The following is a 144,179-nucleotide window of genomic DNA, read 5'->3' on the forward strand; positions in this document are numbered from 1 at the left end:
CAGAACTTAAATTAGGCAACACTTAGAATATTGCATACAGTTCTGATCAGAGCTGAAAATGTGTTGCTGGAAAAGCGCAGCAGGTCAGGCAGCATCCAAGGAGCAGGAGAATCGACATTTCGGCATGAGCCCTTCTTCAGCCCTTCCTGAAGAAGGGCTCTTGCCTGAAACGTCGATTCTCCTGCTCCTTGGATGCTGCCTGACCTGCTGCACTTTTCCAGAAACACATTTTTAGCTCTGATCTCCAGCATCTGCAGTCCTCACTTTCTCCTACAGTTCTGAGCACCACACCATCAGAAAGAAATGAGTGCTTTGGAGAGGATACAGAAAAGGTTTGTGAGAATGTTGCCTACATGGGGGATTTTAGCTATGAAGAAAAGTTGGATAGATGGATTTTTTTTTCCCCACTGGAACAGAAGAGGTTGAGGGGGTGACCTGATAGAAGTTTATAAGATTGAGAATAACATAGATAGAGTGGAAGGTCTGAGGATTTTTCCCAGGGTAGAGGGGACATAGGTTTAAGGTGTGGGGGCAGGAGGAAGTTTAAAAGAGATCTGTGAGGGAAGTTTTTTACACAAAAGGAGGATAAGTGACTGGAACACACTGCCAGAGGAGGTGGTGGAAGCAGACACAATGGCAGCGTTCTAGAAGCACCTGGACAACCATATGAATAGGAAAGGAATAGAGGGATAGTAGGGAAGGGCAAAAGCTGTTGATGCAGGCTTGGCGGGCCTTTTCCTGTGCTGTATTGTTCTTTGTTTATACCGTCTTCCAGGCAAAAATAAACAACAGTTCATCACTAAACTCTGTTTCCTGTCACTCAACCTACTGAGCATCCATGCTGCCACTCTCCCTTCTATTCCATGGATTTCTACTACTGAGTGGGCCATGCAGTTAGTGACCCATATTTCTCCAAGGGCAGTGGGGAGTGATTCAAAATTTACATAAATCTGCTGCACCTGGCATCATGCCACTCATCCTCCAAGGATTCCAGCATTCAGAAGAAAACATTGTTCCCTTTAGAGCGGGGGCGTTTAAAGGGAAATTGAATAGAAGTGTTCAAAATGATGGGAAGTTATAGGAGTCTAAACAAGGAGAAACTAGCAGAATGTTCAATAACCAGAGGATACAGATTTAAGATAATAGGTAAAAATGCCAGAGGGAGAAACCAGAGAAGAATCCTTTTATCAAGTTGTTGTCATCTCAAAAGTAATGCATTAAGAGGCTTGAATGAAGTGAACAGATTCATTAGTAACTTTCTAAAGGAAATGGAAAATGTACTGAAAAAGGAAATATTTCAAGGACAATAATGAAAGAGCAGACAAGTGGATTGAACAATTTTTCAAAGAACAGAACAGATAAGATGAACCAAATAGTCTCTTTCTTTCTCCGCTGTATCATTCTCTGATTCCGTTTGTTATCATCTCCCTGAATGCACAAGCATTTATCCTGTAACGTCACTTTTGAGAATCAGCAATCAAGCTTTTGTCCTTCATACTGCCAATAATGGTTTTATTCAATGTCACAAATGTTTTCCTATATCATTACAACCTTGGTAAATTGCCTCTCCTCATCCTTAGCACTCTTCCCATCAGATCATGTAAAAGAAATACCTAATAATTTGTGAAATTGTACCATTATATGTGGACCTCTTGGCTTCTTAATCTGCATCAGTTATATTTGCTTTCTGATATTTTTGAAGTTTTGAAACTAAACTGATTGAAGTTTTGTTCCTTAAATGTATAAGTATGCTAAACACAGAATCCCTTCAGTGTGAAAGTAGGCTATTCAGCCCATCAAGTCCACACAGACCCTTTGAAGAGAATCCTACCCAGATGCACCCTAATCCTGTAACCTTCCTGCATTTCTCATGACTACATTTCCCCAGCCTGCACACTATGGGCAATCTAGCATGGCCAATCTACCTAACTTGCAGATCTTTGGACTGTGGAAAGAAACTAGAGCACCCAAAGTAAACCCACACAGACATGGGGAGAATGTGCAAACTCCACACAGACAGTCACCCCTTGGAATCAAACTCAGTTCCCTAGCATTGTGAGACTGCAGTGCCAACCAATGTGCCACTGTATCATTCCAAATATGATCCTCCCTGGCAGGAAATTGAACCGGAGAGTCCCATGTAATCGGTGGGGATACTAACAGCTATGCTACCAAGAAACATGTCTGGGAGAATATTTGTATGAAAGTACAGTTACATGAGCAAAAGCATTCTACATTCTGTTAGTGAATGCTGGATGTTTTCTTCAAATGGTAACTATAGAAACACAGGCCATGAATAGTTGAAATAAAGCATTTTGAGAAGTACATTCCTCTGAGTTAGATATGAAATCATCTGTTAAATATTTGATCAGGGTATGAAGATGTAAAGAAAAGTCATTCAAATAAAAGAAATTATGGAAATAACCATAATGAGAATTGAGAGGAGTATTTGGCAGTGGGTGCCCTAATCCTATTATTATTATTCAGCATGAGTCAGATCGGAATCTGGCACTACTCTCGAACCTCATTTTTTTCTGCTCCTTCATTTATTGTCATGCTGTTCATTGTCACCATTGCTGCTCTTATACGCAATTTACAACCTTGCAGCGAATAATGATCTTACTCTCAGGTTGTGCTAGCCATCACAAGAGCTGAAAAAAGCAGACAAAGAATGAAAGTCCAAAGATGTGAGAGAAGCTGAGGGAGGAGAGATTGATTGACATAGAGTGAAACAGATGAATGCATAGAGAGACAGAAAGGCCTAAGATTGTGAAAACTGAAAAGATTAGACATTTCAGAGAGAACTGAAATGACGAAGTGAGCTTTAGAAAATCTGAACTGGGAGAAAGACAAAGTTTGAGGAACAGAAAGACAGACTGAGAAAGTGAAGCTCCTTTTTAACATTGAGTGTGTGTGTTGGGGGTGGGGGGTGGGGGAAGGCGATGGAAAATTGGTGTTAGTGGATTAATCAGACATTTTGCACACTGACTTTATTTTTTTGCCTTGATGTCAAGGGCTGGGTACATAACAGATGAAGTATGGCATAGCAGAAGAAAATAAAAAAGCGAAGGGTTAAAATTCAGATGAAAATATACATTAGAAACAGAATTAGGCCATTACTTAATGTATAATAGTTGAGTGCACGAAATAGCAGTGAGAAATGTGTGGGTATGTAAGGGAGGTGTATAATGAAAAGGCACAGAATAACAAGTAGATAAGAGATTGATGTATAATAGGTGGGTATCTAATAAGCAGGTATAGAACATGTGGGTGCATAATAAGTGGGATTGAAATGGGAGTGTGGAGAGAGGGCTAGTTTAATTTTCTTCCAGTCCAATGCTAGATCCTCACACTCTGCCACAGATGATTTTTTAATGCTCAGAATGTCATACATACATTCTGTTTATACTTGGCCTCCACCTGTGTCTGTAGGAGATGTTTAAAATCATTGGCTTCTGCATGGATACTCTCAAGTTTGGGTGGTCTTGGGCAAAAGATTCCCATCAGTGTGTGGGAATATTGCATTTGTTCAGGGAGGTTTTGAGGATGCCCTTGAAGCACTTTGTCTGCCTTCCTTGTAACTGCCTATTGCGATGTATCTCAGAATAGAAAGCTTGGTTTGAGAGTTTTGTACAAGACATGTGCACAATGCGGCCCATCCAATACTGCTGACTGACTGCAACCAATACCTCACTATTTCAGAGAACACACTGATATTGGAGATCTTGTCCTGCTATTGGATTTACAGAGCCATTGCTGGTGATATTTCTCTTAGGGCTTGATATGTCTGCTATAGATTTTTCATATCTCATCCATACTAAAGAGCAAGTAACACTGCCACTCTGTTGACCACGAGCTCGTTGCTGCATTTTTGAAATCTTTGTCATCAAACAGCCATCTCCTCAGATAGCTAGCACTTGCACTGCCACATTAGAGGCAATGTAGAATTTCATCATCAATGTCTGCTCTTGCAAAAAAGTGGTTCTCAAGGCATGAGAATTGATCTTTGTTTTCCAGTGGCTCACCAGGAATCTGAATAGCTACAGAATAGTATTATGTGGTGAGAGCAGGCTGGAAGAAGATATTTGATTCTCATTTCACATGATGCACTTAGTAGAGAATTGGAGCAGTAAGAATCTGGAAGGAAAGACAGATTGGAGTGAAAGATAAGATTTGATTTTTAATGTGGCTTTGAAGACACAGGTTTTGAAGAAATGAGGTTAATTGTCCTGCATTTGTCAGAAACAGGATAAGTTCCAAACCCAAGGCAAACCAATTTTTAGCTAATGGCGATCCTGCATCAACAAAGATCATTATTATTAATATTAGACTTACTAAAACGTGCATTAAAAAATTGAGAGATTCTATGAAAATAGGCAAAAGTTGGAATTATGCCAAAAAGGCAATAAGCCAATGGAGCACTATATTTCAAGTATTGACTTGGGCTGGTATGAGGCTGGGGCCAGATTTAGCACTGGGTTTCATATAATCACAACGTCAAGTTACAGATGCCAATTGAACATCTTGAATCAGGTCCTTGTTAATAATTGCAGTAAATTGGACCAACTGCCAGAGAATTAAACCTGGTATGGACACTGTTTTGTAACTTTCACTATTGAGAAAATAGGTGCACCAATATGCAATTCCTCTCCTACAATGTGTACTTTCCTGACAATGATCTTTATAGAGCAAAACAGCAATAGCAGCAATTTCTGTTCATATGCAGCAAAACCTGGATAACATTTAGGCTTGGGCTGATAAGTGATAAGTAACATCTGCTTCAGAAAAGTGCCAAACATTGACCATCTATAATCCAATCTGCACCCATTGACAGTCAGTGGCATTAACAATACTGAATTCTGCCCAGTGTCAATGTCCTGGGTGTTACCATTGACCAGAAATTGAGCTGATTCCTGATAAAGGGCTTTTGCCCGAAACATTGATTTTCCTGCTCTTTGGATACTGCCTGACCTGCTGTGGTTTTCCAGCACCACTTTAATCTTGACTCTAATCTCCAGCATCTGCAGTACCCACTTCTGCCCAAAAATTGAACTGGTCTAGTCAAAAATAAATACTGTGGCTACATGCACAAGTCAGAAGATAAGAAATCTGCAGTGTGTCATCCACCACCTGACTCCTGATAGACTTCCACTATCTACAAGGCACAAGTCAGCAATGTGCTCGAATACTTTCCACTTGCCTGGATGAGTGTGCCTCCACCACACTTAAGAAGTTTGATTTCATCCAAGATAAAGCAATCTATTCAATTGGTATCCCATCTAACAACTTAATTATTTATTCTCTCCTCAACTGATACATGGTCACAACAGTGTGTGCCATCTCTAAGATGCACTGCCCAAATTCACTATGGCTCCTTTGACAACGTCTTCCAAACCTCTGACCTTTACCCCCTAGAAGGACATGGTCAATATAAATATGGGACCACCCACTGAATGAAGTTTCTCTTTCAAGCCTGACTTGGAACCTTAATGCCTTTCTTTCAGTGTTACTGAGTTAAAATCCTAGAGTTTCCTCTTGAACAGCACTGTTTGTTTCCGTATACCAAATGGTGGTTCATTTACCACAGCTGACCACTCCACAAATAGACATGGGCAATAAATGTCAATCACTTACCAAAGCCCACATGCCCTGAATGAACTAAAGAAAAAGGATGATATCAGAAACAAGTAGACTCCTCGGTTTATATTTCTGTTCCTTCACCCCACAGACAATTGCTAAATCAATCCATGCTACATTTCCAATTAAAAAGCTGTAGATGCTGAAATTTGCCTTTATGTCTAAGAGACTGGCCTTTACGTCTGAGGGTATTTAAACATAGGTTTCAATCATTAATGTTGCATTCCCATTTTGGAATTTGATTTGTTATGAATGAAATGAATAGTCTTCTTCTCAGTTATTTCAAACAAGCAGCTTTTTCTTGGCCCCCAAATTTTTCTTCTACTGTATTCAAGTCGCATGTTCTGCTAAGATTATAATGATCACTTTATTTTATGCCTGATCACTTCTTATCAAAATAGCCGAAAATATTCAATTTGTTGCACCATGTAGAGAAATAGTTTCGATCAATATTTAAAAAATAATCTTTTGCAATGTGATAAATTCCAAGTGACCATTATTTTGGATGGAAAGGTTCTCTATCTCATTACTGCAATCCAAAACCAGTGTTTCTTTTATTTTCACCCTTTTCTCTTCATATACTTATGAAGTATGTCTACCATTTGTTTCATCTTTCTCTAGGTACACCAGCATATTTTTTTCATATTTTAGCATTATTTAGCTACTGTGAAAACAGAGCAGCATAAAGTCCATTGTATCAAAATCCATTGTATAATGCAACGCTAGAGCTTTTTTTCAGGTTATACGGAATTACTGTACATCATTATTTGTTTATGATCTTGTCTGCTGCATTTTTCAATATAACTTCTCACATTTCATCTGGCCTACTGTGACAATTTCTTGGTTTTTGTCTACAAGTCATTTCACTAAAAGTGAGCAGCCTGTGTGTTTGAGAGTAAAAAGGACAAATCGCTCCAAAGACTTTTAAAATTGAAAATAATTATATTCTTCAGTCACAACAACACTGATATAAAAGTAGGTGAAAGTCAGAGTTTAAATTAAATAATCTTTTGAAAGAATATATTCAAATCATCCTTAAGTGACTTAAATGACAAAATTTGTATGACTCCAGTCGAATGCCAGCAAAAGCAGAAAAGCAATATTTGTAAACTGTGGTAAATGAGCTTTGCGCAATGTTTCATAAGCATTGAGTAATTGTATAGTGAATCTGCCAATTTTTTTGTTGAATCATGAAAGATATACGTTTCGCAAATTGTTGCAGACAGAACACAGGACCATGGCAAAAGAACATTAATTTGTTTATGATGGCGCAAAGTTTAATGACCTTTTGGAAAGATTTATATGGTAATCTGAAAAGTTTTTTTGTCAAGAAGCAGATGGTTTAAATTAATACTGAAGTTATTTTATTTAGATGATCTGAATTCATACCAGAACATGTAAAGGTCATTGTGTTTATTGTGGCACCAGCCCTACTTCCAGCAAATATTTTGAGAACGAAGTATTTTCTATTTTTAGTGCCTAAACATCAATATTTATTTAGTTGAGTGACACTTGACATTTAAACATGACAACTGTAGAATCTTCCAATATATCTACATATAAATATATAGTTATATCTACATAACTACAACGCCACACACCAGGTCTTGTTACCAGATGATCTGCCATTACATACAACCCAAAGTTAGCTGCTAATAGTCCCCATGAATAGCTGTTCATTCTCCTAGGTTGATTATTGCCCACTCCTTTGAATATCCAACTCTCTATCTCCAACTATAATTTACTTCCCCGCCCCATTTTGTGTAGAAAAAAACAATTCTTTCCTAACTACCATCAGGTTCTGAGGAAGAGTCACTGGACCTGAAACATGAACTCAGCTTTCTCTCTATAGATGCTGCCAGACCTGCCGCACGTTTCTAGCAGTTTCTATTTCTTTTCCTGATTTCCAGCATCTCCAGCTCTTTTGGTTTTTATTCTCCACAACTACATTTTTGTATTGGAATACCTAAATATCGGAATTCATGTTTCTATTTTACAATGATTTATTGCTTGTATAAAATTAAAAATAGAAATATCTAGTCCAAAATTGCTGTGCATGGATATTTTCCAAATGTAAGATTAAACAAAAACGTAATGATGCAGAGAGACAGTTTGGAAGGTGAGGAGGGGAGATAGGAATGGAAGGCAAACAGTCCAGTTCCTTCTCAACCTAGTTTACTGGAAGTTGTAGAATTGACTAAATCCAGTTTGGATTTTGGGAAACAAACCATAACTTCAAGATCATTTGATAGAGTCATTTTTAGTTGGAGCCTTCAGTCCAACTCATCCACGCCAAACATGTTTTCCAAACTAAACAGTCTCACTTACTATGATTGGCCAATATCCATCTAAACCTTTCCTATTCATCTACCAGTTCAAATGTTTAATGTTGTAATCGTCACCACATCCAACATTTCCTCTGGCGGTTCATTCCACATATAAAAACCACACTCTGGTTGCCCCTCAGAGCCTTTTTAAATTTTTCTCTGCTCACCATAAACCTATGCCATATATTTTTGAACTCCCCCACCCCAGGGAAAAGATCTTTGCAATTTACCTCATCTCTGCCCCTCAACATTTTACAAATCTCTATATAGTCATCGCTTCAGTGAAAACTTCCCAGCCTATCTAACCTTTCCTTATCATTCAAACATCTTTGTCATTTTTTTCTGCACCCTTTCCAATTTACCAATACCCTTTTTATAGTAGGGCAATTAGAACTCCAGAAATGACCTCCCCAACATCCTGTAGAATCTTAATATGACATCCCAACTCTTGTACTCAAGTGTCTGAGCAATGAAGGCAATGGTGTTAAGTGCCTTCTTAACCATCCTGTCTACTTGAGATGCAACTTTCAAAGCACCCTTAGGTCCCTATGTTTGGCATCATCCAAGGCCCTATCATTAACTACATAATGTTCTGCTCTTGTTCATTTTACTAAAATGCAATACCTTGCATTTATCTAAATTAAACTCCATCTGCCACTCCTCAGCCCATTGGCCCAATTGATCAAGATCCTTTTGCGACCTTAGATAATTTTCTTCACTGTCCAATGTACCATCAATTTGGTATATCTGCAAACCTACTAACCATGCCTCCTAAATTTACATCCAAGTTGTTTAGAAAAATAACAGACAACAATGAATGCAGCACCAATCCCTATGGAACACAGCTGATCAGACATCTCCAGTGTGAAAACAACCTTCCACCACCACCATCTGTCTCCTACCATCAAGCCAATTTTGTATCCAATTTGCAAGCTCTTCCTGAATTCCATGTGCTCTAACTTTATATGTAGTAAATAATTCGTGAACAAAGAAACAAACGGACAGTTGGCGAAAATCAAAAATAAGTTCGTAAAGGAGACTGTAGGAAAGAATGACCATAACATGCTTACGTTTTGGAATTGTTGTAGTTCAATCTTACAGTTAAGCAACGGAAACAGTGAATATATAAGCTAAGAATTGGCTTTTGTGGATTGGGAAATTTAAAAAAAGGTGAAATAATATGACAGTAGACTGGCAATAGTTAATATTTAAACAAGGATTCCATCATTTAAAACAGAAATGCATTCCTTTAATGTACAAGAACCTGGCAAGGAACATGTTTTAATTATTTCGAACAAAAGAAATCAAGGTCTGTATTAAATCAAAGGAGAAAGCCTTTAGCATTGTCAAAGAATAATAAGTCTGAAGATTGGAAAGATTTTAGAATTCTGCTAATGAGAATCAAGGTAAAGAAAGGGAAAGGGGAAGTTTCTTATGTCCTCATTACAACACTCCCACCTATTTTTGTATGATCAGCAAATTTGGGCATATTTCACCTGACCATGTTCTCCCAGGTTATTAATTTACATACTTAATAATTATGGATCTAGGACTGATGCTTGTAGCACTCCACTAGTCCGTTCTTTCCAATCTGAAAATGAACCCCATTACTCCCACCTCTTCCAAAGAAAACAAATCCAGCCCTATCCAGTCTCTCTTCTAAACTGACACTTTTCATCCCAGATAACATTCTAGTGAATCTCCTCTGCACCCTCTCCAAAGCAATCACATCCATCTGTGGCCTGACTAATATTTTAAAAAAATGTAACAATTGAAAATCGTTTAAATAGAGAAAGACTCCAAAGAAGGTGCAACACAGAAATGTGCATGAAATACAAACTGTCCTTGTACAGGCACAACCAGTGACTAATAAGGCTAATGGCATTTTGATCTTTATTGCTAGTGGGTTGAAGTTTACAATTAGGGAAGCCTTGTTACAACAGTACACTGTGTTGGTGAGACCACGCCTGTATAATATTTTGGCCTCGGTGTTTTAAAAAGGATATACTAGCATTGGACGTTGTTCAACTGAGTTTCACTAGGTTGATTCCTGGGATTAAAGGGGGGATTTATCAAGAATAGCTAAAAAACTGAGACTTTTATTCATTAATGTTTAGAAGAATGAAGGGTGATGTTATCAAAATGTAAAAGAATCTGAGGGGCCTTGAAAGGGGAGATGTTGAGAAGATGTTTCCCCCAGTGGAGTATCTCAAATTCTGGGACATAGTTACAGAAGAAGAAAACAGTTAGTTAAAATTGAGATGCAAAGGAATGTGTTTTCATGATTGTAGGGAATGTCTGGGAATTCTCTGCCCCAGAGAGTTGTGGATCATTGAAAGTATTTGAAGAGGTAGCTAGATGTTTAAAATGTCAGACACTTAAACAGCAATGCTGAGCTGTTGTGAAAGAGGAGTCGAAGCTTGAATCAGATCAGCCATGATCTTGTTGAAGGGTGAGGCAAGCATAATGAGCAGAATGGTCTATTCCTGCTCCTATTTTTAGGTTCTTTTGCTGACTGTTTTCTATTCTTTATGTGCTATTATACTCTTCCTCCTGAGTGTAATTACATAGGGAAGCAGAAACTATATTTAAGCTAAAAGCCATAAACATGAAAGAGAAAACATTTTAGAGCATTTTAAAGAATGGTACCATACATTTAGAAATAGATGTGTATTTCTATATTTCTTCAAGGCATAGAACACAAAGGCTGGTGAAAAGGATGTTGGAAAATAATTTAAATTTACTAACTCCAGGACATTTCTTTTCTATGTTAGCAGTTCTACTAATGCTGCAACATCAATGGATTTCAGGGTTCATGGCCTACTTACTTACTCCAGTGATAAACGGGCCAAATATCATAACAACCTGTTAGAAGTCACGACTTGTATGTTGCCTTGGAACTGAAGGCCAGCATAAATTTGAATCATTTCTAGGAGACATGTCCAAGTTAATGTTTAAGTGTTCTTGAAAAATACTTCAGAAAAAAGTGCAATGACTGAATGATGCATGCTTCACGAGACATATCAGAGAACCCATTACAGTAAGATATCTTAAATATGTGCCTAAATTGTGTAGGTACAGTACTTACTGGAAGACAGGGCCATTTCTACCTCAAAGAGAAATGTGTATCTCGTGTTCTAAGTGAGGTCATTTTACTAAGTTGTGCTGATTGTTGCCAGTGAAGTTTGACAAGTGTACACCATCGTGTATCAGTAAAGCATCTTTTAAGGAATGCTCAGTTAAAATCATGGGCGGTGTTGACACTAAAGCGCACTCTAGATGATCATTTCTTTATTTTTTTCAGATGTTGAGCAGACACTGGATGATTTCATTGTCCATCAAAGGGATAATGCAGAATATGCAAAAACATGCATAACACTCAACAACACTCAAAAACATTCAACATGCAAAACACAATTCATAGCTCAATTGATAAATTCTGATTCAAAGTATCTGAAACTGGCTTTCTAGAGCACAGTGACAACAGCTTTAATAAAGCTAACGTACACTGGCATCAAAGCAATTTGAATACTCCCAAATTCTGTGAAATGTGAAAGAATTGCCATTGTTCCTCAATATTCAAAATTAGTAGAATAGATTTGTTATTAAATACTTGATAATTGTGGAGCTTCTTCAAAAGTTACTGTGCAAATTAGCCCACTGGAAATGGGCAATTAGATAACCAACAGCATTTCCTATTTTAAAGATGAAGGTCACATCTCTGATAGCCCTTGTGCAGTTCAGCCGCTCAAAAGAATATTGGATGAGAGTGAAACCTATCATGGTGGAAGATGGTTATGGTTGCTGGAAGTCAATCATCCCAGTCCCAGGACATCACAAGAGTTTCTCAGGGAAGTGTGTTGCTGGAAGGACACAACAGGTCAGGCAGCATCCAAGGAGCAGGAAAATTGATGTTTCGGGCCAGAGCCCTTCATCAATTCCTGATAAAGGGTTCTGGTCCAAAACGTTGATTTTCCTGCTTTTCGGATGCTGCCTGATCTGCTGTGCTTTTCCAGCAACACACTCTCAACTCTGATCTCCAGTATCTGCAGTCCTCACTGTCTCCTTTCTCAGGGAAGTGTCCTGAACTATCTTCAATTGCACTCTCAAAAGATTTTGGCCCTACAAGTCCACATTGACCCTCCAAAGAGTATCCCAGCCAGACCCATTCCCTCACCTCTGTAACTGTATATTTCTTTTTTCGAATGCACTTACACATCCCTGAACACTATGGGCAATTTGGAATGGGCTATTCACCTAACCTGCAATATATTTAGACTGTGGAAGGAAACCCACACAGGATCTCTGGCGCTGTGAGGTAGCAGTGCTAACCACTGAGCCACTGTGCCACCCACAGATGCCACAAGATTTGGACATAATATTCAGATTTGGACTGATAAGTTTTAAACAAAATTTATACCATGCAAGTGCCAAGTGTCACAACAAATGTGGAATGAGAATGAATTTATATAATGACCGTTCTTCCCCTCTTACACCCTGGACAATGATGGATTATTTGATTACCTATTTTCCTTTTTTATGTCTGTGGCTTACTGAAATAGACCAAGGGGTATTACCCAAACCATTGTTTTTTGAGGTTGCAGTCTAAAAGAAAAGGGCGGCAAAATCCATTAAGATGATGAACTTAACATATTATGGAGATAGGGCAGGAGGTTGGGACTAGCTGGGTCACTCTTTTCTGAGCTAGTATAGGCATGATGGATTGAATGGTCTCCTTCTGTACTGTAAAACTTTATAATTCTACAAATTCAAAGTTAGGGCCTATGTTTAAAAATAAATTCAAGCACGGATGAATTGCTTTGCAACTTCACAGAGCAGAAAGAAAGAGAGGGAAGGAAGTTGTGAATTAAAAAAAGATTTATGTGGACTGCGAGTCCAGAGGGTTAATGTCCAACTGACGGTGCGCAATAAAGGTAAAAGTTCAGCATTATAGTCCTAAATCTCTAAAGCAGGGAGTCCATTCTGAACTTTACCTTGAGGCTGGAAATCAGTGCTGGGCTTCCTTGGGCACACAAGTCTGCACTGGGCTTCAAGGCCAGGGAGTCTATGCTGGGCTTCAAGGCTAGGAGTCTGTGCTAGGCCTCAAAGCTGGGAATCTGCGGTGGGCTTCAAGACTGGGAGTCTGCGGTGGGCTTCAAGGCTGGGAGTCTGTGCTAGGCTTCAAGGCCGGGAGTCTGCACTAGGCTTCAAGGCTGGGAGTCTGCACTGGGCTTCAAAGCTGAGAGTCTGCGCTGGGCTTCAAGGCCAGGAATCTGTGCTGGGCTTCAAGGTTGAGAGTATGCGGTGGGCTTCAAGGCCGGGAGTCTGTGCTGGGCTTCAAGGCCGGAATCTGCATTGGCTTTCAGGCTGGGAATCTGCACTGGGCTTCAAGGCTGGGGATCTGTGTTGGGCTTTAAGGCCGTGAGTTTGCGCTGGGCTTCAAGGCTGAGAGTCTGAACTGGGCTACAAGACCGGGAATCTGCGCTGGGCTTCAAGGCCGGGAGTCTGCACTGGGCTTCAAGACCGGGAATCTGCACTGGGCTTCAAGGTTGAGAGTATGCGGTGGTCTTCAAGGCCGGGAGTCTACACTGGGCTTCAAGGCCGGGAGTCTGCACTGGGCTTTAAGGCCGAGGGTCTGCAGTGTGCTTCAAGGTCGAGAGTCTGCGCTGGGCTTCAAGGTTGGGGATCTGTGCTGGGCTTCAAGGCCAGGAGTCCGTATTGGGCTTCATGGCCAGGAGTCTGTACTGGGCTTCCTTGAGGAAGTTGGGAATTTGTGCTGGGTAGCAATAGGCAGCAGGCAAAGTGTCTCCAAGAATTAAAAAGTTATCAGTGGACATCTGCATTGAGTTCTGAAGAAGTGTCACTGAACTCAAGATATTATCACTACTTTGCATTGATGCTGCCAGAGCTTCTCCAACAGTTTCTGTTTTTGTTTCAGATTTCCAGCATCTATAGTTCTTTGGGTGTTTTGTTAACAAACTTACTGTGTTAAATTCCAAACTCTGAAGAGTAACAGTGGCCCTCTGGATCTTGCTCCCCTCCACTTCCCTCTGAATCTATCACTTCATCTAATTCCACATTTTGTTGTGCCCATTCACCATACACTCTGACCTTCCAGCTCAGATGCTGAATGATCTGTGCTCAGCGAAGGACATAATTGTATCCATTTACCACCTGTCCCTACCCCCCCCCCCCCATTTATATGTATCTTGACCCCCACAGTGGCCTTGGTGTCATTATCTGGTTGTCTTAACTGAAGACTTTTGACCTGGGGTTTCTGCTTTTATCTTCTGCATTTTCATCTTCCTACCAGACTGGAATAATACAATATTTTTCTATTAATCTCCTCATTTGGGAATGATTTTAGATAGGCTATTTTCATCTGTGTTTCTGACTCCTCTATTCCTGGTTTCTTCTAATGTTCCTCAACTGAGTACAATTTGTTTTTGCTGTCAACAACACCAATCTCTTTAGCTTATCTTTACAGAGTCTTCACCTCTTTGAAGTCTCCCTTGGAGGCTGGGTTTTCCATTAGCTGAAGTATCAAAAGCCAATGACATTTAAATGATCTTATTCAATATCTTTCAAATTCAACTTATATTTAACAGGTACTATTGCTAAACTCCAGTCTTAACTTAAGAAGGAACCAAAAATTATTAACATTAATTTAGAATATAAAAATCAGCAACTAGGAAAAGGCAAACTGAATCTGCTAATTTTTTGGTTAAAAAGCTTAAAATGATGACATAATTATGGATAAAAGTAATCTGAAACCATCTCCTTGCTGACACCAATCACAAGTCACAGAGGAAACTAATCCTCTCATGCATCTCTCCTGACTAAAATAGAGTCATTTTCCCACAACTATCCAACAGAATAATTTTTCAAAAAATGCAATTATCATCCAAACATTTCATATTTCTCAAAAAATAGATGTAATAATAGATCATTTATATCCTTTTGAATACACTGGATCCTTTACATAGTTAACAGCAATGACATGCCTTTACACACTAATTCGTTTTCTTTAAGAATAACCATGGAGTTAATTGAGTGTTCACTTCGCCTGAAAAATGTAAGTGCCTATGGCTCTCATGTCTTTTTGGATAAATTCATAGTTACCCTATCACCAAGTGACAGGACTCGAGCTTCAATAATAAGCAGCAACTTTGCCGCAGTTAAAACTCGTTCAGCAGAAGAAAACATGATCCATTAAGACCGTAAGACCACAAGCTATAGAAACAAAAATAACCATTTAGCCCATCAAGTCTGTTCCACCATTCAATCACAGTTGATAAGTTTCTCAATCCCATAAACCTTACTAATCAAAAACCAATCTATCCATCTCAGGCATTCAAGGCATTCAATACTTAACCTCCAGTCTTTTATGGCAATGAGTTCCATAGATTCGCCAACCTCTGACTGAGGAAACACCTCTTAATTTCAATTGTAAATAGTCATCCCTTCACTCTGCTACTGTGACCTCAGGTCCCAGTCTCTCCTACTAATGGAAACATTTTCTACACATCCACCTTATCCGGCCTCTCAGCATTCTCTAAGTTTCAACCAGATTTCCCCCTCATCCTTCTAAACTCCAATGACTATAGACCCAGAGTCCTCAAGTGCTCCTCATATGACAAGCCCTTCAGCCCTGGCATCATTCTTGTAAGCCACCTCTGGACCCGCACCACTTCCAGCACATCTTTCTTCCGATACGGGGCCCCAAACTACTCACAATATTTCAAATGCGGCCTGTCCAGGGCCTTAAACAGCTTCAGCTATGCCTTTGCATTCAAGCCCACTTGAAATGAATGGTAATATTGCATTTGCCTTCCTAACTGCCAATTGAACTTCCTAACCTGCAGACTAACCTTAAGAGAATCCTGACTAGGACTCCCAAGTCCCTTTGAGCCTAAGGTTTCCAAAGTCTTTCTCCATTTAGAAAATAATTTATTCTCTATTCTTCCAACCAAAATGCAAACCTTGCACTTTCTTGCATGGTATTCCACCTGCCAATTGTTTGCCTGTCCAAGTCTTTCTGCAGCATCCCTGTTTCCTTAAAACTATCTGTCCATCCACCTATCTTTGTGCCATCTGCAAATTTTGGAAATGTGGGAATGCATGGTAAAACAGAGCTGAGCCAGTGCATTTACATAAAGAGGAGCTCATGCCTGACAAATCGATTAGAATTCTTTGAGGATGCAAGAAACAAGTTAGGCAAAGGAGAGCAGGTAGATTGCTGCAAATTTAGCAGCAATGCTTTCCATTCCTTTGCCAGGTTGTTAATGTACAAAAAAAAATAGTTATGCTCCATACACTGACCCCTGCGGAACTTCACTGGTCATGGCTGGCATCCTGAAAGAGATGCACAAGGACTGTACAAAACACTACATAGGACAAACAGGAAAACAACTAACGATCCGCATCCATGAACTCCAACTAGCCACGAAACGACACGACCAGCTATCCTTAGTAGCCACACACGCAGATGACAAGCAACATGAATTCGACTGGGAAAACACTACTATTATAGGACAAGCCAAACAGAGAACAGCCAGGGAATTCCTAGAGGCATGGCATTCATCCACAGATTCAATCAATAGGCACATCGACCTAGACCCAATATACCGGCCACTGCAACGGACAGCTGGAACTGACAACCAGAAGCGGCAGATATAAATCACTATAAACGCCGGAGGAAACATCACAGAAGCGCTTCACAGGAGGCTCCCAAGCACTGAGGATGTCACCTAGACAGGGGACGAAACGTCTGCAACACAAATTCCCAGCTTGGCGAGCAGAACCACAACAAGAAAGAGACCTCTTGAAACCCACTCTCTGCCTTCTACCAGTCAGCCAATCCGTTCTATGCCAGTACTTTGTCTCTAACGCTAATAGTTTGAATCTTATTTAGCAGCCTCTTGTGCCGCACCTTGTCAAAGGTATTCGAGAAAGTGAAATAGATCACATCTACCTGCTGTCCTTTGTCTAACTTATTTCTTACATCCTCAAAGAATCCAATAGAGTTGTCAGGCATCATCTCCTCTTCGTGAAAATGACCTGGCTCAGCCCTATTTTACCATGCACTTCCACATTTCTAAAATCTCATCCTTAATAATAGACTCTAAAATCCTGCCAAAGACTGAGGGAAGGTGAACTGGACTACAATTTCCTGTCTTCTCCTCCCCCCTCCCACCCTTCTTAAACAGGGCATTATGTAGCCATTTTCCAGACCTTTGGACCCTCTCTGACTCCAATGGTTCCTGTAAGATTGCCACCAATGCCCCAATAATATCCTCAGTTATCCTTTTCAAAACATGGAAGTGTAGTCCATCCAGTCTGGGCGATTTATCCACCCTCAAAGTTTCACTTCACTGCACCTTCTCCTTAGTGATGGACACTCCCCGCATCCCTGACCCCTGCCTCTTGAAGTTCTGGTACACTGCTAGCATCTTCCACCATAAAAGCTAATGTCAAGTACCTAATGACTTCCTCCAATATTTCTTTGTTTCCCATTACTAAATTGCCAGTCTACTTTTTCAGTGATCCAATGTCCACTCTTGCATCTCTCTTACCTTTTATATATCCAAAAACCCTTGTACTCTTTTATATTACCAGCTAGCTTACCCTCATATTTCATGTTCTCCTCCCTTATTGCTTTTTTATTGCCCTCATTTTTCCCTTGATACGTTTCCTTTTCCTTGGGATGAATTTCTGCTGTGCCTCCTGAATTATCCCTAAAAGCTCCTCCAATTACTGCTTCACCTTCTTCCTTGCTGGGGTCCCCTTCCAATCAACTCTGGCAAACTCCTCCCCCATGTGTTTGACATCACCTTTACTCATTTATAACAGTTGCCATAGTCCACGTGGATGCTAATGATACAGGGGGAATAAAAGGTTCTGCTAAGGAAATATGTGCAGCTCAGGGCTACATTAGAAAGCTAAACCAAAAAGGTGGGTATCTCTAAATCACCTGAGCCTTGATCAAATTGGCACAAGGTCAACAAAATTAACTAGCATCTGATTCAAGCTCTCAAAATGCAGGGTGAAATTTATCATATTATGGCCACTGCCCCTGAGAGGTTCCTGCACCTTAAGCTCCCTAATCAAGTCTGCCTTGTTACACGTCACCACATCTAGAATTGCCTGTTTCATAGTGGGCCGTACCACAAGTTACTCCAAAAAGCCATCTTGTAGACATTTCACAAAATTATTTTCTTGGGATCAGCTATCAACCTGATTTACTAGTCCACCTGCAGTTAGAAGTTCCCCATAATTCTAGTAACACCGCCTTTCCTACATGCCTATTCTATCTCATGGTTTATTTTTTCCCAACATCCTGACTACTGTACTTAACTCCCATCAGCATCTTTTTTCCCTTTGCATTTCCTTCATTCTACCTAGCCAGAGTCTATGGCTTCTGACTGTATATCCCTCATGCAATCTGTTTAATTCCATTTCTTACTAATAAGGTAACCCCTTTCAACCACCACCATAATAACCGCCAATCTGCCCATTCTTTTGGTAGGATGTGTGTCTTCGGATATTTAGTTCCCAACCTGATCCCCCTGCAGTTTCTATGATACCCCCAACATCGTATCTGCCAATTTCAATCTGTGCCACAAGCTGGTTTGGTTTACTATGTTCATTGAAATCAATGTCCCCAGTACTGTGTTGACTGCCCCTTCTTCTCATTGTTGTCCCCTTATCTGCTCTGCCTGAAATTAGATTGCTAAGCCTTTCTATACTCTGTCATATTACCTGTTCTGGAAACTTTAATAATCTCCGCTGAACCCTCTGCCTCTTTCATAAATTTCCATGCAACTGAACCCAGCCCCTCCTCTATTTAGTTTAAAGATCTATCCAGTGCCCTAGTTCTGCAATTTGCCAGGGTTCTGGTCCCAGTATGTTTGAGGTGGAGCCTATCCCATTGGGATAGATCACCCCACCCCCTTCCCCAATACTGATGTCAATGTCCCATGAATTTGAACCTTTTCTCTCTCACAAATCTTTGAGCCAAGCGAATACCTAGTTAATTTTGTTGACCTTGTGCCAATTTGATCAAGGCTCAGGTGATTTAGAGATACCCACCTTTTTGGTTTAGCTTTCTAATGTAGCCCTGAGCTGCTCATATTTCCTTAGCAGAACCTTTTATCCCCCTGTATCATTAGCATCCATGTGGACTATGACAACTGAATCTTTCCCCTCCCTCTCCAACTTCCTCTGCAGCCCAGATGAGATATTCTGAAGGTGGGCACTGTGCAGGTAACACAGCCTATGGGACTCTCGCTACTGGCCATAGAGAATGTACAATCTCTGTTCCCCCTCTTGAAGGCACCCTGTACCATGGTGGGATGGTCAATTTGCTCATCCTCCTTACAGCCCCCACTCTCGTCCACACAGGGGGCAAAAATCGCAACTTTTTAGACAAGCTCAAAGACTGAGGCTCCTTCAGCACTACCTCTGGGATCCCTCTTCCTATCTTGCTCATAGTCACACCCCCCTGTGCCTGACAACTGACCAAGTTCGAGGTAGTTAATCTTAAAAAGTGTGACTGCCTCCTGAAACAGTGTCCGAGGAACTCTTCCCCTCCCTGATGTGTCACACTGTTCAAAGCTCAGAGTCCTGCTCATCAGCTCTGAATCAGAATTCCTCAAGAAACCAACACTTGTCACCGATGTGGTGACTATAAACCATGATGGGGTCCACCAGCTCCTATATTACATAGGTACAATACATCACCTTGCCTGCATTTCAATTTTATTTAGATATTTCTTAAATTGATTTTTAAAACTTTGGTCTTTTAGCTTGCAAAATGTAAATATTTCCGTTATTTATCTTCACCTGAAAGTATCAAAATAGATAGTCAAAATAGTTGCTAATCCCTACCAATGAACTTTCAGTTCTCCTGTGATGTCACTCTTTCTTTTGTATTGGGTCCCCTGGGCTTCAATTAATCCTGTAAAAGGACCTTACAAACTATGAGCCAAAAAACAAGCAAAAAAGCACCACTTCTCCTCTGCACCTAATTTTGACACTATGCTCACTCGAGCTGTGTTTCAGTCTGGATATGATCTGTCCATCCTGACTCCTCACAGCCTATTCTTCCTTTTCAGACTGCATGGTATATGGGCCTTGCTTAAAAATGTACCAAAATCGAGACCAATTGTTTCAGTATCAAGAATGATTTTTCTGAATTCTTTCCACTAATTTGAAAGCTTTAAACATCATCAGATTACAAAGAGAACAAAGAAAATGTACAGCCCAGGAACAGGCCCTTCGGCCCTCCAAGCCTGAGACGATCCAAGTGTACTGTCTAAACCTGTCGGTTAATTCCTAAGCATCTGTATCCCTCTGCTCCCCATCTACTCATGCATCTGTCCAGACGCATCTTAAATGAATCTACCGTGCCTGCCTCCTCCACCTCTGCTGTCAACGCGTTCCAAACGCCCACCACTTGTCGCATGTATCCCCTTTAAACTTTCCACCTCTTAACTTGAAAGTGTGACCTCTTGTTATTGAATCCTTCTCCCTAGGATAAAGCTTGTCTCTATTCACCCTGTCTATACCCTTCATGATTTTGGAAACCTCAATTAGGACCCCTCAATTTCCTTTTATCTAATGAAAACAAACCTAACCTACTCAAACATTCGTCATAGCTAGCACCTTCCATACCAGGCAACATCCTAGTAAACCTTCTCTACACCCTCTCCAAAGTGTCCACATCCTTTTAGTAATGTGGCGACCAGAATTGTACACAGTATTCCAAATGTGGCTAAACCAATATCTTGTACACTTTTAACATGACTTGCCAGCTCTTATACTCAATACCCCTTCCAATGAAGGCAACATACTATATGCCTTCTTGACCACAGTATCCACCTGTGCAGCAACCTTTAGGGTACAATAGACCTGCACTTCCAGATCTCTCTTCTCATCAACTTTTCCCAAGGCTCTTCTGTTCATTGTATAATTCACTCTAGAATTAGTCTTGCCTAAGCCCCTCACATTTGCCTGGATTGAAAACCATCTGCCACATTTCTAACCAACTCTCCAGTCTATCTATATCCTCCTGTATTCTCTGACAGTCCCTTATGCTTTCTGCTACTCCACCAATCTCTGTGTCATCTGCAAACTTGCTGATCATACCAACAGTGCCCTCTTCATTTATGTATATCACAAACAACAGTGGCCCCAACACTGACCCCTGTGGAACACCACTGGTCACCTTTCTCCATTTTGAGAAATTCCTTTCAACTACTACTCTCTGTCTCCTGTTGCTCAACCAATTCTTTAATTTATTTGTTTGTTGGCTATTCTGGAATCTAGTCTAGTAAATCAAAACTCAACTGGCAATGATAAGGGAATCAATAATTATGAGATTTCGCGTGAAGATAGGGTTAGAACATACTCTGCTTTGAAAATAGTTCTATGCAAAGTGACAAATTTTGTGCAAACTGTTGAAAAGCAAATAAATAATGGCATCTAAAAGAGTTATTGTCAAAATAGACTAGTTAATGATGATTAAAGAAAGTATTAATTGTCTTATGTTGATATTATAAATACACTGGATCAAAACTTCAAAATGGGGAGAGGCATCGAACAAAACATATATCACTGATGTATGTAGGTACCCTAAGAAAGCCTTCATGGTAAGATTCTTGGTAGTGCAGATGAGCAGAGAAATCTTGGTGCCCATGTACTTAGATCCCTGAAAATTGCCACACAGATTGATATGGTTGTTAAGAAGGCATATGGTGTGTTAGCTTTTATTTGTAGAGGGATCAAGTTTCGGAGCCATGACGTCATGCTGCAGCTGAAAAAAATTTTGATGTGGTTGCACTTGGAGTAATGCGTACAGTTCTGGTCACCACATTATAGGAAGGATGTGGAAACTTTGGAAAGGGTACAGAGGAGATTTGCTAAGATGTTGCCTGGTATGAAGGGAAGGCCTTACGAGGAAACGCTGAGGAACCTAAGACTGTTTTCACTAGAGAGAAGAAGGTTGAGAGGTGACTTAATTGAGATGTAGAAGATAATCATAGAGTTAGACAGAGTGGACAGTAAGAGCCTTTTTCCTAGGATGGTGATGACTAGCACAAGGAGACATAGCTTTCAATTGAGGGATGACGATTATAGGACAGATATCAGAGGAGTAGCAGGGGTGCGGAACAGTAGTAGACTCGTCAACTTTTAGGGCATTTAAATGGTCATTGGATTGACAGATGGATGAAAATTGAATGGCGTAGGATAGGTGGGCTTCAGATTGGTTTCAAAGGGCTGTGCAACATTGAGGGCCTGTACTGTGCTGTCATGTTCTATATATAATTCCATGTGTGTACATATATGGGAATTTAAAATTCTGAATGCTAGATTTAGCCTGACCCATTGCTGTTTGATTTCAGTGACAGAGGGATCAGAATGGTGACAGCCATGCAGACTTGTGCTGTCCATTCTATAATCATCCTAGTTTTCACATGGATTCGCTTGGTTTTCATGATGAATGGAAAGCCTGCTCAGAGGCATTACTATAAGTAAATCAGTTGGCAATGATCACCCAGCCTTTCCCATCAGAGCAATGTTCACGCCCAACATTATGAATAGTACTCATAACCTCTCCTTCCGTGCTGTACCCACAAGACTTTGCTCACTCACGATCCCCCCTCCAATCTGCTGCCCCCTCCCCCCTTCCCCTCGCCTTTCTCTGTTTCAAACTGTCAAAGGAAGTTGACATTGTTAGGAGTATTGGGAGATGCTGGAAATGTGGGTGGGAAGGTAATGTTGCTGGGGGTGAGGGAGGGGTTTGGACACATTGGGCAGGAAGGGGATGTGAGTGAATAGTGAACGCTGTTGGGAGTGAGAGTGAAACAAACCTCTAATGGCCATGTGATAATTTATAAGTTCATAACCATTTAAATAAAACAAATAACAAATAATTATTTAAAAGTTGTGAAGAGAAGGCAGTATTTTAAAAAATATCTTCTAATGTGAAACAGATGAAAATGCCCTAGTTAACCACGCTTTTTTGTCATCATTTAATAGTCTGTTTTGACAATTACTCTTTTAGATGCCGCCATTTATTTGTTTTTCAATCTTTTGCACAAAATGATTTGCATAGAACTATATAGCTGAAGCTTTGGGACATTCAAAGTGTTGACAAAATATGGCAGCTCATACTGTAAAGGGAGGCTTGGCTTGTCTTTCCTTGACAGTCCTGCACCAGAAGATTAAATATTATCGGGAATGTATAGTTGAGATTAAAATCTGATCAGTTATAAACTTATTAAATGGTGGAGAGGCTCCAAGGTCTGAGTAGCCTCATCTTGTTCCTTCTTAAAAGTTCATGAAATTTCAGGAAAGCACCGTATTTCTGAAAAAGCCAAGTTGGGAAGCCCACCCAGCCCAGCTGCAGTTGCAAAAAAATAACATGACTGCCATTTCTCCAAAGTTTTGGACCTTAATTAATTAATTTTTTTTTGAAATGCTGTAAATAACCTACTAACCAGAAAGCACCTGTGGGAGAGAGAAAAAGCGCTAATGTTTATGTTAGAAATGTAAAACGCTTTGAGCAAATTAATGGTTAGAGGGAGGAAGAAAGAGCATACGGAAAGTCTCCGAAAGGTGAGAAGCAGAAAAAATGAAAGGACAAAATGGTTTGTGTTAAAAAGGAGTGCTGAAGAGGTTTACCAGGATGTTGCCTGGTCTGGGGATTTTAGCGATGAAGAAAGTTTGGATAGACTGGGTTTGTTTTCACTGGAACACAGGAGGTTGAGGGGAACCTGGTAGAGTTTATAAGATTGTGAACGGCATGGATAGAGTGGAAAGTTTGAGGCTTTTTCCTAGGATGGAGGGGTCAATTAGTAGGGAATACAGGTTCAAGGTATGAGGGATAGAGGGAAGCTTAAAAGAGGAGCAAAGAATCGACATTTCGGGCATAAGCCCTTTGTCAGGTAATGTGTCAACATACAACGCTTGTGTAATCAGAAAATCTCTAGAAACTATGCCATTTGTCTATTATCAGCTCCTGGATTAAACTTTGTTTTCTTCAACCTATTGGCAGTGTACTTCTCAATTATCAAGCTCAGATGGTTCTTCTTTATATAAAAATAGAATCCCCACAGGGTGGAAACATGCCCTTTGGCCCAATGAGTACATACCGACCCTCCAAAGAGTAATCCACCCTGACCCATTACCCTATCATTAATCTACATTTACCCTGACTAACACACCTAACCTATACATCCCTGAATGTGATGGGCAATTTAGCATGGCCAATTCACCTAACCTGCACATCTTTGGACTGTGGGAGGAAACTGGAGCACCAGGAGGAACCCATGCAGACACAGGGAGAATGTGCAAGCTCCACACAGACAATCACCCAAGGCTGGAATTGAATTCGGGTCCCCGGAGGTGTGAGGCAGGAGTGCTAACCACTGAGGCACCGAGTTGCCCCAAATAGATATGATTCCAACCAGCTTTAATTTCAATTTTAATTACAGTTACCTTGGAAAGTTAAGGCTCAGTTTACCTTCCAGTTAGGATTTCATTGAAATAATACAAGCGTTGATAGAGGATCAGTGTGGCCAGAAGAATATTAGTCAAATCATGTATTCAAACAACTGCTTTCACACACATCCCCTACTGACTCCCGAACACAGAAATTCTGCCATAACCACTCCACAGCAGACTTCATTTGAGTCCCCTGCAGCAGAGCTTATCTGCAACTTCAACCTCCAGTGAATTGGCACAAGTACTATCATTTTCCTGAGTCTTGCTGCTGCCCACTTGTGCCGCATGAGTCACTACCTGCTGATTCTATGCTTTCTGTAAAGCTCACAGAATGCTGATATCTGATTTGATGCCAGATCAAGTAATAAATCGGATAACACAATTTCTTCGTCCATGTTGAGCTGTTGTTTTCACTCTCCCTCTTGAAGCTGTTGTGGCTGAACTGAATCAAACAAAGTATAAAATCAGCAGTATGGATGTGCATGCGTGCGTGTGTCGAACAGAAAGAGGGCGAGATTAAGAAGTGAGGTGGTTTGGACAGGAAGAGATGAATGATCACATATTTAGTGGCAGAATATGATGTCAGCTGAAAAGAGGTAGAAAGCAAGAGCACACTGTCATTCTCAATGCTTTCACCCATACTGGATACCAAGGGCGCTCTCACAGTTGGCTTTGTCACAGTTGATCAGAAGAGCCATTTCGAACAAAATCAAAGTATTGCAGATGTTGGAGACGTGAAATGAAAACTGAAGGTGCTGGAGAAACTCAGGTCTGGGAGCACCTGTGCAGAGAGTATCATCATTAGCATTTGAGTCCAATTAAGTTTCTCCAGCAATTTCTGTTTTCTTTTGTTGAAGAATCATTCCCTCTGCAGAGTACAGGGGATATAAATGCCCTTGCTCCCCTCTATGCACACTATAGAGATGTACAGCATGGAAACAGATTCTTTGGTCCAACTCGCACATGCTGACCAGATATTCTAAATTAATGTAGTCCCATTTGCCAGCACTTGGCCCATTTCTCTCTGAATCTTTCCTTTCCATGCACTCATTCAGATACCTTTTAAATATTGTAATTGTACCAGCTTTCACCACTTCCTCTGGCAGCTCATTCCGTACATACATCTTCCTTTGCATGAAAAGTTGCCCTTTGGGTCCCTTTAAAATCTTTCCCCTTTTACCATAAACCTATGCCTTCTAGTTCTGGACTTGCCCAACCAAGGACTAGTAAGGAAAAGATCTTGTCTATTTATCCTATCCATGTCCCTCATGACTTTCTAAACCTCTATAAGGTCACCCCTCAGCCTCTGATACTTTAGGGAAAACAGCTCCGACCTATTCAGCCTCTCCCTGTAGTTCAAACCCTCCAATACTCTTCAAAATCTTTTCTGAATCCTTTCAAGTTTCACAACATCCTTCCAATAGCAGGGAGGCCAGAATTGCACACAATATTCCAAAAGTGGCCTAACCAGTGTCCTGTTCAGCTTCAATCCTGCTATGGTCCTGGAAGAATAGGTCTCCTCTCCTGCAACAGACAACAGAATGTCAGTGATTCCACTGCACCATGTTGTGAGATGTGCTAGTCACAAGTAAAATAGCTGGAACTTTGTGGCAGCACAAGTGGGTGTCATTGGAATGGATGTGAGAATGAAGTTGAGGATCTGGTGAAGTGCTCAGTGCTGAAGGTTAGGGACTGCTGAATATTAGAGGCATGGAATAAAGTGTTAACTAACCTTTACTCAAAGAAATGGCTACTCAACATGGTTCAACCTAATGTTGAGTGTACATTTCTTTTGCACCCTTGTTGAGTTGTCAGGAAACCAGACAAAAAGGCCCCGCTCAGGACAATTTAAAATTGTTTAAATGAGGAAGCAGATTGCTCTGTTGTGTACTTCATCAGGAATGAGTGAGGATAGGTTGAAAAATATGAGCCTTAATTACTTTTTTGCTGATGAGCTAAATGGTCTTTTGTCAATTTGCAGTTTCTCACTGTCATAAATATTGAAAATATTTAATCTGTAAATATGGACTTTTGAATATGCATAGCTCATAAGAACAAAAGAAACAGGAGCAGGAGTCAGCTATCTGACCCAGTGAGCCTGCTCCACTTTCAACAAGACCTTTTCATGGACTCAACTCCACTTACCTGCCTTCTCACTATAACCCTTAAATCCTTCACTGTTCTAAACTCTGTTCAAAATGTCTTAAAAACATTCAATGAGACAGGCTCATCTGCTTTACTGGGCAGGGAATTCCACAGGTTCACAACCCTCTGGGTGAAAACCATCCCCCTCAAATTAATCCTAAAAGTGCTCCACTTCATTTTGAGGCTATGCCCACTAGTTCCAGTTTTACCCACCAATGAAACAACTTCACTGTTTCTATCTAAGCTATTCCTTTCATCATTTTAGATTAGGTTAGATTAGATTCCCTACAGGCCCTTCGGCCCAACCAGTCCACACCGACCTTCTGAAGAGTAGCCCATCCAGACCCATTTCCCACTGACTAATGCACCTAACACTAGGGCAATTTAGCATGGCCAATTCACCTGACCTGCGCATCTTTGGACTGTGGGAGGAAGCTGGAGCCCCCGGAGGAAACCCACACTTACACAGGGAGAATGTGCAAACTCCACACAGACAGTTGCCCGAGGTTGGAATCGAAACTAGTGCTGTGAGGCAGCAGTGTTTACATAAGATCCCCCATCATTCTCCCAATCTACTAAATATCTCCTCTTAAGCCAACCATCCCAACTTCGGAATGAATTAGTTGAACTTCCTCCAGTGCCAGTACCTCCTTTCTCAAGTAAGGAGACCAGAACCGTGCACAGTACCCCAGGTGTGGCCTCACCAGCACCCCATACAACTGCAGCATAACCTCCCTATTTTTAAACTCCAGTATTCTAGCAATGAAGGACAATATTCCTTTTGCCTTCTTAATTATGTGCTGCACCTGCTTAACATTTTTTTGTGATTCATGTACAAGGAAACCCTGGTGCCTCTGCACAGCAACATGCTCCAATTTTCTCCTGGTAATAGTCCATTTTGCTGTTATTCCTACCAATATTGATTACCTGACATTTCCCAACATCATATTCCATCTGCCAGACCCACACATTTAACCTATCTAAATCCCTCTGCATACTTTGGTCTACCACTCATCTTACTGTCATCTGTGAACTTTGACACTCTACACTTGGCTCCCTAATCATCTATGTAAGCTGGAAGGAGTTGTGGTCCCAAGACTGATCCCTGAGGAAAATCATTAGTTACTGATCTCCAACCAGAAAAACACCCAATTACCCCTATTCTTTTAGTTAGCCAATCCTCTATTCATGCTAACACAGTATCCGTAATGCTATAATCTGTATTAAGGATATTTACAGTTTAATGCCTAAAGATGTCAGAAGATAAAATCATTTATGTCAGGGTGTTTGCAATGGCAACTACAAACCTTGTAAGATTGATAGCATGTTAGGAAATGTTCATGAATAGCTTTTCACACAGTAAAGTAGATAAACTGATGTTTAAACTTGCCCAGGGCACGGGAACCTGTAGGAAAGTCAGGTGAGGCTGTGATAATCAACTCACCTATTTATTCATCCTCTCTAAATTCATTCCATCAAATATTACTTCATCTGAATGGTCTATCAATCATAAAAACTCTACCACTTCTTTTCCTTGATAAGTTTTCTATTCCTATGATATTTAATCTTCTGGGACTTTGATAAACATTGACATTTTAAAAACAATTCTGAATGGAATAGTGGGTGGTGCATGGGTTCTGCTGCCTGCAAAATTATAGAAAAAGCTAAATGCAGAGGAGCCTGGATCGGGACTTTGATGGTTGACGATCATGCCTCAAATGGAAAGACAGATCCTGATGCGGTGGTGAGGGAGGTCCCCTGGCATCTGTGGTGGCAAAAAGAGCAGGCAGCCTGAGGTCTCCCAGAGAATGGGACAAAGCGCAGGAGATTGAGCCATTGTAGGGAGTACAAGCTCAGCATCGCTAAGCACTTTAGAAAGACTGTTGAGCTTTTAACTATATTTTTCTATTTAATGCTAAGAGGGACTGTCATGTTTCACTTTTAACTTTGTTTCTTTATCTTTCTACTTGGTGCTTAAGATTTTGTCCCGAGCTACCTTTGAATCTAAGATGGTGCTGGGAATGGAGGCATTTTGATTATTAAAGTTTCCAGAACAAGTCATAAAACATAGAGTATGGAAAGACTCAAGAATATAACTTCAGGCACAGAGGCTAAAGGGGGCAGTTAACACAGGACTGAAGGCATTGTACTTAAATGCATGCAGCATATGAGAAAAGGTAAATGAGTTTGTAGCGCAGATTGAAGTTGGTGGGAGGAAGTGAGGACTGCTGATGCTGGAGATCAGAGTCGAAAGTGAGGTGCTAGAAAAGCACAGCAGGTCAGGGAGCATCTGAGGAGCAAGAGAATCAATGTTTCAGGCTAATGAAGGACTTATGACCGAAAGCTTGATTCTCCTGCTCCTCGGATGCTGCCTGACCTGAAATTAGTAGTACAATTTTTTTTTATTACTAGATTACTTACAGTGTGCATACAGTCCCTTTGGCCCAACAAGTCCACACCAACCCTCCAAAGAGCAACCCACCCAGACCCATTCCCTTACATTTACCCCTTCACCTAACACTACGGACAATTTAGCATGGCCAATTCACCTAACCCGCACATTTTTGGACTGTGGGAGGAAACCGGAGCACACCCACGCAGACACAGGGAGAATGTGCAAACTCCAAACAGACAGTTGCCTGAGGCGGGAATTGAACCCTGGTCTCTGGCGCTGTGAGGCAACAGTGCTAACCATTGTGCCACTGTGCCACCCCAAAGATACCCATCTTATGGGTATCTTAGACCTCGCTGCAAGGGGATTGGGGCTGAGAATTAAATATCCAAGGATTCAAGTCCTATCAAAAGAACAGTGGATTGGGGGATGGGGATGTTGCCCAATTAGTTAGAAATTAAATTGGTAGCAGGAAGTGGTATTGAGTCAGAAGGTGAAAAACTGTAAAGAGAAAAACACCCTGAGGGGAGCTATATACAGATGTCTAGGCATGAGTCAGGATGGAGCAGGGGCAGAAAATCAATCAGCAGATAGAAAAGTAGGGCAAGCACTGCTGCAACAATCATGGGGGACTTGTGATGAGTGGGAAGCCAGAGGATTGGGAAGACTTTAAAAACCAGTAGAAAATAACCAAAAAAAAAAGAGGGGAGATGAAATATGTGGGTAAGATAGCTGCTAATTCAAAGGAATGTCAGAAGAGTTTTTCAGGTATATAACAGGTAAGAGAGAGGCAAGAGTGGAGATTAGATGGCTAGAATGAGAAGCTTTAGAAGTAGTAATGGGAAACAGAGAAATGGCAGAGGAACTGAACACGTACTTTGCGTCAGTCTTCACAGTGGAATAAAATCTTCAAGGAAGTCAGGGCTCAGGGTTGAGGATAGTGGCCATCACTAAGGAGAAGGTGGTGGGGAAGCTGAAATGTCTGAAGGTGGATAAATCACCCAGACCAGGTGGATTACACCCCAGGGTTCAGAAGGAGATAGCTAAAGAGAGTACGGAGGCATTGATGGTGGTCTTTCAGGAATCACTGCAGTCAGAGAGGGTCCAACAAGATTGGAAGATAGTTAATATAACACAGCTGTTTAAAGGAGGGAGGCAGAAGACAGGGAAGTATAGACTAGTTAGCCTGACCTTAGTTCTCGGTAAGATTTTAGAGCTCATTATTAAGGATGAGATTGTGGAGTATTTGGAAGTGCAAGGGAATATAGGCTTGAGTCAGTATGGTTTCATCAAAGAGAGGTCATACCTGACAAATCTGTTAGAATTAGTTGAGGAAAGACAAACAAGAGCCAATGAACGTGATCTATTTGGATTTCTAGAAGACTTTTGACAAGGTACCACACAAGAGTCTGCCAAATAAGACAAAACCTTATGGTGTTAGGGGCAACATACTGGCAGATAGCGGATTGGGTGACTGACAGAAGGCAGAGAGTAGGTACAAAGCGGTCTCTTTCAGGCTTGGAGCTGGTGCCGAGCAGAGTTCCACAGGGTCAGTGTCAGGAGCAAACTTATACACGTTGTACATGAATGATCTGGACGAAGAAACTGAGGGTGTTGTTGCTAAATTTGCAGATGATGCGAAGATAGGTGGATGGACAAGTAGTTTCCTGTTGAAGGGGTTTTGTCTGAAATATCGACTCTCCTGCTCCTCGGATGCTGCCTGACCTACTGTGCTTTTCCAGCAGCACACTCTCGACTTTAATCTCCAGCATCTGCAGTCCTCAATTTTGCCTGGATGGACAAGTCGTGTTAAGGAAGCAGAGACTTAGGCAGGCTAGAGGAGTGGGCAAAGAAGTGGCAGATACAATGTAGGGAAATGTGAGGTCATGCATGGTGGTAGAAAGAATAGAGGAGGCATAGACTGTTTTCTAAATGGGTAAAGACTCCGTGGGCGGCAAGGTGGCGCAGTGGTTAGCGCTGCTACCTCACAGCGCCAGAGACCCGGGTTCAGTTCCCGCCTCAGGCGACTGACTGTGTGGAGTTTGCACATTCTCCCCGTGTCTGCGTGGGTTTCCTCCGGGTGCTCCGGTTTCCTCCCACAGTCCAAAAATGTGCAGATTAGGTCAATTGGGCATGCTAAATTGCCCGTAGTGTTAGGTGTAGGGAATGGGTCTGGGTGCGTTGCGGGTCGTTGTGGACTTGTTGGGCCAAAGGGCCTGTTTCCACACTGTAAGTAATTTAATCTAGAAATCTGAAACACTATGGCATTTAGGAATCCTAGTTTTCTTATGGTCTGCAGATTCAACTGACAGTTCGAAAGGCAAATGTAATTCATTTTGAAGGGGCTAACAGAACAGAGTTGTATTGCTAAGGATGTGTAAGAATCTGGTTAGACCACATTTCAAACAATGTGAGTTGTTTTGGGCCCTGTATCTAAGGAAGGATGTGCTGGCATTGGAGGCGGTCCTTAGGACATTTACAAAAATGATCCCAGGGATGAAAAGCTTGTGCTATGAGGAGTGATTTGAGACAGTGGGGCTGTTCTTGATGGAGTTTAGAAGGAAGAGGGGCAAATCTCATTGAAACTTTCTGAATTTTGAGAGGCCAGGATAGAGCAGAGAAGATGTTTCCACCAGCAGAGGAGACTGGGAGATGAGGGCACAGCTTAGCGAGAAAGGGTGACCCTTTAGAACAGAGATAAGGAGGAATGTCTTCAGCCAGAGGGTGATGAATCTGTGGAACCATTGCCGCAGAAAGCTGGAGAAGCCAAATCATTGAGTGTATTTAGGACAGAGATAAAAACATTTGTGATGACTAAGGGAATCAAGGGTTACAGATAGAAGGAAGAAGAATGGTGTTGAGCAACATATTGGAATATTAGAGCACACCTAATTGGCTGAATAGTCTAATTCTACTCCAAAATCTTATTGTCTAATTGCAATAGAGCTGCTTCTCTGAAAAAAAACTGAGGAACCCAAAATGTTTGTATGTCAGTCAGGTCTTTCTAGTTTCTTCTGTAGCCCACGAGCTGTCAGAATGTATTATTTATGAGTGCTCTTGGCAAGTTGGTATGTTATTCAGGAAGGCAGGTCTGCCTGTCAGTAAGTGGGAAGCTACATGCAGCAAATCTCAGGATCGAAGAAATGTATCCACGTTCTGAGTCTACCATGCATATTGATAACCTGATCCAGTTTTGGGAGGTTTTCCATTGATAATTTGAGAAGAACTAATGCATTTTCAGATATTAACAAGTGTACAAACTGTGTGCTAAGATAACCAAGCTGCTCAGCTTCATAACTGTTAATGTACTGTGCAATTTATGTAAGAATGGTCTTCTCAGTTGGTACAAAATGTTGCTCAAGTCTGTTTATTTTATAGTTTTTCAATGCAGACTTTCAATCTTTGTGGCATAATTATACATTTCTGCCAGATAGTTCAATTATTCTGGGTTTAATGAGAATTATGGGAACAATACATCATGGGAAATCTTACTCTTTCTTACAACTTTTATGGATATTTAATCTTCTTTTCGAATTAAAAGATTCAAATGTTCCAAAGAGATTAGGATGCAGAGTGAAATACTTTGAAAATAACATTTTACCATAAGGGTGTAAGTAAAGTCATATTTTGTCAAAGACAACATCGACCACAACACCGTACAACCCTGGCATGGCAACCACTGCAAGACGTGGCAGAATGTCGACATGGATAGCTCCTCGAATGCATTCTTGACTACCACATTACACATTTGGACACCACCTACTAAGTAAGCAGCAGGTACTCATGTGACTCAGTCAACATTGTCTATCTCATATACTTCAGGCAAGGATGCCCCAAGTACATTGGTGGGACCAAGCTGATGTTATTACAATGGATAAATGGACACTGCACAACTGCCAGACAGGAATGCTCCCTCCCAGGCAGGGAACACTTCAGCGGTCAAGGATATTCGGCATCCTCCAAGGCTGACCATCCTCCAAGGCTGATTTTGGGACATGCAACATCGCAGAGTGCACTAACCAAGTTTGGTACCCATGAGGATGGCCTCAACCAGGACCTTGGGTTCATGCCACACTACAGGTGACCCCACTACACCACACACACACACACACACACACACACACACACACACACACTTACATGCTCACACATTCATGCTGACCCTCTCTCATATGCATACTCTCTCTCAAACACACACATGTTCATCCCCCACACTGACACCCATGCACACACCCTCTCACAGACTTATACTCCGTCATACTTGATGCAAACACTCTACCAAGCACTCTACTCTATGTACATTCGGAAAAGCAGACTCTTACATGCACACACTCACATGCACAGACTCACACTCTCTCCCACCCCCCCCCCCCTCTCTCTCTCTCTCTCGCTCTCTCTCTCTCACACACACACACACACACACACAGGTGTACGGGTGAATTTGCATTTGCAGAATTGTAATTGCCTATACATGCATATTTTGCTCAAAAAGCACACAATCTGCAGGCAGTCAATCCATATAACATTTTATAATTTTCTACATTGGAAATAGAACCAGTCTGACTCAAGATTGGGATACAGACAGACTCTAACCTCACACCTTCAATACATTTCCTGAGCTGAGATGTCATATTTTTTTATAAAACCTTAAGCTATGTCGAGAATGTGACTTTAAAGAAGTTCTGGGATTTACATATTAATGAACTGAAACCTTGTAACCCATTCTAAAAGATGGAAGACTTAACAGCAATCTAGCTGTATTCCTGATTAAGGGTTTTTGCCCGAAACGTCGATTCTCCTGCTCCTCGGATGCTGCCTGACCTGCTGTGCTTTTCCAGCACCGCTCTAATCCAGCAATCTAGGTTTGTTCAATTGATCATTTCAGTTGCATGACACAGATCTTTTGCTATAAATTCTATGTCTTATGGTCCTGCCCTGCAGCTACCTAATGAAGGAGTAGCACTCCGAAAGCTAGTCTTCAAATAAAGCTGTTGGACTATAACCTGGTGTTGTGTGGTTTTTATCTTTCTAAGTAACAATAGAATTTCTTACTATTTGTTGTTTTTACATTTCTTTCCAATTCAGTTCCGTATTCAAAACTGTCCTTCATTGTAAGTTTGTTAAACATCCACAATTGTTTATAGGAGCATAAGAGTAGTTGTAGGCAATTCAGTCCCTTGACCCTGCTCTATCATTCAATGAGATCATTGGTGATCTATGGCCTAACTCCATAAGCCTGCTTTTGGTCAATATCCCTAACTTCCTTTGCTTAACAAAAAAAATCTATCTCTGATTTAAATGTAACAACTGATCTAGTTCCGTTACCATTTGTGGAAGAGAGTTCCAAACATCTACCACCAACTGTGTGTAGAAGTACATCATAACATCTCTCCTGAACCAGCTGGCATCCCTGGTCATAACAACCACTCAATGCCACTTCATCCATTTAAGGTTTGCTTAGATCAGTAATTTAATTGAATTACTTTCTAGGTCAGTTCCCAAAGGAAAACACCTGTCTTTGTTCTCTTCTCTTTTAAAGCAAGTTGCTATTCAATGTTCAATTCTTAAGTTTCAATTCACATTTCCAGATTTTAAAAAAATGGGAAAAATAAAATAAAAGTAGTGATGGTCTCTGCACCATGAAGGCCAATGCAAATTATTTATTCGACTCCTTGACCATTTTCTAGTTCACCAATAATAGCATGGTGACACTGCTGTTTCACGGTGTCAAGGACCTGGGTTTGATTCCAACTGTCTGTGTGGAGTTTGTACATTCTCCTCATGCTTGCATGGGTTTGCTCTGGTTTCCTCCATAGTTCAAAGATGTTCAGGTTAGGTGGATTGACCATGCTAAATTGTTCATAGATGTGCAGGCTAGGTGGGTTAGCCATGGGAGATGCAGGCTCACAGGGATAGGAGGGGGTTTGTGCCTGAGTGGGATACTTGTCGGAGGGAGGAGTGATGTGGACTTAATGAGCTGAGTGGCCTGCTTCCATACAGTAGGATTCTTTGATTATTATTTTTCATCCTCTTCGAAGCCTATGTTCACTTTGGCCTCTGTCTTCCTTTGTAAATATTTAAAGAATTCTTGCTATCATTTTCATATTACTTGTAAGTTAACCCTCCAAGTTTATTTTTTCACTCTATTATTTTTTTGATTATCTATTGTTAGTTTTTATAACTTTTCCAAATGTCTGGCTTTGTCAGAATCTTTGCCACATTGCATATTTTTGTTTCAATTTGATACTAATTAACTTTCTTGGTTATTTCACCGCCATTCAAGAATCCTTCTTTTTCACTGGGATATGCCTTTGTCGTTAGTCATGAACAATTTTCTTAGATGTCTGAAATGAAAGTAAGAAACTGTGCTTGTTGGAAATCTGAAACAAGCACAAAAGATACTGGAGAAATGTAGCAGATCAGGCAGGACGAATTGTTTGGAACAGAACTGATGTCCTGAAGAAGAGACATACTGGACTCAAAGTGTTAAATCTGTTTCTCTCTCCACCAAGGCTGCCAGACCTCACACTCACTCTGTGGTTGTTACTGGGCCCACTTCCTGCCAACTCTATCAAACTTCCTGTTGAATGCAAAATCTTCCCTAACTCACTGTCACCTGCTCCAACCCATGACACCACTAACCCTGCATGCAGTCTGCACTGCCAACTCATTTTCTCAGGACACCTTTCCACCTCCATCAAAAAGAATAGGTATGCCACTCTTTTCGTCTCCCTTAATATCTGCCTGAATTACAATCCATGAGGAAACAAGCCCTGAATAGCACAGGAACTATGAAACACAGAAACACAGGAAACACAGAAGCTATGGGCTAAATTGCCCATTGTGTTAGGTGCTTTAGTCGAAGGGAAATAGGTCTGGGTGGGTTACTCTTCAGAGGGCCAGTGTGAACTTGTTGGGTCAAAGGGCCTGTTTCCACATTGTAGGGAATCGAATCTAATGAAAATACTCAAGATGGGGAATGGGATGACCAACAATTGGCTCCTCACCCATTCTGTGGGGAGCCTTCTAACAATGACTGCTCTGAACAGCTAATAGAGCATTTCCAAACCTTGAGACTGGTATCAAAGACTGCCTTTGACTTAGTGTGCGAGAACCGCCTGAGTGGTGGCCATCTTCCTTGTTGTGACTGCAGACTGCTGATAACCATGACAAGTTTCCTTGTTCTGTGCCTGCACAAAATAATAAGGCAAGGCATCTGTAATATGGGCCTGGTATCTCTGGCTGAAGGGGAAGACAGAGATACTGTGAGTGCCTCAGGTAGGTTCAGATTGAGTGAGCAACAGTGAGTAAAGAGCCTAGAGACACAACCTGGTCCAGTATAGAATCTGGGTATGTGTCTCTAAGCAAACAGTGTCCTTGCAGCTGCATTTGCTGCTGAAGTGTATAAATGTCTTTTAAGTAAGACATACATGATGAGGGTTCTTAGATGCTGGCACATGTTGAATGCCAATGTTCATGAGCATGGGTGTGTTTGGACAGTACCCATGGGGGCATGCTCTGAGATATTGTCCAATGTCAAGTATGGAGATCCTTTGGAGGAAGCAGTGAGCAGGTCTCACTAGGTACCTGATTTGACACCCAGTCAGGAATTCTCAAAGTCTAACTTGTTTGGTAAGACAGGAAGCTGAATATTAATGAGGAAAGTTGCTGTGCCAAAAGGGCATTTTACAAACAATAATCTCTCATATGTCCAAATATGTGCAGGTTAGGTGAGTTGGCTATGCTAAAATTGCCCATAGTATGCAGAGATGTGTAGGCTAGGTGGATTAGCCATGAGAAATGCAGGATTATAGGGATATGGTAGAGGGTGGGTCAGAGTGAGGTATTCTTTGGAGGGTGAGTGGGACTCAATACACAACTTGCTGCTGCCTAGAGAAAAATATACCTCACAGCTTATCAGAAATATAAAATAATACAGACAATGATATAGTGGCATTGTCACTGAAGCTAATGTCTGGTTCATTCCCACAATAGCAAATGGTGATTTTGAATCAATTAAAATCTGAAATTAAAAGTTAGCCTAATGGCAGCAATGTAATTTCTGCAATTGTTGTAAAAAGCTATCTGGTAAAAATCTATCTTGTCTAAACCCATGCCTTTTAGGGTTGTCCTGCCTAAATGTGACTCTGGACTTCCAGCAATGCAGTTGATTGAAATGTCCCTAGTAAGCCAATCAGTTCAAGTGGCAATGAGTTATGGGCAATAAATGCTGATACTGGTAGTCCATGATCAAATGTAGCCAGACCGAGACAATATCCAGGGTTAGGCTGAAAAGAGGTGGGTAATACCCCTGTCACAGAAATGCCAGACAATGTTCAACTCCTAAAAGAGGCATTTTATTCAACATCATTTATATTCTAACCAACACCCTTTGACATTCAATGGCATTACCATCACTGAATCTTCCACTGTCAACATGCTGGAGAGCTCAACTGGATTATCCAAATAAATGCAATGGCTCCAAGAGGGGGTCAGAGGCTAGGAAAACCGTAGTGAGTAAGTCACCTCCTAACCCCCCAAAACACTGTGCACCATCTATATGGCACAAGTCGGCCATGTGCTGGAATAATCCACATTTGTATGGATGACTGCAAGCTCCAAAAACACTCAAAAAGCTTAACACTATCAAAGACAAAAAAGCCTTTTCGATTGGCATCACATTTGTGCTCACTCCCATGACAAGCAATCCCAGTGTATACCATCTACTGCAGAAGATGCGTTGTAGAAATTCACTAAAGCTCTAGACAGTACCTTTGAAATTCATACCATTTTCATCCAAAAGGATTAAAGCAGAGGATACATGAGACCACCCCCTGCAAGGTCCTCTCCAAGCCACTTCCTATCCTGACTTGGAAATATATTGCCATTTGTTCAAAATCTTTGCATCATAATTATGGATTTCCTCCCATATGACAATGTCAGTACATGGACTGCAGCAGTTCAAGAATGCAGCATGCCACCTCTTTCTCAAGGGCAACCATTCCACACGGATAAAAGAAAATCAACAGCTTTCATTCATTAAACTAGTGGTTGAGATAAGAAGCAATGTTATCAACAGTGTTTTGAAAGGGCAAAGAGTATGGGGAAGACAAGGCAAGCCAAGCCAGATTTTGAATTTCTATCTAGTCCTTCTAACCGTACACTAAATGAGCTTGGAGTGGGCACTGTACATTTTGATCTTGGTTCATTATTAATGAAAAGCTTTGTAAACGCAGGGAGTAAATATGAGATATTTTCTTTTCTAATTTCTAATGCCACCATCAGCTTCAAACAATAACAGTCCCAGAATGATGATTCAAAAGTTCCCTTATCAAGTTCAAGCCTAGGGGCTGAAGAACACCAAGGAGGTGGAAGTACGAGCAAAGACAGCCACCTGAATTTTGATTTTATTTACACTCAAATTGGAAATATACCTTAACTATAGCGTATAATTTCTGTTCAAGTGCTCCCAATGAGTTTTTGAAAATCTAAATGCAGACATTTAATTTCAAAGTTTGGAATATATTAGAATGAGTGCAATTTGGTTTTAAGCAAAAAGCTAACGAGCTTTAAAGCAGCAATGGAATCCCCAAATGATGATAAGTCTCACCCTTGACAGTGGCACAGAAAAATGTGAAAACAAAGAACAACTTCTGAGGAGTTGATAATTGTGCGTGTCATTGTAAGATAAATGTTTGGTGAAAAAAAATGGATTAATCTCAAAAGAAACTGACAAACACTAAATTGATTTTGTGTCATAGACATGGTTTTGCAGTGAGTTGATGAACTAAGTGGCAATGGCTTTCCTATACAACCTAGGCAAAAATGAGGACTGCAGATGCTGGAAACCAGAGTTTAGATCAGAGTGGTGTGGAAAAGCACAGCAGGTCAGGCTCCTGCTCCTCGGATGCTGCCTGACCTGCTGTGCTTTTCCAGCACCACTCTGACCTAAACTTCCTATACAACCTGATGAACATTGCAGAAGTGTCCCATTTATTCACCATTGTTCAGCACATGTAGGGTAAGGAAATAAATTTTAAAAATCTGTTTTACAAGGGCTCAGAACAATAGCAAAGTTCCGTGTTATTTTCAAAAGGTTGAGTGATTTTGTTACTTTATGATTTGAACAGAAATTGGATGGGCAAATTAAAACGTTGCTTGCAGTAATGGAACTAAAGGAATGAAAAACATTCTAGTTTTGTGGAAAAAATAAAAGCTGCCTCACCTTATGCTATTTGGACACATTAATACGTTATGTTTTCTATCATGAAGTGCTCACTCAAAAAGATATTGTACTCAATCTACACAGTATTTTGAACACAACAGTAACACTTGTTGGTTTTATTAAATCCACAGCAATAAACTAGAGGTTGAGAGGAAATAGGTTCAATGTATAAATCTATGCTCATGCATATAACAGTGAAATGACTATCTTAAGGCAAAATGATTTCTTGCGTTTGTCATCAAGAAATTGCTATTTTTTAAAATACAATTACTGATAAAATAATAAAATTGCCAATGCACTGATTGATGACGTTCAGTTTATTAAAATGGGATAAAACACAGAAAACTAGCAAATATGTGATCAGAAAAGCTTAGAATCAAAGAATCCCTATAGTGCAGAAAGAAGCCATTCAGTCCATTGAGTCTGCACTGACCCTCTGAACAGCATCCCACCCAGATCCAATCACCCAACCCAATTCCTGTAACCCCACATTTACCATGGCTAATCCAGCTAACTAACTCTGCACACTACAGAGCAATTTAGAATGGCCAATCAGACTATCTGCAAATCTTTGGACTGTGGGAGTAAACTGACGCACCTGGAGTAAATGGGCGCAGACACGGGGAGAATATGCAAACTCCACACAGAGAGTCGCCTGAGGGTGGAATCAAGTCTGAATCAAGTCTGGATATCAAACCTACAGCTCAGCGAGCAAACCTACATTCTGAGTCTGTGGTACTGTGAGGCAGCATTGGTAACCACTGAGCCACCTTGGTGTTCTCATTTGGACTGTTGTCCCTTATTTCGATGGGTTTGGTGGATAAGAATAGGCATGTCTTTCTGCAACTGTACAATGTGCTAGTTGTGACTACATCTGGAGTACTGTGAATAGTTTTGGTCCCTTATTTAAAATGAGCCCCTGTGGAAGCAGACAATTCAGCCTATCAAGTCCACACTGACCCTCCAAGGAGTATCCTACCCAAACTCACTCCCCCCTGTAACACTGCATTTCCCATGGCTAACCCAACTGACCTAAAAAGTGAGGTCTGCAAATGCTGGAGATCAGAGCTGAAAATGTGTTGCTGGTTAAAGCACAGCAGGTCAGACAGCATCCAAGGAACAGGAAATTCGACGTTTCGGGCAAAAGCCCTTCATCAGGAATGAGGAAAGTGTGTCCAGCAGGCTTAATTTCTCCAGTTTCCTCATTTCCCCTCCCCCCACCTTGTCTCAGTCAATTCCCTCGAACTCAGCACTGCCCTCCTAACCTGCAATTTTCTTCCTGACCTCTCCGCCCCCACCCCACTCCGGCCTATCACCCTCACCTTGACCTCCTTCCACCTATCACATCTCCATCGCCCCTCTCCCAAGTCCCTCCTCCCTACCTTTTATCTTAGCCTGCTGGACACACTTTCCTCATTCCTGATGAAGGGCTTTTGCCCGAAACGTCGAATTTCCTGTTCTTTGGATGCTGCCTGACCTGTTGCGCTTTAACCAGCAACACACTTTCAGCTTTAACCCAACTGATTTGCATACCCCTGGACTCTATGGCCAATTTTAGCATAGTCAATCCACCTAACCTGCATATCTTTGGACTGCTGGTGGAAACCAGAGTACCCAGAGGAAACCTATGCAGACATGGGTAGAATGTATAAACTCCACACAGACAGTCGCATGAGGTTGGAATCAAACCTGGATCCCTGGTGCTGTGAGGAAGCAGTGCCAACCACTGAGCCACCGTGCCGCCCCTTTCCTTATTTAAGGAAAGATATCATTTAATTGGCAATTCAAAAAAGGTTCACTAAGATGATCACTGGTATCAAGAGATTGCCTTCTGACCAAAGGAAAACAGGATGGGACACTATTTACTGGAGTGTAGAAGAATGAGAGGTGATGTTGTTGAAATACATAGGATTCTTGAGGGGCTTGACAGTAACATTGTTTCCCTTCATGAGAGTGTCTCGGACCTGATGGCATATTCTCAGAATAATAGGGTACCTATTTAAGATTGAAATGGTGAGTAATTTCTTCTCTCAGCGGGTTGAGAGTCTTGGAATTCCTTACTACAAAGCACTGTGGTGGCAGAATCTTTAAGGCTGAGTAGTAGTGAACAGTAGTGAAATTAAAGGTTATGGGAAAAATGCAGAAAAGTAAGGAATGTCGGATCCACAGGAACCTTTTGTAGGACTGAAGGTATACTCCTGTTCCTATTTCTTACGGTCTTGTGGGATATATTGCAGATATATTCAGTCAAGTGATAAAAATTGAATAGATTTATGCAAAACGGAACAGCGATGTGGATTTATTTAGCACATTTACCGTGATCAAAATGCCCCAAGATGCCTCATGGAGGAAGAGGTAAGAAAGACTAGTGAGGGTAATGCTATTGATGTGGTATACATGGATTTTCAGAAGATGTTTGATATACAACAGAGTTGTGAGGAACGCTATAGGTCTGGGTACAGAAGGGAATATTAGTGACATGGATTCAAAATTGGCTGCGTGACAGGAAACTCAAAGAAATGATCAATGGCTCTTTTTTAAGCAGGAGGAAGGTTTGTAGTAGAATTCCCCAAGCTTGCTTTTCCTGATAACTATGCTCAGCAAGCAATTTAACAACCTCATCCACAACCTGAGCTACAGATCTTCTCAAATCTGTGAATTGTCCAGAACCTGGTGTGCTGTGGGCAGTTTCAATGTTTTCAGATGACAGGAAACTTGAAAAAATTGCATAATTGTGAGGAAGACCGAACGGAATGAGGAGGTTGACTTAGTGGGAAGATGGGTGGTAGATAAAGATCAAAGCAAAGATATGTGAGAGGATGTTTCCTCTCACAGGAGAGTACAGGCACTTGGCAGGAATATCACTTAAAAATATAAAATAGCAGCTACAATTCGAAAGGAATATCACTGAAAAACATAAAATAGCAGCTACAATTTGAAAGGGGTTGCAGGATCAGAGGGACCTGGTTGTATGTGTTTCCAGATTAGTGAAGGTGGCAGGACAAATGGGAAGACTGGTTGATAAGGCATGCTGTGTGCTCAGCTTTGTTAATAGGGGCATAGAGTAGAGTTATCAATTTGAAAACTCATCTTGGGATCAAAGACACATGGTTGCAAGTTTTCCCATTCAACCTTAGATGGCTGCCAAGGAATGAGATGGAATTGGCCGTGAGGAAGCAAAGTTTGGGGCAGGGATGATAGGCGATCATGTTGGTCTTTCTGATATTTAATTGAAGTAAATTTCTGTTCATTCAATGCGAGATGCAACAGACTGATCTTAGAAACAGTTGAGATTTTAAGATAAATGGTGCTGAGGCGAGGCTGAGTATTGTCAACTTACACATGGAAACTGATTATCTTTTCCCAGCACAAAAGGATTGATGTGTTGTAAAGGAAACAGAAAATCAGGAAAGTTCTTATCTCTGGGGAACGAAAGTTAAGTTTGAGCTCCTATATGCTTTCATTTAAGGAAGAAAATTGTATTTCATGTAATCAAATCACAGCTGGTAGTGAACATCACTGGTCCACACAGAAAAAAATTAATAACTAAGAATTGACAACAGCTCCATACCTTTGGGCTACAAACTGCTTTAGTGAGAATATTGCAGCCGAATATCCTCCTGATACCCCATCAAAACAATTAAAAGAGCTCATTGCCATTTCATCTGACAGCTCCCACAGAACTCTCTCAGAAATGCTGTTGGAGTCACTTTGGTGTGGATGTGCTGATGAATTGATCATTGCTTCCTCTGAAGTGTTTGGGTCCCACTTACTGCAATTGACTTTTGAAAGCTGGATTTTCTTCTGTTATATCACTGAAAGATAAGCAAAGATGAGCTATCACATGTGCACTTTCTTGTTAAAAATATGTCGTCTCTTGATAGAATTACTGTTCAGCACCAGCAACAACATTTACATTAAGTGAAATAACAAGTAAATTGCTTAATTCTATAACCAATCGTCATGCACTAAAAACACTCCTTGTGCTACATGTGTAAGTCTCTTAAGCAAGGAGTCTAATTGCCGTGTCAGGTTTTTATCCCATACTTTTGATATTAATGGAAAGAAACAAGCTTTGGATGCAATGTCCATTTTATATTGTAACACTAAATTTAGTCTTAAACCATAGCATATATTTACAACACCAGTTACTTTCTGAGATCTAATGAACAAAAACTTGTTACTGGGTGTTCACAAGGCCACTCAATTTCCTACTTGTCTTCCGATGACGGACAACATGCCATTTTGGAATTGTAGGAATTCTAGAGTGAGAAAAGAGACCATTTCACTCATCAAGTCTGCACCGACCCCTTGAAGAGCATCCCACCTAGATATAGCACTCCTCCTACCCCATTCCCGTAATGCCACATTTTTCATTGTTAACCCACCTAGCTTGCACATCCCTGGGCAATTTAGCATAGCCAGTCCACCTAACCTGCATATCTTTGGACTGTGGGAGGAAACCGGAACACCTGGTGGAAAGCGCAGGGAGAATATGCAAACTCCACACAGACACCTAAGGCTGGAATCAAACCCAGGTCCCTTGCACTGTGAGGTAGCCGTGCTAACCACTGAGCCACCATGTCACTCCCTGGCTTCAGCCATGATGTTGTTGAAGGTATACCTCTTTCTGATCCTGGTCCCCAACATAGCAAACATTGCCTTATACTGGGTCATCTGATTGGATTACCAATCTCAGAAAGTTTTTAGATTAGATTAGATTAGACTTACAGTGTGGAAACAGGCCCTTCGGCCCAACAAGTCCACACCGACCCGCCGAAGCGCAACCCACCCATACCCCTACATTTACCCCTTACCTAACACTACGGGCAATTTAGCTTGGCCAATTCACCTGACCCGCACATCTTTGGACTGTGGGAGGAAACCGGAGCACCCGGAGGAAACCCACGCAGACACGGGGAGAACGTGCAAACTCCACACAGTCAGTCGCCTGAGTCGGGAATTGAACCCGGGTCTACAGGCGCTGTGAGGCAGCAGTGCTAACCACTGTGCCACCGTGCCGCCCACAAAGTTGTGCCCTACTATCCAGTTTGAAATAAGAATATTGGTCCAATTCACATCTCGTTACAGTTAAGTCATGTAAATGCAAGAAGAAATACAAGACACATTAAAAAAAGTCAAAGAAAAGTTTTTTATTGGAAAATAGTAGAAATGCACAAAATATTAAAATTGCATTCTCCATTTTCTCTTGACCAGCGAAGGCTGATGGGAGACTTGATAAAAGTCTATAAAATTATGAGATGCATAGATAGGGTTGATGGTCAGAATCTTTTTTCCTAGAGTTGAAATGTCTAAAACTAGGGGACAAGCATTAAGGTGTGAGGGGAAAGGAGATGTAACAGGCAAGGGTTTTACGCAGAGAGTGATAGGAGTCTGGAACATGCTGCCAGGGGTGGTGGTGGATGTAGCTATGATAGGGAATTTTAGGTAAGCAAATGAATATGCAAAGAATGGAGGGATATGGACCAAGGGCAGGCAGAAAGGAACAGTTTAACTTGGTAGCATGTTTGGCACATCATTAAGGGCCGAGGGCTCATTCCTGTGCTGATCAGTTTTATGTTCTATATTCAACATGGAGTCCCCATATTTTTTCACAATATTGAGGGGGCTTCAGAAGTACAAAAGGTTGAGAACCTTTGTAACATATCATTCTGACAATGATTCTTAGTCATCCAAAACTTCCTGTTTATCTACTGTTACTCTAGCTCCATCTTCCATCTTGTGATTAGCTTTATAAAATTTGCACTTGAATTTATTTCCATCTTGTGATTTGCTTTGAAGATGTTCCATTGGTGCCAAAAGTATATCAGTTTTCAATGTATAAATGATAGTGAAAATTAACAAATTTGTTTTACTGTAATAGTAAAATTTCATTTTGATCAAAAACATAAAAATGCAAAACAAAAATTCCTCAAATATATCAACAACAAAGACTAAATAATCAAACAGAGAGTAGCTTCCAAGAAGTAGATACCATTATGTTACTTTTTGTGGAAGCCATGTTCCTAGCTATGGCTTCCCTCCTGGTTAAGGAACCATTTTGCTTCAGTGCTTCTCACCCCAGCAAAACGATTCACTCAGCATGTTAGCTGTGGCTGTCTCACAGCCCCCTCGTGTAGCTCTCACTTTGATGTAATGTAGAATGTGTAGCTTCTCTGTTCAGAGGTGTCTTAACCTACCTGCTAGCTGCTTTCTCACTGTAATGTATTGCTAGTGACGTAGTTTAATTGCTCAAACACGCCTCCACTTGTCAATTAGCTTCTCTCTCTTTACGATAGATTGCTAATGTGTGTTGTTCTTAGAAGTAAGGACATCTATACAACATTTGTTATGGATCTTTGTAAAAGAACATGTTCGTTGGTAACTGTCTGCTTGTGGAACGTGTAGCAATTAATTAGGGCTGACCCTGAGAGCTGACCTCTGATTCGGTACCTCCTCGGACCATTCTAAGGCTTTGTAATTAATGGTTAGCCTTGAATCTGATTTCTATATAATCCTGTAACTTTTACTGTACTTTGGAGTCCGACCGAGCCACTATTAGGTTGGAGGATCTCCTCATGATGCATCACGTATAATAAAAAAATCAAGATCTGTCTCCAAACATTTTCTTCAACACTTGCCCCTGCCATGGATGTTTTATTTGAGTTAAATTTATCTTCCAATTATTGAGGAGCTTGTACTATGGCAGATATTGGAAAATCTTAATGAATATTTTAACCTTTGTTGAACTCAAATGTACAATGCCAGTTGTCAAGAAATATTAAAGTCTAAACATGTCTGAGATGAACACTATGTACTCTGCACAAAGTTATCACACACACACACAATTTATTAATGATTTGGAGATGCCGGTGTTGGACTGGGGTATACAAAGTTAAAAATCACACAACACCAGGTTATAGTCCAACAGGTGTAATTGGAAGTACGCTAGCTTTCGGAGCGACGCTCCTTCATCAGATGGAAGCTAGTGTGCTTCCAATTAAACCTGTTGGACTATAACCTGGTGTTGTGTGATGTTTAACAATTTATTAATGTATTCTTGAGGAGTAAAGGCAGTTAATTCTAGATCTTCATACCTTTTGGAGGGAAGTCATAACATAAGGTGAAAAGCTAGTCGTAGGCCTTAATAGAAAGAAGTGAAAGGAAATATCAGGAAATTAAATCAAAGACAAAGAAATGCAAGACAAAACTCTACTAGCATCACACGATGGGTAGGGAAGGGGACCGGGGGGATAGTAAACTGCAGAGTGTTCCATTGAGATTGAAGGTGGACAGGCAGGAGTCTGGAGAAACACAGCAAGCCAGGCAGCATCAGGAGGTGGAGAAGTCAAAATTTCGGGTGTAACCCTTTTTCAGGACTAGGTGGTGATAAGAGGAGCTGCAGATAAAGGGAGGGTATGGGAAGGGTTTTCAGTGGGGAGAGGGGCAGAGTGGCGAGGTAATGATAGGTGAACACAGGTAGGGGGAAGGCCAACTCTGAGATAATTTCATTGAAGTGTCAAGATGTTGTTTGTTTTCTGCCTCAAAGTTTGGCAGTCAATTAGCATAATTAAAGGGCAGCTTTATGGGACCACCAGTACTTTGTGAATGGGGGAGTGAGCTACGAGATTAATAGGATTTGACATCTCTCAGAGGCCCATTGGACCTTCAGAGTTTCCAGCACCCTAAGAGATGACAGAGAGTAGGCTGGCGGCCTGCATAAACACAGTGATCTCAGAATCAGAATCTCCATTCAGCTCATTGTGTGTGCACCTGCGCTCCAAATGAACATTTCACCTAATTGCCCCTTTCATGCCTTCTCTGCATCACCATCCACATTGTTTCTTTTAAAATAAATATTTCTTCATCCTGAGCTGTCTGTCAAGACATTGGGTAACATTTTTTTATTCTCATAAATTAGTGAGGATATTGTATTTTTTAAAGGGAAGCTTTGAGGTATGGGCAAGCAACCACAGGCTCAAAATTGAACATTCTAATTTGGGCCTGAGAGAAAATCAGCAAAAATTAAATTAAACAGCAGCCAGCAGTTTTTGGCTGCAGAGAACAGTGAAATGCAAGATCAAAGAACAAGTTAAAGTCAGCCTAAGAGTCTTGTCTTGAAGAAGTCAGAGTGTGAAAATAGACAAGTCCCCTGGGCTGGATGGGATCTATCCTAGGATCGTCTGGGAAGCAAGGGAAGAGATTGCCGAGCCTTTAGCATTGATCTTCAAATCATCATTGTCTACACGAATAGTGCCTGAGGACTGGAGGATAGCAAATGTGGTTCCCTTGTTCAAAATTACAGAGCAGTGAGTCTCACATCAGTTGTTGTTAAAGTGTTGGAAAAGGTTATAAGGGATAGGATTTATAACCATCTAGAAAAGAATAATCTGATCAGGGACAGTCTGCACGGTTTTGTGACGGGTAGGTCGTGCCTAACGAATCTTATTGACTTTTTTGACAAAGTGACCAAATGGGTAGATGAGAGTATATGGATTTCAGCAATGCATTCGGTAAGGTTTCCCACAGTAAGCTATTATACAAAATACAGAGGAATGGGATTGTGGGTGACATAGCAGTTTGGATCAGTAATTGGCTTGCTGAAAGAAAACAGAGGATTGTAGTTGATGGAACATGTTCATCTTGGTGTCCAGTTACTAGCGGCGTACCGCAAGGGTCGGTGTTGGGTCCACTATTAGATTACTTACAGTGTGGAAACAGGCCCTTCGGCCCAACAAGTCCACACCGACCTGGCGAAGTGCAACCCACCCATACCCCTACATTTACCTCTTACCTAACACTATGGGCAATATAGCATGGCCAATTCACCTGAACCGCACATCTTTGGACTGTGGGAGGAAACCGGAGGAAACCCACGCAGACACAGGGAGAACGTGCAAACTCCACACAGTCAGTCGCCTGAGGCAGGAATTGAACCCGGGTCTCAGGCGCTGTGAGGCAGCAGTGCTAACCACTGTGCCACTGTGCCGCCCACAATTCGTCAATTTTATAAATGACTTGGATGAGGGCTTAGAAGGGTGGGTTAGTAAATTTGCGGACAACACTAAGGTCGGTGGAGTTGTGGATAGTGACAAAGGATGTAGTAGGTTGCAGAGAGACATAGATAGGATGCAGAGCTGAGCTGAGAGGTGGCAAATGGAGTTTAATGTGGATAAGTGTGAGGTGATACACTTTGGATGGAGTAATTGGAATGCAAAGTACTGGGCTAATGGTAAGATTCTTGGGAGTGCAGATGAGCAGAGAGATCTCGGTGTTCATGCACACAGAACCCTGAAAGTTGCCACCCAGATTGACAGGGTTGTTAAGTAGGCATACAGTGTTTTGGCCTTTATTAATAGAGGGATTGAGTTCCGGAACCAGGAGTTTATGCTGCAGCTGTACAAAGCTCTGGTATGGCCACACTTGGAGTATTGTGTACAGTTCTGGTCACCACATTATAAGAAGGATGTGGAAGCTTTGGAAAGGGTGCAGAGGAGATTTACTAGGATGTTGCCTGGTATGGAAGTCTTACGAGGTAAGGCTGAGGGCCTTGAGACTGTTCTCATTAGACAGAAGAAGGTTGAGAGGTGATTTAATAGAGACATACAAGATAATCAGAGGGTTAGATAGGGTGGACAGGGAGAGCCTTTTTCCAAGTGTGGGGACAGCAAACACGAGGGGACACAACGTTAAAGTGAGGGGAGATAGGTATAAGACAGATGTCAGAGGTAGTTTCTTTACTCAGAGAGTAGTAAGGGTATGGAATGCTTTGCCTGCAACGGTAGCAGATTCGCCAAGTTTAAGTGCATTTAAGTCATCATTGGACAGGCATATGGATGTACATGGAATAGTGTAGGTGGGATGGGCTTCAGATTAGTATGACAGGGCGGTGCAACATCGAGGACCGAAGGGCCTGTACTGCGATGTAATGTTCTATGTTCTATGTTCTTCTGGCATCTTAACAATCCAAGTATGTGCTGTTTAGACATTCTGGCATGACAACAGTAAAGTATGTTGGCACAACCCCATTGGATGGTTTGAATTCAGCTCATGACCCCACTGGGCAAGGCAACAGGACATTCCGGAAGATCCAAGTTGAGGGGGAGTAAAAATATATTCCAGGAAGCCACCCAATCTGCAGGGAAGATTTACAGCAAGACTCATGGGGGAGTGTCATGAAGTCATGCAGAAGACCGTACGGGAACCCAAGAAGACTGAGGAGTCAATCCAACCTGACCTGTGACACACACCTTCATGAAAGAGAGCTAGCCCTATGTCAGAGAGGAAGCCCATTTCAAATATTTGGATTGTTGTAGGTAATCTCCCTCTCAGATAGAATGGAAATTCTCTCAAGATTTGAGATACCTCTTGTACAGTGGCCATTCCTCTGCTGCATGCAGAATAGCTTTGCAGTCCATGATCTTGGTGCTGGATTTGAGGTCTATGTTCCTCAGATGGCCAAAGGCACACTGAAACTAATATCTGTCCCACTGACAGAAGGCACAAAAGAAATGAGAAATGGTCCGTATTGTCCAGTGGCTCACCAGGGATCTAGGTAATTTGTGATAGTATTTCATGGTAGAAATGAGCTGATAGAAAGCCTTTGTCTTCCATTCTCTCCTAAACCTTGATGAATGCATTGACAATGGCTTGGAGATCAGACTAGATGTCCACGCACAAAACTGTCATCTTCACAGAGGTTGGGGTGGTCTTTCTTAGATTGGTGACATTGAAGGTTGAATGGCTTCCTGCTTGTTCTGTAGAGAGTTGAAGTGAGAAAGATGGAGAAACATGACACAGTCTTGCTTTGTGGTGATTGATTGTTGAGGATCATGGCTTGGATGTTTTCATGCAACTCGCAGAGGCTGCTGCTATGTTTCTATAAGCAGCCCAATCTGAGGAGATCGCTCCATAACCTCTCCTGGTTAACAGAACCAAAGGCTTTTGTGGGGTTGAAGAAGACGACGTGTGAAGATTGCTGCTGCTTTCTATACTTTTCTTGGATTTGTCTTGCTGTAGGATTATGTTCACTGTGTCTCTTGATGGACAGAATCTGTATTGTGACTCCAATTAGAAGCTCTTCAGCCACTGGGGAGAGGTAATTAAGGAGGATTTTTGTGATGAACAGCAGAGTGGAGATCCCTCTGTAAGTGCCTCAATCAGTCTTAATGCTCTCCTCCTTCTGATGATGATGACATAATATATTCACTTTAAATGCTTCTCCATTATTTTTCAGTATTTTGGCAGCCTTGCTGTTCCTCAGCTATCAGGTGAACTTTTCAAACACATATTGGGCTGAGGTGATGGTGACTACCATGCACAAGAATGTAGTCAAGGGCTGAGTCTTAGTTAAGAAGATTCTTAAAATGCTTCTTCCAACGTGCACTGCTGCTTCCCTAAGACAAAAGACTAATCTAATTCCCTTTTGAACCCTTTGATTGAACCTGACTCCAACACGTTCTCAGACAGTGCAGTCCACACTTATCTCCTTGCAGCGTTTCCCATTGGCACCTCATTCTTTTACTTTCCTTGTTTAAACTTACCTGGACTAGCTCTGCAGGTGTCCTGTCTGCCTCTGAATTGTGAAGCCTCATTGGCACCGTAGGTCCTCTTGAGCTGATGAGCATTCACATCTGCTTGCATGAAAAAAGGCCAGGAACATCAGGAGTCCACTCATTGTCCTTTTAATGAGGCCACTGCCTGCAACTGGGATTTGGGACCTGTTTTTAGCTCCAGCATCAAGCTCCCAATGCAGCAGTAAAGTTTTGTCCAATCATTTTTGGGTAGTTTGAATCATAATTAACTTTACTTCTTTTATATCAATGGGTAAAGTTTCTTCTATAATGATATTTCGGGGGAAATGCCAAGTGCTTATAATTAATTATGATATAGGATGTTTTATCATTTCTAGAGACATTTAATTTCCTGTAGTAAATGTGGTGGTAATCATTAGAAAATTGACTCTTTGACAGATCAAATAATATTAAGATATAATGTAGCTGGAAACAGCAAGAAAGTATGAACATCAGGGTATATTATGAAAAGAGATTGCACAAACTAGCATTATACATTTAAGATTAAAGGCTGATGCAATTTAAGTGTTTAAATGGTCAATTAATTTGAAAGCACAAAGTTAAAGAAATTATTTCCTTTGATGAGTGAAGCCAAACAAGAGACATAACTACATTTCAGAACTTGGCTGTTCAGAGATGTCATCAGGAAGTACTTCTTCACCCAAAGGATAATGAAAGTCTGGAATTCCCAGCCTCAACAATCTATCAGGGCTATGCCAAATTAGCATTTGAACATCAAAAATCAGTAGATTGTTTCAGGCATTATGCAATTGAATGGCAGAACAGACTGAGGTAGCAGAATAGTCTCTTCCAGTTCCTATTTTCCTACAGTTCCCAAGTTAAAAGACAGCAAACAACTGAAAGAGGAGGGTGGGTACCAATGCGATTCCTGTTGCCAGCAATTTTACAAGAGTGATTGGAGAAACTGGGAAGGTCATGAGCACCCCCACACAGTATTTCAAATCTTGTTGGCTCCATTGTGGAAGTTGTTATTTAAGCCATTTGCAATTTTGATGGAGTCAGATTGACTTCCAAAGGCAGTGTGGTTCGTGACAGTTCAGCAGGGAATCTTGACGCAGTAATTCAGTAGAATATCATTATGTTTGACTGAGCTCCAAACTCCCCTTTAGATTCATCTCAGCATGGTTCATGCAAGTGGGCCGCACGGTGGCACAGTGGTTAGCACTGCTGCCTCACAGCGCCTGAGACCCGGGTTCAATTCCCGACTCAGGCGACAGACTGTGGGGAGTTTGCACGTTCTCCCCGTGTCTGCGTGGGTTTCCTCCGGGTGCTCCGGTTTCCTCCCACTGTCCAAAGATGTGCGGGTCAGGTGAATTGGCCATGCTAAATTGCCCGTAGTGTTAGGTAAGGGGTAAATGTAGGGATATGGGTGGGTTGCGGGTCGGTGTGGACTTGTTGGGCCGAAGGGCCTGTTTCCACACTGTAAGTCTAATCTAAAGATCCACAGAAGAGTATTGCTTGTTTGTTTAGCTTATGACCACTCTAAAAGATATTTTAATTTGGTTCATGAATTATTGTTTGCTTACCATTAAAGTTTAAGACAACTTGAGAAGATTATGGTTATTGAGTGTGTTTTGAATTATTACTTGTTTTTTAACCTTGACATTTTTATGAGCATCTCAACAACCTGAATGCTATTGTAAAGGTCAAGAGGTCTATAGAACGTGAATATTGGATGACTGAATCAGGGAGAATTACAATGGTATAGGAGAGGACAAGTGGACATATGGGGTTATGAGGATGGGTCTGTGGTCATGAGGATGAGAACTAATAGGGTGGTGACTGGGCATGTTGTTGAAGTGAAGAAGGAGCATAGCAAGAGCAGAGAATAAGCAGCATATGAGAATCCATGAGGGTGAGGGTTGTACGACAGAGCAAAGGATGATGAGTAGCTGAGGGGTTGGTGGTGCAGAATAGAGGCCAAATCCCAGTGAACAGAAGTAGGCCTTGTGAACTGCCCACTTCAATGTCCACTCTGTTTTGCAAATGTAGTGACCAATGGGTCCAGCTGCTCCCAATGCTGCATAGGTGAAAAAAAGATGGATGGACATGCCTACTAAGCAGGCAGGATTACAATGTTGGGAAATGGCCTAATCCCTGATTTCTCCCTCAGGATGGAAAATCTGGCTCTTCTAGACTTTCAAAAGAGAAACAAAGAAACCATTAAAGCTAGAAATTTTATACAATCACAATTCCACGGAATGAGATAGCATAGATGAAGCATGACTAATGAGTTTACTTCAAATAATATTTCAGGCTGTATACTTATCCTTTAAGACTTTCCTTTCTATCAGTTTTGTTGATTACTGGATACTTACTGAAAAGCTATTTTTAAATCCTGAATTTTAAAAAAAAGCTGCCGATGTTGAAGATCTGAAATAAAACCAGAAAGTACTGGAAAACTTCAACTGCTCTGGCCACATCTGTGGAGAGAAAATCAGAGTTGAAATTTTAACTCCATTTTTATCTTTCCATTGATGTTGCTAGGACTGCTAAATGTCTCTAACACTTTATGGTTTTATTTAACATCCAGAAGACTTTCATTGAGGATTAAATATATTATGACAATTATGTATTTTTCGCACATATGCACTGTATTTTTGATGAGAATTCTAAATATGTTAATTGTACTCCAGCCATAGCAGTATAGGAGATTGTCTATGTACATTAGAGTTACAGTATCCAAATTCCCTCTGGCATGATCTCACTAGTTACACCAGAATTGTGGAAGTTTGGTGTTCAGACCTTTGCAATCACTTTTACATCTGTGTCTTTTTTCTATAGGGCTGGCTGTCATTTGATTCTAGGTGTAATGAGATTTCTGCTGGGAATTTCTTTATGAAAGGATTAAAGGAACAATGGGAGGATTAGAACGGAAATGGGAAGCTGTCACATTTTTTCATTCTGCAATTGTGACACGACATCTATCCACACGTAAACATAGAGGCAGAGATCCACATACCTTATTTTTCAGTGAAGCAATTTGTCAAAGGCTTCTCTTTACAAAGGAGACAGTTGTTGAACTGTAATATATTCTTCAAATAGAGCTACAGCCCACCATCACAGCATCATGTCTAAGGTACCCATTGCTCAAAGCTTTTATACAGTGGACTCATTCTAGGTTGTCACTGGGGACAACAATAACATTGATCAATCAACTGTAAACAGATCCCTAAAGCAAGTTAGAAATATATTGTTTCACTAGAGTAAGAAATTTCATCCTCCTCCTCATCAAGAATCAGTGATAATATGAAAGGAAGCTGCAATTTTACTAAGTAGGAGGATTCATAAAGGCACGAGGAGTCAAAGACTGAACTTACTGCATGCCATGTCTTACATCACTAGAAAACATTTCATTCAGTCAAAATGTATTTTATATTCAGACTTCAATGATTGTATCTGGGCAGATGTTATGGAATAAAGATTTTGAATAGAATTGAGAGGAGTGAATAAGGTGAGACACACAAAGGAAGAGGAAGTGCTAGAGAGGCAAGGAATCAGTCCTAGGTGCAATCTAGAGAGAAATAAAACACTGCTATTGCAATGATATTACCATAGCAAGTTCTGAAAAATATATCAAGTACAGAAGCTATATTTAGCAAAATTTGTCTTTACAATATAAGGCCTTGTCAATTCATTGTCATTCTGTTATCCAGAATAAGTCCATGGATGGTAAGGGATTTGTTTGTCAGTGAATAGATATTTTGGGAGGGGACGCATATAGGGGCGCTGACAGCTGACTCCACTGCTAGAGTTCACAGGGTAAGCATTGGGAAAAGTGAGCTGGATGTTAGAGAATATAAGATTAGCCTCAATTCACTGGGCAGGATGTGCAGCAAGTAAGATGCAGTCAGAGTTACTATCTGTAATGGTCTTTGATGAATTGTTCTGACAATGTCAAATAAAGCACATGGAGGAGATCTGATCTTACTTAAAAGGAAGTTCAGCCTGGATGCAGACAGGAAGGTATAATCTAGGACTATATTCATACCAAGCAGCATGAACAACATGTTATAGACAGAGCTAAGCAACAGTAGATCTCAGAAATCGCAACAAATCCTACACTGAAAGAAGGTGGATAATTAAACAAATAACTAGGGCAGGAGGTTCTATAAACACCTCCAAAATCAATGATGGTAGGGATCAGCATATGCAAAAGACAAGACATTTGCAACTGGATATGCTGAGTCGATGGCCCACCTCAGCCTCCTGAGGTCCCCAGCATTACAAATCATAGTCTTCGCACAATTCAACTCATTCCGTGTGGTATCAGGAGATTATTCAAGGCACAGTATATAGCAAACATATGAGCCCTGACAGTATTTTGGCTGTACATTACAAAAGGGTTCTTCAGGACTAGTTGCACACATAACTAAACTGTTCTAACTAAATAAGATAGAATACAGGCCATTTCCTAGGATGAATGCAACTTAACAACCTCCATGATTTAGTCAGTAGCCCATCCACTCCCTTAAATATTTACTGCTTCCACCACTGACAATGTTATATGCAGCTAATATTCAAAATGAACTGCAACAATTCATCAAAGCTCCTATAAAACCAGGAGTTCAGAAGAGTGAGGGTGATTTGATTGAAATATATACAATCCTGAATGGTCTTGACAAGGTGGGAATGGAATGGATGCTTCCTCTTTTGAGGGAACTGATTAAAAATTAGGGGTTTATCTTTTAGGACAGTGATGTTATTTTTTTCCCAAAGCATTTTCCAGCTTTAGAACTATATCACAAAGGCAGTGGAAGCTGTTGCATTGAAATCTTCTTACACAGAGATAAATAGCTTCATGTTAGCTAAGGAAATCAAAGACTATCAAAGCTAGATGGAAATGTAGAAGTTGAATCACAAACAGATCAGCTATGATCTGACTGAATGGCAGAGCAGGCTTCAGGGACTGAATTGTTTTCTCCTGTCAAAGGGCATTGTAGGTCTACATGGACTGCAACACCAACATCACCATCACCTTCTCAAGGGCAACTAGAGAATGACAATAATGCAGGCCAGCCAGTGTCACCCACATCCTATGAGTGAATATAAAAGTTCTAAACTCGTGGTTGCTGTCCCCTGGAAGAAGAGGCCAGCAGAAGCATGGGAAACACCAACACCTGAAAATCTACCTTCAAGTCATACACGATCCTATATTGCTAGGACAAAATCCTGGAACTCCTTCCCTAAGAACCTACCCACAGGAACTGAAGTTAGCAAGAATTAGGTGGTTGTTTGTCACCAACTCAGACTCAATTGGCTGAAGGACCTTTTTCTGTGCTGTAGCTCTCTATGATTGTATGACTTTAATAATTTTTGACGGCTGCTATGTTTACTCCTGTTCATATCTGACCCATGTTACAGTCTAACAGTCATTTTTTATTTAACTGGTTTATTGAGTGAACTCTGTAGGTCATTAGACCTTTTACAACTACAATATTGTTGAGCTTCTCGATGAGACAAAGAGCAGAACAAATGGGAAAGCCAAGGTGGCACACCTGCTACTGGCAAGGACTTCTCCAAGAATAATGAAACAGCTTGAGTGGCATTTGGAATTCAAAATTGTAAATTGGGCTACAAATTTGCCTTATTGGAACATGATTGGTGGATTGTCCAGATCAAATGACAGACAAAGAATGATATTCAACTATAAAGGCCTTCGCAGCTACTAAGATAATCCTCCAATTCTGAGCATTCACTTCACACATCTCTGCTTCAAAACATCAAACCCGTATTGTACAGTAGAGACTAAATTTGATTGAATCTTTTTATAGGTATTGTTTTTGTTTTCATCTCTAATTAATTTGTGTATGGCTGAGCAAGTATGAGTGATCCAATTTCTTTAGTAACCTCCAGAACAAGAATGAAATGGACAAACCCTTTTTAAGTACATAAAGATTTTGCTGTTGGATTGTGTGAAATTATCTCACTCACTTGAAGGGTTAAAAACATGCAGGCATAAATGCATTGAACATGGACATTTTTGAGAAACTACTCTAAAACCAAACATGATATTCATAATAATCAAAAAGCAGACCACCAGTTCGTGTTGCTGCAATGTGAAAAGCCTCTTCTGTACATGCAATCTATCATAACGCACTGTGCATTGTTAGCATATCTGTTACGTATGGGTCATCAGTCAATGAATGAGCATCCATTAGCAAACATGGAAGCATGTGTCTATTCTCTGAGTGTACCTACTCAATGTCATTCCATTATCAGTAAGGCTATTTGAATTCCAGGGCACATATCAAGTTCATTTATTTATTGAAACAAACTATTTTAAAGTATTAAAGTAACTATGACATTGAAATGTATTATGTTATCGAAGAAAGCACAGCCGGTCAGGCATCATCCAAGGAGCACCACACTCTTTGACTCTGATCTCCAGCATCTACAGTCCTCACTTTCTACTATGTATCATTTTTCGCAAGGTTAAATTAGTGACTTTTAAAGTAAACCGACAGGGAAAAGGGTTTGATAATATAAAATCTGTCACTTGGGTGGAGAATGCCTTAAGTACCACATTCTCCAAAGATTACTTCGCACAAGGAAATAGCAAAACTTTCAAAATGTAAATGGGCAGCAAGTGGCAATTTATAGGGCCACATGGAAAGGACGAAAGGTTATGAGTAACCAAATTGTTCTTATAAAGAACTGGCACAGAAATTATATGCTGAAAGGCCTCTTTTGGTGCTGCAGACATTATATGAATCTATGAGTTCTGCTCTAGAGCTTACTTAAGTTAATTAATGGGATGGCCTACAGAAAAAGGCTGATAGGCAAGCAGAACAGAATAGTTGGCCCTTTAATGGCCTGGCAGAAAGCCTGCAGTGAGTTATTGTCAAGAGCATAGATTGTCAAACTCCAACAAGTCACAGGGCTTTGTGGGAAACTTCAAGCCCATTCTTTATTGTGTGAAGTATTGGCTGATTCCAGGAGAATACTTGAGTACCTGACTGTGAAGTAGCAAATGATACCTGATGTCAATATTAAGAACCTAACCATTGAGTGCTGCAATGGAAGCTCGGTCTGAGTTGGTGAAACATCAGCGTGCTGCTAGCACACATTACTGCCATCATGGTCATCAATACCAGGGCTTCAAAGCTCTTCACCAGTGGGTAGCTGGCAGATTTAGGAGGTTAGCAGGTCTGCTGAGTCAGCAACCAGGAAGTGGCTGTGCCAGATCACAAATCTGCTGTCTTCTGTCAGGTTGAGATAATTTTATTTCTACCACAGTCACTCCACCAGTGCTTTTGTTGTTGCTTTGTAACCAGTCAGCAGAGACTGCTGCCATCGATGGCAAGTTATAGTCCAAAGATGAGTGTTCAAGACTGACTGCCACTCAAGGGCATCCTGCTCAGCCAACTGCAATCTCTTCCTTTGAAAGTTATTGGCCTTTTATGAACAATGCTGCAACTACTGGGCTAACACAATGTGATAATACCCGATCTTTAAAAATTCACTCATGGGCCCTGGGTATTTCTGGTTGGCCAGAGCTTTGTTTTATTCATTCATGGGATGTGGGCATTACTGGCTAGGCCAGCATTCATTGCCCATCCTTAATTGCCCGGTGGAGAGTGAACCACTTTGCTGTTAGTCTGGAGTTGCGTGTAGACAAGAGCAGGTAAGGATTGCAGTTTCCTTCCTAAGGGACATGAAGTGTCCTTTGTATTACTGTCTCTAGTTGCCCTTGAGCAGGTAGTAGTGAGCTGCCTTCTTGAAATGCTGCAGACCACCTGTAGTATGTAGACCCACAATGTCCCTGGGAGGGAATTCTAGGATTTTGATCTAGCATCAGGATGGTGAGTGGCTTGGAGGGGAACTTGCAGGTGGTAGTGTCCCTATGTATCTTCTGATCCCTGTCCTTTCAGATACAAGTGATCATGAGTTTGGAAGGTCAGTCAAAGGATCCTTGGTGAAGTTTTGCAGAGATCTTGTAGATCATGCACACTGCAACTACTGAGCATCAGTAGTGGAGGGAGTTGAAGCTTGTTGATGTGGTGTCAAACATGTGTGTTGGTTTGTCTTGGATTGTGTTAAGGTTTTTAAATGTAGTTGAAGCTGCACTCATCTAGGCAGATGGGCAAGATTCTACCACACTCCTGACTTGTGAACTGAGGCTGTTGGTCAGGGTTTGAAGAGTCAGCAGGGCAGTATTCCTAGTCTCCGACCTGCTCCTTGTAGCCACTGTACTTATATGGTGACTCCAGGAGAGATTCGGTCAATGGTAATCCAAAGGATATTGATATTGGGGGATTCAGTGATGGTATTAATATTGAACATCAAGGGGCAGTGGTTAGAATGTTTCATTTGGAGATGGCCATTATATGGCTTTTGTGTGACACAAATATTACATGCCACTTGTCAGCTCAAGGTTGGCATTTGAACATGACTGCAGCAGTATCTGAGGAGCTACGAATGGTGCGGAACATTGTGCAATCATTGGTTCTCATCCCCAATTCTGACTTTGTGGTGGAGGGAATGTTATTGATGAAGCAATTGCCCTGAGGATCTCTGGCAGGAATGTCCTGGAGCTGCGATGGCTGACCTCCAATATCTTCCTATGTGCAAGGTATAGAACATAGAACATTACAGCACAGTACAGGTCCTTCGATCCTCGACGTTGCGCCAACCTATGAAACCCATCTGAAGTGTATCTAACCTAGACTATTCCATTCTCATTCAAATGGGAGACAATGAGGTCTGCAGATGCTGGAGATCAGAGTTGTGAGCGTGTTGCTGGAAAAGCACAGTAGGTCAGGCAGCATCCGAGGCGCAGGACAATCAACACTGCAGGCCAGATCCTGATGAAGGGCTCCAGCCTGAAACATCGATTTTCCTGCTCCTCGGATGCTACCTGCTGTGCTTTTCCAGCAACACACTGTCATTCTCATCCATAGGTCTATTCAGTGACCATTTAAATGCCCATAAAGTTGGAGAGTCTACAACTATTGCAGGCAGTGTGTTCCATGTCCCTATTACTCTCTGAGGAAAGAAACTACCTCTGACATCTGTCCTATATCCATCACTCCTCAATTTAAAGCTATGTCTCCTTGTGTTAGCCATCACCATCAAAGGAAAAAGTCTCTCACTGTCCACCCTATCTAACCCTCTGATTATTTTAGATGTCTCAATTAAGTCACCTCTCAACATTCTTCTCTCTAATAAAAACAGGCTCAAGTCCCTCAACCTTTCCTCATAAGATCTTCCTTCCATACCAGGCAACATCCTAGTGAATCATCTCTGAACCCTTTCCAAAGCTTCTACATCTTTCCTATAGTGCAGTGACCACAATAAGCCAAGTGCCGCCACACCAGAGTTTTGTACAGCTGCAGCATGACCTCATGGTTCCAAAACTTGATTCCTCTACTAATAAAAGCTAACACACCGAATGCTTTCTTAACAGCCCTATCAACCTGAGTGACAACTTTGAGGGATCTATGTACATGGACACCGAGATGTCTCTGCTCATCTACACTGCCAAGATTCTTACTATTCCCCCAGTGCTCTGCATTCCTTTTACTCCTTCCAAAGTGAATCACTTCACACTTATCTGCATTAAACTCCATTTGCCACCTCTCAGCCCAGCTCTGTAACTTACTTTTTGGGTTTGCTGTTGTGGAATGAGCCAGGCCATGAGATAGATGTTACAGTGAGGGATTTCTTTGGGAATAGTGACCACAATACTCGCGGGTAAAGATGACAGTGGTCCCCAGGGACGAGTACTAAACTGGACCAAGGCCAATTATATTGAAATTAGGCATGAGCTGGGAAATGTAGTTTGGACACAGCTATTTGAAGGGAAGTCCACAGCTGATTTGTGGGAGGCTTTCAAATATAGATTGAAGATAGTGCAGGATAGACATGTCCCTTTGAAAACAAGGGATAGGAAAGGCAAGATGCATGAACCGTGATTGAGAGGAGAAATTGTGCGACTAGCCAAGAGGAAAAGGGAAGCAGACATAAGGTCCAGGCAGCTAAGAACAGAACGGGCGTTGGAGGAATATCGGGAGAGTAGGACCAATCTTAAACAAGGAATCAAGTGGGCTAAATGGGGTCATGAAATAGCTTTAGTTAGCAGAATTAAGGAGAATCCCAAAGCATTTTAATCTTATATAAGAAGCAAGCGGGTAACTAGAGAAAGGATTGGTCCACTAAAAGATAATGAAGGAAGGCTGTGTGTCGAACCTGAGAGAATGGGTGAGATTCTGAATGATTACTTTGCATCAGTGTTCACTGAGGAGAGGGACATGAATCTTGAGATTAGAGATAGAAGTTTGATTAGTCTGGATCATGTTGGCATACGTAGGGAAGATGTGTTGGGTATGATAGAGGTTATTAAGGTGGACAAACCCCCAGGACCGGATGGAATCTATCCCAGGTTGCTGAGGGAGGTGAGAGAGGAAATAGCTAGGACCCTGACAGAGATCTTTGTGCCATCCTTAAATACAGGTGAAGTGCCAGAGACTGGAGAGTTGCTCACGTTGTCCTTCTGTACAAGAATGGTAGTGGGGATATTCCAGGTAACTACAGACCAGGGAGCCTGACATCAGTGGCGGGAAAGTTGCTGGAGAAGGTACTGAGGGATAAAATCTATTTATTTGGGACAAGAATTGGTTTATTAGTGATAGGCAACATGGTTTGTATGGGGGAGATCGTGCCTTACCAACTTAATAGAGTTCTTTGAGGAAGTGACCAAGTTGATAGATGAAGGAAGGTCTGTAGATGTCATATACATGGACTTTAGTAAGGCATTTGATAAGGTTCCCCATGGTAAACTAATGGAGAAAGTGAAGTCACATGGTGTGCAGGGTGTTCTAGCTAGGTGGATAAAGAACTGGTTGAACAACTAGTTGAAGGGAGTTTCTGAAAATGGAGAAAGGTGACCAGTGGTGTTCCACAGGGGTCAGTGCTGGGGTCGCTGTCATTTGTAATTTACATAAATGACCTGGAAGATGGGCATTGTTGGTCTGATCAGTAAGTTTCCAGATGACACGAACATTGGTGGAGTAGCAGAAAGCATAAGGGACTGTCAAAGAATTCAGGAGAATAATGGGCTGAAAAGCGGCAGATGGGGTTCAATCCAGGCAAATGTGAGGTGATGCATTTTGGGAAATCTAATTCTAAAGCCAACTATACCTTAAACAGAAGACCCTTAGGAAAAGTTGATGAGCAGAGAGATTTGGAAGTTCAGGTCTATTGTACCCTGAAGGTGGCTGCACAGATGGATAGAGTGGTCAAGAAGGCATAGGGTATTCCTGCCTTCATCGGACGGGGTATTGAATATAAGAGCTGGCATGTCATGTTAAAAGTGTACAAGATAATGGTTTGGCCACATTTAGAATACTGTGTACAGTTCTGGGCGCCACATTACTAAAAGGATGTGGACACTTTGGAGAGGATGCAGAGAAGGATTACGAGGATGTTGCCTGGTATGGAAGGTGCTAGCTATGAAGAGAGATTGAGTAAGTTAGAATTGTTTTTATTAGAAAAGAGGAGATTTGAGACTTGATTAAGGTTTATAAAACCATGAAGTGTATAGACAGGGTAGATATAGGTAAGCTTTTACCCAGGGTGAGGGATTCAATAGCGAGAAGTCACGCATTCAAGTTGAGAAGTGGAACGTTTAAAGGGGATATATATAGCAAGTATTTTACACAGAGGGTGGTACATGCCTGGAACGCATTGCCAGCACAGGTAGTAGAGGCAAGCACGATAGATGTTCAGAAATTGGACAATAGGTTTAGACAGAAGATTTTGATTGGCTCAGTCTTGGAAGGCCGAAGGGCCTGTTTCTGGGCTGTAAATTTTCTTTGTTCTTTGTTCCACTCTCCACAACTGTACCGACCTTAGTGTCATCCGCAAATTTACTAACCCCATCCTTCTGTGCTCTCATCCAGGCCGTTTATAAAAATGACAAAGAGCTGTGGACCCAAAACAGATCCTTGCAGTACACCACTAGTAACTGAACTCCAGGATGAATATTTCCCATCAACCAACACCATCTATCTTCTTTCACCTAGCCAATTTCTCATCCAAACCACTAAATCACCCTCAATCCCATATCTCTGTATTTTGTGCCGTAGTCTACCATGGAGAACGTTATCAAATACCTTACTGAAATCCATATAGACCACATCAACAGCTTTACCCTCATCCACTTGTTTGGTCACCATCTTAAAGAACTCAATAAGGTTTGTGAGGCATGACCTACCCTTCACAAAACTGTTGACTATCCCTAAACAACTTATCCCTCTCTAGATGATTATAAATCCTATCTCTTATAACCTTTTCCAACATTTTAACTACAAACAAAGTAAGGCTCACTGGTCTATAATTACCAGGGTTGTCTCTACTCCCCTTCTTGAACAAGGGAACACCATTTGCTATCCTCCAGTCTTCTGTTGCTATTCCTGTAGACAATGATGACATAAAGATCAAAGCCAAAGGCTCGGCAATCTCCTCCCTGGCTTCCCAGAGAATCCTAGGAAAAATCTCATCCAGCCCAAGGGATCTATCAATTTTTACACTTTCCAGAATTGCCAACACCTCCTCCTTTTGAGCCTCAATCCCATCTAGTCTTGTCGCCGATTTCTCAGTATTCTCCTTGACAGCATTGTCTTTATCCAGTGTGAATACTGATGAAAAGTATTCATTTAGCACTTTCCCATCTTCTCTGACTCCTCAATTTCCCAGTACTGTATTTGATTGGCCCCAATCTTACACTTGTCATTCTTTCATCCGTTATATACTTATAGAAGGCTTTAGGTTTTCCTGGTCCTATCCGCCAACACCTTCTCATGCCCCCACACCCCCCCCCCTCCCCCACCACAACCCCTTTAGCCCTCTCTTTAGGTCTTTCCTGGCTATCTTGTAATTCTCAATCACCCTAACTGAGCCTACACATCTCATCCTAACGTAAGCCTTCTTCTTCCTTTTGACAAGAGATTCAACTTCCTTAGTAAACCATTGATCCTGCACTGGACAACTTCCTCCATGTCTGACAGGTACATACTTATCAAGGACACACAGGTAGCTGTTCCTTCAAAAAGCTCCACATTTCAATTATGCCCATGCCCAACTTATGCATCCTAAGTCTTGTCTAATCTCATCGTAATTGCCTTTCCCCCAGCTGTAGCTCTTGCCCTCTGGTGTATACCTATCCCTTTCCATCACTAAAGTAAACATAACTGAATTGTGGTCACTATTGCCAAAGTGCTCACCTACCTCCAAATCTAATACCTGCTGAGTTCATTACCCAGTACCAAATCTAATGTGGCCACACCCCTTGTTGGCCTGTCTACATATTGTGTCAGAAAACCCTCCTGCACACAATGGACAAAAACTGATCCATCTAAAGTACTTGAACTACAGTATTCCCAGAAGAAAGTGAGGACTGCAGATGCTGGAGATCAGAGCTGAAAATGTGTTGCTGGAAAAGCGCAGCAGGTCAGGCAGCATCCAAGGAGCAGGAGAATCGATGTTTGGGGCATGAGCCCTTCTTCAGGGTTCCTGAAGAAGGGCTCATGCCCGAAACATCGATTCTCCTGCTTCTTGGATGCTGCCTGACCTGCTGCGCTTTTCCAGCAACACATTTTCAGCTACAGTATTCCCAGTCAATATTTGAGAAGTTGAAGTCCCCCATAACAACTACCCTGTCACTCTCATTCCTTTCAAAATCATCTTTGCTATCCTTTCCTCTAAATCTCTGATCTATTTGGAGGCCTACAGAAAACTCCCAACAGGAGAATCTCTCGTTACTGTTTCTAATCTCAGCCCATACTGCCTCAGTTGATGAGTCCTCAAACATCCTTTCTGCAGCCGTAATACTGTCCTTAACTAACAATGCCACATCCCCACCTCTTTTACTATCTTCTCTTACCATGATTCCATCTAGCAGAGAGTTTGCCTCCATACCCATTGATTCCAGTTTTGCTAGGGCTGCTTTTACACTGAATCAAATGTGGTCTTGATGTGAAAGGAAGTCAATCTCATCTCACATCTGGCATTCAGCTGTTTTGTCCAGCTGTTTTGATACAACAATCTACAAAGTTGTAATAAGATCAGGAGCTGAGCTGCCCTGGTGGAATCCTGGGCATCATTGAGCAGGTTATTGTTGAGTAGGCGCTGTTGATGGCACCACCCATCATTTTACTGATGATTGAGGGCAGACTGATAGGATGGTCATCAGCCAGTTGATTTGTCCTTCTTTTTTGTCTTCAGGACAAACCTGAGCAAGTTTTAGCATTGCCAGGTAAATGCCAGTGGTGCAACTGTATTGTAACAGTTTGTCTAGGGTTGTGGCCAGTTCTGGAGCACAAGTCTTCAGTACTATTGCTAGAATTTTGTTAGTGTCTATAGCATTTGCAATATCTAGTGTCTCCAACTGTTTCTTGATGTACACTGAATGAATCAATTTAGCTGCAGACTGGCATCTGTGATGCCAGAGGATGCTGAGATGGATCATCCACTCTGCAAATTCTTCAGACTTATTTTTTGTACTGATGTGCTGGGTTCTTCCATCATTGAGGATGGGACTATTTGTGTAGCCTCCTCCCACAGTAATTCTTTTAATTGTTTCATAGTCAGACACACAAAGGCAGGAATGAATGTTCTAGTTTGCACATTGCCAACTATATTTCCTTCTATAGCAACAATGCTTGTACTTCAAAAGTAATCCATTGATTACAAAGCATATGGGACATGAGAAGATACAGCAATATTGTAAGCTCCTTCTTTAGCAGTAAATAATAGGCAGGCATTACAATATGAGAAGTGCTGCCAGTAATGGCATGATCTGTAAAGAGTTAATTTGAAAGAACCATAGTAAGATAGCAGCAGATTGATTAGTAGCCAAGTATAATAATTGAAATACAGTAGTAGGTAATGATAGGTGATACGATACTGAATGAGCCATCATACTGTGAAAAATTGAATAGAACTGTTTGTGCATTGGACAGATTAATCACATAAGTGGATATCCTCTCAATCAATGTCTTCCTGGCTGCAGGTTGTCTTCCTACAATTTCTTCTTCTGGTTTTGCACTTTAGATATAGAACTATGTTTGGAATCTTGTAAGTAATTCCCATAATGACCTTTTTTTTATGTCCTATCGAAGTTAAAACTAGTAAATATCAGAAAATCAGATGTTTAGCAGGCATTTAAATTGATTTTTTGGATGTTTCTTTTATTTAAGCTATGTGGAGAGTTCAAATAGGAATTTGCAGGAGAATGAATGCATATCTGAGGAGAAAAATATATTTGCAGAAAAATTACTACAGAGAAGGAAGGGAGATTTGAGGTGGCATACTAATTTGCAAAATCAGACTGGGTAACAATGATCATGGCAACTTTGAAAGAAAATAGGGTCCATTTAAGAGAAGGGACCAATCACAATGTCAACTGATGTGAAGATGGGTGTAGATAGTATCTATAGTTATTAACTATTCAAGTTATGAATGTTGTCATGAAATTGATTGCTTTGAATACTTTGTGATCTAAAATTCAAAATGCTGTTGAAGTCAATATTGGTTTGCATGGGAAACTGACGACAGATTATGTGGAGGTACTGGACAAAATATGACCTTAGAATCACAATGGAGATTGAGCCTGTATATAGTCTGATATCACAAGCAAAATGAAAAGTCAGCTCAGTTTTTTAAATGTTATTTTTAACAAAACCGGCTTACTGTCATTTCACTTCTAATTTTGGCACAAGGTGAATGACATCAGATGTGATAAGGATCTACATGATGTGCTCTACATGATGTGATCTCAAACTCAGAAATTATTTAGAGTTTGGAGGAATTGTGATTGAGAAGGAAGTCCGGGAACTAAAACTTGGATTGCACCATTATGTAGGCATGGGTCTCATAATTTACAAATTGTTTGGGATGGTTTCTATAAAGGTTGGGAACTGCCTCCTTAATAAATGATATGGCACGCAGCTCAGCATAAGATGTATTGTTGGCTTATTCTTATCCCCAACACTGTGCGGTCTTATATAGTAACCTTTTATGTGACACGTTATCTAATTTTTTTTTGGAAATGTGCATGCACTACATCTATTGACTCCCTCCACTCTGCTCATTACATCCACACAGGAATCCAATAAATTTTCATAAAATCATATTAGCTCTGCTGGATTGTATTATGATTTTTTAAAAATGATGCTGCTACTTCCTTAATAAAAATTTTGAACGTTTACCCAATGTTCAGATATAGGGTTAATTTGCCTAGTTTCCTGATTTCTGTCTCCCTTCTTTCTTGAGTAGAGGTGTTATACTTGTAGCGTTCAACCTACTGTGCTGTTCCAGAATTTGGGAAATTTTGAATAATAACAATCAATACATTCAATATCCCTCCAGCAACTGTATTGAAGACCCAATGATGGAGGCCATCGGTTTTAAGTTTAGTCCCTTAACTTTACCTGTTGGCTTTTTCTAGTGATAGTGATTGTTTTAAATTCCTCACTCCCCCCCCCCTCCCCCACTTTGATATTCACTGTTCCTGAGTGCATTTTTGTATATTCCACAATGAAGGCAAAGTCTCTGCCATTCCCTCTGTAATGAGCACTCCAAGGCTCATGGGGAATCAGTAATTAATCTCCTCATGGAGCTCATCGAGTATGAGTTCCCTTGGAAAAAGGCAATGGTCAACTAAGCTGGAACTCACCAGCCCAACTGAGCCCTTTGCGAAACAAATCCTTAGAGGGCTCTTGTGGTGCACTGGTAGCATTTTGAGCCTGGAGACGTGGGTTCAAGTCCCACCTATTCTAGAGGTCGCTGAACAAGTTGATTAGAAAATAAACTAAGAGAATAAAGAATCAGACCCCTTCCGACTCCATTTTCATTTAGACTCCTCCCCTCCCTCTACCTCTCCCTCACATTCGATGGTTTGCAATAGTCTTAATGGGCTTTGCATATAAATATCCAATTGGCTACACAGGTGACTTACTGGTGGCGGTTGATATTTCAAAACAAAAAAGATGTCACGATGATTTTGTGATTGGAGAAAAGCCATTCGGTTGAGTGTGATAGCACTTTGGATATGAAGAAGGAAAAAAAGAAAATAAAGCAGACCCCGTATGAAAATAAAAAAAAGGCCCCCTCCATCTCACCTGTTAATGGTTTGCTTTCCCTTAACAGACTTTGCATCAAAATATCCAGATGGCTGCACGGGTGATTTACTGGTAGTGGTTAATAGACAATGCAATGGTGGTGGGAACAATCAATTTTTGGTTGTGTAATAGAACTTCTGTATATATAAAAAAGCAAACCTCATACAAAAGTAAATTCAAAGTCTAAAGCAGACACTTTCCCCCTCACCTTTTAAAGTTTTGCATTGCTCTTAATGGGTTTTGTGTGTAAACGTCTAATTGCTACATAGGAGACTTAACGGTTAATAGATGACAAAAGAAGTGTCACAGTGATTTGGTGATGGAAAAAAAAATGTTCAGTTGTTTGTAAGAGCACTTGTGGATTAAAAAATGTATGTGAGACCAAGAGGACTCTTTTGATGCAGTGGTAGTGTCACTACTCTGGCTAAGTGGCCTGGGTTCAGTCCTACCTACTTCAGAGATGTATAATAATACCAGAGCAAATTGATGACAAAATACCTATTAAGTAGACCAATGATCAGTCTGCAGATGTATCTATCCTGGGATGGGACAAGCCTGTGATAGTGGCTCTATTTTGATGTTCAACAGTAAATGATGTTTTTTCACAGTCAGGCTTCCTGTGTTATTATTATCATTAATAATTCCAGAGTCTCTAACTTTAATGGATTAACTTTTTCTTCTACTTTATTTTCTTTTCCTCAATTTTTATATGGGATAAGAGCATTGCTGGCAAGACTAGCAGTTGTGCCTCATCCCTAGTTGACATTTAAATGAATAGCTTGTCAGCTCATATTAGAGACCAGTTAAGAGTCAACCACATTTCTGACATGTATATCAGACCAGTTAAGGTTCTCCTTCAGGATGTTACCAAAACAAATGTACTTTTACAGTAATCAATACATAGTCATCAATAGACTAGTGTTTTACATAATTTAAATTTCACCACCTACAATGGTGGGATTGTATCCACATCCCCAGAACATTTGTCTGGGACTCTGGATTACTAGCCCAGTGACATTCCCACTACACCATGATCACCCACTGAGTCACTAACTAATATTTCCCTTTTTATATACTTCTTGGTGGCCCCTATCTACACACAGCATCCTGGATTATTTGATGGCTGCCAAGCCAGGATTTGTGCGATAGTCTTGAATGTGACAGGAAGGAATAGAATGTTCAAATATGATTGCACAAGCAAAAAGAGTCAAGGAAGTGAAAAATCAACTAAACGTTCTTTATTTGAATGCATGTGCATCATAACAAGATAGATGAATTAATGACAGAAATCAAAATAAGATAGTGCTGTTTGGTAACATTTATAGAAACATAATTATAAAGTGACCACGACTCTGGTAGTCAAAGGTATATTTGATATTTCTGAAGGATAGAAAGAAAGGGAAAAGATGTCTGTTAATGAAGGGTGAGATCATATTCTAATTCCTCCCCTATTTTACTTTCCTTAGTACATTGTTGGTTTCTAGAATTTTTCAAATCTTTTGATTTACCACTACCCTTTGCAGGATTGAATACCTTGTCTTTCAATTTAATATCATCAGTCAGACATAGGTGGTATATTCTGCTCATTTCCTCAATAGCGTACATATCTGTTGAGTTTTGTAATAGCTCCTTAAATGCCTTTAACTGCTTATCTATTAGCTTACCTTTTGGCCTATTTTTCTGATCCACTGCAACCAACTGAATTTTCATAAACTTAAACTGCAATTAAAAGTGCATGACATTATTTTCAGATATAGAATTTTTACCTTCAAGCTAAATGTGAAAATCTGTCATTATTATCACTTTTCTTTTTGAGATCATGAGTTAATCTTATTTAATACATGTTCCCAAATCTAAAATAGTCTGTATCTGGGTTGGTTTCAGAATGTATCGTTCTGAGAAAGTGTTGCAAATACGCTGTAGTCTCCAGACTAACAATGCCAAATTAATTTTTCCAATCTCTACAAAGTTCCTTTCTCCATTATTTTATACCATTTATTATGTTTCATAATATAACCATTCTTAGAAAATTTATATAAATAAAGTTCTCCCTTAGTGGTTTATTTCTTTCACCGTTTATTATGCTTATTAAATTGAACCTATACCTCAATTATCCAAGCCAAGATCATTTTCAACTATAGTACTGATCTCATCCTTTATTAACACAGTTATCTAGCCTCTTCTTTTCTTCCAATCCTTCAGAAATGTCAAATACTTTAGAATTTTCAGTCTGCAACCATGCCTCTGTAAAGGTTAACAATACCTGAGCAATTTATTTCTATCAACTTACATTGTTATCAGCTCAGCAATCATGTTATAAATACTGTATGCATTCAAATGTTTTATTATTTTTTTCCTTTGACCCTACTTTCTGGTACACTCTTAAGTAAATGCTCTGCTCCTTCCTGTCACATCCTAATTACCACTGCGCATATCGCTAACTTGAAAAGGCCTTTTCCTTTCTCTTTAACTTGTGAAATCTCCCCTCATATGAAATTTTCCACAGCTTAATTATATTATTCATCAAGACCTGAGTAGTTCACTTGAAGGTCACCGTCATGAACATCACCTCTTTCCACTGTACTGATGCCAGTGCCCATGGATCAAAACTCATTTCTTCCTGCAAATAGTTAAACAACTCATTCAACTCTTTTGATCTTACTTACAGAATGCTATAAAATTAACAAACTGCTACTTGTAAATGTATGCTTTCTTCTATTGCAACAGAAGAGCAAAGCATGGGGCAGCACGGTGGCTCAGTGGCTAGCACTGCTGCCTTACAGCACCAGGGTCCCAGGTTTGGTTCCAGCCTCGGGCGACTGTCTGTGTGGAGTTTGCACATTCTCCCCATGTCTGTGTGGGTTTCCTCTCGGTGCTCTGGCTTCCTCCCCCAGTCCAAAGATGTGCAGGTTAGGTGAATTGGCCAAGTTAAATTGATTCCTGATGAAGGGCTCTGGCCCGAAACGTCAAATTTCCTGTTCCTTGGATGCTGCCTAACCTGCTGTGCTTTAACCAGCAACACATTTTCAGCTCTGATCTCCAGCATCTGCAGACCTCACTTTTTACTCCAAGTTAAATTGTCCATAGTGCTTTATGCATTAGATAGAGGAAAATGGATGGGTTACTCTTCGGAGGGTCAATGTGGACTGGTTGGGCCGAAGGGCCTGTTTCCGCACTGCAGGGAATCTAATCTAATCTAGTCAAAAAATACGAGGGAGAGAGAAAGAGACAGTGAGATAAAGATAAAACATGAAGAATGTATTTTGCAGCTCACTACTGTGAAGTCATTGGAGCTAAATGGTATTTTGGCACTGCTACTCATGGGAAATTCCAACCATCCCATATCTTATTCCAATCCCTCCAAATTCCGATTTTGTAAGAACATACTTGCATCAATTTGATGGTCAGTCCTGTCAGCCTTGTCATTGTTCAATGTTTTTATTCACATTGCATTTCTTTCAGTCATCTTGGACACTACTTTGAATGTCTGGTTTAACTTTCTGTAATCTTTGGGCTATCCCCTCATTGACCTGGCGATCTCCATCAATGCTGTGGTGAGCTCAAGAAGACAGTCCAAGAGAAGGGGTGGATTTCATACAAAGAGGAGATAGTGCAGAAAAAGCATATGGATGAGTACTGGCAGCTATTATAATGAAAATCCAGCTCAGGAAAGTAGTCAGGCTATTTCCATTTATCCTCAGGTGACAAAGTACACAGATGGTCATGCAGAGTATGAATGAACTATTCACACTATCTAACACCTTCTGGGTGATGGGGTGCTAAAATACTTGCCAATGCCATAGGTGTTCCAAAGCTATTATACAAACTCACTCTTGATGTTGTGCCCCTGATCACAGTGAAGCTGACATGGAACATCAAAACAGCAAACACTGCTATAGCTAGACCTTGACATTCAAGGAAATCTTAATGACTTGGAGATGCTGGTGTTAGACTGGGGTGTACTAGTTTGTGTGGTGAATTTGCACTTGCAGAATTACATTTCATTTTGCTCAAAAACTGCTTCAATCCATGTCGGATTCTGTAAATCCCTTTTTTAGATTAGAATCAGTCTGAACATTGGGCCACAGACAGCCTCACACAGGGCACCTCACATCTTCAATGCATTGTTTGGGCCAAGATGGCACCTATTGTTAAAGTTCACTTGAGAATGTAACTTGATGAAAGTCCTGGAATTTACATATGAAAGAACTGAAACCAGCCTGGTCCTTCTAAAAAATGAGAGACTTAACAAACAACCCAGGTCTTTTTTAATATATAATTTCAGTTACACCACACTGTAAAGTTTTGCTATAAATTCTATGTCCTATGATCTTGTACTCCACAATCACCTGATGAAGGAGCAGCACTCCGAAAGGTAGTGATTCCAAATCAACCTGTTGGACTATAACCTGGTGTTGTGTGATTTTTAACTAAGGAAATCTTTGAATGACTAGACACCATTTTAACCCATTTGTGGTACTTTAATTTGAAAGACAAATTAAATAAGTGTCAACTTTTCCAGAGAAAACAATAATGTGAGCTCTTCATTAACAAAGATAGCATTAATTTTTATGATGGGAAAATCCAAATAACACAGGAGTAGCTACAGCCTAAGATGGGGAGGGAACTGCAGGGATCTCTTTATCAAGTTGATTTATATTGGAGTGCACAGTTCTTTGATTGATAAATCAATTTTTTGATTTATTGAGGAATCCTGACAATGCTGTGTGAACCAGTGAGAAAGGATATACAAGGCCTGATATTTCATGGAGTATCAAAAGATGTTGGCACCCTCAAACAGAAGCTTATCTTAGCTACCCAGATTTCCATGCCTCTTTTATTCTAGAAGTGCAGCCCAGTTTCCCTGGCTTAGAAGTGGCACTGTCACAAGTTCAAGAGTAGTACAGAATGGTTATCATCAACATGTCGATGGCTTGTGATTTGTCATTCATTGTCATCAACAGTCCGAAGCCTTGATATAGTTTACCTTATAGGGACTTTGTTTCCAATCTTTGCAAAGTCAACTATGAATTCCTGAAGCCCCATTGGGAAAAAATTGCCTTTTAATTTTAAATTCACTGGACATCTAGTGAAGCTGCAAGACCATAAAACCATAAGAAGAGGAGCAAGCCTTTCGGACCCTCGAGCCTGTCCTACCATTCAAGGGGATCGTATCTGATCCACCATTCCTACATCAGCTTTCCTGCCTTTTCCCCTCACCCTTGATTCCCCTCCTGATGAATAATTTTTCTATCACATCCTTAAATATTTACAAGGACTTTGCCTCCCCACCCCCCCCCCCCCCCACCTTTCTGTGTCAAAGAGTTCCAAAACTCACAACTTCTGAGAAGAGAAATTCCTCATCTCAGTTTTAAATTGATGTCCCGTATTCTGAGACTATGCCCTCTGGTCCTGAACTCATTCCCAAAAGGAAACACCCTTTCAGCATTCAACCTGTCCCAAGCTTTTCAAGAATCCAATATGTTTCAATGAGATCATTTCCATTCTCCTAAACTTGAGTGAGTAGAGTCCCAACTTGTTTATCCTTTGCACAAAAGCCAATCCCTCCATCCCAGGGATCATCCTTGTGAACCTTGTCTGAACTATCTCCTATGAAACAATATCTTTCCTTAAATAAGGTGACTAGAACTGCTCAGACACAATTTCCCTTTCATGAAGTTATGCTGACTCTACTCAATTAGAATAAGATTTTTCAAATGTGTTTCTAATACTTCCTCAATAATTTTTGCCAGCAGTTTTCTGATAGTAGGTTAATTGGCCCATTGTTATTCATTTTGTTACTCCCTCCTTTTTTGAATAAAGGTGTCATATTGGCAGCTTTCCTGTGCTTCTCTGTAATCCAAGGAATATTGGAAATTACAGCAATGCATCCACTATCTCTGTAGTTACTTCCTTTAGGATCCCAGGTAAAAGCCATCAGGGCCTATCTGCCTTTAAATGCTTTAGTTTGTTGAATACTACTTTTCTAGTGATTGCGATTTCTTCCTTTCCATATTTTTAAATGAGCTCTTATTGACAGTTTTTATACTGTTTGCTAGTTTGCCATCCATAGTTTATATTCTTTTCTCTTTGTGATCTTTTTAGTCTTTTTTTTGGATTCTGATTTTTTCCCAGTCTTTGGGAGAATCACTGATGCTGACTCCTTTCTCCTTTCAACTTTACACTGTCCTTAACTTCCATGGTTAGTCATGGACAGTTTGTCCCTCTATTAACATCTAGCAGATTCCTTGAGGTAATGCTCTTCTACTCTGTTTTCCATTCCTCATTTTTTTCCTTACTTCATCATCCTTTCTTTATTACCTTTTTCATCCTTTTCTCCTCTCAGCTTTCAATTCCCATTCTCTTAACCTCCTCTACTACTTGTTGCCTTGGTGATTCAATTCTCACTCACTTGTTTTCCTACTTCACTTTTACTTTTGTTCCAGTTTTTATGCCTTGACCTGCCATTCTACTCCTCCACTTTTAGATCCCTTTTAATATTCGCTTTTTGCTTGTTCTTCTGCTTTACTCATGCATAAACTGTCTGCTCAGTTCAAAGGTACCATTTTCATCTGTGAGTCAAAATATCACAAGTTCACAGATTCACACTGGCTGCCTGTATTACTTGCTGTGAGGTTCAACTACAAGCAGCATGTGCTAAGCTGGTATTCTGAGACAGCTCACTGTTGGAGAGACTGCTAAATTGGTTGGTCCCAAGTGGAGCAGGCTAAGAATCATGAATGTGATTTGAGCACTCTTGCTTTACTTAGTCTTATAAAATAGAAAAATGATATTATTGATATTAAAAGATATCATTGATCAGACATTAATTTCAGTAGGCATCTTCTAGTTACATATCTAGTTATATTTTTCACCCAGATTGATCCTCTGCCAGGCACTAGAAAGCAAGGATTTGACACCATTTTTCATTTCAGATAGTCAGAGTCAAAGAATCGAGAGTGTGGTGCTGGAAAAGCACCAGGCAGCATCTGAGGAGCAGGAGAATCAAGTTAGAACTGCCCCTGGTTATTTCCTGAGCTCTCATGTTGCTTAGTTGCATCAAGCAAATTGGGCTATTCAACACCATTCTGACTTGCATCCAAGGACCAGGAGAAAGGTCAACTCTCCTGCTGCCTGACTGCTGTGCTTTTCCAGCACCACACTCTTGACTCTGATCTCCAGCATCTGCAGTCCTCACTTTCTCACTGACTCATAGATTTTCCACAGTGCAGAAAGAGGCCATTTGGCCCACAGAGATCCATCTCCCAACTCCATCCCTGTTCTTCCAAGTTTACCATGGCTAATCCACCTACCCTGCACATCCCTGGACACTATGGGGCAATTTTAGCATGGGGAATCCACTCAACCTGCACATCTTTGACTGTTTCAAGGAATTGGAGTAACTGGCGGAAACTCACAGAGGCACAGGGAGAACATGCAAACTTCACAAAAACAGTCACCCAAGGCTGGAATCAAACCTGGGCTCTTTGTACTGTGACGCAGCTGTGCTAACCACTGTCAAACTAGCTTTTGTGAACTCAAAAGTCAGCAATGAATATACAATAAAGTTATCTACTTTGTTACAATTTTACAAGGGACCAATAATCCTTTTCTTGTAAAAGTAGATAAAAGCAAGATGCAGGGATTTATGTAAAGAATAAAGTGATAAGTTTGCATAGTTTTGAATAAATTAAAATGATGTTCCATATACAACTTTAGATCAGTAATGCAATCTATAATATATAACAACATGGTTAACCATGGTATACTATAATTTATATAGCATACCAGATTATCAGGTGGTAAATATGGATAGGAGACTGTGATTGTACACCCCTCCTCAGCATACACTAAATAGTAAATATAACAAAGACAGATCCACAGATTTAAATTCCATTCGGGTTTATAGTTCTTCACTTTTGTCATTTGGCCTTAAAGCTCATTTTCAAGAGCCATTCCATCATGCACTGCCTCAATGACTGCTTCTGTAACCATTGATCACTCTCCCTCCCTGGGATCAAGTTCCCCTGGCCTCTAGAAACTCTCACAGGTACAATGCTAGTTTTTCACTGACACCTACTTTCACTAAGTTAGAACTGCTCCTGGTTTTTTCTGAGCTCTAATGTTGCTTAGTTACATCAAGCAAATTGGACTATTCGACCCCATTCTGACGTGTATTGGCATACAGCCTCTTCTTGAGCATCAACAACACCCAGGACTTTTAGAACTTCTGCCTGACTTTTTAAAGCACAGGGATCGCTAACTGTTCTTGAGACTTCTCTGTAGTCCAGTTGTAGCACTACAACTAAAAGCGTCACTGCTAACATGGAGTTCACTTCTTACTCTCTCACAAGCAGACACATAATCACTGATTTCCCCAAATACCTGTCTTAACTGTCCAGAATGACCCACATAAAACTTTGCAAATAGCCCCATTCCTATATCAAGACAGAACAGCATGTTACTAAATTTTGGAGAAGCTGAATATAACTCTTTCAATGCTGGCTTCTGCAGCCCAAAGAACCCGTGAAGTTGCAAGATGAACTCTGCAATGATATTATTTAAAGTAACTTTGCAAAGTGTCTGAAAACACTCAGGTTTGTTTGATGAAGTGAAGGGAGTTCCTTTATTGGCCGGAGCATAGAAAGCCATAGATGGCCTCACAGAGATGGAAGAGGAGTTGATGACCTGTGCGGCAGCAAACAGAGGGATAACAGATTCTGTGGGAAAAGGGTAAGATGGAGTAAAGACTTTAGAGAACGTAAGCTCTGTGCGATCCCTTTGGTCAGGTTCAGTTTCTTGACAATGGTGGGAGATGGCCTGACAGGCAGTCAATGCATCAAGTAGCTTGCTGTGCATGTCTATTTAGCTGTCTCCTATAGATCACCTCATCAAGGTCCTCAGGTGAGTTCTTTGTGTACTTGTGTACTTCTACCTCATTCTTTGATGAGCTGACAAATAAATCACCCTGCTTAATGATGCCCAGTGACTTGTGATACTCTGTACCAGTCTCCAAGATAATTACAGTGCCAGTATCTGAACTGTTCCTATAACATCAGATTAAGTAAATGCTCTCTTTCCTGCTGTACCAATGCTTTCTCTTTCCTGCTGAGACTCTTTAGATTGGGATGAGGCACTGTGATATTGGATGCCACAGCCCAATGAGTGATGTGAGCTCAGTGGTAAACCATACCCTCTATAGAACTCAGTAGATACTTTTGTTTACTGCCATTTTAGCTCTGTTTATGTCTACAGTAACTTATCCACAAGAAAGAAGACAGAATGCCAGCGATTTTTCAACACTGTATTCACATGATGTGCTGGCCATGCTGAAGTAGCTCGAGAAATGTACTGCATATTGTGTGTGAGGTGAGGAGTATTAGTAGGATTGTCTGGAGAAGGAAGAGATCCTAATTGTTAAACATGAGCTGTATGTGCTAGAGATAGCTTCTGGTTGAGTGTGATGCTTTGAACAACACGAGAAGCTAGGAATATGTTAAGTAGAATATATCATGTGAAGATGTACTTATTTAAGAGCGGCACAGTGTCTCAGTGGTTAGCACTGTTGCCTCACAGAGCCAGGGACCTGGGTTAAATTCCGGCCTCGGGCAACTGTCTGTGTGGAGTTTGCACGTTTTCGTTGTGTCTGCGTGGGTTTCCTCCAGGTGCTCCGGTTTCCTCCCACAATCCAACGATGTGCAGATTAGGTGAATTGGCCATGCTAAATTGCCGATAGTGTTAGGTGCATTAGTTGGGGATAAATGTTGGGTCGGGGAATGAGTCTGGGTGGGTTACTCTTCGGAGGGTCAAGGTGGACTTGTTGGGCCGAAGGGTCTGTTTCCATACTGGATGGAATCTAATCTAATTTGGGTCATTAGAACTTTTGTGGTACTGCTGCCAGGCCTTGTGTTCCAAATCAATGAGGTTAACATTTCTAGTCATCGTCTCATACACCCATTCTAAGGATGGTATTTTAGTGTTTGTTGCTATTCACAGAGGACAATTCCATCCCTCCCCTTGCTCAGTTGGACCACATTGGCTCCAGGACTGCAACTATCTGCTGGATACCTCTGTCTGCCTTGGTATTCAACTTTGCAGAATACTTTTTACACTTCCATCAAATTTTTAGACTTTTTAGGGAGGTCTCCATGTGCTACCTATCCCGAAGGAGTTGGTGAACCACCTGTTTGAACTGCTGCAGTCTGTGATGTGTACCTACACCACAGTGCTATTAGTCCTATACCACAGTGCTATTAGTCCATGATGTGTACCTACACCACAGTGCTATTAGTCCTATACCACAGTGTTATTAGTCCAAGATGTATACCTACACCACAGTGTTATTAGACCATGATGTGTAGCTACACCATTGTATTATTAGTCTTATACCACAGTGTTATTAATCCGTGATGTGTACCGACAACACTATGTTATTAGTCCGTGATGTGTAGCTACACCACAGTGTTATTAGTCCGTGTTGTGTAGCTACACCGCAGTGTTATTAGTCCATGATGTGTACCTACACCACAGTGTTATTAGTTCGTGATGTGTAGCTGCACCACAGTGTTATTAGTCCGTGTTGTGTAGCTACACCACAGTGTTATTAGTCCATGATGTGTAGCTTCACCACAGTGTTATTAGTCCTATACCACAGTGTTATTAGTCCGTGATGTGTACCTACACCGCAGAGTTATTAGTCCGCGATGTGTACCTACAACACTGTGTTATTAGTCCGGGATGTGTACCTACACCACAGTGTTATTAGTCCGTGAAGTGTACCTACACCACTGTGTTATCAGTCCGTGATATGTAGCTTCACCAAAGTGTTATTAGTCCGTGAGGTGTAGCTACACCACAGTGTTATTAGTCTGTGATGTGTACCTACACCGCAGTGTTATTAGTCCGTGATGTGTACCTACAACACAGTGTTATTAGTCCTACACCACTGTGTTATTAGTCTGTGATGTGTACCTACACCACTGTGTTATTAGTTGTATACCACAGGGTTATTAGCCCGTGATGTGTAGCTATGCCACAGTGTTATTAGTCCTATACCACAGTGTTATTAATCCATGATGTACACCTACACCACAGTGTTATTAGTCCGTGATGTGTACCTACACCACAGTGTTATTAGTCCTAGACCATAGTTTTATTTGTCCGTGATGTGTACCTACACCACAGTGTTATTAGTCTGTGATGTGTACCTACAACGCTGTGTTATTAGTCCTATACCACAGTGTTATTAGTCCAAGACGTGTACTGACAACACTGTGTTATTAGTCCTATATCACAGTGTTATTAGTCTGTGATGTGTACCGACAACACAGTGTTATTAGTCCTATATCACAGTGTGATTAGTCTGTGATGTGTACCTACAACGCTGTGTTATTAGTCCTATATCACAGTGTTATTGGTCTGTGATGTGTACCTACAACGCTGTGTTATTAGTCCTACACTACTGTTATTAGTCTGTGATGTGTGCCTACAACGCTGTGTTATTAGTCCTATATCACTGTGTGATTAGTCTGTGATGTGTACCTACAACGCTGTGTTATTAGTCCTATATCACTGTGTTATTAGTCTGTGATGTGTACCTACGCCACAGTTTTATTAGTCCTATACCACAGTGTTATTAGTCCGTGATATGTATCTAAAATGCTGTGTTATTAGTCCTATACCACAGTGTTATTAATCCGTGACATGTAACCTACACCACAGTCTTATTAGTCCTTGATGTGTAGCTACACCACAGTGTTATTAGTCCGTGGTGTGTACCTACACTACAGAGATATTAGTCCGTGATGTGTATCTACAACACTGTGTTATTAGTCTGGGATGTGTACTGACACCACTGTGTTATTCGTCCTATACCACAGTGTTATTAGTCCGTGATGTGTAGCTACACCACAGTGTTATTAGTCCTATATCACAGTGTTATTAATCCATGATGTTTACCTACACCACAGTGTTATTATCTGTGATGTGTCTGTACAACACTGTGTTATTAGTCCGTGATGTGTACCTACACCACAGTGTTATTAGTCCATGTTTTGTACCTACACCACAGTGTTATTAGTCCTATGCCACAGTGTTCTTAGTCTGTGAAGTGTACCTACACCACTGTGTTATTAGTCCGTGATGTGCACCTACATCATAGTGTTATTAGTCCATGATGTGTACCTTCACCACAGTGTTATTAGTCCTATCCCACAGTGTTATTAGTTCGTGATGTGTACCTACACCACAGTGTTATTAGTCTGTGATGTGTACCTCCAACACTGTGTTATTAGTCCGTGATGTGTACCTACAACATTGTGTTATTAGTCCGTGATGTGTACCTCCAACACTGTGTTATTAGTCCGTGATGTGTACCTACAACATTGTGTTATTAGTCCGTGATGTCAACCTACACCACAATGTCATTAGTCCTATACCACAGTGTTATTAGTCCGTGATGTGTACCTACACCACAGTGTTTTTTTGTCCGTGATGTGTAGCTACACCATCGTGTTATTAATCCATGATATGTACCTATATCACAGTGTTATTAGTCTGTGATGTGTACCTACAACACTGTGTTATTAGTCCATGATGTGTACCAACAACACAGCATTATTAGTCCATGATGTGTACCTACACAACTGTGTAATTATTCCGTGATGTGTACCTATAGGACAGTGTTATTAGTCCTGTGCCTCAGTGATCTTAGTCCGTGATGTGTACCTAGACCACAGTGTTATTAGTCCGTGAAGTGTACCTACACCACTATGTTATTAATCCCATACCACGGTGTTATTAGTCCGTGATGTGTACCTACAACCACTGTGTTCTTTGTCCGTGATGTGTACCTACACCGCAGTGTTATTAGTCCTAGACCATAGTTTTATTTGTCCGTGATGTGTACCTACACCACAGTGTTATTAGTCCGTGATGTGTACCTACAACACTGTGTTATTAGTCCTATGCCTCAGTGTTCTTAGTCCGTGATGTGTACCTACACCACAGTGTTATTAGTCCTAGACCATAGTTTTATTTGTCCGTGATGTGTACCTACACCACAGTGTTATTAGTCCGTGATGCGTACCTACAACACTGTGTTATTAGTCCGGGATGTGTACCTACACCACAGTGTTATTAGTCCGTGATGTATACCAACACCACTGGTTTATTAGTCTGTGATGTGTGCCATCACCACAGTGTTATTAGTCCGTGGTCTGTACCTACACCATAGTATTATTAGTCCTATACCACAGTGTTATTAGTCCGTCATGTGTAGCTACACCACAGTGTTATTACTCCTATACCATAGTGTTATTAGTCTGTGATGTGTACCTAAACTACAGTGTTATTTGTCCTCTCCCACAGTGTTATTAGTCCGTGATGTATACCTGCACCACACAGTTTTTCGTCCGTGATGTGTTCCTACACCACAGTGTTATTAGTCCTATATCACTGTGTTATTAGTCTGTGATGTGTACCTACACCACAGTCTTATTAGTCTGTGATGTGTACCAACACCACAGCATTATTAGTCCTAGACCATAGTTTTATTTGTCCGTGATGTGTACCTACACCACTGTGTTATTAGTCCGTGATGTGTACCTACACCACAGTCTTATTAGTCCTCTCCCACAGTGTTATTAGTCCGTGATCTGTATCTACAACACTGTGTTATTAGTCCATGATGTGTACCTACACCACAGGGTTATTAGTCCTATACCACAGTGTTATTAGTCCGTGATGAGTACCTACACCACAATGTTAGTAGTCCGTGATGTGTACCTACACCACTGTGTTGTTAGTCCGTGATGTGTACCTACACCACAGTGTTGTTAGTCCATGATGTGTACATACACCACCAAGGTTTTAGTTCCTACACCACAGTGTTATTAGGCATATACCACTGTGATATTAGTCCGTGATGTGTAGCTACACCACAGTGTTATTAATCCGTGATATGTACCTACACCACAGTGTTGTTAGTCTGTGATGTGTACCTACCACACTGTGTTATTAGTCAATGATGTTTAGCAACGCCACACCGTTATTAGTCCGTGATGTGTACCTACAACACTGTGCTATTAGTCTGTGATGTGTATCTACACCACAGTGTTATTAGTCCGATATCACTGTGTTATTAGTCTGTGAATGTATACCTACACCACTGTGTTATTAGTCCGTGATGTATACCTATACCACTGCATTATAAGTCCGTGATGTGTACCTACACCATGGTGGTATTAGTCTGTGATGTGTACATACACCACAGTGTTATTAGTCCTGTACCACAGTGTTATTAGTCCACGATATATACCTACAACACTGTGTTATTAGACCGTGATGTGTACCTACACCACTGTGTTATTTGTCCGATACCACAGTGTTATTAGTTAGTGATGTGTACCTATAACACTGTGTTATAAGTCCGTAATGTGTACCTAGACCACAGTGTCATTAGTCCGTGATGTATACCTACACCACTGTGTTATTAGTCCGTGATGTGTACCTAAGCCACAGTGTTATTAGTCCGTGATGTGTACCTACACCATTGTGTTATTAGTCCATGATGTGTACCTACACCACAGTGGTATTAGTCCGTGATGTGTACCTACACCACAGTGTTATTTGTCCTCTCCCACAGTGTTATTAGTCCGTGATGTGTACCTGCACCACAGTGTTATTAGTCTGTGGTGTGTACCTACAACTCTGTGTTATTCGTCCGTGATGTGTACCTACCCCACAGTGTTATTAGTCTGTGATGTGTACCTGCACCACAGTCTTATTAGTCCTCTCCCACCGTGTTATTAGTCCGTGATCTATATCTACAACACTGTGTTATTAGTCCGTGATATGTACCTACACCACAGTGTCATTAGTCCTATACCACAATGTTATTAGTCCGTGATGCGTACCTACACCACGGTGTTGTTAGTCCATGATGTGTACCTACACCACAGTGTTGTTAGTCCGTGATGTGTACATACACCACCAAGGTTTTAATCCATGATGTGTTCCTACACCACAGTGTTATTAGGCCTTTACCACTGTGTTATTAGTCCGTGATGTGTAGCTACCCCACAGTGTTATTAATCCGTGATATGTACCTACACAACAGTGTTATTAGTCTGTGATGTGTACCTACCACACTGTGTTGTTAGTCAGTGATGTTTACCAACACCACAGCGTTATTAATCTGTGATGTGTACCTACAACACTGTGCTATTAGTCTGTGATGTGCACCTACACCACAGTGTTATTATTCCATGATGTGTAGCTACACCACAGTGTTATTAGTCTGTGATGTGTACCTACACCACAGTGTTATTAGTCCTATATCACTGTGGTATTAGTCCATGATGTATACCTATACCACTGTGTTATAAGTCCGTGATGTGTACCTACACCACGGTGGTATTAGTCTGTGATGTGTACCTACACCACAGTGTTGTTAGTCCTATACCACAGTGTTATTAGTCCATGATGTGTACCTACACCACTGTGTTATTCGTCCGTGATGTATAGCTACACCACAGTGATATTTGTCCGTGATGTGTACCTACAACCCTGTGTTATAAGTCTGTAATGTGTACCTAGACCACTGTGTTATTAGTCCGTGATGTGTACCTACACCACCGTGTTCTTCGTCTGTGATGTGGATCTACACCACTGTGTTATTAGTCCAATACCACAGTGTTATTAGTCAGTGATGTGTACCTACAAAACTGTGTTATAAGTGCGTGATGTGTACCTAGACCACAGTGTTATTAGTCTGTGATGTATACCTACACCACAGTGTTATTAGTCCTATTTCATGGTGTTATTAGTCCGTGTTGTGTAGCTACACTACAGTGATATTAGTCCGTGATGTGTACCTACACCACGGTGGTATTAGTCTGTGATTAGTACCTACACCACAGTGTTATTAGTCCTATACCACAGTGTTATTAGTTCATGATGTGTACCTGGACCACTGTGTTATTAGTCTGTGATGCGTACCTGCACCACAGTGTTATTAGTCCTATACCATAGTGTTATTAGTCCATGACGTGTACCTATACCACTGTGTTATTAGTCCGTGATATGTAGCTACACCACAGTGTTCTTAGTCCGTGATGTGTAGCTGCACCACTGTGTTATGAGGACCATTTGGAGTTCCAGAGTTTGATGTTTTAACAGTGATGGAACAGTGACACAGGTCCAAGTTAGTTTGGTATGTCAGCAGGGGGTAATCTGTGGGTAATGGTGTTCCTGTCTATCTGCTGCCTTTTCCTTCTCGATGATAGCATCCATAGATTTGGAAGGTGCTGTTGAAGGCGGCTCAATGAGTATTCATGATATCTTCTAAATGATACATACAATTGCCAATGTGCATCAGTGATGAAGGAAGTGAATATTTAAGTTAATGGTTAAGTTATCAAGTTTAATCGCAAATCATTGGGTACAAATGAATTGTAACCTGAGTAAAATTAGGTTGGGCCAACTCGGCCCATATTCTAGATTCTACAGTGCCACCTGAGATGGTCCAAGTGAAGTTTTAAATTGAAATGCAGGTTTAGCCTGCGTTTTGTGCAAAATGGCATCCTGGTAAAGAAATTGAAGTTTGCATTGAGAACAGCCTCCACAGAATTGTTAATTGATCAACACTTAACTTGCCTGTTAATGTTCATTAATGAGGCTGAACTAATTTTTTTTAGATTAGATTCCCTACAGTGTGGAAACAGGGCCTTCAGCCCAACAAGTCAACATCGACCCTCCAAATAGTAACCCACCCAGACCCATTTCCCTCTGACTAATGGACCTAACACTATGGGACAATTTAGCGTGGCCAATTCACCTGACCTGCACATCTTTGGACTGTGGGAGGAAACTGAAGCACCCGGAGGAAACCCACACAGACACAAGGAGAAAGTGCAAACTCCACACAGACAGTCACCCGAGGCTAGAATCAAACCTGGGTCCATGGTGCTGTGAGGCAGCAGTGCTAACCACTGAGCCACCATGCCACCCTGGTAATGTTGCATAAAGCTTCATCAAACTGTTTCTGTTAATAGCAACCAGTTGATGAAGAGAAAATAGATCATTGCAGACAATGTCAAGTGCTTATTAAAGATATATTGCCGTTTAATGTTCACTCGCTTTGAGAACTTTGAAAAATATCTTTGAGACATATCAAACGAACAGTTGAGACACTTTTACAAAACTTAATTAACAATAAAGTACATGTTTTCTGCCTATTCTGAGGATTTCACCTAGAAGGGAGTGCTGCACCACTCCAACATGTCACGTACCTGACAAGAGAAAGGAAATGCTTGGTCATGACATTTTGCTCAGAGTTCCTCTTGATCTCTTAATGGAACAGGAGAAAGAGACAAAGTCAGGCGGAGCAGAATAAGTGACTGCAGAAGAGACAGACAGATACTTAGAGCTTTATTCGGCCACATTTGGAATATTGTGTATAGTTCTGGTTGCTGCACTACCAGAAGGATATGAAGACATTGGAGTGGTTTACCAGGATGTTGCCTGGTTTGGAGGGCATTACTTAGTAGAAGAAATTCAACAAACATGGTTTGTCTCACTGAAACATTGAAGGGTGAGGGATGACCTAATAAAGCTTACAAAATTATGAGAGGCATAGATAAAATTGGATAGTTGGAGTCTTTTTCCCAGGGTAGAATTGTCACTTATGAGAGGACATAGGTTTAATGTAAAAATGGGTATGTTTAAAGGAAATATAAGAGGCTGGTGTTTTATACAGAGGGTGGTAAGTATTTGGACTGTGCTGCACGAAGAGCTGGTGCAGGTGGATAGAATAGCAACATTTAAGTGGCATTTTGATAAATATGCGAATAGGCAGGGAATAGAAAGATATAGACCACATAAAGGTAAATGGTGTTTAGTTTTGGAAGACATCATGTCAGAGCACAGTGGGCCATAGGGCCTGTTCCTATGTTATATTATTCTTTGTTCTTTGTTCAGAGGAAGAGGGATGTTGGGTTCTTTACCTCTCTACAGGCCTTGATTTTCTTCTTGACTTCCTCCCCCTGGAGATTTAATGCTGTGTCCATGAGTCTGTGTGTCCTCTCACTTGATTCTTGAGATACCGTGGAATGTGGTACAACATGTCAGCCGTATACTTAATACCTGCAACTGACATGGGTGAATAGGACTCAGCCAAATCACTCAGTAACAATGATATCTCATCAATGGTTTACCTGCAAATCTACTCAGTTTTGACAGAAAAAAATATAATTTATATAAAATTATTAACCATATTTCATTTTAACAGTTGATCATTTGGTGCAAACAATATAAGGAAAATTAAGTAGATGGGGGCAATTTGGTATATGTTTTACTACCTCTGGACAAATTCAAGCAATGGAAGCAACTCAGGACAAAAGCTGTCTGCCAAAGCCAAACTTTTGATATCACAAACTCTTGTTATTCGCACAAATTCACCCTTTTATTAAAGTCACCTCCGTAAGGATTAGTAGTGGGCCCAGGCCATATTAAAAATCAATCAGCAACCAAGAACTATAATTTAGTAGAACATTCTGCTCTTTGCAATTTTATCTCAAAGTCTCAAAATAGTGCAATCTGACTGCTTGTGTTAGTTACCTCGGTGTATGAGAGTAATGATCAGTCTTTTCAAACAATTTTGAAATATTCCCAAACCACTAAGGGAAAGCTTGTCAGATAATGCCCATTTTCTACACTGGAATGATCAAGGAGATTAGTTCCGTATTCCTAAGAGCACCAAAGAGGATTGAATAAATTAAATAGAACAGATGGACCTGTCAGGTTAGAATTAAAAATCACATTAACGTGTTGTTTTAAAGCATCAGTACCTGTCAATCATATTTTCCTGTCAAAGACACCAAAAGTCCATTGAGACATTTTTCAAATGGCAACATTCCTACAAAGAATCAACAATTAAAGCAAAATAAAATGTATTAAGGAGTGAACACAACATGCAAATGAAACAAATTAAGTCAAATTACATGTACTCCTGCTCACATATTCATTATGAACTGCTAGGACACAGATCTATGTGATTAACTGTATCTGCTTTGTTCCTATTACACATTTTCTATTGCCCTTGTCATCTGCACTTTCTGTCCCATTCCCTTAAGGTGAATAATGCCGACTGTTGTGTTATGTCTCACATCTATTATGTAAATATTTTTAAGAAACATTCTCATGATATCACCATGATACTTAGTATAATGTGACAGTATAAAGGTTTTAGTCTCAATCTTAAATTGGGCCACTTGAAGCATGGCATGCTGATAGAAGTGTGCTACTGTTTGTAACTGCATAGCTCAGGATTATTCCAGATGCTGTGACTGTCAAGAGATGTAATAATTTTTTATTGAATCTTCCAGTACCAAGTCACCCATGTCTAGTTCTTGTGTTACAGAGCTAACATAAATATTCCTGATGAAGGGCTTTTGCCTGAAACATTGATTTTTCTGCTCCTTGGACGCTGCCTGACCTGCTGTGCTTTTTCAGCACCACTCTAATCTAGACTCTGATCTCCAGCATCTGCAGTCCTCACTTTTGCCTAACATAAATATTGCCTCACCAGTCAAAAACCCACCTCACGGAGGCAGGGCAATGACAGCCATATGCTTTATGTACAATGTTTCTTGAGTCAGCAAAGTGCACCAAACCAACAAGAGCCATCGGAGATGTAGTTTCTTGTGCCCACTCTAAAGCTGATTTGCTTATCATCACATCTGCAAAGATGTCATTGGGTTCATACAGGAAATTGGGTTTCAAAAGCCAAACCAAGTTGCAGAATAGAACATAAATGAGAAAAAAACATGGCACCACAATGCCACTAGCAGCCTGTACAAAACAGAAACATATCCATGATGTGCACAATCAAATGAGCAAAAGGCAAATTTCAGAAAATGACTAAACTTTTCGCTATATCAACTATATCAACAAGACAATCAGCAGGGTGTTCCCTTTTCCATTTTGATTTGATACCATAAGACTTAATAGGGTCTGGAGTCAACATCCTCCCAACTGTGTACCACTTTGCCACCACTTTTGCTGTCAGTGTGACAGAACATTAATAGGAATAATAATGCTGTTGATTAGATCATCGTCAAGAGTAAATTGAGGTGTATGACTTGAGGTTATTAATGACACGGTCTGTTGTTCATCTGTGAGACAGCCTTGCCAATAAAGGAGTACTTTTGCACAGTGAACAGTGCTAGGTATATACCAATGTCATTCTATTATGCAGCCAGATCAGGTTTGGACCACAGGAATCACTTCTGGGCTTATTACATTAGTTTCATTGTGGCCATTATTGGAATTCACTTTTGAATTTCAGCCTTATTAAATAATTGCATTTAATTTCCATCATCTGTTATTGTTATATTTAAACCCATGGTCCAAAACCAATACCTTGGCTCTGTGCATTGATGCTCCAATGACATTACCAACACGCTACTAACGACCTTAAAGTTTCTACATCTTGTAATCCTCTCATCTTCAAAAAAGCTGGAGGCAGCCTAATCAAATTTCTGCATCATAGTTAAATTGCTCTTTGCCGACTACTTACGGCTTTTTGAGGTTGTGAAAGCTCAGCCAAAAGACTGCTCCAAAGGACAGTTTTTCTCATCACCCAATAATGCAGCATGTTGAGTCCTGAGGAATAGTAGGGAAATGGATGAGAAGTAAAAACACAAAGTAGAGACCCTCCCACCAAGTCCCCTGTCATAGCCCAACCACAGTTCATTATTAACCCTGCACAACTTAGCATATTATTGATCATGGGGCACTGCAAAGCCAAATTCAAGCTATCACTAATCAAACATAGAAAAGTACATGCTGAGGTTTATGCTATTCAGCCCAACAATTTAGTGCCAGCTTAAAAAGAGCTATCCAGTCTTATCTACCTTCCAGTTCTTGGTCTGTACAATTAAGGTGGATAGGCATCCAATTAATAGACTGCTTTTTCCAAATGGTGTTGAGCTTCTTGAATAGTGTTGGAGCTGCAATCATCCAGGCAAGGAACAGGATTCAATCGTATTCCTGATTTGTGCATTATCGGTCGTGGATAGATTTTTGGGAGTCAGGAGGGGAGTTACTCACTTCAGAATTCACAACTTTTGATCTGTCTTATCTGATTGATTTTTCTTTGCTTTGTCCTACTCTGTGGGCTGGATTTTTTCAGCTCCCAAATTAAAACATGAGATTCTCTATGTCAAGGAAGAAAAACATTCAATTTTGCAACCAAGGATTGAATGGTGAGAAAAGAACCTTGCTATTGAGCAGTGAAAAGCATATTTGCATGTATTTATATCCCATTACCAGCTAATCTCACTTCACTTCAACATAGTTTCCTCTTCTCTCATGTTGGGAATTGATGTTTTCTAATCTTTCTCCTGCGCATAGAAGTCAAAGTGGGTACCTGACTATTCCAATTCATCACTTTCTCCTCCAGGTCTCCACCTCGGACAGCAGTCCCCACCAATCAGCTTGTACTTCACAGGGAGCAGCCGAACTGCTATCCACGGTGGTGGCATTGGATATGCACTGACCCAGCACTCCTGACTCACTCAGGTTGCAGTTGCCCATTTCAATATTGCATTTGGGATCAGCACCTCAGGGCCCTTCACTTTCTCTTTTAATGTTCGCTCAATTTGACCCTATTTGGATGTTTGCTGTATCTCTGCCTTGCCTTGCCTTGCCTATTAACACATTGAGACCTCATTCAGAACTTAAAGTCTGAGAGTACTTTTGTATGATCTTGCCTTTTAGTGCAGATATAAACCAAGCAATTTGTCCTAGCTATTAGCAGTGATTGATGAAGGGTGAACATGTTACTGTTTGGCATCGTGACACAATATATCACACATTGTACTGCATGTGCTTCAGCAAAATGGCCATGCTTCAAAGTATAGGGGGTATCATCCCCAGTCAAATCAAGTGGAACTCACATTAGTCAGGACCCCATCACAGTCAGTCAAGGGCAGCATCCAATCAAAGTCCAGGGATTGGGACATGGGACCAGTGTTGTCGGATGGTTGGCATGATTAAGTGGCAGTGCTGAGGTTAGGTGGGAACATAGAAGGTCTATGCTGATGGGGTTTATAGGGAGTGTAAAGAAGAAAGGAATATGAATGCTCAGGGGACTCCAACCAGTCTGAATCTGTGGCTCACTTGTGTCAAGCGCAACCTGTATTGTCTGCCGTCCTCATTCGCACATGACTGCAGCCACACTTGGGATAGGTGGAGTAGGTGTTTGCTTTGAATGCCCATGAAGGCATAACCTCTGGTCCTAGATTGTCACATGAGGGGAAATATCCTCTCATAATTTACCCTGTCACACCCTTCAAGAATCCTATATATTACAATTAGATCATATCTCATTATTCTAAACTCCAGTATGTAGAATCCCAACCGGTTTAGACTCTGCTCATGAGTCAATCCCTCCACACCCAGGATCAATCTAGTAAACCTTCTCTGAACCACCTCCAATGAAATCTTTCCTTAAATAAAGAGACCAAAAATACACACAATACTCCTGATGTGGTCTCAGAGGAACCTTGTATAGCAGTAAGATTTCCTTACTCATATCCTCCAATTCCCTTGAAATCAGGGCCAACATTCCATTAGTCTTCCTGATTCCCTGCTGTATCTGCGTGCTAGCTGTCTACATTTCATCACAAATACTCCTAGTCATGGAGTCACTGAGTTACTGTTCTATTAATTATTCCTAGTTAGTTTGGCTGCAAAGTTTTATTTCTTTGTCTTTTCTATCTTTTTAGTACTTCTGTCTGGATTCTGAATTTATCCAGTCATTGGGGCTGTCACTGACTTTTTCTTCCTTATCTGGTTTTTCTTTCAACTTATCATATTATGATCACTACTTCCTCAGGAATCTTTTTGTCAGAGGTCATTTATTAAACCTGCCTCATTCCCCATAACAGGATAATGCTCCCTGGTTGGACTAATAAATGCAGGTATGCCATATGGCTTCTTAACTACTTTATCCACCTGCCTGGATCCCTTAAGTGCCCAGTATCCATGCACACCAAATGATCCTCAGGGCTTCCCAGGGTTCTAACATTCACCAAGTTTTCCCTTGTCTTGCTTGCCCTTCACAAATGTATCACCTAACATTTGTCCAGATTGAATTCCATTTGCCACTAATCAGCCCATCTGTCCAGCCTACCTTGATGTCTAAGGCTATCTTCATCACTTTATTTACTGTTTTACCAATTTAAGTATTGTTTGCAAACTTACTGATCAACCCTCTTACATTAAAGTCTAAATCATTTATATAAACCACAAACAGCAAGGGTCTTGTGGGACTCTATTGAACACAGATTCCATTCATAAAAAAAACCCTCAACCATCATCCTCTATTTCCTGCCACTTAACAAATTGTGGATTCAATTTGCCACATGGATCTCATGAGCTCTTTGCTATCAGTTTTCCATGCAGAACCTTATCAAAAGCCTCACTGAAGTCCAGGTCGGCAACGACTAGATGGTGGCACACTATGACGCTTCAGCCCAAGCTTTCACTCTGTCCATTTCTTTCTTTTTTCTTTTCTCTCTTCATTCTCTCTTGGTGTTTCTTCCTGGCCTCGCGTGGACCGGAACCATGGCAGTGTCTCGGCAACACATGGCCTGGTCTCTCAACAGCTTGTAGCTGTGTCTTGGTCTGGTCTCTTGGCTCAGTCTGCGAGTGGGCCCTGTCTGGGCATATTTTGGAGGGATCAGGGGAGGTGGCAGCTTCAGAAGCAGCAATGTTGGCATCATAGCCCGACACGGAAACAGTGAGCAGTGAGGGTGGTCCCTCAGTATCTGCAGTGGCAGCATCAAGAACAGACAGCTGGGGTCTGCCAAAGAGTGAGGTAAGTGGCAGACCCATCAAAGAACTTTTCACTAAATTCCTTTATCTTTCTAGTTTAAATTAAAAAGGATCTTAGTGTTAATGATTACCTCAGTTCTTTATTTTTCTACTTACTCTATGAAGATAATGCTTACTTTATTAACTCTGATCACTTAATACTTTGCACCTATGTTTGTTGTACCTAGGTACCTTGTACTGAAGATAGGACCATGTGTAGCGACATTATACACTTTTCACCATACTGTGATATTTCTGAGCTTGAGTACACATGACAATAAATATATATCAAAATCTAAATCAAAGCACGGCTCTCATGTGCACACCTGGGCACCTTTTTTGAAAAGTTCAGGCATGTTGACCAGACATGATCTTGCCTTAACAAAACCACACTGGCCGCTTGGTTAATCCCTGACTCTCCAAATGCAGGGTATTTTGGCCCTTAAAATTGCTTCCAATAGTTTTCCCAACACTGTGGTTAGACTGGTTGACCTATGGTTTCCCCATGTATCCCTTGCCCATTTCTTGGATAATTGTACCAATCCTCTGTCACCTTTCCTGTGGTCAGAGAGAAATTGAAAATCTTTGCAAGTTCCTCTGTTATTTCTTTCCTTGCCTCACACAGCAACCTTGAATACATTTCATCCACCCCTGGAAATTTATCTACTTTTTGATCTGCCAGACTACTCAGAACCTCATCTCTGTTCATGCTAATTGTGTCACAGATCTTCTCCCGGATTTCTATTCAGTGGTGACCCCGGAATCCGAACGCTCTATTGTTCGAACAAATCGGAATCTGAACAATTATTTCGAGAAAGTTTTGCCCTAAAATCCGAACACATTTTCAGAATCCGAACACCACGTACCGTTCAGGTCACAGATTGGTTTGTTCAGTTGGTCCCCGGGAGGTAGTCGTGAAAGCATCCATCACTAGTTTACCTCGTGATTTGTGCTGGTTTTTTAATTATCACCCTTGTACATTCACCATTAGCACTCCTCACTAAGGTAAATGAAGTTATTTTCATGTTAGTACATTTATTTCTTGCTTTTATTAAAAGTGTCTTGAAAATGTTTTTTGGAAATGGATTAATTCACTTTCCATTCTTAATTCACTTTCACTCTCTTAAGGGGAAAGTAATTTCGGAATCTGAACTTTTCCCAATCCGAATAGCCTCCTGGAATGAATTATATTCGGATTCCAAGGCACCACTGTATACACGTTATCGCTCTCACTAGCAAACACTGACTCAAAGTATTAACTTACTGCCCTACCTATGTGCCTGGCTCCTTGCACAATCACTGCCGTGGTCCTAATGTGCTCTATTCTTTACTTTGTTATGCTTTTACTTTCAATACACTTAGAAACCAGTTTAGGATCTTCTTTTATTTTACCTGCTATATCTTTCCATACCTTTTTTAACTCTGCTAATGCCTCTTTTATGTTCCCTCTTGTGCATTCTGTACTCCTCTTGGGCTTCTGCTGTTTTGAGCCCTTGATGTCTCTCATAAGCCTCCTGCTTTCTTTTAATCCAATGCTGTATATCCCTTAATGTCCAGGGTTCACAGAATTTTGATGACCTCCCTCTTTTTATTTATTGGAACATGGTAGCCCTGTATTCTCCATATATCCTTCTTGAATGCATCCCACTGTTCTGAGACAGAGTTACATGAATTATATACCTGACTTTATTAAAATCATCCTTTCCCCAGTTGAGAACTTTGATTTCAGGCTCATTCTTCTTCTTTTCCATAGCAATCTTTATTCTAATGGAGTTAGATCACTGTCTCTAAAATGGTTCCCCACTGACAGTTTGACCAATTGCCCAGTTTTTTCGCTAAAGTTGAATCCAGGACTGCAACCCACTTGTGTGCCTTCTACATATAGGCTGAAAAATCTGACCTGGGTCCATTCTTCCATCAGGGCCATCATGAATCAGATGATAGGCCTCCTGAAGGTGAGGCTCTGATGCTTGGATTGATCAGGGAGGGGCCTTGCAATACATTGCAAGCGTGCCACATAATCTTGGCATGCTCTACACAATTGGAGCATGCAAAGGAGCAACGTTAGAGGCACTGCAGAGCTGGGACATCAGGACTTGTCTTCTGAGAAAGACGAGGAAGACAATGAGAAGGCACAGCACACTTTGATGATTGATCGAGGTTAAAAATCACACAACACCAGGTTATAGGCCAACAGGTTTATTTGGAAGCACTAGCTTTCGGAGCGCTGCTCCTGCATCAGGTGATTGTGGAGAATAAGATTGCAAGGCACAGAATTTATAGCAAAGGTTTACAGTGTGATTTAACTGAAATTATATATTGAAAAGGACCCAGATTGTTTAAAGTCTCTCATCTTTGGGAATGACTGAAGTTACCATGACTGTTGATCAGACAGACACTGATATGAAGTAGCAATACATTTATGAATGTGAGTTTGTTTTTGTAATGAAGTATTACTCTTGCTACCTATGTGCCCTCAGTTTATTTTTTTTCATTCTTCTACCACAGTGTGCGCTGTGCAGCTCCTGACTGGCAATACTTGACTGGCACATGGCTAACTTTAAATATTACGCTGAGAATCCTGGGAGGTGATGCTCCAACTTTGGTGAGTATACTATACCACAAGGACAGCTCATAGCAGCATGGTGAGTACAGAACGAAGAGCATGAAAAGACTCTGAGCACTCATGGACCAATGATCAAACTCACTCAAATTGACACTTGGCTAACGTTTGGTCAAGTTCAGCCCTGTATGTTCTTGGACATCTGGGAGATATGAGTTTGTGATCCATTCCTTATTCTTTATGGGATCATATTGATCTGGTTCTTCTTTAACCTCTTCTTCAATGTCTCCCATTGCTCTGAAACTGGAGTCAAACACAATTATTGTTCGTTTTGACCATACATGCACATACGCCAGTGTTCTTTGAGGTTAAGCAGAGTAATGAACTGAGAATGGAGAAGTCTATTCTGCTTGTGTGCTGAATAACGGCTCAGGGCTTTAAATGTATCAGCTCCTCCATTAAGCAGCTGGTCAATCTCAGACAACCATATGCAGTATCATTCTGAATAGGTGTAGGAACGGTGTATGCAATGTCATTGTCACTGATAGCACAAAGATGGGTTCGAAACCAGCTGTACCCCAGATGGTTGTCCACTTTAGTGATCTGAAGTGCCATCAAAGGCTGAGGCAGTCATTAATGAAGATGAGGGTGTCACCCCACATGGGACACCATGACTATCATTCTGAGCCTCTGTCCCTCTTTAACCAAATGACTGGGCTGACCCTGACTTGACACTGGTGCATCAGCATCTGGAAGAGATTACTGACACCCCATGTGACAAAGATAACAAGAAATAGACTGCCTTCATTTTGACAAAGGTCAACTCCTTTTTCATCTGTGACCCCTAGATACTTTGAATATCTTGTCAATCAAAAAAAGTACCTAACTTTATCTTGAATATATTCAATGATTCATTCTCCACTGTTCTCTGAGAAAAGAGAATTTCATAGACTCATGACTGGCAGCTGGCATGCCCGGAGCAGGACTCTGGCAGCAGGGTCGAGGAAGCAGCTGGTGGAGGGACGAGCATGGGACTCAGTATCAGTTGCTACTTGGCAGAAGTGACATTGGCGCGATAGGCCCAGCAGTGAAAGATGGCACCTGAGGAATGGCGATTTCGATGTTGGTTGAGTTTGATGGTGGTGGCAGAAAAACAATAGCAGAAGGGTTATGAACCTTCTTTAAGCTACACCTTTCCCAATATTTTTCATTATTCTTAAACTATTCAAAATGGGGCCAGAATCATGGTGACAATGGAAACTATTCACTGTATTTTACTGTATTTTTTACTGCAAAATACAGCGTGACAATGAAATCATTCATTCTGCAAAAAGAAAAAAACCCTTATCTTTATTTTAATTGAGACCTTTTATTTTTAAACTGTGAATTTTAGTTCCACATCCTCTCATAAACTGAAACATCCTCTCATAAACTGAAACATCCTCTCATAATGCACCCTATCAAATACGCTCAATATACATTTCAATAATGTACATTATTTTTTCAAATATCTCTCATTCTTACATACCCAGCGGATATGGCCCTAAACTTTGATCATAGGAATCAGTAGTGAATCTTCTCTAAGTTGCTTTTAATACAATTATATCCTTTCATAACAAGTTCAAAAATGCACACAGTATTTGAGATGTGGTTTCACCAATACCAGACTAGATTCCCTACAGTGTGGAAACAGGCCCTTCAGCCAAGCAAGTCCACACCAACCCTCTGAAGAGTAACCCACCCAGACCCATTTGCTACCCTATATTTACCCTTGACTAATGCATCTAACACTATGAGCAATTTAGCATGGCCAATTCACCTGACCTGCACTTCTTTGGACTGTGGGAGGAAACCAGAGGACCCAGAGGAAATCCACACAGTCACCCAAGGTGGGAATCAAACCCAGGCCCCTGGCACTGTGAGACAGCAGTACTAACCACTGAGCCACCGTGCCGCCCCTGTACTTAAACAAAACTTCTTTACTCTTATATTCAATTCCATTTCCAATTAACAACAACATTCCATTTGCCTTCTCAGTCACTTGCAGAAACTGGATGTTAACTTTTTATAATTTATTTACCACGGCACACAGATCGCCCTGTATTACAGAGCTCTATAATCTCTCAGTATTTGAATGATAGATTGATCTTCTATTCCTCCTCCCAAAGTGGACAAGTTCACATTTCCCTATATTATCCTTCATCTGCCAAATGTTGTCTTCTCACTTAAAAAATTTGTATTCCTTTGCAAATTCCTTGTTTTCTGCCGGCAATTTACATTGCTACCTGTCTTTGTATCATCAGCAAAATTAGTAACCATATATTTCTTCGCTTCATCCAAGTTAATTATATTGATTGTAAAGGTCCTAGGACTGATACAGGTGACATTCCATTAGTTACAGTTTGTCAACCCAAAAATGACTCATTGTTGGCCATTCCCAATAACCTTGTTAAAATTCCACAGAATGAGCCATCGACATGCCTAGGGTTAGTACTTGTCTTTAAGGATGTGAGAGTGGTATTCACTGTAAATTGCTGGAAGGGGCTTCACTAGTGGGTAGACCACTTCCTGGCTGAAGAAAAGTACTAGGTGCAATGAGAATTACACCTCTGGCACATTTGGATTATTGACCTTGCTTTGTAAAATCTCTTACTTCTAAAAAAAACAATTAGTCTTACACCAACTCTAAGCTTTTCTACCTTCTGTTGAGTCCTTTCTCAAAAAAGAAAAGTATGAATTTCTAGGAAAACTGTCTTAACAATCCCCTGTGAAAAAGGCAAGTGGTGGTTTGAGGGCCCATGTGAATATTTCGTGCATTGCATTCTCACATGGAATTTAAGAATGGTACAGGATTCAGAGACAATCTGATTCTGCCCCATTTTCTGGTCCCAAGACTGGAACCCCACGTTTGTAAAATGAAAGCACTCCATCTCTTCCTTGTAGAGGTAATACACAACCATAAGATTTGCTCTCTGATGTGCATTCCTCCTGTTGAGTCCCTATGTTGGGAATGGATTTCTAATTTACATGAATTATCTTCAAATACGGGTGTTTAGATTTTCTCTGGAATTTTGGATGATGCAGCTATATCTTCACTGAGAACTGAGGAATTAACCATCAAGAGAGTGATTTGTCACAAATTCAAATACATATTCCATCTCCAGCTGCTATATTCAGTACTTACATAAGGCACCTGCCATTCACCTGTTAAGTACACATTATCTGACTAAGTAAGCTGTCAGCACCATCAGGTGTTGCAAAATTTCCATATTTTAATATAGTGAAAAAGGAATATGAATATCAAATGCATCGTATATTGCCTGTGTGTAGATTAAAGAGGTAATATTTAAGCCATTTTTAAAACATTGTCTTACTTCTCAATCTAAAGTGTTTCTCTACATTTTTAATTTTGCAAAAGTTAAACAAAAGAGTTTTTCTTTGATTTCTGACAGTTTCAGGGTCAATATTCTGGAAGTACAGCTGGATAAAATATATTAAAAGAGATTATTCTATAATATTAGCATCCTTCTAGATGCTTTTACCTTGAGAACAATTTCATTGGATAAAAATCTGAATTCATTGCTTGTGGGAAAATGTCATCATTCGGATTGATCTTGACATAATCCTCCCATAATACATTTGGGTGGATCTTGCTGCAGCGGGATATCTTCTGGCATACCCTGTAATTTGTTTTTTCCCTGCATCCTTCCCGTTAAAAGTTAATAGGTCTGTGAGTTGCTGGGTGTACCAATGTCACAAGGGTGGCAGTGCATTTGGGAACTTTGTTAACTGTGGGATCAACAATGAATCTTTCTAACCGAATGAAATTAAAATACTGAGAAAAGAATAGAGAAGAATAACCAAGAAGAATAGTTATTAAGAACCAAATCAGGAACAGGAAAAGAAATAAAATGAATCAGTAGATCAGGAGGGAAAAAAAGAGAGACAGAAAAAGTAACCAAGAAAGTTAACAGATCGACTTTTTACAAGCTCTAAATTTATCACTCTGAAGGAAATAAAGACCACAATTTAAATTGGTCACTTGTTGTGTCAATGAGATAGATTTAATATTATATGAACAATTATTGTGCTACCAAATGATACTAATGCTCTTAATTATCAATCTTAATTTCCCGTTGTGAGTTTACTGAACAAGTGGCTAAACTTCAAGTCCCACCTGCTCCAAAGGTGGGTGATATAATCTCTGATAGGTGGTTAGGAAATATCTAAAAATAATATTACAGAGGAAGAAGTGCTGGATATCTTAAAATGCATAAAGGTGGATAAATCCCCAGGACTTGATCAGGTGTACACTAGAACTCTGTAGAAAACTAGGGAAGCGGTTGCTGGGCTCCTTGTTGAGATATTTGTATCATCAACAGCCACTGGTGAAGTGCCGGAAGACTGGAGGTCAGCTAACGTGGGGCACTGTTTAAGAAGGGTGGTAAGGAGAAGCCAGCTGTGACAATGCTGCTCCTTTAATAAGGTTATGTTGTTCTTGTTTTTTTGTCAAGTGGGATGGTAAAAGGAAAAAAATTCTGATATTTGGGACTTTGCTAATACCTAAGAGATTGCCTAAGGCAATAATCACAGAAAAGGTTTTCAGATTTTTTTTAAACACATGTACAATGAATGGGGAGTGGCCAGTTCTCCCAGTTCAAGAATTTTTCTAGTTTGGTTTAGGTTTTAGCTGGGACCCAAAGAAACAGCTACAGTGAAAAGATGTTTCATGCTGATTCTCTCTCTCTCTGACATCTCTCTTGTAAGAACCTACGTTTGAATTTACCTTTATGCCAAGGGGTGTGTTTATGGTGATGTTGAAGGAAATTAAAACAGCAACATTAAGTTGCGATAGAGTTGGCTGGGTTTTCAGACAGGATAAGTTATTCTATATTCTGTTCTCTTCTGTTTGTGTTTCATTCGGTAATCTGTAAATAAATTCTTTTTTGTTTAAAACTGAGTGGTTTGACTTGCTGCATCACTCCTGGAATATCCACCTTATATCTGCTTAAAACAATGAGAAAAGTTTGAGTCTGGATTACTTTCTTGAAATATCTTGTGGGGGTCTGGCCTGGTCCATAACAGACTGAGGGCTCTTGACAGGATTTATTCTATAATTCTGATTTTGGATTAGGGTTGTTGGACTGAAAATGGTAGGTATTAGTGTTTTTTTTTGTTCAGGGTGTTGAATTTGGTTGGTTTAAACTTGGTGTAGTAATGGGTCTTTCAGTTTCTATGAGTTTTAAGGGTGAAAGACATGACTTTGGGGATTTTGCAAAAGGCGAATAAGGAAAAACAGCTGGAATTGGCAAACAAGTGGGAGCTGAAATTGCCTGTGTCTCCAAAAAAGGTGTAGTTATTACAGCAATAGTTCAACATTTAAACTTGCTGGAAATACCATCAGAACCTTTGGAGATGGCTAAATGTCAATTGAGAATGACACAGTTGAGTTAGAGGCAGAAGAAAAAGAAATGAAACAGTTTGTATTACGGTTAAAAGCAGAGGAAGAGAAAAAGAATGAATCACCTGAGCAGAACAAAAAGGAAAGGAGAAAGAGGAAAGGGCAAAAGAGAGGGTGTTTGAACTTCAGGAATTGGCAATTAGACAGGAAAGTTGGCTTAAAAGAATGGAGGTGAAGGCAGAAGGCAGTGGGGAAGATAGTGATGATGAGCAAACCCATCATAGCCAAAGGCCTGGTGGGGATCTGTTTAAATATATCTCAGCATTGCCTAAATCTGATGAGAAGGATGTAGAAGTCTTTTTCATCTCATTTGAGAAGGTGGCTAAACAAATGAAGAGGCTAGTGACCATGTGGGTTTAGTTGATCCAAACAAAGCTGATAGGTAGAGCTAGTGAGGTACTTGCATCACTATCAGAGAAGGTACCTGGGGAGTATGAGGTGAAGAAAGCCATCTTAAGTGTGTATGAGATTGTATCAGAAGCCAACAGACTAAGTTTCAGAAATCTAAGGAGGAATCCTGCCCAAGCTTACACTGAGTTTGAAAAGATCAAACAAAGTAATTTTGATAGATGAATAAGGGCATTTAAAAATAGAGCAAACCTATGATACTCTTAGAGAGATGATTAATTTTGGAGGAGTTCAAAAATTTACTTCCTGAAGTAGTGAGAACTCATGTGGAACAGCAGAGATTAAAAATGGCAAGATTAGCAGCTGAAATGACTGATGATCATAAGTTGGTTCATAAATCACAGTCTGGCTTCCAACATCAATTTCAATCCATAAGAAAGTGTATTTGGGAAAAGGAGAAATCCCCATATGGTAAGGAAAGGTAGATCATAAGGGTAACTTACCACAGGGTAAAAAGGAAACCCTTGAAGGGGAAAGAGATGTTAAAAAGCTCTGACGTTTTCACTGCAATAAATTAGGCCATATGAAATCAGTGTTGGTGAGTGAGGAAAAACATTGGGAAGATAGATGTAAGAAAACAGGATAAGGCAGTGAATTTTGTTGGAGTGGTATTATGTGCATTAGTCAGGTGTAAATATAAGATAAGGGAATGGGTCTGGGTGGGTTACTCTTTGAAGGGCTGGTGTGGACTTGTTGGTCCAAAGGGCCTGTTTCCATACTGTAGGGAATCTAATCTTTAAAAAACCACCGAAGGTAAAGTTTAGTCACGTAGGCCAGGAGCAGCATGTTAAGAGATACAGGATCATTTCAATCTTTGATGTTGAAAGATGAGGAGAAATGTACCCCTGAAGGACTATTGCCAGAAAAAGTGCTAGTAAGTGGAATTCATAGTGAGATAGAAAGCAACTATGTCAAGTGAGGTTAGAATGTTGAGTGAAAAGTGGAGAAATGGTGGTAGAAGTACTGAACAAACTCTCAGCTCCAGGAATACAATTTTTTCCTTGCTATCAATATCACTGGGTCTCAAAGTGGGAGTGCTGCCTTCTGTGGTTGAAAAGCCAGTGGAAAATCAGGCAACTCAGCTATTGCAGGAAACATATCCTGGAATTTTTCCTGACTGTGTGGTGACAAAGTCACAAAGTCACCATTGAAACACAAGGAGAAATCAAAGAATATAGATAAGAAATTTGAAGTGGAATTATTATAGACCCTGTTTGATCAAATGTTCAAGACAAACCAGGAGCAGATGAATGACAAAGTAAGTATCTTTAGCTCAAATATATTATGAGTTACAGAAGAAAGATGACAAACTGAAGCAATTGTATCAAAAGGCATACATGAAAGAACAATCTGAATATATCCCTGAATGTTACTATCTTAAAAATGATGTCTTATGGAGGAAATGGAGACCATCACATTCAGGCCAATGAGAAATGGCCAGAAGTTCATCGAGTCGTATTGCCAGTGGGTTATAGAAAGGAGGTGTTGTGGATGGTGCACAAACTACCAGTACGAGGTCATTTCGGGGTAGGAAAAACTCGAGCTAAAATACAAAACATTTTTACTGGCCTGGAATGCTCAAGGGTGCAGTTGAATTTTGCCAGACATGTCATACATATCAGGTAATTGGAAAATTACAGGCGGTAATAAAACCTGCAGCTTTAATATCTATTCCTGCTTTTTACAATAGTCTTAATTAATTGTGTAGAACCCCTACCTAAAACAAAAAGTGGGAATCGGTATTTGTTAACAATCATGGAAGTCCACCAGATTTCCAGAGGCCATTCCATTCAGCAATGCCACAGCTAAAAGGATTGTAGAGGAGTTACTCAACTTTTTCACTAGATATGGACTACCCCCAGAGATACAATCAGATCAAGGGTCAAGTTTCACATCAAAGTTATTCCAGGAAGGTATGGATAGTTTAGGAATAAAACAATTCAAGCTTACTGCATACCATCCAGAATTGCAGGGAGCATTAGAAATGTGGCATCAGTTATTAAAGACCATGTTTAGTCAAGACTATCCGGATGATTGAGATAAAAGGATTTCATTTGTACCTTTTGCCATCAGAGATGTACCAAATGAATTGGCCAAATTCAGTCTATCTGAAGTGGTTTTTGGGCATGAGATGAGAGGACCCACTAAAACTGATTAAGAGAAATTGGTAAGTCAGAATTCAGAGACCACATTGGGAATGATTAAATAGAGTGAGGAAGTTGGCTAGACAGCATTTGAAATTATCACAGCATACAATGAAACAGGAAGCAGATAAGAGATTTTAAAAAATCATAATTTTGATGGTGACAAAGTGTTAGTGCCCTTTCCAGTGAGAGGTGAACCTTTAAAAGCAAGGTTTAGTGGACCTTATCAAATCGAAAGGAGATTGAATGAGGTGAACTATTTGATAAGGACTCCAGATAGAAAGAAATCTCTCAGTGTATCATGTGAATATGCTCAAAATATATTTTGATGGGGAAGGACAGCAAAAGGAGACTGTATTACTGGTTGCAACATTGTGTGAGGAACCAAATTCAAAGAATTCTGAATTGGACATTGCTCAAATTAAATTGGACAATGAGGAGGTTCTCAAGAGGAAAATTAAAATGACCTGAAAGAGTTATTGCTACTGCATGGGGAGATATGTGGAAATAAGTTGGGAAGTAGTAACCTAATGATGTATGATGCATAGATAGGAAATGTTGTTCCAGTTAAGCAACATCCTTATAGGCCTAACCCTCTAAAGTTGGCACAGTTTCAAAATGAGATTGAACGCATGCTCCACAATGACATAATTGAAGTGAGTTACAGTGACCGAAGCTCACACATATTAATGTTACCAAAACAGATGGTACCCTACGAGTATGTATGGACTATTGCAAATTCAGTGCAGTTATAAAATCTGATTCATGGAATCTAGAACAGTACAGCACAGTACGAGTCCTTTGGCCCTTGATGCGGTGCTGGCCTTTTATCCTAATCTAAGATCAGACTAATCTACATAAACTTCCTTCATTGTACTGATTTCCATGTGCTTACCCAACAGTCGATAAATGTCCCTAATGTATCTGACTCTACTACCATTGTTAACAGTGCATTCCACTCAACCGCAACCCTCTGCTTAAAGAACCTACCTCTGATATCTCCCCAAAACCTTCCTCCAATCACCTTAAAATTGTGCCCTGTCATGATAGGCATTTCCGCCATGGGAATTGTCTGTGGCTATCTGCACTATTTATGCCTCTCATCGTCTTGTACACCTCTATCAAGTCACCTCTTTTCCTTCTTCACTCCAATGAGAAAAGCCCTAGCTCCCTCAATCTCTCTTCATTAGATATGCTCTCCAGTTCAGGAAGCATCCTGGTAAATCCCCTGTGTACCCTCTAAAGCTTCCACTTCTTTCCTATAAGGTGGAAACCAGAACTGAACCCAATATTCCAAGCGTGTCTAACCAAGACATGATTGAGCTGCAGCATAACCTCGCAGCTCATAAACTCAATCCTCAATTAATGGAAGCCAATATACCATAGAACATAGAACATAGAATATAGAAAAATACAGTGCAGTACAGGCCCTTTGGCCCTCGATGTTGCGCCGATCCAAGCCCACCTAACCTATACTAGCCCACTATCCTCCATATGCCTATCCAATGCCTGTTTAAATGCCCATAAAGAGGGAGAGTCCACCACTGCTACTGGCAGGGCATTCCATGAACTCACGACTCGCTGAGTAAAGAATCTACCCCTAACAACTGTCCTATACCTACCACCCTTTAATTTAAAGCTATGCCCCCTCGTAATATCTGACTCCATACGTGGAAAAAGGTTCTCATGGTCAACCCTATCTAAACTCCTAATCATCTAAACCCCATATGCCTTCTTAACACCCCTATCAACTTTGGCAACTTTGAGGGATCTGTGGACAAGGATCTCAATATCCCTCTGTTCCTCCACACTACCAAGAATCCTGTCTTTAACCCAGTATTCTACATTCAAATCTGACCTTTGAAAGTGAATGACTTCACACTTTTCCAGGTTGAACTCCATCTGCCACTTATCAACCCAGTTCTGCATCCTGTCAATGTCCTGTTGCAACCTCCAACAGCTCTCCACACTATTCACAATTCACCAACTTTCATGTCAAACGTAAACTAACCAACCCACCCTTCCACCTCCATATCCAATCATTTATAAAAAATCACAAAAAGCAGAGGTCCCAGAACTGATCCCTGTCGGACACCACTGGTCACCAAGCTCCAGGCTGAGTACTTTCCATCCACCACCATCCTATGTCTTCAATGGGCCAGCCAATTATGTATCCAGACAGACAGGTTTCCCTACATCCCATGTCTCCTTACTTTCTGAATTAGCCTCCCATGGAGAACCTGATCAAACACCTTGCTAAAATCCATATACACCACATCCACTGCTCTACCTTCATCAACATTTTTTCACATCCTCGAAGAATTCAATAAGGTTTGTGAGGCATGACTTGCCAGTCACAAAGCCATGCTATCACTAATCAAACTATGGTTTTCCAAGTAATCACAAATCCTATCTCTCGGAATCTTCTCCAATACTTTGCCTATGACTGACGTTGGACTGGCTGCTCTGTAATTCCCAGGACTACCCCTATTCCCTTTCTTGAACAAGGGAATAACATTTGCCACCCTCCAATCATCTGCTAATACTCCAGTGGACAGTGAGGACTCAAAGATCATCGCCAAAGGTGCAGCGATCTCTTCCCTTGTGTCACAAAGCTAGTCCCTTTTTTGCCTAAATGCTGTTCCTTGACTCAAGGAGACTCTGTCCTTGATTTTTTTCAAAGGGGGAAGAAATCGATCTCCGATCAGTCTGGTTTGGTACAGAGATGAAAACGATTTTGAGACTTCAGGACAAAGTGGTCATGCTTTGGAAGTGATCTCTATAAAGAGTGGGGAGTGGTCAGCTCTGTTGCTAGCTGAACAGTTTTAGTTCAATCTTGAACTGGGAAGTTCATTGGGGAGCTGTGTGGAAAGTCTCTCTCTTTTCTGCCATTCAACTTCAACCTGCAAGCTTTGTTCCATTTATCCTGGGTTTTAAAGGGATTTTACTTGTTGGGACTGTTGTGTATATTCGGAACAGCATAATAAAGTTGAGTTGGTTAGGTTGAGTTCTGTGGGGTTCTTTATTCTGTTCTTTGCATTCCATTGAGTAATTTTGTGAATAAATTTTTTGCCTGTTTTAAAATCTAGTAGTCAACCTAGCTGACTTACTCAGGTAATTTTCACTGTATACTTACCAAAACAAATTGCAAAGTTATGGTCTGGGCTGCCTGCTTAAGAATGCTTTGAGTGGCCTGGCTTAGTCAATAACACTTGCTTCCTGTAATATCCTAGGGTATATCCCATCCAGCCCAGGAGATTTATCTATCCTTATGTTTTTCAAAATTTTCAGCACATCTTCCTTCCTAACATCAACCTGTTGCAGCACATCAGTTTGTTTTACGCTGTCCTCAGAAACATCAAGGTCCCTCTCAATAGTGAATACTGAAGAAAAGTATTCATTAAGGACCACCCCTACTTCCTCCAACTCCAGGCGCAAGTTCCCTCCAGTAACCATGATCAGCCCTTTCCTCACTCTCACCATCCTCTTGTTCCTCACATAAGTATAGAATGCCTTAGGACTTTCCTTAATCCTACCCACTAAAGCTTTTACATGCCCCTTCTAGCTCTCATAAGTCCATTTTTCAGTTCCTTCCTGGCTACCATGTAACCCTCTAAATCTCTGTCTGATCCTTGCTTCCTCAACCTTAAGTAAGCTTCCTTCTTCCTTCTTGACTAAATGTTTCACATCCCTTGTCACCCAAGGTTTTTCAACTTACCATCCCTTCCTTGCTTCAATGGGACAAACCAGTCCAGCATTATCAACAGGTGCTTTCTAAACCACCTCTACATGTCTGTTGTGTATTTCCCTGAGAAGCTCTGTTCCCAATTTAGGCACCCCAGTTCCTGCCTAATAGCACTATAATTCCCCTTCTCCCAATTCGATACTTTCCCATACTGTGTGCTCCTATCCCTCTCCATGAGTATAGTTAAGATCATGGAGTTGTGATCACTATCACCAAAATGCTCTCCAACCAAGAGATCTGACACCTGGCATGGTTCATTGCCAAGGACCAAATCCAATATGGCCTCCCCTCTAGTCAGCCTATCTACGTCAGGAACCCTTCCTGGACACACCTGATAAAAGCTGCTCCAACTAAACAATTTGAACTAAGTAGATTCCAATCAATGTTAGGAAAGTTAAAGTCACTCATGACAACAAACCTGTTACGTCTGCACATTTCCATACTCTGCCTTCCAATCTGCTCCTTCTGTGTCTCTGTTGCAATGGCGGGGGTGGGGGGATGATCTGTATAAAATTTCCAATAAAGTGACTGCTCCTTCCTGCTTCTGACATTCCCCCACACTGCCTCTGTAGACAAACCCTCCTCGATGATCTCCCTTTCTGCAGCTGTGATACTATCCCTGATTAGCAATGCCACACCTCCACCTATTTTAACTTCCCCATATTCCTTTTGAAACATCTAAACCCTGTAACAACCGACAACCATTCCTGCCCCTGTGGTATCCAAGTCTCCACAATGGCCACAACATCATAGTTCCTAGTACTGATCCATGTTCTAAGCTCATCCCCCTTATTCCTGATACTCCTTGCATTAAAATAGACACACATCAACCCATCACACTGACTGCACCTTTGCCCTTTCAAGTGCCTATTCCTCTGCACAAACTCTCTGCATGCTGTATCTGGCTGTTCACTACCTATTCCATCATCTGATCCATTGATCAGGTTCCCTTCTCCCTGCCAGTCTAGTTAAAGAGCATACCTCCCACCCTGGATATTAGTGCCCCACCAGTTCAGGTGAAACACGTACTCCTTGTAGAGATCCCACCTTCCCCAGAAGGCATCCCAATGATCCACATATCTGAAGCCCTCTCTTCTACACCAGCCCTGAAGCCATGTGTTCAGCTGTACTTACTCTCTATTCCTAGCTTCACTAGCACATAGCACCGTTAACAATCTGGAGATTACCACTCTGCTTGACCTGCCTCTACCTTCCAACTCAACTCCCTATATTCACTCTTCAGATGCTCATTCCTTTTCCTGGTTATGTCATTCTGGCTGCTCTCCCTCCTCCTTAAGAATCCTGGAGACTCAATCTGAGAGATCCCTGACTCTGGCACCCGGGAGGCAACAAACCATCCAGAGTCTCTCTTGCGAACACAGAATCTCCTATCTGTCCCTCTCATGATTGAATCACCTATCAATATTACTCCCCTACTCTCTCCCCTTCTTCTGTGTCATAGAACTAGGCACAGTGCCAGAGACCTGACCGCTGTGGTTTTCCCTTGGTAATTCGTTCCCCCCCAACAGTATCTAAAACAGTATACTTATCATTGAGGGGGAGCAGTCACAGGGGATCCCTGTACAGTTTGCCTGTTCTCATTCCCTCTCCTGACAGCCACTCAGCTATCTTTATCCTGTCACTAAAGTGTGACTGCCTCCCTATAACTCTTCTCTCTCACCTCCTCATCCTCCTGAATGAGCAGAAGTTGGGAGCACTTCTGGCAGGTGACATCAACAGGGAAACAAGTGGTGACCCTTAACCTATGAAAGGAGCATGCAACTGCACTAGCCTCCATCCCCTCTGCTCCAAATTACTGAGAGATTGAATAAATGGAAAAATAAACAAAACAGCCTTTCCTTACCAAGCCTCCATGCATGGTCTTTTTTTTAATTAGGGGAGGGAGACACTACACGTGTCGTGTCTTGGGTTTAGTCATGGACCAAATATACCAGTTCACGTGCCCAGCAATCCCTGTGTCTGCATTCACTGCTGTTGAGGCTTCGTTCCGCCTAATCGTGAGATAAGTCTTAAAGAGAAAATTTACCTTCCCAGCAGAACCCGATCCTCACTCTCACTCCTCCCGCTGCTGCAGCAAAAAAGCTTCGTATCTGATTCCACGTTTGGAAGGTGGGACAAGCAACTTATATTTCTAAGTTTGACTTACTCAGAAGAAACTGACAGGTATCTTTATCCAAACGAGCGAAGACAATTTTGATTTGCGTGACGCCAAATGGACTGCATCAATTTGAATTCATACTATTTGAATGAAAAATGCACCAGCCTCATTTCAAATTCTGGATTAGTGATGCTGAAAGAGCACAGCAGTTCAGGTAGCATCCGAGGAGCAGTAAAATCGACGTTTCGGGCAAAAGCCCTTCATCAGGAATAAAGGCAGAGAGTCTGACGCGTGGAGAGATAAGCTAGAGAAGGGTGGGGGTGGGGAGAAAGTAGCATAGAGTACAATAGGTGAGAGGGGGAGAGGATGTAGGTGATAGGTCAGGGAGGAGGGTGGAGTGGATAGGTGGAAAAGAAGATAGGCAGGTAGGATAGGTTATGGGGACAGTGCAGAGCTGTAAGTTGGCACTAGGGTGCAGTGGGGGAAGGAGAAATGAGGAAACAATTGAAGTCCACATTGACGCCCTGGGGTTGAAGTGTTCAGAGGCGGAAGATGAGGCGTTCTTCCTTCAGGCGTCCGATGATGAGGGAGCGGCGGTGAATGAGGCCCAGGACCTCCATGTCCTCGGCAGAGTGGGAGGGGGAGTTGAAATGTTGGGCCACATGGCGGTGTGGTTGATTGGTGCGGGTATCTCGGAGATGTTTCCTAAAGCGCTCTGCCCAATGTAGAGGAGACCGCATCGGGAGCAATGGATACAATAAATGATATTGGTGGATGTGCAGGTAAAACTTTGATGGACGTGGAAGGTTCATTTAGGGCCTTGGATGGAGGTGGGGGAGGAGATGTGGGTGCAGGTTTTGCATTTCCTGCGGTGGCAGGGGAAGGTGCCAGGATGGGAGGGTGGGTTGTAGGGGGGCGTGGACCTGATCAGGTAGTCACGGAGGGAACGGTCTTTGCAGAAGGTGGAAAGGGGTGGGGAGGGAAATATATCCCTGGTGGGGGGGTCTTTTTGGAGGTGGCAGAAATGTCAGCGGATGATTTGGTAGGGTGGTTGGTAGGGTGGAAGGTGAGCACCAGGGGCGTTCTGTCCTTGTTACGGTTGGAGGGGTGGAGTCTGAGGGCGGAGGTGCAGGATGTGGACAAAATGCATTGGAGGGCATCTTTAACCACGTGGGGAAGGAAATTGCGGTCTCTAAAGAAGGAGGCCATCTGGTGTGTTCTGTGGTGGAACTGGTCCTCCTGGGAGCAAATATGGTGGAGGCGGAGGAATTGGGAATACGGGATGTCATTTTTGCAAGAGATAGGGTGGGAAGAGGTGTAATCCAGGTAGCTGTGGGAGTTGGTGGGTTTGTAAAAAATGTCAGTGTCAAGTCGGTCGTCATTATTGTAGATGGAGAGGTCCTGGAAGGGGAGGGAGTTGTTAAAAGATGGTCCAGGTAAATTTAAGGTCAGGGTGGAATGTGTTGGTGAAGTTGATGAATTGCTCAACCTCCTCGCGGGAGCATGAGGTGGCACCAATGCAGTCATCAATGTAGCGGAGGAAGAGGTGGGGAATGGTGCTGGTGTAATTACAGAAGATCGACTGTTCTACGTAGCCACAAAGAGACAGGCATAGCTGAGGCCCATACGTGTGCCCATGGCTACCCCTTTGGTCTGGAGGAAGTGGAGGATTCGAAGGAGAAATTGTTAAGGGTGAGGACCAGTTCGGCCAGACGAATAAGAGTGTCAGTGGAAGGGTACTGTTGGGGACGTCTGGAGAGGAAAAAAACAGAGGGCTTGGAGGCCCTGGTCATGGCGGATGGAGGTGTAGAGGGATTGGATATCCATGGTGAAGATGAGGCATTGGGGGCTGGGGAAATGGAAGTCTTGGAGGAGGTGGAGGACGTGGGCGGTGTCTCGAATGTATGTGGGAAGTTCCTGGACTAGGGGGGATAGGACAGTGTCGAGTTAGGTAGAAATGAGTTCAGTGGGGCAGGAGCATGCTGAGACAATGGGTCAGCCAGAGTGGTCAGGCTTGTGGATCTTGGGAAGGAGGTAGAACCGGGCAGTGTGGGGTTATCGGACTATGAGGTTGAAGGGTGGTAGATCTCCTGAGGTGATGAGGTTCTGTATGGTCTGGGAGATGATGGCTTGGTGATGGGGGGTGAGGTCATGGTAGAGGGGGCGGGAGGAAGAGGTGTCCTCGAGTTGGCGTTTGGCTTCAGTGGTGTAGAGGTCAGTGCACCAGACTACCACTGCATCCCCTTTATCCGCTGGCTTAATGGTGAGGTTGGGATTGGAGCAGAGGGAGTGGAAGTGGAGGGCTGCACGTTGTGAGGGTGAGACGTTGGAGTGGGGGAGGGGGGTAGACAGGTTGAGGCGGTTAATGTCCCGGTGGCCTTCCACATCCATCATCCATCAAAGTTTTACCTGCACATCCACCAATATCATTTATTGTATCCGTTGCTCCCGATGCGGTCTCCTCTACATTGGGGAGACTGGGCACCTCCTAGCAGAGCGCTTTAGGGAACATCTCCGAGACATCCGCACCAATCAACCACACTGCCCCGTGGTCCAACATTTCAACTCCCCCTCCCTCCTACATGGAAGTCCTGGGCCTCCTTCACCGCTGCTCTCTCACACCAGACGCCTGGAGGAAGAATGCCTCATCTTCCGCCTCAGAACACTTCAACCCCAGGGCATCAATGTGGACTTAGACAGTTTCCTCATTTCCCCTTGCCCCAACTCACCCTAGTTCCAAACTTCCAGCTCAGCACTGTCCCCATGACTTGTCCTACCTGCCTATCTTCTTTTCCACCTATCCACTCCACTCTCCTCCCTGACTATCACCTTCATCCCATCCCCCACTCATCTATTGTACTCCATGCTACTTTCTCCCCACCTCCACCCTCCTCTAGCTTATCTCTCCACCCTTCAGACTCTCTGCCTGTATTCCTGATGAAGGGCTTTTGCCCGAAGCGTTGATTTTACTGCTCCTCGAATGCTGCCTGAACTATTGTGCTCTTCCAGCACCACTAATTCAGAATCTGGTTTTCAGCATCTGCAGTCATTGTTTTTACCTAGCCTTATTTCAAAGACTAGAGTAAAAAGTGAGGTCTGCCGATGCTGGAGATCAGAGCTGAAAATGTGTTGCTGGTTAAAGCGCAGCAGGTCAGGCAGCATCCAAGGAACAGGAAATTCGACGTTTCGGGCACAAATCCTTCATCAGGAATCATTTCAAAGACTAACCAATCTCAGGTCATTTCAGGACTACACAGTTGTGTGGTATATATTGATGATCTGCCGATCATATAAAAATTGGAGATGCAGTGGACAGCAAAGAAGGCTATCCTAGAGTATAACAGGACTTTGATCAGATGGGCCAATAGGCAAGGAGTGGCAGATTGAGGTCAGTTGAAACAAATGTAGGTGCTGCATTTTGGAAAGGCGAATCAGGGCAAGACTTATACACTAAGTGGTAAGGTCCTGGGGAGTGTTGCTGAACAAAGAGACCTTGGTGTGCAGATTCAAAGTTCCTTGAAAGTAGAGTCCTAGGTAGATAGGATAGTGAAGAAGGTGTTTGGTATGCTTTCCTTTATTGGTCAGTGCATTGGTTATAGAAATGGGGAGGTCATGTTACAGCTGTACAGGACATTGGCAAGGCTACTTTTGGAGTACCATGTGCAATCTGGTCTCCCTGCTATAGGAAGGATATTATGGAACTTGAAAGGATTCTGAAAAGATTTATAAGCATGTTACCAGGGTTGGAGAGTTTGAGCTTTAGGGAGAGGGTGAATAGACTGGGGTTATTTTCCCTGGAGCATCTGAGGTTGAGGGGTGACTTTATAGCGGCTTATAAAATCTTGAGAGGTAAGTTTAGTGTATACAGACAAAGTCTTTTCCCTGGGGTGGGGGAGTCCAACACTAGAAGGCATAAGTTTAGGGTGAGAAGGGAAAGATTTAAAAGGGATGTAAGGAGCAACCTTTTCAAGCAGAGGGTGGTGTATGCATGGAATGGACTGCCTGAGAAAGTGATGGAGACTGGAATAATTCTAATATTTAAAAGCTATCTGGATGGGTGTATGCATAGGAAGGATTTCAAGAGATATGGGCAAAATGCTGGCAAATGGGATTAGATTTATCTAGGATATCTTATCGGCATGGATGAGCTGGATTGAAGGATCAGTTTGCATGCTGTACATCTCTATGACTTCATGACTCAAATACACAGATAAGGACAATATATCATTTTTGTAAGACAAATAGCAGCGCAAACAAAATTGACCAGAAACTTCTGGAATTTCACCATTTATAGATTTTCTCTTCATCTCCTGAATAAGCTGATGGAGGTGCACATTAATTATGGCGTGTTTATGTGTCATTGCCACACTATTTAAGAACATCAGTCTCAAAAAGTTAAGTGGGTAACTGTTCCTAAGGGAAGGTTAGCTTGTCATATTTTTGAAACCTTAGCAAACTATATTCAGGGTACAGGGAAAAAAAGCTAAATTTTACCCAAACTTCACAAACCAGGAGCCCCCCCTGAGTCCCATAGTCTCCCTACCTGGAATACCAATGTATAGATTAACCAAGGAGCTACACCAAAGACTAAAATACTTAGTAGAAGACTGACACCATTCCATCCACTCCACCCGAGAATTCCTGAACACCATCAAAGACCCCAAGATAGAAGAGGATGAAATAATGGTTTCCTTTGACATAACTGCCCTGTTCACATCCATCAACATTAACCTGGCCAAAGAAACACTGACAACACTATTAGAAGAACCAAACACACAAACACTAAACACCACCAACTTCATCAGCAAGGACAACATCTGGTGGTCCTATGCCTTACTCCCACTTCACTTTCAATAACAAAACCTCCAGACAAACCAATGGAACATCCTCCGATATCAGGGTTCTGAGCAGAGGCAGTAATGCAGAGACTCAAACTCAGCTCTGCCAACCATCCAACCCAAACTTTGGGTCTGCTACGTGGATGCCACCTTTGTCAACACTAAGTGAAATGAATTAGAAGAAACCTTCAAGACCATCAATAATACCCTTATTGGCATAAAATTCACAAAAGAGGAGGAAAACAACAATTCCCAGATGTCACAGGAGAGCGAACAGTCAATAGGGAACTTCATATCAGCGTCTGCAATAAAACAACACATACAGCTCAAACATTGAACTACAGCAGCAATGATCCCAACACCCATAAACAAAGCTGCAGTAGAACATTATTTCAACGACCCACCGCACGCTGCGGCACAGAAGAACTCTGAAGAGCAGAAGAAAATCACCTATGCAGCATATTCAAAAAGGATGGTTACCCAATTAACACAGTCTGCCAATTTCTCAGCAATAAACCCAAACAAGCAGACAAAACGTGCCCAGACACCCTAGCCACTCTCCCCCACATCAAAGACATCTCAGAAATGACTGCCAGACTACTCAGACCTCCTAGCATCATGGTAGCCCAGAAAAACAACAACACACTTATGGTAATGAACTTAAAAAGACCCTATACAGACAACCAGGAAAATGAATAGCATTTACAAAACAGGAGAAAGTGAGGACTGCAGATGCTGGAGATCAGAGCTGAAAATGTGTTGCTGGAAAAGCGCAGCAGGTCAGGCAGCATCCAAGGAGCAGGAGAGTTGACGTTTTGGGCATGCACCCGAAACGTCGACTCTCCTGGTCCTTGGATGCTGCCTGACCTGCTGCGCTTTTCCAGCAACACATTTTCAGCATTTACAAAATACCTTGCAAGAACTGTAATAAACACTACATGGACAAACAGGGATTATGACATGGGGTAAACCCCACTGCTTAATTTAAACCAGCAACACAGAAAAAATTTATCCCATGTAATAATCTGTAAAAATTCGAGTGACCAAGAACTAAAGTAAAAGTAACAACTTTATTTCTTAAAGTATAAGAGAGAATAATTAGCTACAACTATTTACAACTCCTTCCTCTAACCTATCTTTTATTTTCTCTTCTATAATACAAGTCCAATAACCCCCCCCCGATTAAAGTTTACTTAAATTCAACTTTTCAAAAAACCAGCCAAATGTCAAATCTTGTTTTCTTTTTCTTAGGGATTTCTGCTTTACAGGTTACTGATTGATAAAGGTAACTTTAAGAGAGCAATGCTCTGGGAGTCTGCAGATGTCATTGGCTTGGCAGTTCTCCTCTCAGCTGTTCAATTTTCTCTGGTCTTAAACCCCCCCCCCCCTCCCCCAATTGTATCATTGGCTTTTAAGATTGTCAATATACTCAATTCAAACTGGATTGGAGTTTGGTATTTTCTGGGGTATAACTTAAACTGATTGGCCTAATTCAAATCTGTTTTGTCATTTCCAGGTGACCAACTACACTAGCTACTGAACCACATGTTATATTATATCTTGTTGAGAACACTTGGTGCTGTCAGGTAGTTTTCCTAGCTTTTAACTCTCTTGAAGGTACAATACACCCACATCTTCATAACACTAGCCACAAAAAGACATGACCTACTATCATCAGTATCCTGACATACAGATGAGGAAGGACACCACTTTAACTGGGACAACACATCCATCCTAGGACTGGTCAAACAGAGATAAGCATAAGAATTCCTAGAAGCATGGTATTCCAACTTGAACTCTATCAATAAACATATCGACTTGGACCCCATCTACCATCCTCTAAGAAAAAGAACCGGAAATGGCATCACCAACACAGGAACTGTCATCAACACAGGAAATGTCATCGCTAACCTAAGGAAACCTAAACACGTAAATAGAAAGTGGGACATAACACCAGTGCTTTCATCTGGAGGCTCACTGATGATGTTACCTTGTATGGTGATTAAATGTCTGAAAACAAACCTTGCAGCTCTGCGAGCAAACTTGCATTCAAAAGTTTCTAGTTGCTAGGTACCTCCAAATACTGTTAGAGCCCTGATGGCCTTTCTATAAGATACTAAACAATGCAAAGTGGGAACAATAGCATAATTACAGTAAAAATGGCATGCTAGCTGGCCAAAAAGTACTGAAAACATTTATAATCTGAAAACCTCAGAGACCACCTTGATGGAAGAGAATTTAATTTGTGTAAAATTATTACAAATCTGTTGATATTAATGTTTTGACATGTTGACACATCATTTAGTACAAACACATGAACAACATATTAAATTAAACAGCTAATGTTGCCAGAAGGATAAAATCAATTTAGAAATCAACAAGAATTATGATAAGCTGCAACATCTTTACTCAGGCTATTTGGAATTTTTAATTTGATTATTTGATTACTTTAATCCTGATGATGAGATTTGATATGATAATAAGGAAGAATAGACCACAAGGCATTAAGACTTATAGTACGGCAATCACCAATGTCATGAACATAACTAGATTGCTGCAAGTCAACTGAATAACTATATCAATGTCAATTCAGTTTTCACACTATATTGTTGGATTATTTCTCTAAGATACTTTCTAATTCCTGATTTTCAGACTATTTTCCAGTACGTTTGGGATGAGAAGGATAAATATCTCAGCCAACATGTTTCCTGAGTCATCTTTGGCCTAAGCTCCTCCGTTAGAATCACAGATTTCTGGGGTACAGAAGAGGTCCTGTATTGCCATCAGATACAAAGACAATATTTTGGTGAACATCTTCCAACACAATCCACCATCTATATTTTATTCTTTAGAGATTTTACTTCAATAAAGTATTCAATTTAAGAGAATATTCATTCATTTGTTCTCATAACTCTCATCTATATCGCGGCATTATGCATATGGACAGTATGGTTTAAATGGTACATCTGTGGAAGTTGGTGAGGGTCCTAATTAAATGTCCTGAAGAAGAGGAGGCATTGTTGTGCATTCTTGGCTGTAACATATTCGTGGGAAGTCCAGGACAGCTTGCTGGTTATTGTCACAGGGCTGAAACTGTTAACATTGCTGTATCATAATAGATGCTGCCAGACCTGCTGAATTTTTGCCTGAAGCACCTCCTGGATCCCTCTACTTGCCTCACTCATCCTGTTCCTGACCACCGACCAAATTCCTAATAGTTAATCTAAGGGATGTGACTGCCTCCTGAAACACAGTGTCTAGGCAGCTCTTCCCTTCCCTGATGTATCACAATATTTGACGCACAACTCCCGTTCACCAACTCTGAGTCACTATCAACAAGAATGTGATTCACCAGCTCCCACATCACACCAGCTCCCACAATACTTTGCTTATTTACTTAGTTCTTAATCAGTGTTTTTTTTTAATTCCTCCTGATCTTTGAGTTGGTAAATCTATTTATCTTGAATCTGAAAGTAACTTATAATAGATAGTCAAATTAGCAGCAATTACCAACCAATAAGTTTTCCTGTAATGTAAGTTTTTGTTTTGTGCTGGGCCTCTAATCCTTGGCTTCCATTTAACCTGTTTAAAAAACCTTACAAAAAAAGCCAGCAAAAAGCCCCTCTTTCCCACTACACCGAATTGCCACACTGCCTTCAAAGTCCCTGCTCTATATATTCACTTGGGATGCATCTCACTCTGGATGTGAGCTCTCCTTCCTGACTACGTCAAGCTTAACAATGGAAGCCATACTTTTTGAGGGAATTACCCAACCAATACCAGCCAGAAGAGGAGCAGCATATTTAGAATCTCAAGACCATAAACATATCTGAAACCATGACCGCTATGATTCTTGGCCTCATCACATGTTTTGGGCCCAGTGACTCTTCATCTCTTCTGACAGCCATAGAACTTGTAATAATATAGTACAGGAACAGGCCCTTCAGAGTCACCATGTCTGTGCTGACCATGGTGCCATTCTAAACTAATCCCATTGCCTGCATATGGTCCATTACCCACTATTCCCTGGTTGTTCATGTATCTGTCTAAATACGTCTTAAAAAGGATAAGAGCAACCCATCCTGATTCTTGAAGGAATGGGAATTTTGTTTGAGATAGGTATATTTAGTGGGCCAGTTCTTCCAGTGTCAGGAGCAGTGATGCAGTTAACTTAAGCCACTAGTGCATCTCAGCACACTGACTATGTCCTAATGCATGCAAAAGCACCAGGAGAATAAAACTTTCAATGGGCTGATTTTATGTTGTCCTACATCTTCCATGAATACCTCTTAACCAGAGTTCTGTATTGGAGACATCAGTTAGGTATTACTACTTACCTAGAATCTTAACCTAGGATTGTTACTCTGTTTAATCTCTGGTATAACTCAGTGATTAACAGTGTGACTTAACCTATCATTTCCTAATCCCACTCAATTATAATCTACTTGCCCAATCACTGACTCACTCATTCACTCTCACTAACTGACCCACACATGCTCTCTCTCTTAAACACAAACACACTCTGAAAGCCTTCAAAGCAATTAAACACTTTTGAAAGTGAATGATGTTGGCAAGGCTGGTACATATTGCCTATTCCTAATTCCTTTAGCTCAACCACTTCAGAGAACATCACATAAAGGGCCTTCTGTTTTCAGGCAGTCTGATCCTCACACTCCACTCATGCCAACATCCCTCTTCGATCAATAACTAACAGCATCACCTCTATCATTCCCACATTCTAAAGTGCCTTGAACACCACCATGAGTTATTCTCCATTCTCAAAACAACTGGGCAAGGACTCAGACTTAATGCAAGACTGTCTATTTTATATATCTGATTGTCTCTAACTTAGTGAGCACACCTCAGTCTAGGCCAATTTCCTATATAACACAGTGTGTGTTAGTCAACCATATAGTGTACTGAAAGTCACATCTCTTGAATCTGTCATTGTATCACAGTAGAAAAACACATCTCCACGATGCGCATCTATATGATTCATTTGGATTAACAAGTTTCCAAGTTACAGACAGGAATGTATCAGGTCTCCAAACACAAGTTCAACATTTAGATATAAGCCATCACTTATGCTTGTGTGCTTCTGATGTACAATCCACCTTGCCAGAGCACAGTAAGTTATGCAAACGCTTACTGTATTTAATCCAAGGACCAATGCTGCACTCATAGCAGAGGCTATCCTCTGCCATACTTTATTGAGTATGTTCTGCTGGCACCTGGGTAAAATGTGTCTATGGGCTGTCCTCAACCAGGCTCTGCACTGAAACAGGTGGAGTCCTCTTACTCTTGGCCTTCATGCCATTCTGACAAATGAATATTTTTTTAAATGTGCCGATAAGGCCTTCAGATTTGATTGGTCTCACGCAGCACACATGTACATACGTGCATAATGTTCCTCAGCTATGCAATCTGGCATAGAAGAAATGAAGCTGCAAAAATACAAAAAGGCCTAGCATCCATAACTCCTGTATGACAGACTATATTCCTGGCCTGCTCCCTCTGAATTATATCTGTCATGATGTTGTTAGCTTTGAGCATCATGGGCATGTTTCAATTACATAGCTCTACGCAAGAGAATAAGTTGAATGGCAAAGGCTCTCAAAGTGATGCCTATCAGTTATCCACTGAGACATATGGTAACCTGAATCAATATGGAACATTGTGAGCAGTTAATGGTGTCAAACGTGTTGCCATTCCATGGAAGTGTCTAGTGAAGCTTCTTCAACCTCAGCTTTGTAGAATGTGGTCCTTTATTATGAGATGAGTAGGCAACAATAACCCTTACATCTTCTTATGGATGGTCCACATCTTCTATTATCCGCAACCATTTGAAAAACCATCACAGTTGTTTCTCATCTGACACTTAATTGACACTGACTCCTAGGGCCAGCAGCTTTTTCCTGCATTTCCTGTGTTGAAATTCTACCATCTGCCATGAAGGGACTTGAACCCGGGCCCCAAAATATTACTTAGATCTCTGGATTGCTAGTTTAGCGTCAATGCCTTTAGGCCATTGCCTCTCTCAGGGCAGTTTCCCTTGAGGATGCTTTGACAGATGTACACCCATTTCAAGAGTGAAAATCCAAGCACCTGTGTGTATGGAGCTGTGGGTAGAGTTTACAGCAAAGACAATCTGGTTGTCAGAGAACTTTAAATGTTAAACCCAATGAGACTTATCAATAAACAATTTTTTGTGCCAAGATTCTGGGTCAGCATCCAACCTTAAAATATATTCACAGGAAAGTGGCTTTCTGGAAGAGACGCGGTTCTCCATTAAGAATTATAAATTAGGGAAACAAGAGGCTTATTAAGAAAAAGCTTTCTCTGCAATCATACCAATTTAGCTTTAAAGGTTGGGAAATGTTTGGAAGATTAAATAGCCAAAAGACATTTTTGCATTTGCCTTTGCTGTCAGAGGTTAATTTATTGATTTTAAACAAATCTAACCGTTTTTTACCCAGGGACTTAGAAATAGGAACAGGATATGGTCATACTGTTCCTCAATCGAGCTTTACAAATCAATCCAATTATGGATTCTGCCTCATTCCATTTTCTCACTGTTCCATGGGGTGTGCCCCTAAGTTGTTCAGAAAGTGGGAAGTTCAGTCTGCTTCTTGCAACTTCATAAAATTTGAGGCACTGCTTTCCCCATCTTGGACATGCTTTCCTTGCTTATATCATGTTCTTTGATCTTGACCTTTCTGTTATAAACTGCAAATTGTTCTTCTGTAAACTGTTCTCCCTTCTCTCCATTATCATATGCTTATAGGGCCTGGACTCCCTCTCCGCATAGTGCAAAGCCTCTTCAGATCTTCCATCAATAATCTTCAGCTGATGATTGATCACATTAAAAAATTTGTACATGTCAATAGCTTTCTTGAAAATGTGTTTCTCTCAGCAGATGTACTGTTACACTCAGATCTTGTGTTTTGACGACATTCCTATCACTAACCAATTAAATAATCGGTTGCTCAAATGCATAAAGTTCAGTTGGACATCTCACTGCAATCATACAGTGATCAATATTCACATCCACTTTCTGAGATCTCATATTGAAGAGGCAACATTCATAATTAATATAAGCAATGGTTTCAAAGTGAGGTATCAAGGCCGTCAAAATTTCACAAGGTTGTCTTGTGCCGCATAGTTTGAAGCAATCTTTCCCCAATACTGATAATGGAATTATAAGTCTTTTTTGTTTAGGTTATTTGCTTTACTTTGTGGCAACTTTGTTGTTCTACCATTGAGACTGGAAGAATTTCCAAGTCAATTCTCAAGTCTGCCATCGTCTTCAAGGATCCAGTACTGAAAAGTTCAAATTACACTAATTACACTAGTTAGTGTCCTTCACAAAATAGAGATTTGACATTTTAATAACTCTTTGTTGTTTTGTACAGAATCTGATTCGCTTACAGCTGTCAAAATCCATTCAAATTCAGTGCGCGCACCATGTTTCAGTTGGTGGGTAAAAATGGCTTCTCCTCAAAGCCTTTGTTTTTCTCAAGGTGTCGACAGTGTCACATGACTATGATTAAATCCACATTGACAGTACTCCAAAACCGCTTTTCACATTCTTCAGTTCATCATTAAATGCATTTAATGATGAACTATTCACAAGCCTCTGATATACAGAATTCCAAAATTTACGACCATGTGAGAGAACCAGTGCCTCCTATCTTCTTCCTGACCTCTCCGTCCCCACCCCCATTCTGGCCTATCACTCTCACATTAACTTCCTTCCACCTATCACATTTCCAATGCCCCTCCCCCAAGTCCCTCCTCCCTACCTTTTATCTTAGCCTGCTTGGCACACTTTCCTCATTCCTGAAGAAGGGCTCATGCCCGAAAAGTAGATTCTCCTGCTCCCTGGATGCTGCCTGACCTGCTGCGCTTTTCCAGCAACACATTTACAGCTCTGACCTCCAGCATCTGCAGTCTTCACTTCCTCCTTACTCAATCCCAATTGATCAGCCTTTTATCCAGAGATTGTGACTCATGGTTCTAAACTACCTAGTTAGGGTAAAAAAATCTCTCAGAATCTACCTTGTCAAGTTGTGGTAAAAGTTATATTATTTGGGGTTTGGATTTTTAAATAGAGACATGGAGTTTGGTCAGTTTGGTGAATTTGTTTTAAGAAAAGTCATGTCATTTTGGAACAGCAACCTAACATGCATCATTACAAGAAGTGTGTGACTTCAGGTAAGTCCCTGAGAGGACACTTGCAATTTTAATGGATGCAATTTTTATACAACTAAATTTTACAATACAGCGGAGGTCATTATTTTAACTTCTGACTTCAATTCAGAAGAACAAGAAGTTAATTCCAAAAGAAGAGAGAACATTTTTTTTCTCCTGCAGGAAGGAAAATCACGTTCAGTCTATGGGAGTCAATCACCCTATTCAAAGTCCTTTAAATTCATGAAAGTTCCAAGTCAGGAGAGTTACGTCAAAATCTATGAATTGTTAGAACTGAAAGTTAGTTTTACTGACCAATACTACTCTGGTGGAGTTATATTAAGCAAGAGCACATACAGGACTCGAGAATGCAACGTTACAGAGAAATACTGACATTTTTAATATTTTTCTGAGCTTTTGGAAGGACACACTTATGTCTTCAATGGGTATGAAAGACATAATGAGTCACACAGTACAAATACATCTTCCCTACTCCAGCTGTCATACATGGTGCAATTATATCCAGCATCTGCTAATCAGCTGCAAAGTCTACACAGCCAGACTGCTCAAGCTGTCACCATTTAGTGCAAACTGAAAACTTTCTTCTGTGTGAATATAATGGCAATGGAACACATTAATTATTATCGTCGCAGCTCCATACATTAAGGTCTATTTTCTCCAAGTACTATATTTTTGTTTCTGACTTTGCCGAAGGCTTAGTGAGAGTACCCTGGATTTTAGCTAGGAATAAGATAGATGAGGTAGAGGGAATCAGTCAAGTTTGTGAAGCCAGAGACAGTTTAACTTTCCGGCCTTGCTTGCGTGGCCCATGACAATCTCCTGATCAAACCCAGCAGGAAACGTTAGATCATAAAACAGAAACAAGACTTCAGTGGACAAAAGGGTGTTTTAACAAAGTGAATGATAATGAGAGTTAATTATTAAGAGAATGATTGGATACTGGCCAATCGCACACATCATGGTGGCATGTTTGGAGGCCAAGTACCAGTGCAGTACAGGGTGAACACTTTAACATTTTCCCACTTCCATGTTATTAAATATAGAGTAAAATGTTCTTTGGCAGTTAAGGTTGTTAAGTGGGCATGTAATGCTGCATTAAGGGCCTCTGATTATCCAGCAACTCTCAGTGGATGATTTCCATTCCAAAAAGTTACAACCTAGGAAAGGTCCTAAACCCCAGCTCTTATTTCCAGGTCTTTCCTAGTGATGATGTGGAATGCCAACAAGACCCCTGTTGCCAACATTAAATTCCATCCTAGGTGTGTAAATCTGTTGACAAGGGTCCATTAAACTGAAATAAGATGATATAGTGATACCATCGGGCAACTATTTGAATAATGATACCCGAGTGAAATGAGAAAGAACAGAGTCTGCAAACACAGAAAAGCAAAAGTAAAGAGAGCCACTAGGGCAAAAATGTTAAAAAAACAAAATTATTGGCTCTTTACTTAAATGTGCATAGCATTCGCAACAAAGTAAGTGAAATAACGGAACAAATTTTGGTTAATGGATATGATCTTATAACCATTATAGAAAGTTGCTTACAAGGATATCAAAGATGGTAAATAAATCTTCAGAGGTATTGACTTTTTGAAAGGCAGGAAGGAAAGGATTGACATTATTGATACAGAATGGAATTAGTACAATGGTAAGAAAGTATTTTTGAATGGAAGAGATGTATTTCATCTAGAGTCATAGTCATAGAGCTGTACAGCATGGAAACAGACCCATTGGTCCAACTCGTCTGTACCGATCAGATAACCTAATCTAATCTAATCTAGTCCCACTTGCTAGCACCCAGCTCATATCTCTCCAAGCCCTGCTTATTCATTAATCAATCGAGATGCCTTTAAAATGTTGCAATTGTACCAGCTTCCACCACTTCCTCTGGCAGCTCATTCCATACATGTACCACCCTCTGTGTGAAAAGGTTGTCCCTTAGGTCTCTTTTATATATTTTTCCTCTCCCCGTAAACCTATGTCCTCTAGTTCTGGATTCCCCCATTCCCAGGGAAAAGTATTTGTCTACTTATCCTATTCATGCCCCTCATGATTTTATAGACCTCTATAAAGTCACTCCTCAGCCTCTGACGATCCAGTAAAAACAGCCGTAGCCTATTCAACCTCTCCCTATAGCTTAAATGCTCCAACATTAGCAACATCCTTGTAATGGGCGGAAGTAAGAAATAAAAAAGTAAAGATGCTATTAAAAGTAGCCTAAAGGCCCTCTAAGAATCATTATGTGGTGGGGAAAAGAATAAATCAGGAGATAATGATGGAATATAATATAGGTAGTGGGAGATCATGGGAGACTTTAATCTTCATGTAGAATGGAATAATCAGATTGGCAAACGCAGCAATGAGAAAGGATTCATAGAGTATGTTCAGTACAGTTTTCCAGAACAACATGTTGTGGGTCCAACCAGGGAACCAATCTTGGGTATGGTGACGTATAATGAGACAGGTTTAATAAATGATGCCAGATTGAAAGATCCTCATCAGAAGCAATGACCATAACAAGATAGAATTTATTATTCAGGTTGAGATGGACGAACCTGGGTCAGAAACAACTGTGCTGAGCTTAAATAAGGGTAGCGAGAAAAGACTGAGGTCAGAGCTGGCTAAAGTGAACTGTGGGTTTAGCAGCAAAAATGGTTGAGAACAATGGCAAATGTTTAAGACAATAGTTCATAGCACTCAGCAAAGATGTGTTCTAGAGAAGCTGGATCCTTAGAAGGGATAAATCAACTACGTTAACCAGGGAAGTTAAGGACAGCATGAAATCGAATGAAAAGACATATAATATGGCAAAGATTAGTGGTTAGCAAAGGGACTGGGAAACCAATCACCAACAAGATAGGACCAAAAAATCAGTCTTCTCAGTAGAAGTTACTAATAGCATTCCAAAATTTCTAAATATTCAAGAGGGGAAAGGGGGAGAGAAAATAAAGGCACCAACTATCAATAGAGAAAAGGTTCTAGGGAAATTAATGAGGCTAAAGACCGCTAAGACCCATATACCTGCTGGGATGCACCCAAGAATTTTGAAGAAGGTGTCTAAAGAGATATTGGATGCTCTGGTAATAATCTTCCAAGAGTCTAGACAACTGTCAGAGGATTGGAAAACTGCTCATGTAACATTTTTATTTAAAAATAGAAGGAGATAAAAACAGATCTCTGTTGGCCAGTTAGTTTAACATCTGTAATTGAGAAAATGTTATATCTATTATAAAGGATGCATGTACGTTTGAAATACATAATATGATAAAAGAGTAATCATGGCTTTATGAAGGAGAAATCATGCCTGACAAATTTACTAGAGTTCTTTGAGGAGGTAATAAGCAGGGTGGTTAAAGGGGAAACAATGAACATAATTTATTTGAATTTTCAGAAGATGATGTACCACCCAGTAGGCTACTTAATATAATATGTTAGTGTTGGAGGTAGTACATGAGAATGGATCAAAGTTTGGTTAACTTATAGAAGATGGGGATGGGCTCCCATTTTAACACCACTTGTTTGAATAAATGGGCAGAGTCAGTTGAAGGGAGCAGAGGTGAATGGTTACTACTTTCATTCGTGAAAGATGTGAAGGGTCTTTCATCTGTTCTGATGGGGGAATGGAGCTTTAGAGGGATTAGGCATCCATTGTGAGTTGATAATGTTAAAGCCACAAAACTAGAAATTAGTAGTGCTAAAATAATCACAGATGTATGTGATATAAAAAATAACCAATGGAATGAAGAACAGAGTTCAGATAGGATGAAATAAATTTTGTCAAACAAGAGCCTGTGAAACCTTAGGGCTAACCAGGGAAGTCTAGGTTGTGCATCTAGGGAAGGAGGTAGATGCTGGTCGTGTCATGGTGAGGAACAATGAAGTTAGAGACCATGGAGGGAAGAACTCCAGACATTCTGAGTTCACTGACAGATCTTTAAATGAGTCCTTGATATTTTGTGATGGAGTCATAATTCAGGAAGACGTAGTCATAGTTCAGGAAGACATAGAAGGTTGCATGAGGTTGGTATTCAGTTAACATAGGTTGGTTTTCCAAACAATAGCACCATCACTGGATATAGAACAGGAAGATAAGTCTGATGAATGACATGGGCAAAAGTATTGTGTAGGAAGGAGGGCTTTACATTTTTACATCATTACATGGGACAGCTCCTGGGTAGGTGGGACCTGGGCAAGGTGAAGTTTCACCTGCACCTGAATGAGTCCATTATCCTTGCTGTGAGGTTTACTCATGCTGTTGCGGAGGTTCTAAACTAATTTTCCAGGACAATGGAGCACAGAAGAGGTGTAATGTCAGGAGCAAGGTCCAATTAGATAGAGAACCAGCAGACAGAGAAAACATCTGCAGGATAAGTCAAATGGGAGGTCCAAAAAACGATGAACTTAGAGCAATGATACAATCTCTGAGACATGGTTGAATGCAGTGCTGGACTGGTAGCTCAACATTCCTGGGTACAGATGTTCCAGGTGGGATGGAGTGATATAAGACAAGTGGGAGCATTTCATTGTTTATAAAGAAGACAATTACTGCAGTAATGATGGAGGACATCTTAGAAGACTGTGCAAATGAGGCCATCTGGGTAGAATTTAGAAATTAACAAAAGGGGCAATCACTTTGTTGAGTTATGTTACAGGCCTCATAAAAGTCAGAAAATGGTAGAGAAGCAGAAGTGTAACCAAATCACAGAAAGATGTGAAAGGTTTATAGTTGTAGGAGATTTCAAGTTGGATTGCCTAACTGTGAAATTTTTAAAGTGCATGAGGAGACCTTGTTGTGTCAGTACATAGATAGTCCTAATAGAACTTACAGCATTGCTAGACTTAGTCCGAAGGGATAAAGCACTTGAAGTCTCAGTGGTTAAAGACTTTGGGGACGGGACCATAGCTGTAACTTTCAAAGCCATTCTGGAAAAGGATAAGCATGGTGCAGAAGTTAAGTATCTGAATCGAGGGAAGGCTAATTTCAATATCATGAGACAGAATCTGGCAAACCTAGACTGGGAACAGCTGGTTGTTGATATGTCTGCATTTGGAAAGTGGGAGTCTTTTAAAAGTAGTATTGTGAGAGTTCAGGGCCAGTGTGCTTGTCTAAGAGTGAAGGACCAGGGCAGCAAGTCGCAGGAACCCTGACTGTCAAGGGATAGAGAATTTGATAAAGAAATGAAATGAAGCATAGATCAGGTACAGCACATTAAAAACAGGGGAGGCCCTTGAAAGTATAAAGAATGTAAGGGGATACTTAAAAAATAAATTATGACAGCAACGAGGGGCCAAGAATATCTTTGACAAATAGGATTAAGGAAAGATATTTTATAGGTACATTAAAACTGAAGGGAATGCCAAGGAAAGAATGGAGACTATTAATAGACCAAAAGGGCAATCTATGTGTGGAGTTAGAAGATGTGAGTGAGGTCTTACTTGAATATTTTTCATCTGTATTCACAGAAGAGAAAAGCATTGTATCCAGGGGTTTCCCTTGTGATGGTGAGGCTCTCGAACACGTTAAGATTAGTAAGGGGGAGTCATTAGAGGCTTTAGTGGCCATAAAGGTGTATAAATCCCCAAGGTCCTGATCAGATACCTCCCAGGCCGTTATGGAAGGCTAGGAAGGGGATTTCTGGGGTCTTGGTGGAGATATTTAATATTAATATTTAATCATCCTGGTGACTGGAGGATAACTAATGTAGTTTCTTTGCCCAAGACAGGCAGCAGGGATAGGCCAGGAAATTCCAAACCAGTTGTTAATGGTAGGGAAATTATTGGGAAAATTCTGAGGGACATGATTAATCAACACTTAGAAAGATAGGGATTGTTTAGGTATAGTCAGCATGGATTTGTTGGAGGGAAATTCCGACTGACTAATTTAATTACATTTTTTTTGGAAAGGTGATGACACATAGTGATAAGGGTAGTGCAGTTTACGTTGGCCTTTGACAAGACCCCATATGGAAGGCTAGTTGAAAAGTTAAGATCCCATGGGAACCAAGATAAGTTGGCAAACTAGATCCAAAATTGGCTTGCAAGTGGGAGGCAAAGGGTTGTTTTTTGTGAATTGGAAGCTTGTAGCAATAGTGTACCACAGGAATCAATGCTGGGACTCTTGCTTTTTGTTATGTACATTAATGAATGTAAAAGGTATAATTAGTAAGTTTGCAGATGATACAGAAATTGCTGGTGCTTTTGATAGTGAGGAGAATGGTCTTAGGGTACAGTCTGATATTAATCAGCTGGTAAATTTGGCATTGCAATGGTCGACGGAATTCCATCCTGCTAAGTGTGAAGTGGTGAAATTTGAGAGGTCTAATGGCAGGACCCTGGGAGTACTGAGGAACAAAAGGATTTTTGATGTGCTTACCATTAAGTGTATATTTCCTGCTTAGACTTGTTTTCCCAAAATGCAGCACTTCATGTTTATCTAAATTAAACTCCATCTGCCACTTCTCAGCCCATTGGCCCAGCTGATCAAGATCGCATTGAAATCTGAGGTAACCTTCTTTGCTGTCCACTATACCTCCAATTTTGGTGTCCATAAGACTATAAGACAAAGGAGTGGAAGTAAGGCCATTCGGCCCATTGAGTCCACTCTGCCATTCAATCATGGTTGATGGGCGTTTCAACTCCACTTACTCACATTCTCCCCTTAGCCCTTAATTCCTTGTAACATCAAGAATTTATCAATCTACAATTTGGGTGGCACGGTGGCTCAGTGGTTAGCACTACTGCCTCACAGCGCCAGAGACCCAGGTTCAATTCCCGACTCAGGCGACTGACTGTGTGTAGTTTGCACATTCTCCCCGTGTCTGCATGGGTTTCCTCCGGGTGCTCCGGTTTCCTCCCACAGTCCAAAGATGTGCAGGTTAGATGAATTGGCCATGCTAAATTGCCCGTAGTGTTAGGTAAAGGGTAAATGTAGGGGTATGGGTGGGTTGCACTTCGGCGGGTCGGTGTGGACTTGTTGTGGGAGGCACGGTGGCACAGTGTTAGCACTGCTGCCTCACAGCGCTAGAGACCCGGGGTTCAATTCCCGCCTCAGGCGACTGACTGTGTGGAGTTTGCACGTTCTCCCTGTGTCTGCGTGGGTTTCCTCCAGGTGCTCCGGTTTCCTCCCACAGTCCAAAGATGTGCGGGTCAGGTGAATTGGCCATGCTAAATTGCCCGTAGTATTAGTTAAAGGGTAAATGTAGGGGTAGGGGTTTGGGTGGGTTGCACTTCGGCGGGTCGGTGTGGACTTGTTGGGCCGAAGGGCCTGTTTCCACACTGTAAGTAATCTAATCTAAAAAAAAGTGTCATCTGCAAACTTACTAACTATCCCTCTTAAGCTCACATCCAAATCATTTATATAAATTACAAAAGGTAGTGGACCAGCATCGATCCTTGCGGCACTGCACTGGTCACAGGCCTCCAGTCTGAAAACCAACCCTGCTCCACCACCACCTACCTTCTACCTTTGAGCCAGTTCTGTATCCAAATGTTAGCCCTTCCTGTATTCCGTGAGATCTAACCTTGCTGACTAGTCTCCCATGGGGAACCTTGTCGAATGCCTTACTGAAGTCCATATAGATCACACCTACTGCTCTGCCCTCATCAATCTTCTTTGTTACTTCTTCAAAAACTCAATCAAATTTGTGAGACATGATATCCCACACACAAAAACATGTTGACTATCCCTAATCAGTCCTTGGTTTCCAAATACATGTACATCCTGTCCCTCAGGATTGCCTCCAACAACTTGCCCACCACTGACGTCAGGCTCACCAGTCTATAGTTCGCTGGCTTTTCCTTACTACCTTTCTTAAACAGTGACACCATGTTAGCCAACCTCTAGTCTTTCGGCACCTTACCTGTGACTATCAATGATACAAATATCGCAGGAAGGGGTGCCAGCAATCACTTCCCTAGCTTCCCACAGAGTTATGTGGTACACCTGATCAGCGGATATATCCACTTTTATGTGTTTCAAGACTTCCAGCACTTGCTCCTCTGCAGTTTGGACATTTTTCAAGATGTCACCATCTATTTACCTGCATTCTATACCTTCCATGTCCTTTTCCACAGTGAACACTGATACAAAATACTCATTTAGTATCTCCCCCACTGCTGTGGCTCCACACAAAAGCTACCTTGCTGATCTTTGAGGGGCCCTATTCTGTTCCTCATTAAACTTTTGTCCTTAATGTATTTGTAAAGACCCTTTGGATTTTCCTTAATTCTATTTGCCAAAGCTATCTCATGCCCCCTTTTTGCCCTCCTGACTTTCCTCTTAAGTATACTCCTACTGCCTTTATACCCTTCTAAGGATTCACTCGATCTATCCTGTCGATACCTGACATATGCTTCCTTCTTTTTCTTAAACAAGCCTTCAATTTCTTTAGTCATCCAGCTTTCCCTATACCTACCAGCCTTTCCTTTCACCCTAACAGGAATATACTTTCTCTGGACTCTCGTCTCATTTCTGAAGGTTTCCCATTTTCCAGCCATCCCTTTACCTTTGAACATCTGCCCCCAATCAGCTTTTGAAAGTTCTTGCCTAATACCATCAAAATTAGCCTTACTCCAATTTAGAACTTCAATTTTAGATCCTGTCTATCCTTTTCCATCACGGATTTAAAACTAATAGAATTATGGTCGCTGGCCCCAAAGTGCTCCTCCACCGACACCTCAGTCATCTGCCCTGTCTTACTTCCCAAGAGTAAGTCAAGTTTTGCACCTTCTCTAGTAGGTACATCTACATACTGAATCGGAACATGTTCTTGTACACACTTAACAAACTTCTCTCCATCTAAACCCGTAACAGTATAGCGGTACCAGTCTATATTTGGAAAGCTAAAATCCTGACCAAAACCACCCTATTATTCTTACAGATAATTGAATACTCCTTACAAATTTGTTTCTCAATTTCCCGCTGACTGTTAGAGGCTTGATAGTACAATCCTAATAAGGTTATCATCCCTTTCTTATTTCTCAGTTCCACCCAAATACCTTCCCTGGATGTATTTTCAGGAATATCCACCCTAAGTGCAGCTGTAATGCTATTCCTTATCAAAAACGACACCGAACACCTCCCCCCCCCCACTGCCGTCTCTTGTCACCCTTTCTATCCTTTCTGTTGCATTTGTACCTGGAACATTAAGTTGCTAGTCCTGACCAGCCCTGAGCCACGTTTCAGTAATTGCTATGATATCCCAGTCCTATGTTCCTGACCATGCCCTGAGTTCACCTGCCTTCCCTGTTAGGCCCCTTGCATTGAAATAAATGCTGTTGAATTTATCACTCCTACCCTGTTCTATGCTTTGTCCCTGCCTGCCCTGACTGATTCAATTCTTTTCCCAACTGTACCAGTCTCAGATTGATCTCTTTCCTCACTATCTCCCTGGGTCCCACCAACTTCCCCCACCAACCTGCCTCCCCCCCCCAGCCCCCCCCACCCCCCACCCCACTCCCCGTCACTCTTACTAGTTTAAGTCCTCCCAAGCAGCTCTAGCAAATCTCCCTGCCAGTATATTAGTTCCTTTCCAATTCAGGTGCAATCCCTCCTTCTTGTACAGGTCACTTCTACCCCAGAAGAGATTCCAATGATCCAAAAATGTGAATCCTTCTCCCGTACACAACTCCTCAGCCATGCATTCATCTGCTCTATCCTCCTGTTCCTACCCTCAATAGCTCACAGCACAGGGAATAATTCAGATATTACTACTCTCAAGGATCCCCTTTTTAAATTCCTGCCTAACTCTCTGCAATCTCCTTTTCAGAATCTCATCCTTTTCCCTTCCTATATCATTGGTTCTAATGTAAGCAATGACCTCCTGCTGGGCCCTCTCCCCCTTGAGAATATTCTGCACCTTCCCTGAGACATCTTTGATCCTGGCACCAGGAAGGCATCACACCATTCTGATATTTTGCTGCTGACCTCAGAAATGTCTGTCTGTGCCTCTGATGAGAGAGTCCCCTAACACAATCAATTGTTTGAAATCCGACATACCCCTCATTGCATTAGAGCCAGTTTCAATACCAGAAACTTGACTACATTCCCCTGGGAATCCATCACCCCCTACTTTTTCCAAAACAGCATATTTGTTTGAAATGAGGATAGCCATAGAAGATTCCTGCACTATCTGCCTACCTCTCTTGCCTCTCCTCGAGTTAACCCATCTATGTGACTGTATCTGTAACTTTTCTCCTTTCTTAAAACTGCTATCCATCATATTCCCTTGCTCTGGTAAATTCCTCATTGCCTCTGTTTCTCCAACCAATCCATTCAATCTGATAGGATTTACAACCAATGGCATTTATTGCAGATATCATCCCCAGTAACACGTAAACTCTCTCTAAACTCACACATCCGACAAGTAGGGCATATCACTCTCTTCAGGCTCATTTTTGCTTCTTCCAATCTGCAGACCCAGAAAATAACACTGTCTTATTCCTCAACAAAATGCTGCTCCAGGCTAACTTAATACTTATGGCTTATATTTTTAAGTTTAATCAGGAGACATATCTCAATAAAACATATAATCAAGAAGAAACCCACTTTATTCACTACTGCAGACTAACTGTAAGGCCACACTTAAAATATTCACTTATCTGTTTCTGTGTTGTGACCTCTCCCAAACAGGTTCCTCCAAATCAGTTGTGAATTTCACTGTTTGTTAATTTCATCTCCAACGTCCAGCGATACATGAATTCAAACAGCAAAGGCAATAACTGCGCAGGTTCACTGCTGTGTCAGTTAGCAGTGTGGGTTTCTTTTACTCTCTCCTTCTCTCTCTCTCTCGCTCTCTCTCGCTCTCTTTCCTGCACAAACCTTGTGCTGCCTTTGTCTGTTCCTCTACCTTTTAAAATTGCTGGGGTTTTTTGACTTTTTTTTTCTTCAAAGTTCCAAAACAATGCAACAGCTTATAAAACAGTAATTGCTGTTCCTGGAATTTGAGAAAATCACCTCCAACACCTAAACTACCTTAAAAAAGGAGCAGCCTGTTGCAGCTGTAAATTTTTCCCATCCACCATCTTGGTTTAAGAACTTCTTTTAAGTCGCATTCTTGTGATAACTTAAGGTTTTATGAAAAAAAAAGTGACATCTCAGCTCAGACTATGTATTAAAAGTGTGAGGTTAGGGTCTGTTGATATCCCAATTTTGATTCAGACTGGCTTTATTTCTAAAGTAGGGAATTATAAATAATTATATGGATTGACTGCCTGCAAATTGTATATATGTTTTTTGAGCAAAATAGAATGCATCTGCAAACACGATTCTGCAAATGTAAATTCACCCCATAGACTTATATGTGTATGAGAGAGAGAGTGAGTGTGTGTATGTGAATGTCTGCACGTGAGTGTGAATGTGAGGAAAGATCCCAAAAGGGTTACAGATCCCAGACTCACTCAATCTACAACACAGATTATGTGGAGAGACTTTGCTACTGCAACTCTCATAAATTCCTCAATCATCTTGTGCACCAGCTCAGCAGACACCACAACCTTGAAATTAAGATGGAGTCCACACTCTCAGCTTGTGCTCAGGATACAGCAGTACAGTTACGGGACATTGCCAAACAGGCAAGGTGACAAAACGACACCTCGTACATGTACACCAAGAACAAGAAACTGGAGCAACGTGGCACCACCATCAGCATGAGCCAAACCCACCCTGGCACCACAGTTGAAAATGTCATCACCATGGGGAAATCGATCGTCAACTTATCGGACCACACCCTTCAACCGGAAGAGATTGGAGCTCTCAGCCGAGGGCTCAGTTTATGCCCCACCATCAAAATGGACCCCACTGGTCTTGCAACAAACACGGGGGAATTCATCAGACAAATGAGACTCTGGAAATTCTCCCAAGATGTCAGCAGTGATTCCAATGAGACAACTGAGTCATCAGAGAGATCGGTGGTGGAGTGACCGAAGAAGGAGTAGGTTTGGACCCCTCCGGAGGGTCACTGCCTGGGCTTCATATAGATGCTCAAACTGTCAGGAAATGTGTTAATGCCAGATTTATTAGTCGCACCCACTGGGTAGAGCAAAGCATCACCTGATCACAACGTAACACCATCCATGCTCTGAAAACCAATCACAGCAGATAAAGGAGAAGCCATCGCCATTCTGAATATAACAGATAACTGCAAGGAAGTATTCCAACAACTGAACAACCAGGAACACTACAAGCAACTACAAGCCGATCTGACCAAAGAATTCACCCGTGAACTAACCAGATTGATCAAGACTTCTGATCCAGTCCTTCAGACTTGCCAATGCATTCTCATCCAACGTACTTCTCGCGTAGGAGATTTCTACTGCGTTCCGAAGATACACAAAGCCAACACACCAGGACATCCCATCGTATCAGGCAATGGGACCCTGTGAGAGAACCTCTCTGGATATTTCAAAGGCATCTTGAAACCCATTAAGCAGGGTGTGACTGGGTGAAAAACTGGTTATCAAAGGTGAAGACGTTACGGTTGAGGCCAAAGCAGATGAGTTGTAAGATGGTGTTCAGAAATTGGCAGTTTTTGGTGTTGAGCAATAAGGCTGTCACAGCGATGCTATCATTGTGGGGGATGCTGGTGTAGAGTGCTGAAACATTCATTGTGACAAGGAATGTTCCCAGTTCGACCAGTTTGTGGGAGCTGAGTTTCTGTAAGAAATCTGTAGTGTCGTGACAGAAGCTGGGGGTCCTCAGCACCTCACTCTACTGCAAACCTATGGAGGTAACCTCATAATGCTGTACTTCTCCAGCTTCCACCCGAAACATTTTAAAACAGCCATCCCCTACAGACAAGCCCTACACACACACAGGATCTGTTCAGATGAGGAGGAACGTGACGGATACTTCAAGGTGCTCAAGGATGCCCTCATAAGAACGGGCTACGATGCCCAACTCATCTGCTGACAATTCTGACGTGCCACAGTGAGAAAGTGTAATGACCTTCTCAGGAGACAGACACGAGCTGCAAACAACAGGGTACCCTTCGTTGTTCAGTACTTCCCAGGAGCCGAAAAACTACACCATGGTCTTCGCAACCTGCAACACATTAAGAATGAGGATGAGCACCTCACCAAGACCTTCCCCACACCTTTACTTCTCGCCTTTGAACAACTACCAAACCTTAAACAGATCATTGCTCGCAGCAAACTGCCCAGCCTTCAAGACAACATCAACCACAACACCATACAACCCTGTCATGGCAACCACTGCACGATATATCAGAGTGTCGACATGGATACCACCATTACACATGGGGGGACCACCCACCATGTACACAGCAGGGGCTCATGTGACTTGGCCCACGCTGTCTATCTCATACGCTGCAGGCAAGGATGCCCTGAGGCATGGTATATTGGTGAGATCAAGCAGATGCTATGACGATGGGTGAATGGACACTGCGCAACAATCGCCAAACAGGCATGCTCCCTCCCAGTCAGGCAACATTTCAGTGGTCAGGACAATTCGGCCTTGGATCTTCGGGTGACCATCCTCCAAGACAAACTTCGGGATATGTAACAACACAGAGTGGCCGATCAGAGGCTGATAGCCAAGTTTGGTACCTGGCCTCATCCGGGACCTTAGGTTTATGTCACAGTACAGGTGGCCCCACTACACGAAACACACACTCAAGTAGACCTTCTCTTGTACACACGCTCTCTGTCTCATATACACACACACATATATCCCCCCATGCTCATACTCATGCACATACCCTCTTATACACTGTCACATCCACGCAGACACTTATCAAACATACACACACACACACACGCAAACACACACTCTCTCACATGCACTCACATGGACACACATGCACACATTCACTCTCTCTCAAGCACATACATGCAGATGTACATCTTTGGATGAATTTACATTTGCAGAATTGTATTTGCACGTACATTCTATTTTGGTCAAAAAGCACACAATCTGCAGGTAGTCAATCTATGTAACATTTTCTGATTTCCTTCTTTGGAAATAGAACCAGTCTGACATAAGAGTGGGATACAGAGAGACTCTAACCTCACACCTTTAATATATAGTCTGAGCTAAGATGTCTCCTATTTTTTACATACGACCTTAAATTATCTTGAGAATGTGACTTAAAAGAAGTTCTGGATTTACATATTAATGAACCGAAACCTGGAATCCACAGCAATCCAGGTTTGTTCAATATATTTTTTCAGTTGCATGACACTTTTGCGATAAATTCTGTGTCTTATGATCTTGTTCCACAGCTACCTGATGAAGGAGCAGCGCTTTGAAAGTTAGTACTTCCAAATAAACCTGTTGGACTACAACCTGGTGTTGTGTGATTTTTCACTTTGTCCACCACAGTCCAACACCGGCTCCTGCATATTAGATTAGACTTACAGTGTGGAAACAGGCCCTTCGGCCCAACAAGTCCACACTGACCCGCCGAAGCACAACCCACCCATACCCCTACATTTACCCCTTACCTAACACTACGGGCAATTTAGCATGGCCAATTCACCTGACCCGCACATCTTTGGACTGTGGGAGGAAACCGGAGCACCCGGAGGAAACCCACGCAGACACAGGGAGAACGTGCAAACTCCACACAGTCAGTCGCCTGAGTCGGGAATTGAACCCGGGTCTCAGGCGCTGTGAGGCAGCAGTGCTAACCACTGTGCCACCGTGCCGCCCGGGTACTCTTCACCAGGGTACTGCAGTTTGCATAGGCCTTTGACAAGATCGCACATAAAAGGCTAGTTGAAGCAAAGACATCTTGTTATAACTTTAGAGACCATTGGTTAGGTGACAGATGGAGTACTGTGTGCAGTTCCTGTCACCATTCTATCAGAAGGATGTGATTGCATTGGAGACGGTGCAGAGGAATTCACCAGAATGTTGCCTGGGATGGAAAGTCTCAGTCACGAGGACAAACTGGATAGGTTGGGTTTGCTTTCCTTAGCGCAGAGGAGGCTGAGGGTGGATCCAATTAAAATGTACAAAACTATGTGAGGCATGGACAGGGTAGGTTGTAAGAATCTTTTCCCAATAGCAGATATGTCTCAGACAAGCGGCACAGTTTAACGTGAGGAGTAAATGGTTTAGAGGATATCTGAGAAAAGAAAATTTCACCCAGAAGGTGGAAGGAGTATAAATGTGCCACCTGAAAGAATGATGGAGGCAGATATTCTCACAACAATTCATAGAATCCCGAGAGTTAAGGAAGAGGCCATTTGTACCATCAAGTCTATACCAACCCTTCGAAGAGTATCCCACTCACCACCCCCCCCCCCCCACCACAACCCCCTTCCTATTTACCATGGCTAAACCCCATAGCCTACATATCCCTGGACACTACAGGAAAATTTAGACATGGCTAATCCACCTCATGTGTTCATCATTGAATTGTGGGAGGAAACCCCAAAAGGCACAGGGAGATTGTGCAAACTCAACAAAGATAGTTGCCCAAGGCTGGAATCAAACCTCTTTCGACCCCACCACTTCACCACTTGCCACCCTCCCCCCACCCCCCGACCATTGCATAAATGCTGTATTCTTCACAGTTTTTGTCAGCTCTGATGAAGAGTCATCTAAACTCGAAATGTTAGCTTGCTCTCTCTGTATAGATGTTGTCTGACCTGTTGTGATCTCCAGCATTTTTTGCAGATGATCCAGCACCAAGAAGTTTTTGTGCACAGGGACTGGTAGCTGGTTGGATATTGGTAAAGGGAAGAAAAATACCAGCTAGCCAACCACAGAGAATATTGAAAAAGAGAGAGAAAACAAAGAGTAAATTGGTGCCAACTGGAATTTGGGCAAAAGGCAGTTTCACTTTACAAGCTGCTGGATGGCACTTTTTTTTCTTTTTTGCTCTCAAAAATGTTTCTCCAATTATCAGCTTATTGTAAGTTCTCAGAAAAGATCTCCATTCTGTAAGAAATAAGTAAATTTGTCAGAATTCTACAGAATGTATTTGCATTTTTCCAGTGACTTCTAAGTTCAAACACGATACACACTCCTGTATGCCTGTTATACAACCCATCATCAAGAATCACTAAGGTCTGGCAATCAACTTGAAAATGGTTATCAACGTGGCAAATTACAATTCTTTTATTTTCTTCTCTAATTTATCCTTGAATGTGTCTGTCTGCTTGTTAGTGTATTAAGGGCACATAGTTAAAAATGACAATGGATCATGAAGCTTATGGTCTTGGATATCAATAAGATTGTCTTGCCATTTATCTATGATCTGGTCACGGTACATTATAAATTATGAATTCTTAATTTTACTCAAGTAACAAACTTGGTGTCCAAGATCAGTTCTTTCAAAAGTCTGGTTGAGAACAAGGGAGCAATTTTGAGGGTCATTGAATGTTTTAATTTTCTGATCCAGACTTAACTGAATGCAAACTGCACTAGTTGCTTTGATGGAATTTGAACTCATGCCCCGGGACATTAGCCTTGATTACACATTACACATGTGGTGCAAATCCAGCGACAATGAGGCTGAATTGGTTTGACTTGCTATCCTTGTAACAGTATGAAAAGAGAAGTGAAAAATGATGCAGGTAAATATGCCATAAAGGATAAGCTGAAATATTGTCAGAGAGCAGACCTTCTTCAAGATGGGTGTTTGTGAAAGAGAAGTGGCAGGGATTTAAATTTTCATATGAAAGCAAAGTATTACATTACTGAAAGCCTATAACTGAAAAGAAAAAGAGAAAATACTGCACACTCAGTTGATTAGGTAGCATTGAGAGATGGATACAGAATTAACATTATTAGAAACAGAAAATGTTAAAATGTTAGATGTTTTAAGCAAACTCAGAGAATGAAATGGAGCGTAGAGTTGCAAAAGAAAATAGAAAGTTGATGATAGGGTGGATTGGTTTAAATGAATCATGATTCTGCTGCAGTGAAAGAAACAAAAGGTTGCTCAAGATAAAGGAAATTTCATCAGGAGCAGCAATTATTTTGGAAACTAAATGTGGATTAAGTGGTTACTTTCCATAAAATATCTGTTCAGTCTGCAAAGATGGCCCTGAGTTTTCAGTTCGCTGTCATTTTAATTCTATATCCCACTTCCCACTCTAGCGTCCCTGTTCTCAGCCTTTTGAACTGTTACAGCAAGTCAAGAAATAGCTCCTTGTGTCTTTATTAAGCACTTAACAGCTATTTCCATTCAATATTCCACATCATTAACAATGTTGCTGGGAAATGTAACTGGACTAGACACATACATGTGGTGGCTACTTAATAGGCAAAAGTTAAGAATTCTATGATGTGTAATTCATTGACTGACTTCCTAGACTTTTTCCACTATCTACATGGCACAAGTCAGGAGTGCAAGGGAATAACCTCAACTTGCCTAGATGTCCGTGGCTCCAACAACATACTAAAAATTTGGCATAAACCAGGATACTTCATGCTGTCAAATGAGCATTTCATCCAGCAGCTGCAATATTCATTCCTCCATCACCATGACACCAATGTGCATCATCTATAAGACACATCACAGCAACTTTCAAGCAGAGTTTTGACAAAACCTTCCAAACTTGTGGCTTTGAACATGTAGAAGAACAACAGCACAGACGCATGGGATCAATGCCATCTGCAAGCTCTTCTCTAAGTCATGTACCATTCTAACTTGGAAGTAGATCATTGCCCCTTCATTTGAGTTAGTTCAAAATTATGGAAATTTCATCCAATCAGTGTTATGGCTCTGCCAACACTACCAATATTACACTCCTTAGGTTCCAGATTTTAAAGAAGGTGACTCATCAAAACTTTCTCAAAGGCAATTGACTCAGTGTGCACTTCCTCCTGCCTCGGGAAAACAGCCAACATAATCAAAGACCCCTCCTGACCTAGTTCCGTCAGGCAGAAGACATAAATGTTTGAAAACATGTTCCACAGATTCAAGAACACCTTCTTCCCCACTGTTATCAGGCTTTTGAATGGATCTCTCATACATTAAAGGTGATCTTTTGTTGCACTTTCTCTGTTGCTGGAACATTATGCTCTGCATTCTGTTCTATTATCCTAATGTACTTACACATGGTATGGTTTGTCTGGATAGCATGCCAAAGAATACTTTTCACTGTGTCTTGGGACATTGGCAATAATAAAATCAAATCAAGTCAATATGGGAACGGTCAATTAATGCTGATCCTCCCAATAATAACCTCATCCTATGAATAGGAGAAAGTGAGGACTGCAGATGCTGGAGACCAGAGTTGAAAAATGTGGTGCTGGAAAAACACAGCAGGCCAGGCAGCATCCGAGGAGCAGGAGAATCAACATTTTGGGCATAAGCCCTTCTTCAGGAATCCTATGAATAAACAATAAAGTTATTGGGTTTTTTTTGCTACTGCCATCATGCCTCCTCCTGATCCATGTTTCAATCATTTATGTTATGCATTCCTATACCTTTTGCCCTGCATCATTTTTCCCTTTATCACTTAACAATTTCCACACCTTTCCTTCTTTCTGTATGTCTTATAGCATGTTTTAACTCTAACATTTTCCTGTTATGATGTAAGGCCAACCCCAATAACACAGTAATCAGGATACAAATTCTTAATCATCTGGAGATTTTGTATAAATATCTGGAATTGCTTTGTTTTCAAAATACAAAAAATAGAATATGGCAGAGTAAGGCCATTATCCAGTGTCTAAAGGGCACCTGAAGAGCATCAGACTTGAAATGAAACCAGGCAGCTTTCTTGGTGCTGATGCAGCTGCTCATAGTGGGCATTTGGGCCCCTACTGTCGTCCAAGTTCTGATTTCGGAGCTCTCAGGAATATCCAAGCATCAGGCTTGCTGCTACTAATTGGAAGAGTGAACTGTCTCCTTCTCCTTCTTTCTGTGAGTGTGGATCTATGAGTGCTGATCTAAAGCTGAATCTTTGAGGTTGGAGTGACGGTGACTTCACCCCTGCTTTGAAAGTCTGTCCTATCCCTATATTATCCAAATGGGAAGTTCCATTCTGGACTGTATATCAGATTACGAATAAACTACTTATAATGTTACTTCATTTTAAAGGATAAGCATTTCACTTCAAAGAGCTGCCAGGCAATGTGAAGTCAAGTTTCTTGTTCGAGTTGCACTCATTGAAGAAATTAAGAGAAGTCTGACATAGTCCTGACTTGCACATTTTAGATGATGGACAAGGTTTGGTGAGTGAGGAGATGAATTACTTACCACAGAATTCACAACTTCTGACCTGCTCTTGTAACAACAGTATTTCTGTAATTGATTCAGTTAAGCTTCTGATCACTGGTAGTTCCAGCTGTAGGCAGGGTCTCAGCATTGGTAATGGCAATGGACATGGTTATATTCTCTCGTTTAAATTAACTAGCATTTGTGTGACATGAATGTTCCTTGGAACTTACCAGAACAAAAATATGTTGCTCAAATTCAAAGACATGGAACATGTGAACAAGGAGCAAGACTAGGGAAACTGTCTCCTCAAGCTTTTTGATTAGATCATGGCCAATCCAATTGCAGCACATGCTCCAGTTTTCTGTCTTGAAGAAGATCTGCTCCTCTATCCATTCCAATCTTTCTTCTTGTCCATCAGTTCTGCGGAAGGGTCACCAGACCTGAAACATTAAATCTGATTTCTCTTCACAGACTGCCAGACCTCCTGACCTTTCCAGCAATTTATGTTTTCGTTTCACTTTCCTGTCTACTGTCTATACTGTTTGGCACTGTTGTCAAACAGCGTAGACTGTTTGATTATCTGAGGGGTTCCAGAAGGTAGTGAATATTGTTCAATCTACAAACTCTGCTTTCGTCCTCAGGTTGCAGGGAGGATCTTTGAAGAATCAACCAAAGTAGGTGTACTGAGAACTCCAAGCTGGAGAACCCCTGCAGTGAGGTCCTGGAGCTGAGGTGACTGGCCCCAAACAACCACACCATCTTCGTTTGTGCTAGGCATGACTCCAACCTTACCTTTAAAAATATATTAAAGTATTTCAATTTTCTACATAATTCAAAACTAATACAGCAAGCTTCTGGAGCAGGTTCAGCCTGGATGGCCATTGTAGAGAGAAGGCTCTTTAATAGATGGAAGATCATAAGGAAATACACATGCAATTTTCTACAATATACTTCTGAGAAAGGCTCCATGCTGAGACTAAGTATTGGGAAGATGGGTCTTTGATATTCGTAATGATATCTGATTGTCCAACTTATGTAGTTTATAATTGGCACGAGCACCTAAAAATAAGTATTTTGTGCTATTTTCTAAAGTTGCAATTTTAATTAAACCATATGATAACAGGAAGGGAAAACCTTTTGAAATAATCATGTATTTTACAATGCAAAGAATTTGCAATTCTACTTGAAGTAATCAAGGGAATAATTTTTAAATGTGCTTTTCCAGCAACACATTTTCAGCTCTGATCTCTAGCATCTGCAGTCCTCACTTTCTCCTAGAATAATTTTAAAATATATTTTTCAAAATTTAATATGGCTGCAGGTTGATGATTTCAACATCTTGAGTCCATCTTTTCTTTTTGTAATTTCACTCTGACATTTTAGTACACAGCTGGTGATATTTGATAAATGACAACAGCAACTGACATTTACGTAGCACCAAAATACCTGGTACTACCTAGGAATGTTACTCAAAAAGCATTGGTGCAGTGATGAAGGAGGCATTAAGATAGGTGGCAAAATGTGTAAGCATTGACAAGAAAGGAGGAAAGAACAGCTGCAAATAGAATTCCACAGATTTTGACTCCACATAATCAACTCAACAGAATCCTTACGATGTTGCTACTCTCGTAAGGAGGCCAGCATTTTCTGACTTTATTATGGACAATGAAGTAAAGCAAGACGTAATCTAAATGTAAGCTAATGTGTGTCAAGCAGGGATGAAGGGCCTGTTTCCATGCTTGTACCTCTATGACTCTGTTTATCAAAAATAATAAGTAGTAAACAGGCCACAGAGCTGGTGTGAAATTTGCCATCATGCCATCTGTCTTGTACCATCCTCACACATCCACTGTAGCACACCTTCTATCAATCTTTGACATTCTTTACCCAACTATACCATGGTTGCCCACACTTTCTGCTGCCTTCCATTTTGCCTGCTAGAAGACATCTCTGTAGCATTTCAGCTCTGATCAAATGGCCAAAATATTGTCATTTTCTTTTCTCAATGTCACTTATCAAGATATGTATTTGCTCTTGAAATTATAAAAAATCTTAATCTGTCTTATGATTTTTACATGTAGTTTTCAGCATGCATCTTAGCATTCAGATTTCAGAAGCAACCATTTCCCCACCCCCCTCCCCCATTCCCTTTGTTTATTGCCCAGGTCTCTGAGGCATAAAGGAAAGTGGGTAGAATGGAGAATTGTAAGTAGTTCTCATTTGTTACAAGTTTGAGTTGAGTTTTCTTGTTATTAACACATCCTTCATCTTCTCAAAACTGCTTTTGGTTATTTCTATCCTTCGTCTAATTTCTGTATCACATTTGCCATCTTCTTTCTTCATTTGCCCTAAATAGACAAACAACGGTCTTTGTCATGACATCATTCACTTTAATCATCACGCTTGCATCTTCTAATGTATTCTTTCTAATTACCATTGTTTTTCGTCTTTTTGGCTTTCCTAATCAATCTATATTCTAAACTTATAATTATTACTAAACTCACACTATTTATAGGGATTTTTTCATATTCTGGATGTGCCATTAATGTCATTGATATACCCAACTTTATTATCCTTCTGCTTCAAATTTTTACCCCTGAATTTTCATCTAATGCTCTGAGTATTTGTTCTATGTATGGAATGAATACTTTTGGTAACGTTACACAACTTTTTCATACTCCTCTTTTCACTTGAAACATTTCAGAATGTCTTACTTCTAGTACGATGTCGCAATTTCGTCTCAATATAAGCTCTGCTAAATGCCACATCTTTACTATCAACACCATATTTCAGCAGCACACTTATTAACTTTTCGCAATAAACACATTGAACACTTTTTCATAGTCTATGATGCATAGGTAGATGACCGTATTTACTCACAGATGCAGATCAAAAAGATTTTTCTTGGTTGAACTCTTCCTTCTCCTCATTCCTTTCTATGTCTGAATATAGGCTATGTTTCACATTATTTTTCTCAATTGTCATTTTTATGATCATTTTAATGAGATGACTCATCAAGGTTATCATCAGTAGATGAGGAATAGGAAATGATTAAACAGTAAATGGAAAGAGTATAAATAAAACATGTTCTGGTAACAATAAATGGGAAAAAAATGAGGACTGCAGATGCTGGAGATCAGAGTCCCAAAATGTGGCACTAGAAAAGAACAGCAGGTCAGGCAGCATCTGAGGAGCAGGAGAGTTGACATTTTGAGCATGGAGATTTCATCAGGAATGTGGCGGGGTTGGGGGGAGAGCTGAGAGATAAATGGGGAGGTGGGGCTGGGGGAAGGTAGCTGGAAAGGCGATGGTTGGATGTAGGTGGGGGGTGATAGTGATAGATCGAGAGGAGGGTGCAGCAGATAGGTGGGAAGGAAGATGGACAGGTGGCAAAGTTCAAAAGGGGGGTGATGAGTTGGAGAGGATGGCGGGGGAGGGGAAATGAGGAAACTGGTGCAATTGACATTAATGACGTGTGGTTGGAGGGTCTAAAAGCAGAGGTGTTCTTCCTGCTGGCATCAGGTGGCTAGGATTTGGCAGTGGAAGAAGCCCAGAAATTTCATGTCTTGGCGTCCTGTCTCCCCAGTATAGAGGAGACCATATCGAGAGCAGCGGAGACAACTCCCCCCTCACTTCCATCCCAGGCACCAAAGTATCCTTCCACATCCGGTAGAGATTTTCCTGCACATCCAAACACCTCATCCACAGTGTGTTGCTCT

Source organism: Hemiscyllium ocellatum, chromosome 36 (genome assembly GCF_020745735.1).
Source record: "Hemiscyllium ocellatum isolate sHemOce1 chromosome 36, sHemOce1.pat.X.cur, whole genome shotgun sequence".
Taxonomy (NCBI): Eukaryota; Metazoa; Chordata; class Chondrichthyes; order Orectolobiformes; family Hemiscylliidae; genus Hemiscyllium; species Hemiscyllium ocellatum.